This window comes from Blennius ocellaris (genome assembly GCF_963422515.1).
Source record: "Blennius ocellaris genome assembly, chromosome: 15".
NCBI classification, from domain to species: Eukaryota; Metazoa; Chordata; class Actinopteri; order Blenniiformes; family Blenniidae; genus Blennius; species Blennius ocellaris.
Genome location: NC_137664.1, coordinates 15335430 through 15479608, shown reverse-complemented (window position 1 = coordinate 15479608; position 144179 = coordinate 15335430). Strand labels below are relative to the sequence as shown.

The window sequence follows — 144179 nt, the reverse complement described above, 5'->3', positions numbered from 1 at the left end:
CATCAGTGAGAGTGCAACACAGAACTTTATGCATCTTATAAAACTTTATGGCCAAGAGCACCTTCAGCTTGTTTGAGTTTGAGGTGTGTCAAGGTCTGTTACTTATGAGGCTGTGGTGCGGTCTATTGCCGCGTGTGAAAACCAGCCCGCAAACAGTGTATAACAGGCCACAACTTAGTAATGCCACCAAAGTCATTTGGAATAATGACCTGGTGTACACAGATGTCTGAACTGAGGATGGTGTCAATTACACCTTGAATAAGTTTGGCCTATTAAAAATAAGTGGATATTTAAAATCTTTGGATGGTTCAGGGAAATAATCTTTCATTTGTTTAGTATGAGGGAGCTTGTGTCATCGATACCCTGTGTGGATTTAATTTACTGAACACAGGTGGTAGAACAAACATGGTGTATTTATTAAGTTATCATGTTTAGTGGCGTAAACTGGTTAAGTTTTAACACAAGATCAGAGAAGGATCTTGGCATGCAGGGTCCTGGTCAAGAGTGAATGTAAATATTTCTGGTAAAACCCGTGGTTTGGTGTGGTCTTCTTCAATACATTTGAAACTAGCTCCTAAAATGCCACCAGAGGAGTTCCCAGAAAGAAAATGCCGCACAGTCCACGAGAATTCGAACCAGATGTTATGAGAATCTATCCAAATGTTGCAGATGTCCATTGATCTTTCTCAGGGAGAACATGCAAGCTCCACACAACTGGATTTAAACCAGTGATGCTCCTGCTGTCATGTGAAGAATGCAATCCACCACACTACTGCAAGGCTTTCGGTTTTGTTATTTAATCTGCAAAATTTGACACTTTAAAAAACTTGGGAAATTTATCGTAAAATGTCAAACTGCAGAGGTGGGCCTATCTGATGGATCCTCTGGTTTATTTGAGATGATTAATAGGAAAAGAAATACATCTTTGGACTTTTCTTGTTGTAGTTGCACTAATACAATAAACAACATTAACATTTGACCCGAAGAGGTGGAAAAGACTTGTTGTCCAAGTTGAAAACATTATCCGAATGTGTCAAAATTCAGACGTTATCTCTGGTAAATTGGTAAAATTATAATTTTTTATCCAAGCCAACACATCCTGCAGTGATTATGTTTATATTGGCACTGAATGCTCCCAAATAATAAATCAGACCTTTCTAAATCACATTATTTAAAGCTTAAATCCTTTAACGTCGCTGGTGCTACAGTCCTGTCGTCTCTGCTCAGAATTCCTGAATCACAACGAGGTCACAGAACGCGACATTACCAGGCGCTTCCTTAAAAGCGTTTCTTGCTGTAGCTTTTTTTTCTGAGTATAATCAGATTGAATCTTAATACTATAGCAGAACTGTTTGTACCAGTCAAGGGAATAATCAATAAGCTTGTCAGTGCTATAAAACAACAATAAGGCACATTTTATTGTACCATGTCACCACAATGTGCCACCATGTTGAAACATTTTTTGGTTGTTTTTTTTAAGCTTTGACTGACCTGACGACGATATATTTTGTAAAATGTTCAAGCATTATTTCATCAGTTTATACAGGTAATGAGGATAGTTGTCATGTGAATACTCTCAATTGGAAAATGGGATTTTCCTATCCCATGAGCTTCTAAACTCCCAGCTCAGCAAACCTTAGTTACAACTAGAACAAACACAGTGTTGTAATTAAAATCTGTCTGTGTGGTGATAGCGTGACATTAGGAGGGATGGAGGGTGGTACCATCCAGTAAAGTCACCACAGAAATGTTGCTAAAAGTGACATTGGTTCCCTTTATTTTACGAGTACTGGTGTTTTAATACAGGGTGCTCATTTCTCATTTACTGACACACCAATAGAATTTCTTCGTCTCATGTGAGGCTGATGGAATAAGCACTTTTAAAAGTCCAATGCATACAAATTGTGTTTTAAACCTGAACACATCATGAATCACAAAAAAACAGTATCTAATTAACTCACTGTTTTTCAGTAACTGTTTTCCACTCAGTTCCAGTCGCTGACATTTATTCATCCATTCACTGCAATCACAATAGTTTACCAGGCCATAGCAGATGTTCTGGATGCAATGTTAATGCATACAGAGCCTGATGGGGTTTTTGCTGTGCGCTGTAGATTCCCCCCCCTGACTCACCGCCTGCAAACATGTCGTCAGCCAAGTTTGACTCAGATCCTCACAAAAGAAGCGTGTTGGCTCCTGTAAAACAAAACAAAAAAAAAGGACTAAATGGAAGTGTACGCATTCACACAGACAAATAAAAAAAATCTTGCACACCCACATTGCACCCATAAGTGCAAACCCACAAGCACTGAAACACCAAAGCCTTCACACATAACGGGACACATCCGACTCCCACTGACACCCACTCTCCAACAGAACTCAGATCCTGAGCTAAAAGACAATCTAGTAAAAAAAAAAAAAAAAAAAAAAAGTAGAAGAAGTAGAAAGTCAGCATATTCATTTAAAAAACTGAAATGACCATCTTCCATGGTTTGCCACGAATTTGGTCAACACTACAGGACAATCAATGACAACCTATGTACATTGTCCTGGTGTCTCATTCCTGATTAGCACAGTTGTGTTTTCGTTTCCAAAGCCCCTGCTGCCTGGTGTACTGTTGGATCTTAACATGAGGTGTGCTCATTTTGTCTTTATGCAGGAAAGTAAAAGTCCTGGGTGCAAATATATTTGAGTGTGTTTGAGGCCAATTTTGCTCTTTTATTGTCCAGACTGTGAGCAATGTCCAGTCCATGCAATGAGGAGGAAGGCCTTAATTATTTAGTTATTTGATGGCAAGTGTTGAGCACAATATCAAATAAAAAGAGGTTACCATCTTGCAGCACTTTAGAGGTTTCAGGTGCTCACTAATTTAATTTAATTTTGGATTGATTGTGTGAATTAAAACAATGTTAATTAAAATATGGACCATTCTTACATTGAACATGCAAATATGTGAGTTTTGAGGATGACCCTTGTCTAAAGAGAAGAAAGGTGTCATTAGTTTGTAAATATTTTTAAATGAAAGACATGTTTCCATGCCAATGTTTAAAAATAAAAGGTGTCAGTTTACATGGAAACAGCAGAAACACTGAGCATGAAGTAGTTACCATACCAGTTTTTCTGTTTTCACTTGGAAACATTATGTAAACGAGACACAGGACTCTTGAAATAAGAAGAACTTTGCTGTTAATTTACACAAATAAGTGCCACCGCATTTCCTGTGCAATCAGTGTGAGACCATCTCCCCTCACAATTTAACAAATAGATGCAACAGGGTCAGTATATGTCTCTAAAGAGACATGTACTGTGTCTTTTTGGTCGCGATAACGTCAGTTTTCATTAACTTTTGACGTGAGGACAGGATGTTCACTGTCAAGTGGAAGCAGCTTATTTGTTATCAGCTGCTGTCAGCTGTGAGAGAATTTTTATGAAACAATAACAAGGAATTTCCTATTTTGTTGCATTCAAACTTGCTAGAATTAAGTTTAACCAAATTGAAGACACAAAAGTTACCATGCGGATTTATTTGATGCAGTTAGCATGCTCTTGACCGGCTCTTGATCAGTTCAGGGAAATTAACCCTCTAATCTCAAACAGAAATAATGATGCAACATTTTATGTCAAGATACAAAACTACCTGAAAAACACTGTACAATAAATATGAGATATTGATTTTCTTAAAACATCTTTAATTAGTGAACAATATCTGTAACTGTATTGAAAATAATATTTACTTTAACCTATAATATATGGTTTTGATGGATATCTTCTGTAATCAGTTTGTTAAACTCCACTGATTATCATTCCATGCATCCATTCCATCAACCCATTAGTCTAACCTTTTTTTGTTTTTTTTTATTATAAATTTAATTATGTCAATGTACTTAATTAAAGAAACTGATATAACCATCTTCAATAGTTTGCCATGAATTTGGTCAAAGCTACAGGAAAGACAACAAAGTCAAATTAAACCTAATTTGGTATTAATCTTTAAAAAAAACTAAACAAAACAAAAAAAAACAAACAAGCTACAATAGCTTCATGTTTTGTGTTAAAGCCTGAATGTCACTGTGGCGCCTGACCGCTCTGTTATCGCTCCTTCAGGCTTTTAAAAGCTCAAGGTGTATAAATGGAGCTTTAAATAAACTTTGACTTGGCTCCTCAAGTTAAGACTAATCACACATGCAGGCGCTCCACTTTAATCTTTCTCTCCTCTTTCATCGCAGCCACTGGATTTCCTTATTTAGTGAATATGTATAAAATTGGTTGGATGTAACCATCAGTAGCTGTTACTCGTTGAGATTTGAGATCGGGTTTTGAGGGGAACCGTGGATGTGGTTCCAGCTTGACTATTTAATTTAATTAATTTAATTTAGGTTTAAAGAACAGCATGTTCAAAGGAAAATTAAAAAACTTCATCGCATTTTGAGTGTCTTTTTACATGACAATGGTAATCGAACTTGCCACTGAAAATGCAACTTTTTGAAACAGATCTGTCTTCGTGAAAGCAAAGGGAAGAAAATTAAACTTATTTAAAACGCTGCGTCTCTGTCGCTGTGGAAAACACCGCTTTGTGTACTTGCCATTGTTAATATTTATTGCATATTGCTCTCTCTCTCTCTCTGTCTCTCTCTCTCTCTCTCTCTCTCTCTCTCTCTCTCGCTCTCTCTCTGTCTATCTATCTATCTATCTATCTATCTATCTATCTATCTATCTATCTATCTATCTATCTATCGATCTATCTATCTCAATCTCAAGCATTTCTGCCGTTTCCTTGTTCAAAACGTTGCCGTGGAAACGCAAAACATTTCCGAAACCCAAAGGCAGCGCATTTTCACTTGAAACATCCATGTAAACGGAGCTGAAGTGTCTCTTCTGATGAAACACTTCGTGAAACACGAGCTGACATTCTGTGGCAATAATTTTCATTGCTGATGTGCACATTTACACAACGACGACGGTTCCACGAGGTGTTAGCACACATATTATCTTCAAGGAACAGCGGGACAAGAATCTTGTGCAATAGAGCCTGTGGATATTTAACAAGATACGTTCTGCGAACCGCGCTCCAGACTAACACCATCTGCAGATGGCTAAAAGTGTGCCTGTAATATATCAAAGAGAGAGACAACGAAACAGTGCTGATATTTCTGGAAGAATGAAGTGACATCTGATGTTTTGGACATGATTCCGATGCACCCACAGCTAACAGGACTCCCCTGTGTGTTACAATTTGCAGAGTGACAGTGACTCACTGCTATACCAACACCCTTTTACCCACACACACTCACACACCATGGCTCTTCACAAGCATGATGTCAGCGGTGGGGAGTGGGTGGGTGTGGTCTTCACCCTCTTGTTGAACATACCAGAGCTTAAAAGCTGAACAGTTGAAGCTGTTCCCTCCCTCACATACACAGTGTGTCTCAGTGTACCTCACATCAGCACTCCCTGGATCCGCTTCTCCATTTAGAGCCATAGAACGGTAAATATACATGCTTCATTTCCTTTTACTTAAATTTGTATCTGTGAATATATATCCTGTTGTTGTTTTTGATTAACATTTTTGGACATGGAAACTTCTGCTTATCTTCCATTTGGAAAGCAGCTTTTGAGAAGTTCGACAGTGGTTAAGGAAAGGAAGATGTCTTTCCCGGTGTCATTTCTGATATGTCTGTCAGTTGTCCATCTGGGTATGGGAGATCAGCCTGTGGAGGAAGCCGTCACGGCCAGTAAGTACTCACATACTGGGAAAAAAGAAGTTATAGACAGCAGTTTATGAAAAGATACAACCCATTGATTTGTCCAAAATTGATTGATTTCTCTCAGTAATATATTATAAGGGTTTATGTGTTTAGACTCTAAACCTGGTTCCACAACTATTTACTGAGGAACTACATTTTCTCTCAATTTGATAAAAACTATTTGATAAAAACCTGCAAACATCAGATATAGCATTAAAATAGATTGAAAAAAATCCATCTTTAAATATCTTTGTATAACTGTGTTGCTCTGCTGTTTTACTATTTAATCTTGCTGTACATAAAGCAGTGCCAGAATACACAAAGAAAAATCAGCAGGAGTTTCTAGGTTGCTGGCCATGGCTGTGACACATATGTAAATGTTGCAGCTATTGTTGCATGGCTGTGCTTTGTCTGTTCTCTGCATAGTCCGTCTTTCCATTTGTGAAGCCATGTTTTGTTCCTACTTTCCATTGCTGCTGCAGCACAGCGAGTCACTGCACGTTGAGCCACACAACGGACAACATCATGGACTCTATTAGCAGTTCAGATCATCGTAATTTACTTTGATGACTCTGAAAATTAAAAATCACAATGTCTAGCTTTGGTAAATTATTTCCTGGTGTAAAGTTCAACAACATACACATTCTTAAAAAATGTAGCGCCATTAAAAAGTAAACAGGGTTTTATAATATATATTGCCAAGAAGCATTTTTAGATCCAAGGAATAACGCTTCATTACTTTTTGTGGTATGTTTATAACACAGTTGGAGGCTAATAGAGTCAGTAGGGCATTTCTTCTATGGAGTATTCTCTTAGTTCAATAGTTCTCTTAGTAAATGTGTGAGTTCTTTATTTGTAATTTCAGACTCTGGACGGTGCCTGTCTACTGCAGGTTGGTTGGGTAGAGTGAGTCAGACCTCTTGGCCAGAAGTCAGTCACAGTCATCCTTCTCCAAGTCCTATTTCATCTGGCAGAGCAAACCTTTCAGGAATACAAAATAATACATTTTGGATCATTAAGTATGTCGCATGTGAACGGAAAGGGAAAATCTTTTTTCCTCATCTCAGATGTGGCAAAACCTGTTACAGTCTTCCCAAACTTGCTTAACTACAAGGAAAAATGTCTGTCTGTGGTCTGTCTGAGTACAAACTGGATTTTCAGCATGCATAGTTTCCTCAAACATAAGTTATTCGCCCGAAAGTGCTTGTGACAATACATGACACAAAGGTATCAGTGTTTCTTATATTATATGAAAAAAAGTCTACAAAAAAAATCCTCATCAGGAAGCTGAATGAGTGTATTGGTTATTCTTTAGTTATTGAGAAATTTTCAACAAACCGACAGTCTCAATCAGCTCCTCATTTAAACTCTTGTCCGCCTCAAACTGAGACTGAACTGAGACAGCAGTTCTTTTTCTCGCAAAATGTTTTGACCAAACAAAGCCAGAAAGTCCTCAAAATGGCAGATCTACATCATTGGTGTTGGTGTGTCTGGGTGATTTTCTCTGCTTTTTGTTGGACTTGACCGGTGAGCTTTCTTACCATAGAATTCTCTGCATACTATTCCACCATCACATTCCCCAGTTAGCATGTAAATATGCTTGTATAAACACTGAGTGGCCCTGACAAGAAAGGTACTTTTAACTTCCTTCCACAACATCTTTTCAGGTCCCACATATTAAATTTAAACAAATTAAGGCATTTTTATGCATAGCCATGTACATATGTAGTCAATTTCTCCAGCACTCGTCAACAATACTTTTTTGTTTGTTTTTGCATGTGTTTAAAGTTGTAGCTATATACCAAATACCCGTCTATGCATGCACACAAAGTAAAATGGCATCATTCTGTTTGTTGGCCACTGAGGTAGAAAAGCTGGAACTGGATGCTTAAATATTTCTTCTGTTAACTTGGGCAACCATGGGCTGATGATCAGTGCTTGGTTTGGCAGAGAGCAGGCTGCTCCGGGTTGTGGTCTTCCAGCCTGACTGTTTGGCTAATGCCCTGAAGTGAAGCATGAAAGTCAACGGGGGTGGAGTCTGTGCACTGTAGGCCTGAACTATTTCGCTCTCCTATGCATATCAGGGTTATTATATTATGATTTACAGAACTGACAGTGCTGGTCAATTAATTGCCAGTTTTCCTCACAGAAAAAGTGCAACACCCGGGGAACTGGATAGAGACGGATCCCTACGCAAAGGATGTTCAAGAGGCAGTTCAGTTTGCAGTGAAGACGTACAACACACTCTCCCAGAGCAAAAGGATGTTCAAGCTGGTGTCCGTCGAAAACACAAAGACGCAGGTGAGAGTCACCCCTCACAATGAAAACAAGCACATGCAGCTTCCCTGTCAGTACGGTGCCACTTCTAACTGTCGGATCTGGTCTTCTCTTTAGGTGACCAACAAGATCAACTTTAAGTTTGATGCAGTCTTGGTTAAAACCAAGTGTCTGAAATCTGAAAACCACGACTTGAATAGCTGCAGTCTCAAGAAAAGGGTAAATCTCTTCCTCATTTTCAACTCGTAGAATTTTATTGACATTCACGTTGATATTTTCGTACTTCAATAGTTTCAATACTACTGAAAAATGTAATCTGCATTATGTTTACTGGGTTGGACTATCACCTTGTTTCTGACTTCAGTTTATTTTCCCACCTTTATTAATTTCTTTTTCCCTAAATTCCACCCTCCAGGTAGATATTCAGAGAAACACTATTCATTTATTCAACGTTCTTTTTACGCAGAAATACAAGGCTGAAGTATTGCAGCCAACAGGGACATTTCCCCTGCTATTCTCTTCATCTCTATCAAGTTCTCTGTCAATGTTCTAACTCTATTCAAGGATTTTGTCTGAAAACACTTTTACTTTGTTTTCAGAACCAGATAATACTGAATCACTAAGACAGTGGTTTAAAAATGGCAATATGAGGGTAAAAGTAGACAAGTAGCCCAAACTCTGGCTTCTCTTGCCATAAGCAAGTCTAATATTTGTCAAAGTAATCATTGACAAAATCCCTATATTTGACAGCAAATTACACCCCGCAGTTAAAATGAGTGTAATTTCCTTCTACATGGGAAATGCCTGCACTGACAGCAACAGTTAGAGCTTCAAAGGTTTGGAGAGCTTTTATATTCTGGTGCAATGACACCACACCCTTCAAAAGAAAGCGTGAATGCCAAAGATTTCAATGTAAGAAGTTCCACCTTCAACCCAAACAGGTTCTACTCATTTGCACCGCATCTGGATCATCTTATACAAGTTATATGGATTTAATGTGATAACTCTGATGATGTGCTTAGCATTTATTATAACCTAAATTGTGATCAAAAATATGATCATATGAGCTTAACAAACCATGTGTACGGATAAAGAAAACAGAAGAATAAGCAATTAGGATCTATAGTTTAATTAATCTGAACTGAAATTACGTTTTCGCTTCTTTGACATTTAACTGTTGATGTTTTCTCCCTCTTTTCGCAGCACATGAAATGCCACTTCAGAGTGACTTTCGACCCCCGCACCAACAAACACGAGGTGGAGAAACACAAGTGCAAGAAACAGATTGAGAAGGCTTAAATTTAAAAAAAAAAAAGTTTGATGTTTTTATAGCTTTATAGCTTTGATTACCCTCTTCACATTTTTTTTAACATACTTTTTTAATGTTTCACAAATGATTTAATATGGTGTACATGATGGATATATGCTATGGATTGGAGCAAACAAAATACTTGCAATAAAATCAGAAGAAAAAGGAAGAAGAGATATTTGGTAACATCATGTTTTTGGGGTTATTATGGTTTTGAAGCCTTGATGTTACAATCAATAATTGTGAATACAGGTTTAAAAAAAAAAAAATCCTCAATTAGTGTGACATAACTATTGATCAGACCAGCTGATTGCTTGTAGGTTATATCCCGTTTCTTGAAAGGTACAAAAGCATCACTGTAGTGTGTTACGGACGTCAGCTGGTCACTCCATTGATGCACTGTAATATCCTGTATTATATACTGAAACTGCAGAACAAGTACAAACAACATTTAATTAATCATTCCAAAATGTATTTCTACTGCACAATTCATTCAGTCACGATATATTTGTCACATTGCGTCGATTGTTTCAGGTTCATGTAGATTCCTCTGTTGCATCAGGTTAAGTTTTGATGTTCAGTGTGTCGTACCCGGGTTTGAACCCCGGTCGCAGCAGGAAAGGAATTTGTTCTGAAAACCTACACATGGATGAAGTTGCAACAACTTGCCAAGACAGCCGCTGTAAAAATGCAATAGCCAAATTGGTGTTATATCAGGTGATTAAGATTATTTCATGTATGAAATGAATAGGTATCTTTAATTCTTTACATACTCACTCTGTTTATATATCAAAACATCTTGTTTGAAGGGTACCTTAAATAGATTCAATAATTTTGATAATTTTTTTTAGGTAATTTTCAATGTATTATAAACAGAATACTGGGGTCAAAACATCTTTACTTTCGATAAACATTCAACTCCATTGCCCTGTAAACTATCAAATGTACGTCTGAAGTCAGCATAAGCTACAAACAGATGATTTAAAAACAACTACATTTCATTCAACAGCTCTTCAATCAAACATGAAACCTTTTATTTATTCTAAAGCTCAGTTGACGGGAAGAAATTGCCTGTGGGAGTGTTTGTCTGTACGCTGGCACAGATCTTGACTCTCCTCTTGAAGTTCAGAATCATCCACCCACCATCTGCGGATCTCTTTCATAATACAGGAGCAATGCGGTGCCACTGAGGTCCAGACTTTTTCCCCCCTCCGCAGAGGACTGTCATTTTTGGATGCTTGCTGGGCGTCGCATGGAAACTCCGTCCTTCACAATAAACCAGCCTGATACCGTTTATTCACAATTAGTCACTCGTCTCGTCAGAGGGGAAAATTAGACTCATTGCCTGGTAATATGAGGCCATCTGGTGGCCTGGCAAGCCACTATGAAATCTGTGCCACTTAACAGCTCTACTCAGTCCACACTGCATCATTATTTAACTGGATTGCAGCATTTTCCACTTGTAAGCATTTTCCTTTCTCTCTCTCTCTCTCTCTCTCTCTCTCTCTCTCTCTCTCTCTCTCTCTCTCTCTCTCTCTCTCTCTCTCTCTCTCTCTCTCTCTCTCTCTCACACACACACATACACCCATCCAACCCCTAACTTTGCAGTTTTCTAATTTTATTTCCCAGTGAACAAACATGGGGAGAATAAATATTATTCTCTTAACGTTTGGTTATTATATATCTCCAAATCTACACAGAAGGATTTAGACTGTATTCACGCCATGGCTACATTTTGGAGACATTCATTATGTAAATGAAAAAAACAAATTTCTCAGACTCATATAAATGCTGTAAGTTAAAAGCATCAAAGATTTAAACTAACAGTTGAAAACAATTGTGATGACAGTCATAATGTCTGCCACATCTCTTCATTGTGCTTACACTTATGCCAGTGACATGAAACAAGGCTCGTTCACAGACAGTTGACACATGTTTAATTTTTCTTTGTGGAGTGGATTGAAGATAAAGGGATATGACAAGTCCTGTTGTCTCAATTGTTAACCATTGTGCTCTCACCTGACCTTTTGGCTGTGCTTTTGAGTGGCGACTTAATGCAATTCCTAAAATAATGTTTTAGTTGCCACATACTTTATTGAAATAAGTAGCTTCCCGAAGAGTTTGTTAACTCTACAAACATTACATTTAAGGGTTCTGAGTAGATATAAGGCATGCAGGGCGGCTTCTCTCCAGAACCAGGATTGGACAGCTTTGGTGCAAACAGAACTCATAATCTACTCGTGTTAGTCTACAACAACTAGAACAATGAACAGTTCAAAGGTTTGGATCTGCCTGGTGACTGGTTACCACTGTGGATGAATGAGTGAGGCCTGGTTAAAGCAAATTATTGAAGGTGGGCTAAAGGCAAAGAAATTATTTCCCAAGGCAATCAATCAAATATAACTTAATTCACCTGAACATGTTGCTTTATAAGCTAAATTAAGGCACATGAGTACATGAGTAATAATTACGTTGGTATTCATATCGCCAAGAATTGACCCAAGGGATCAAAGCAGCATGGATTTTGTTCACTGTGCTCATCAGTTGCAATCGGTTGCAATGACGCAGACATTCTGACAACTTCTTCGGTCTCCGCTGTGTTCAGACGGATGCTTTCCAATTCATCGCTCTGGTGTGATCCAGGGTTAAGGACAGCAGCATTTAGTCAATAACAGTAGGTAGGACTGTGTGGTTAAGATTGAGCTAAGCTTTGTTTTAATCAGACCATTCCCACAAGTATGAACAAAATCCAAGCCTCAGTGACATGTTAGCTTCCTGTTTAATGTCCCAAACAGAGAGTCTTTTGTTCAAATCTTGGCTGGAAGTGTTTTCTCACTAATTTAGATTTGCAATGTTTTTCTTGTTCTTTGTCTTTTACTTGCTTTTTTTTCTCCCTTCTTCTTTTTAATCTCACACTGGAAAGAGTAAAGAAACTTCTTTTGAGAGTGGACCCATCATTTATTCAGAAAAACACAAAGTGATAGCATTGTTTCACGATTGTACAAAAATAGAACTAAAATTTCATACAGAGAGGAAAAAAAGTTGGTAAGACTATTTCAAGAAGTAGAAGTACTGTTCTTGTTGGATTCCATGTGGCAATGATGTCCAGGCTCACATGTACCAATCTCAGCCGGATTGATGAGTTGTATAAGGCAGGTAGAGGAGTTATGCTTAGAAAGAACAATTGAGGAATAATCAAACTCTACAGAGTTCTTGAGTGATGATTAAAGCTTAGAAGTGCTGAATCTTGTCCCGGTGAACTTTCTTCAGACACTGGTCTCAATGTGAGGGGAGATCTTACAGTTCAGCATCTTGGACAGGACTTTGTGCTGCTGCTGGTACCTGAACACACAGGAAATCATTTTAAGAGGTCACGACGACTCAGCAGCAAATCTACTAAACGTTTTTGAAATCTTTGGCATCATCTTGTGGCCGAATAGTGTTACTGCATTATTTTGTTTCGACGTTCAATGTGACCGAATCACTTACAGAATGAGATATACTTGTGTGAAAAAGAGTATATAAAAGTATTTCAATAGATAAATGCAGACTTTAAAGCACTGAATTAAAGTGACTTACCTCTCATGACAATGTAAGTAGTAAAATGTGTGGGAATTGATGTATTATAGTTGATAAACGTTATACAGGAAGTGGTCCTGGCAGAATAATTTGATTGAGAGACATCAGACTAACAAATATTTACTCTCATTCAGTAACAAATCACTAAAGATATTGGTGCAATGCACATGGAAAAAAAGGTTTAGAAGGAAATGTGATCTAAACAAAATCCCATTCAGGGTCTCACAGTGTGTTCTCTTTACATGAACATTAGCATTTCCTCATCAGACTCCAGTGACTGCTTCTCTTTGAAATAAATGCAATTACATGACTGGTATCTAGAAAGAAGAAGATAGTGCACTTACTTGCTAATGACCCTTTGTATCTCTGAGTTCTCCTCCTCTGTCAGTTTCAGGAGAACCTGTTCCAGGATGGGAAGCTCCAGGTTCAGATACTGAGCTACCTGATAGAGGGAGTGAGGAAAAAGAAGCATATATATATATTTGATGAGCAAGAAGAAACAAATTAAAAAAGGGTAAACATATTAGGTGTAAAGTTCTGTAAATCTTCCTGTTATGACATATTGAAAAACAATCTGAATCCAAATATTTACTAGGTTTACTAGGTTTTCAGTTATTTTTATATGTTGTACCATATGTATGCTGCACCACTGTTTATGAGGAAATGAAACTAGGAATCTGAATCATTATGCAAAATGTATTATCTTGATGGTTATTCTAATTTCAGATGAAATGCAAGTAATGAGCCAAAAGTTTGGACACTTCTTGTTCAAAGTTTTTTGAACAATTGTAGATTCTCACTAATACCATCAAAACTACGAATGAACACATATGAGATGTATGAAGAAATGTACTGAAGAAAGAAATGTGAAATTATGGATATGTGTCGTGTCTTCAGTGCTTCGGTCTCCAAGTCTCGAGCAGTTCACAATATTGCAGCCATGCAAAGTGCACAACTTCCACTAAAAACTATTTGGGAGTTCTGTGTCTTCTGCAGAGAGTGAGATGGGGGCTTGAACCGCCACGCTTCGGATTAGAAAACAATCCACTCTCCCATTCGAGCCACAATCAAGATCAAGAAACGTGTTCAAACACTCACATCGTTGCTGACCTCCTCCTCATCCAAGTCCATCAAGAAGATCTTCATGATGTCATCCGACGGTCCCTGGAGGATGCGTTCCCACAGCGGTTGGTCCCTGTCACTCAGCTTCCTCTTTTCTGCACAAAAACACGTCTCAGTAACAAAAAAAAAGCTTTTTTCATTTTGTTACTCTCATTTCTGTTCAACAGGCCGACCCCTACCTCCACTCTGGTGAACACAGTACAGAGCAAACTCCTGAGGATCGTTCTCTATCTGTGGGATGCAAATATCTCCTGTTATACATTTTTTAGTAGAGGGCGCTGAAATGATGGCGTTTCATCTCTCCACCTCACCTTGAACTTGTTTAGCAGCTGTTCGATGACTTGGTTTGTGGTCATTCTGCTGGAAGTACGAACTTTGGTCGGAGTACCGAAGGACGGTGTGAAAATAGAAGTCTGCAGAAGAGAATAAGAGGTCAATGACCCAGAGTTGGATGACTGAGTGAAGTGTATTGGTAAAAGATTGCGCTGAAACTTGCTTTATAGTTATAGAAGTGCCCGTTGATGGAGAAGCGATGCTGCCTCTCTTTCTCCCTCTGAGCCGCCGACTTCCCTCTGCCTCTCCTTCTCTTGACCAGAGAGGCGTCGCTCATACAGCGAAAGAGGTTGGACTCCAGCTCGAGATCGAGGTTTTTACTCCTCATTGGTCGCAGGGTGGCCGTCTCATACACAGGCGAGACTTTGGATTGCGGAAGGACACCGGACAAATGTCTCATACAGTAATTCAGCTTTCAGTTTGTGCAACATAAGAACCCCCCCACATTCAATGAATCTGTGTTGCCTTTTATGCGAGGGATACTGAATAAAGATTATACTATTGGGAAATATAAAATATAAAATCAACCTGGTGAAGTCTTCTTGGCTGCAATTTCTGGTGCTGTCTCAGCCATCTCATCTATCTGGTGCAGGTCAACGTATTCTCCCCATCGTGACATCCCCCTGTTTGCACACAGCCACAGCAATGTCAGCATATCGAGCATTTTTATGACTAATATCTCTGCCACCATCCAGCAAAACAAATAAAAAAATAAATCCCTCGTCATTGTGGAGTTCAGCCATTTATCTACTATATCTGCTTTTTATTAGTTATACACAGTCTGAGTTCAGTATATACTGGCTGACGGGCAGTTTACATGTATACATGGGCTTTTTTTTGAAGTTCTTATGAATTTTGTGGAGAATCACATGCTATGCAAATAAAGAAAGAAATAAAGAAATACATACATACAATTAAAACAGTATGATGACATATGGGACATTTCAACCATTCATATAAAGAAATTCCTGTGACAAACAACAATGTAATAATGTCCAAAAACACAATAACTTTCCAATAGTGTAATAATTTTAATTATGCAAACATCATTTAAGCACCAGTTAGTTCAGAATGTGATAACTGAAGCCAATCATGCAATGACACATGAACAGGGTTGTGTTGTTTGGGGGGAGAACATCACAGTTATTGTGCAGGTTGCTTATCATCGGATAATCATCATATTGTTTATTGGATGGATGATACATACTGTGCAACTATCTTTCTATCACGGCTATTTTCAAAAAGTACTATTTTATTACCGTATTATAAAGTTATCATGCTATTGGTCATTATTCCGTGATTTGTTGTAACAAACGTCTCAAGATGTGATTCACAAAAATGAGTTTGGAATAAGTGTCGGAACTTTAATGGTACCCCCTACCACCAAATATGATCTGACCAGCAGATCTTTATCCACTGGTCTCGAGCTAGGCCATTTAAAAGTTTAGGAGACACAATCAAGACAAAAGGCGGGATGAACAAACTACTGTAAAAAGTCCCTCCGACCTCACTGCTGAGAAGCGTCAATTGTTCAGACATAATAAAAACCAACCTTTTGTTTCCCATTAGACCGACTGGGCTGATGGGGTCGGGTGAATTCGGAGGAACAAAGGGAAGGATCTGTTTGTCGTCCTGTATTTTCAGCCTGATGGGCCTCCGCACTCCCCAGGAGATGTTGAGGATACCCTCCACCACCACCTCTCCATCTGCCCCCTGTTACACAGACACACCCCCACACACACCTGCACGGTGTATAATTGCAGTCACGATACTGTAAAAGAAACTAAAATAATTTTTAGCCACAAAAAAAAGCTAATGAGTAGGAGATTAATCACCATTAATACTCAAATTCAACAATTATTAACAAATTAATCAGGTCATGAAAACTTTTTGAAAATCTGTGGTGCCATATAGCATACACTGGAAAGACAGGTGTATTGGATGTTTGTTGTCATGGTAACAACATATCCAGTTCAAATATATTTAGTATACAAATGTAAATTTGAGTTGAAATAAGAATCGTATTGTCTGATTTTATCAATGAAATCATTGTCAACATTGGTGCCTCAAAGTTTTGGTTACACGTCAAATATAAAATGATATAAAGGTGTTGCTTGATAAATTAATCCATGCTTGGATCAAAGACAGCCTCTTTGGTTGGAGCTTAAAACAAATGTTAAATTAATACCTTTTCCATCTTTCTCTCTATATTGTCTCTGTCATAATTACTGCAACCACAATAAAAAAAAAAGGATTTTAACTCTGGTCTCCAGGGTAAATGTCCAGCTCTTTGTTCCATAACATGTGCCCCTTCTGTCTGTTTACTTTCACCTTTGATTTTTCTACATTGCTCTTGTCATACTTCCTCCACCCACGAGAGGGCGCCAATGTATAATTACAAAAAAAACAATTATTTTCTATTCTATTCCAAATCTGCCTTAGTCTGTCACCTTGACTATGAGATGAGAGTCCTTTGGAAATTTGACATATATTTGACAGATAGATATAATGAACATGAATTTGTGAAAGACTCGAAGAGCCACTATGGCTGGGCCATATGTGGCTCCAGAAACAAAGCTTGTACACACCAGCATTAGTGCATAAGGTGCATAAAAGACAAAATCCCACTACAGTCATTCATTAGGAGTAAGAGCATTCAAACTACCCATGTAAAAGTATTTTTCATGAAACCATACCGGTGTATAACTGAGATGTAGCTGAGTCTGGTCCTTTAGAAAGCAATTGTAGGTACTGAACAGTGAGAGAAACTCAGCTCTGAAATCAAACAAAAAGAGAGAAAAAAAATCAAACATTTTTGAAGAGAAATTTAACACACTGTTTGTAATACATATGGCAGCAACGTTGAGCTTCCAGTCCTCATAGAGAAACTCACCTGGACAGAGTCCTCCCATCCCCAGCCTGGACCACAGGAAGCAGAGCGGATTCATTCATCTCCTGACAGCTACTACAAAGACAACAACAAAAAACAAACTTCTTGAGTCAGTGGGTATGGAGTATGAATGGTGTAAAGTCATGCTCGGTTAACATGAAAGGTCGCTGACTTGTTGAATTATAGTTCAGTCGACCCGCCACCGTCGCTGTGGCGAGAAACCCTAGATCCCAAGGTGTGACACGGAAAATGCAAATGTGCAAATCACATGGTGCCAGGCCTTCCAAAAATAACCAAATAATTAGTCCTACCTCCTTTAACATTGCAAATCCAAGCTCTCCTCTTTGTTTCTGTCTCTTTCTTCTTTCTGTGCTTTAAATATCTCTTTCCAGTCTCCCTCTCCCTCTCTCTCTCTCTCTCTCGCGCTCTCTGAAGGTTTTGTGTTATATTTATCTCTCCCTCGCTCCCTCTCTTTGTCCTTCTGGTCATGCTGGCACTCTTTCACTTTCCAAATTTTGTCTCTAAGAGATTTAATAACAGTGCTCCACCCAGAAACCAGTGATGACAGTGTAGACCCGAGAGTTTGTTTAGTCACTGAGAGACACTGAGGCAGTGGGACTGCATCTACAGGCTCAGCTCGACTGTCCACGCCGGCTCTTTCTCTTGTTTTTATTTTCTCTTTTGGTGTTTCAGTGGTTGAGAGTCAGTCTAATGTGTTTCACTGAGCTTGTTGAAGCTTGCAGTGAATAAGTGAAACATGGAAAGTATTTAGCATTGTGGGAGGAACAGGTCACTTTTGTACATCAGGCAGCAATAAAACATGATTGATTTATTTTACGTAAACAAAAAAAACCCCCCAAAAACTTCTTGTAATTCTGAAAAGCATCTTTTGTTAATTAATCTTAGTGTCAGCTCATTTTAGTCAAACTAAATGATTGGCTACTCCTGAATACATCACAATTTGAAAACGTCTACTTTATTGTTAAATTTGTTTTAAAGAAAAAAAAAAGTATTTTCTTAAATATAGTCTACTTTATTTTATCTGAAAATCTGCTGTGAATACAGATACCATATAGTGGAAAATACATGATTATAAATACAATACAACTTTTTATTGTAAAAAAAAAAACAGTCAATATGGAGTGTTTGTAGCTGCAGCTTTAGTTGTAATTGAGTATAATTTACTGTAAGCTATGTGATAGTGACGTGCTCAGGTGTACATTTGTAGTCGTACTGTTTGGAGTTCTGTATAGAACTCATATAATGTCAGTGAGTGAACAAAAAGTTTGTTTTGGGACATATAGTGATGCAATATCAGAACAACCCATCAGACAGGTGAATTCTGTCTTTTTGCTTTAATGCTTTAAATACAACACACATCAGTGTTTTAGAAGTTTTTTCTTCTTCATAATAAATCAGTCTACCTGATGCAGATTTAGTTCATGGACCCATTCAAGATGTGTATGTGTCTGTGGTTTGCAGTATTACTTGACACAACCTGATACTGAAGAGCTCTAAATGAAACACAATATAAAACAGGACGGACAAAAAAAATGCTATGAGTTGTTTTTTCATTTAAACTATTTCATGTCTTAACTTTTCTCATCTTTTTACTGTTGTCGTGCCAGAACACCGAACGTGTCTTTCAAGTCTTGACTTGAAGAATTTAAGATATGCCCCGGAGCCAATCTGTGTGTGTGTGTGTGTGTGTGTGTGTGTGTGTGTGTGTGTGTGTGTGTGTGTGTGTGTGTGTGTGTGTGGGGTTAACCCTTTACACTAACTCTCTTGTTCGACACATAAGGGAAAAAAATATCTTTAATCTTTTACATATTATGTAAATTATTATGTTTTTATCACATGCAAAAAACACATTTCTAATTTCTTCCTTTTGGCTGGAGAGTGTCAACCAGGATCTGCATGTTCAGATGTTTAATCTGAGTAATTGATTTCAGACATTGCAGATGTTGAAACAATTGCAGCTTCAATAAATAGAAATCAGTTGTAATTTAGAGATCATGCAACTTATAAATAATGATGCTGCAGGACTTTATCTTTCCATCTGGACCTCATTTCCATCATAATTGAATATCCTGTTGTACACCTATGTTTAAAATGTGAGATATACCTTCCAAGAATCTCTCACAGAGCTCGTATACACAGAAGAAGCATGTCAATGATGGTATTTCTAGCCACTATAATAGACGGCCTTATTTTCTTTTTTTCTCTTTAAGAATATTTGAACAAATCTTATATAACACTGAATCACAGGGACTTGCCGTTTAACCACTGAAACATTTCCACCTCATCCCATGTCAGGTGTTTGTAATTCTGTCTGGAGCGTGAACTGAAGCTGCTCCGATGTTGTATATCAAAATCCATGCTTCTCCTTTCCTTCATTGCCAGCTGTCATCATGAAACAAGTTGGCCAGAGGGAAAAAAGCCAAGGTACACACTGACACACCCTGCTCCACCCCTTTCTGCTGGCTGTCTGCAAACCACCCCCACTGATTCTCCACTCCTTTCTGACTGTCATTCTGCTGTCTGTATGTGGCACTTTCTCTTTCACAAGCTCCAGATTGTGTCGGTTTGTATCCCCAGTGGACATGGCTTCCTGGGATCTTCCACTGTGAATCAAAGCAATTACTGCTGGGTTTACAAATTTTGATCTGCTATAAGTTACGAAATTGTATCTGAGCCGACACATCGTCTTCAGTGTGCAACTTTGATTTGAAATTTTGTGTCAACAAATGTGGTAAACAAATGAACAACTTGCTAAACGTATTCAATCATGAAGACTACTCTTAGATCCATGAGTGTAACAATGAGGAGCGATGGGGATTTCACACCTTTCCTTTCCATTCTGTCAAACATTCCAAGCTTCCAAGAGTACAATTCACTGAAATATAAAATGTACAGCAGATAGAGTGAAGATGACTAACATTACATGAGTTCCTACCTGAAGTGTAAATCCTCTATTAACTGCAGTGCTCCATGCGTGAGGTCTTGTGTGTGCGTCTGCGTGTGCGTCTGCGTGTGTTGTTGGTGTTCAGAGGTCCAGAGTACAGTGTGTATGGTGGGAGGGGAACCTGAGGAGTAACACACACACACACACACACACACACACACACACACACACACACACACACACACACACACACACACACACACACACACACACACACACACACACACACACACACACACACACACACACATACACACACACACACACACACACACACACACACACACACACACACACACACACACACACCGCAGCAGCAGCAGCTGGTTAGTTATTACAGAACACGTTGAGGCAGAGTTGGGAGGGAGTGGCTGACTGACACTCGATATGACTTCTCTTTTGTGTGTGTGTGTGTGTGTGTGTGTGTGTGTGTGTGTGTGTGTGTGTGTGTGTGTGTGTGTGTGTGTGTGTGTGTGTGTGTGTGTGTGCACAGGGACAGAAGAGGCCACGCATAACATAGTAAAAAAACAAACTGTTGTTTCACATTATATGGATCCTAATAAACACTGAAAGAGTCTCTCACAAACAGAGGGTTCAAAGGCCGACATACTGTATAGATGATGGCTTCGGTTGGACCAAACTGGAACAATCAAAGCAGTTGAATGTTCAGAGTAACAACAAAACAATTAAGTCAATACGGAAATACATGGCAAGGCTTGTCTCTGATTTGCCACCATCAGTCTCAATCACACACAGCAAATTACAACCACTGGTTGTAATTTATTTGCATTTTTTGTGAAAAGACACACATTTTGTCACCTATACCATATACAATCTTTACAGGTTATTATGCAACAAATATTTTACTTGTCTGGCTTACTTGAGATGAAATTGGGCTTTGGCCCCCAAACTAAAAAGAGTGTGACACCTTTGATTTAGGAGCTGCAACTGAAAAAGCTTGATCCTGATTTTAGGCTCCACCAGGAGCAGCTGATCATCTGACCTGAGGGTGAAAAAGGATTTGTACATGGCGAGAATCACAAAGGAGGGGGCAAAGGGTCGATCCATAGCCGTAGCCTATAACAGGCTTACTTGTGATGGATTGGTGGTTCCTCCACCTCCCACCAACTCGTCTAGAATTTTTTTCCCCCCAAAACTTCAGACTCAAAAGGCCACATTCACCTTTCTGGTGCTGCTGTGTTGAAGCTGTTGTGTGGATCCTGTCAGCAGATGGAGTCAGAGTGTCAGCCCTCAGCTTGTCCTGACTCACTCAGTGCCGCTGAGTCACAGCTTCCTGGCAGAGGAGTGGCGGACTGATTTCATGCTCTCATTGTTCCACAGGTCTGATACGATTTCATTTAATGTGGCTGAGCAAATTTTGGCTGTGTTTCATGTGTATTTGCTTGTTAAAAATGGTGGGGGGGCTGACTCATTGTCTGGCCGACAGCATCATCTAGTGGTGTGAAGCTAATAGTGTAAAGTCATGTGCTGCTGCTTGGATGAGACATGTTGAGGGCCACAGGAATGAGTCCTGGAACCTGGAACTGACATCATATTTGAGCACAATCTGTTCACTTATAAGCCTTTTTGGTTAGATACATAAGTCTTGGGTTGAGAAAGGCTCAAAGATTCTTGTATTAAAGGACACCAAAATGTGGATAAATTATCTCCAAATTCTCCAATTGGCAGTGGGAAAATACTTGGTACGTCACTCAAGACAAGATGACAGATAGCATTAAAAACGGCAGTATTTCCACATGCATAGAATTAATGTTTATCAATAATAATGACTTTCCTTCTGTGCGCTGGTTTGTTTACATGGGTAATAACAATGTATTTGTTTATTATCTTCAGGTTTACACTGTTTTGTCATGTGAACATTCCCAACAGACAAATAGGACTTTCCCAACTGGTAATCTCCCAAATTCTGAGATGCACCAACGCAACAAACCTTCTATATCTATTCAGTTTTTAAGAGTTTTAGGGAAACACTCAGGCTCTGTTTACAGAAAAAAAATCAAGTGAAAACACTTTTTATGTGTTTTTGTTTACAAATGGCATAAATGCTGAAAATCATTTAGTTTTCATGTGGAGTCACACGTTTGTTCTTGTAATGAAACCACTTACGTGAGCATAAAGAACAATACACTATTAAAATTAACAATGGCGTACATGTACGTTTGTGTGCACAGACTATTATATGTGACCAGAAGAATATGGACTGGGAGTCAGGCCACTCAAAAGGCAGTGGGCAATTTATCATGATGAGAATGCACAGTCACAGCGTTTCATAAAAGTTGTGTTTTCCCCCCTGTTTCATTTTTGAAAAGTTGTTACCAGAACATATTTAAGGCAGATGTAGCCCTCTAATGAGCAAATTCTAAGCAAAACTGTCTTGTTGTCTAAGCAAGAGCAACCACATGTGACGGCATTGTTGAAATATAATTCAACAAGATTAGGTAGCGCAAAGATTGTTTTATGCTTGTATAGTCAAACTGAACCTTTAATCGTCTAGATCCAGGCGACAGTCTCAAAGCTTCACTTTTGATGGAGCACAATGGTGGAGACCATCCACAGCAGAATGGGCAAGCAGCAAACCGGCAGAAATGCCATTCCTTTCCTAAAATAAAACTGGACATACAGGCCGGCAGGCAACAGGTGGAAACAAAGGCAGGCCCCTACACTGAATGTATTTTGGGGTGTGTGTTTGTTAAAATGTTAAGTAGTGAGATGAAATATGCTCGTTTGTAAAAATGTGCAAAGGCGTGCTATGTGTTAGATCCTTTAAGTGCACTGTTTATCTACACTGGGAATACACATTATCTTCAAATGAGCATCATGTGCTGCTGGATATTAGATGTAGAGCTTTTGGTTGGTCACATATCCTTTCTGGTTTTTTGTTTTTTTCTGGATATGTGTTCAGAAGTTTTATCTTAACTTTAATGAAAATGTCCATCTCCTATTGTGTGTCATAGTTTGGATCAAAGAAAAGAAGAAGTTTGGGCTATTTCAGCTTATCTATCTTTAGTAAAATAGCATAAAAACGAATGTGGAAGGGGTGTATATTGAATGCAGCCCTTGATTATCTGTGTTGTCTCTGGTTTTGGTCGAACCCTGGAGCCGCCAGAGCTTTAGAGCAGAGCTAGAAAATCCGAGAGACTGTACATGAGGACAGCAAGCAGCTGCCACTGTCTGTCACAGAGGGAAAACACACACACACACACACACACACACACACACACACACACACACACACACACACACACACACACACACACACACACACACACACACACACACACACACACACACACACACTGAGAGCTCATGGCTGTCGTTGACTGTGACACACGCCGACTCACACAGTGAAGAAACAAGTCAACCGACAACATCGCCTCAACCTGCCATGGGAATCTAACCATCAACTTGCTCTGCAACCAGTACAAGAGATTTGTTCAGATTCAGGATGAAGATCATGGGACATATTTTGGGCTTTCTGCTGGTTTTGGCCACCTCAAGTTATGGCATTCAGAGAGGTGAGTATTGACTCTCTTACACAAGAGATCGTGTCAGAGCTTCTTCTGCAGCACACAGGAGTCATACTTGGAAAAACAGTATCAGCTTTTTTTTTTAACAGTATTTTCCCACTATTGAATTTAACAAGCTCTCTAATTTTGAATGTAATAAACAAGAGAGGAATCATCCTTATCTTATAATATGATACATTGGTGACTAGTAGGGCAAAGATCAGAGAAATATCAGAAGAACATCCTTCTATTTTAGTGTGTATTTAACATTGTATGTATCTAAAGAGCACACGGCTTAACTATTTCCCACATACCACAATCACCTGTTTTCAATAGCGCATCCTGCTGGGAAAAAGAGAAGGTGTTTATAGGTCAATGCAGTGTAAATCTGACTAAATCTATATCCTTCCGAGACTGACAGTATATCCTTTCGGCAGCAAAGGTGCGAAAGGTGGTTGGGAAGCATCTTATTCCCTCAGCTGTATTCCTCTAATATGCCACGTCTCATGATAATTTGGACCTCTCCGCGGCAGAGCTACTGGGCAGCAAACATGATCGGGATGTGCTTTTGAACCCGACGGGTTCATCTGTGGCTTCGGTATCAGGACACGTGAGATGGGGATCATATCAGATTCTGGCACCACTTTTACAGACAGATGCATGGGCCTGCATAGCGAACTACAGACATATATATTAAATAAGCACACACATGCAGCTATGCATGCGGCAGATGGGCCTGCAGAAGCAGGTGGTCCAGATGCTGGAGCTTGTTGTGGTGTGTGGGTGTTGTAGCAAGGTTAGTTGCAGGATGTTGGACAAACAGGGCTGGACACACCAGGAAGCCTTTTCCTTTGCATGATGTGCAAGTAATCAGAAGGCAGGTACAATAATTTTTTGTTTTTATGCATTGTTTTGAAATATGAAAAAAATAATATGTTCAGGATCAGAAATATATGGAATGTCTTCTAGAGCTTGGTCAATGGAAAGGTGGTTTGATGAGAACCCGTGTACATTTCTATATCCACAGTAAAACATGTACAAACGATTATTTTGATTGTGCCAAATCATATGTTTGTTTTCATTGTCTTCTTCGGGACAAGATGTAGACAACTGAGAGCATAAGTGACATTCATACCTTTGTTGGTAAAATTACAGTATTAGGAGACAAGTGAAGAAGCCACACGAGGAAACATTTCTCAAAAGGGTGTTTGTAGATGTTACCAAAGAGTATCTTATTTACTGTAATTTGTCATAAGAAATCATAACTAAAATGAACCAGTGGAATTAAAAAATATATATATTAATTTGATTAAAAAGCCTATTTTGAGCCCTGAACAATGCACATTTAATAAAAAACATATTGTAATGAGGCTGTAGGGTAGTGTGATGGTTCGTGCGCTTCTCAAGAAGACAGAGGGTTAAAGTCCAGGCTGGGCTTTTCTGTGTGGAGTATTAATGTTACAACATGTATACTTCATGCATGCCTGTACATGCATGTTTTTCTTTTTTTCCAAAGATCCATGGCGGGATCGTGAATCCCACTTGATTTTAAGGGGTATAACATACAACAGAGTAACACAAAACCATGTGTGTGGGGCGGCATTAGCTAAAATTTCAACCAACACAAATTAACGAAACACTGAAACAAACAAAAACTCTTAATTAACTCAAAGCAAACAGCTGGTACCTTCACCAAACTGCTTGATACTGAGTCAAGTTGAAGTTTAACCAAAATCGAAACACTCAAAAATCAGAGTGGAGCCGAGTTCAAAAGATCATGCAAACCAGTTCATAGCAAACCATTATCCAGCCATAATGAGACGTCTGCTGGAGCTGTAAAATAGCATCAGCTGGTGGGCGGAGCTGAGGCAATCAGCCATCATCCTCCAATCCATGGGTACATTCCCAATTGTCCCTCCTATACCCTTTCCTTTCTATTTTTCTTTAACCCCAGAGTGCATAAGAGGCGGCCATGATAAGGAACGTTTGAATTCTCAATAAGCAAAGGATGGAGGCCTAGGCAAATCACACCATGATCATTATAACACACAAACTTTGTCATTTGAACAGTTTTAAATCAAAATCAAATTCGCATTATTTTAATTATACAGAAGGGACTGGGCTTTCTGCTCTCAGTTGATTCATATACTCTCCTTTCGCCAGTTTGGATAAACAATGGATGAATGGATAATTCTGAATATCACTCTCATAGCAATGTCTGTTCAATCAAAAATTGGCTCTGCAAAAAGCAATTAAACTTCATACATGGTCACTGTAGCTTTTTCACTGTTAAGAAACAACATGATACAGTAATTCTGAACAGTGTCGATCAGGCCAGATTGCTGACTTGATATATCACATTATAATTAATTATAGTTTATTTACATTGTGTTTTTGTATTTTCCCCATGCAGTGTGTACAGTATGATTATGCTTGAGTAGGTTGAATGTGGGTTTTATTGATTTTAGTTTTTCTTTGATTTTGTTAAAAAAAAAAACGTGAATGAACATAATTATAAAAAAAGATATTTCACAACAACTTAATAGAGCAGCCAGTAAAACAGTTTTAAAGTAACCTATTTCTCATGTGCTGCCAGTTAATGGAAAACTTTACTGTAAGAGTGAAGTTTAAGTAGCTGTAACCTTTACTATGACATTTAATGGAGGAAAAAAAAAACAATTCACAACATAGATTGGTGGTCACTGGTTTTGTGAGTGAATTTAACAGCCTCCAGCGACTCCACTGGCAAGAAGTGACTTTCCTCCTGAAGTTTAATCCTCTTTGAGTGGAGTGACTCAACCACAGTTTAATAAGCTCCGATTGTCATTGAAAATTGAGCAACTCTGGGCTAAGTGTTGCAAAAGCGTGTAGTTATATATATGCATATCGTATATTTTTTTTTATTGTTCCAGCTCTTTGTGGTGGTTTCGAGGCGTGGGTCAAGTTTGCAAAGCTGAGACAGATGCCACTAATAGTTTCCAAGAGTTTCATGCCTTCTTCCCGGGAGCACAAACTTTAATAAGCTAGGTCGTGTTTGAGTCGAACCGGATGCATACAAACAAATAAAATGTATATTGACCATTAATGTCAAAATAGATGAGATAGCCCAATGCAACTTATCAATTAGTTAAACATGAGATGAAGGATCAATTATGTATTTGAAGACAGCATGATGAGTGAAAAGGTTGTTTATTAAACGTTGGCATGTCTTTGTGAAGTGATCCATGATCAACAACAGAGCAGCCTCTTGCAGACAGCTGCTTACTCTGACATCAGAACAATACCATTTCTGTATCTGTTCTCATTCTGACCATAATGAAAGTCTAAAGCCAAGAAACCTTGTGTCTGCTCTGCGTGATAGCATCGCGGCAGGCTTGAGTCTGTTTGTCAGGCGGAGAGAGAATGCTGTTTGCAGTTTGATTCTCTGTACGGAACAAAAGCTGGGGGATAAACATTGAATCAAAGGTTATAGGTTCCAGGGTGGGAATGCGAATGAAAACGTCCACAGGGACCCGAAACAGAAATATTAAAGAGAATCATGCAGATGAACCTTTTGAAATACAAAGATGAAAGCTGATAATGCAGGTTGAGTGATGTAACAATGCTAAATATGAAAGAAAAAATCTTGCGTTTGAAGGATTATGAAGTGGTTGTTGGATGAAAAGGTTTAAGCCCTTTTCAAGTCGGTTAAATCATATAAGTCTTTTTGTAAACCCAATAACCCACCTGGGGTAAAGGTGGCCACCTTGTTCCTGTTCATTATGCTTAACTGGATTCTAACTTGTATTAACTAGGTGCTTACCCTCAATGAACTCCTCCAAGCTGGCATTGGTCAAAACAACTATGGTAACTATCAATATGAAATATGTTTGTGATGTTTTGGAGGGCCTGATTCACTCAGCGCAGCAGTCAAACTCATTTTAGGTCAGAGACCACATTCTTCTGCCGGATTGGAGCCTCTTGTGGCCAGTTTAGGCCCACAGGCCTTATGTTTGTACCCACCTGACTTACAGTTTTTCCATAAAGAAAATGTGTCCAAACATATTTCACTCAAACATGTGGAAGCTGAAATACCACACACTATGTATTCAATACATTTGCTTATATGAATATTGGAAGTTGAGCATTTCTCCCAGACCGCATAAGGTACTGAGAGGATAAACACATCGCAACATATCAATTTACGTCACAAAATGGGATTTCAGTGAAAAGAAGGGTGCAAATAAGCTCGGCTTGGAGCAGATAATGTCTGTTATTGTGCTGGGAGGCATTTCCTCAGCTGGAACCCCACCAGCTTTATTAGCCGAAATGTTATTATACTCTTTTTTGTTGTAGTTTTTAGGTTCTTGCCATATTTTCTTGATTTAATCTGTTATTCCTGTTGGTTATTTGCGGTAACCCATCATGAAATAACATTTGGAGCTTGCAGGACACCAGCTCTTCTTTCAGTCTTTCCATATTGGAAGCAGTAACATCAAAATCATTCATCTCCATACTCCTCTCCAGGGTCATTTCAGGTTTGTGCTTTGGAACATTTCTGTAAATGGGCCTGGAATTTAGGTGGCATCACTATTATTCTACTACAACTGTTCTATTTGTTACCTAAATGCTATAGGATAGACACTTCTAATATTTAAAATCAGCATTTTAGTCTTTAAATAATCCTGCATTTTGTTATCGTTAACACTGCAACTGGCCTCCAGAAACTGAGTCAGGCATTTTTGGTTTACATTAGAAAAGTCCCATTATTCATCATTACATGAAGAAAAAGGAAAAAGACGCTCTTTAGCGCACTGATTCAGGGACTCTGTTATTATTTAATTATGATGATAACTTAGTCTTATTTTAAATTTTCATTATAGATGCTAATAAACACTAAATATGGTCTCAAATGAGAAAAATCTGGCAGAGCTAACAGCTAAGTACACTGTGATGTGATATGTAAAAGAAATATCCTTCACTTGGCCACAAGTGTTCATTTACTGGTGATATTATCTGAGGACTTTCTCGAAACAGACATTTATAGACCTGCTGTTGATGTGCTTCATCCAATATTTATATTCACACACACACACACACACACTGCAGCACCAGCTGGTTAGTAATTACAGAACACGTTGAGGCAGAGTTGGGAGAGATAATGAAACTGTGTTTGATTTGGATGAAGTATGTTTGTGGGATGCTGTAAAAGAAGCATGATGTGACCTCCTTCACAGTGTTAAATCATATCTGTGTTCAAACTAAATCTTTTTTTCCCCCCTAGAAACAAAAACTTTGCTTTAAACGATGAGTCATGCAGTGTCTTCAGTCTTCACATGTAACCCATCTGTTCAGGCATATATTCGCAGTAGAAAATGACTGAAGAAAGAAAACACACTGTCCAAACAGGTTAGCTTATTGGGTAAAACACCGTAACAACATAAAAAGAAATTAAGACGATACGTATACAATTCTTCATTTCATTTTGAGTGTGCTGACTGTCCTCTGCATACTCAGTAAGTTCAAATAGCAATAGCTCTATCGTGTTTCTGATGAGTGTTATAATAACAGTAATAGTTACAGTAAAAAGTATTTATAAACCAGTAATAGTTCAGCAGCATCACTGCACAGTGGAGCTGTGGTGAGTGCTCTTGCCTCATACTGAGAAGATTGTGGGTTGAAATGCAGCCTGGTGCCTTTCTGTATGGAGTTTCTCTCTCTCTCTCTCTCTCTCTCTCTCTCTCTCTCTCTCTCTCTCTCTCTCTCTCTCTCTCTCTCTCTCTCTCTCTCTCTCTCTCTGTGTGTGTGTGTGTGTGTGTGTACCCCCCACTAACACACTCAAACACACATCGTATGTGTATTGAGCCATCAAGCTGCACACGTTTCGACTCACACCAAGCAATTATATTTTATTGAATGTTCTAAGTGTTTTTCACATTATAAACTATTGTTGGTAACAAGCAATACAAAATCTCACTCACAAAGCTCTCCTTGTACTAGTTAGATGTTAGTAATTTAAAAGATTTTGGTCAGGTTTTATGTGCAGCTGTTGCACAGATGGTTTAGGGTTAAAGGCTATTTCATCATTTCAATGCATCACAATCACACTGATACTTGACTCAGTGGGAAAAATAAGTGTTTGGATACAATACATAATTATTTGTCCCCTCATTTGTTCATTTTGATGATGTTTGGCCACTGATCAATGGTGCATGGACATAACAACACAGGAAACCTTACAATAGTGGGACTAAAATAAGACAGCACACAGCACAGTTTCCGAGGAGATATTTTCAGTTCGCATTGTCCTAACTGTGACCTTGGTTAAAGTTATATTTCCAGGTTTAAAGCCTAGGTTAAAAATGCACTTGGGTTTCCATTAGTAATGTGCAGCTCAGCCATTCAAAAGTCAAACAGCAGCAGTCACCAAAGCTCACAAGGCTGTTTCTTTAAGCCATTAATTTTTGTTGTGACATCTTTTTTCACAAGAGACAAAACACGGACAGTCTTTATCCTTCCCCTCTCTTCCCTCTCTGTTCCTCTGTTGTCTCACTTTACTCCCTACTTTGTTTTCTGTTTTTCCTTCTCGTCTACTAAGTTCACACAAAGTTTAAAGAAACCCTTACCTCTTTGATGTGAATCCATATGTAAACAGTTGCAGCCTCACTCCCATGCTACCCCTATCTTCATCCATCAATGGTCCATTTCAACCCTGTTTTTACCTTCTTCCATATTGTACTCCTCAGCATACTTTAATACTGAGCATCTTGATAATCCCTCCTCTTAGTTATTCCAACAGCTCCAATAATTAACTGTAAAGGTGAAGTCAATATTGGTCAAATCTTTACTCCGGTTTGTTTTATGCTTTCAAAGGACGTGGTGCTTCTAATCATTTCCACCCTCAGTGTGCACAGAGCTGGTAATTTATCCACTTGGTTTCTAACAGAGGCCATCTGTTTATAGGAGACAATGGAGAACAATGTGTGCAGTATGGAAAAGAAAGGCTGTCCGTGAACTTTAAATTGAGACGGACTTCTTGTTTCAACTTCAGTTTGAATAAATGACAAAGGTGAAACTAGATGTTCCCGAAACCCTGCCTGCAGTTTAGCTTTTACCTCTTTTTCCTTATATCATCCTCCTTTCCTCTTTCAAAACTTTACAAGCAAAACAGCATCATGCTCAGAATGTGTTAAGTATTTTAACTGACAACTCAAAAAGATGTGAGATTGAACACCAACATGTCCTCACATTTGAACATTTGGTTTTGCGTTGAGCCATTGATAAGTTTGAAATTATATGTATACGCATACTGAGAGAGATCCACTATTTTCTATTCAAATGTTTTTGTGCCACAACTTTTATATCAAGTCCACGTGGCAGTGTGATGCTGAGCATTGTCTTTGTGAAGTTTTCATGCTCTTAAATATTTTGGGATTCCCTCTACATGTACAGTATATTGTAAGCCGCAACTCTAAATTTCCCATAGGTGCGGATTGGAACATGAGTGTCTTAAGGCTGCAAAGTCTTCCACATTTTACAAGATAGATTTGTTTTTACATGTTTTAAGATGAACAAACTACCATCAAATTGTTGAACCCGAAGGTTGAATGCTTGTACCATCTCAATCTGATCGAATCAACTTATTTTATGCCTATATGGTCATAATTCTCACAATGTGTCTTATCACCTCGATGTTCCTCATATTCAAACTCTGAATCCATCTTCTCATCTGGTCCTGTTCGTCGGGAGTCCAGAGCAGAGCCAGCCTTGCAGAAACAGATGACTCAGTCTCAAACAATAATACCAAGAGTGTCAAATAATTGTACAAAAACGCAGCTGTTTACAATTCTCTCAGTGGTATTGTGTCATGTTATAAAGAAGCATGTTTCGTTTTGCTTGCTTGTAAAACTTAGCTCATGCTTTGTTCCGTAAGCACATCTGGACAACAGTGACTCAGTCCAAAGTCTAATCAAGTGCCGAAGCCTGAAGAAAAAGTAAGGATTCCAAAACCAAAATGTCATTAAATGTTCTTCTCTCTCTTGTCTTTTGTTGCCCAGCACCTCGTATCATCACCCTGTTAGAGACAGTGGACGTCCTACTGGATCACAACACCACCTTCATCTGCGAGGTGGAGTCACGACCTCCTGCTGATATCACCTGGACCAAGAATAACCACCAAATTATGTAAGTTTGTATTACAAATCTTGTTAACTCATACCAAAAGACGGCTTAGCAGACCCTTTCTTTTATTAGAAACAAAATCCATGTCTCATTGTCTCATTTGGCTGAATTGTTGATGAATGCCACGAACAGATGATGGGCAGTTGTGTAAGCATTGGTATTTGAGAAGACTAAAGAATTTGGCTACCTAAAGGCTACAAATGATAAAATATAGATACTTTACATGAAATTTAAACTAAAATAATTCACAGATCTGAAGAGTCAGATCAACAAATTAATTAATGATCCTCACAATATTGCTAACATATTCATAATGCATTCTTCAGCCTACGTGGGCCAAAAGTTGAAAGTTAAGTGAATATATTGAATTCTTTGATCAGTGCTATCAGTTGTGACGATGACGACTTCCCTAGTCTGTTGACACAACAATGGTGCTCGGACCCACTGAAAACATTTTGAAAACGGTTTCCAAGATAGAATTTATTGAAAACACTCTCTATTAACGAGGGAAAACAGAACTTTTCTGAAATGCTGCTACTGTACAGGCACATCACACCCATGGTAACTAGTTCTTCTGCACATGTATGAGTAGATGGACAATAACGATAACAGCAGCACAGCAGCCACCGCATGATTAAAAGCATTCAAACTCAGTTAGTAGAATACAATCTTGCATAATCACAAAGCAGAAAATAAGTTAAACCATTTTCTCTTAACAATAAAGGCATGTAATTTAATATTTCTTACACTTGTATTTAACATTTTTCCACAATCATCTGGCGCCCTTACTTTGATTGGGAAAGGTAAACATTAAAAAGTATTAATTCATTAGCCCAGAAGTATAAACTTACATGAAAACATTAAGTAGCTGGTCTTGCAGGACAAGTGTTATATAATTGTACAGCAACTGTATGACCTCTATACAGATGAAATAACAAGCTATCAATAGCCTGCTATTTCACTCACAAAAGTGTTGTAAGGTTAAAATAATCAAGTTATCTTTTTTGCATTGCAAGTTAAGGCCATCAACATATTTATTTACAAACAGATTATTGTGGGCCATTAATACTCATCATATGGCATATTTTTTGCCTTGTATCTTCATATTCCCACCAGGTACTATGACTCCCGGTATCTTACAAGAGAACATGGTCAGATGCTCATCATCCCTCATGTTCGAGAGTCTGATAATGGAGAATACTGCTGCGTTGCCAATAACGGCATCGGAGAGCCTGCGAAGAGCTGCGGAGCTCTTCAGCTCAAGATGAGTATGTGTGCATTCTTATATAAATGGGTGGCTGGAGTCGAAATTAGCTCGGATCTTTAATCTAAATGAATGAAAACTATCTCAGCAATACTTTCCCATAAGACACCCGGTCATGACTCAATCATCGTCTTTCTGTCCATCAGAGCCACAGATCAAACGGCATCCGACCAACGTGACCCTTCTGATCGAATCCAAAGCAGTGTTGCCATGTGTTACTCTGGGAAACCCCAAACCTGAAGTCACATGGCTCAAAGATGACGAGCTCATTAAGGTACGCTTTTCTTACAAACAATAACAAAACTAGGACAAAGAGGACATTTTCACCACAAGAGAGGAATTCCATCTCTAAAAAGAAGTTGCATCTCTTTCAGATCACTGACCGTGTTACCATTCTGGACTATGGCGCATTAAAAATCCACAACATCCAAAAGGAGGACGCAGGACACTATCGCTGTGTGGCCAGGAATAGCTTTGGTTTGGCCTTTTCAAAACCTGTCACCATAGAGGTACAGGGTATGTCATTTCATGCACTTTCCTTTTTCAAAAGTTATTTGAAAGTGAGAGATGTTGGTTTTACGGTAAGCACATGTGGTCAGTACTCTGTGCCCATTGTGTGTGTGTGTATGTGTGCGTCTGTTTTGTATGCGAGCACAGCTCCAGCACGAATCCTGCGGGTTCCAAAAGAGAAGAGAGTAGCGTATGGCAGCCAGGTTTCCCTGGAGTGTAACGCCACAGGAAATCCAATCCCGACCATCACTTGGCTGGAAAACGGGAATACTGTGAGTGCTCTCTTCAAGTGTGTATATGCACGTTTTGCCAATGATGAGAGTTTCTCATTAAATTGATTGTATCTCACATATATAGTGAATTATTGCATGTACCTGGTCCCAGTTCCCTCCTCCTAATACTTGTGATCTCATTGTGTATATTCTTATCTCAAGAATTCTTTGGCGCTAATGTGACTCACCACTGCCAGCACAAAATACATTTAAGCACGTAGCTCAAATTGTGACACATTGTCAGCTGCAGAGAGAACTAGTCTGAAAGCAGGGACTATGATAGAGAAAGTTTGGAAAGCCAACATGGAATCCTGCGTGGCAGAATTAATGACTGAGGGGGGAAATGTATCCTTTAGAAACTATTGGCTTCATTGAAATAATTAATTTGGTCCAAAACATCAGATCCTCCATGAACTGCACAAAAGTAAAAATGTGAAATTACACATGACTTTACTATAGTTATATATTTACAACATTTGGTTTATTCTGTTAATTTCCTTGCGTAGGTAAATAGCAGTTTAGAAAAATAGGCTGTTTTCATATCGTTGTGCTCTATGGGCCTGATTTACTAAGATCCTTTGTAAAGCACTCTACATTGCATGCTCGCGCAAATAGAATGCACTTTCAGATTGCGTGTGTTGTGCAGATGTTTAACTGAGAAGTGACAATGTTATCAGACATATCAGAGTGTGTTTGCCTGAATTTGGCAGAAAAAAAAAAAGAAATGCCACATGAAAGGTAATATGAGAGAACTGGTTCAGTCAAATTTTAACAAAACAGAAAGCATCTCAGAATATAGTGAACAGAGGTCGTAACGAATCAGCTGTTCAAATTCCTCTCAGTACAATGACACATACAATCGTAAACAATGCAAGCATTTTCAGACACGTAAATCACATTATATATACAATTAGCATAAACTACTCCCAGTACATCTGGAGCTTATATCCGATAGTGTGGGTTATTTTGCATAGCTATTGCACTATTAGACCCATTTGTATATGTGCAACCTTTTTATAGATCAGACTTTAGGTGTGTAGCGTCATCAGGAAAGTTTGCTAGTAGGGGTTTAAAAAAAAAAAAGTTAAAGTAGTTTGACAAGAAATAGAAAACTCCCAGAACCCCAAAGTTTTATCAGGATATTATGTCTTTCCACAATCAGAAAGAGACTTGTATGCTATGTCAGAAAATGTAATTGACTAACTATTCTTCAATTATATATCAGATGACATAAGTTCACAGTAAACACACAATCTGTCCTTGAGTCCAGTTTACTGACAAACACATGCTTTAATAGGCTTAATATTAGCTCAATGTGTTTGCAAGTGGAGCGCCCTTGATAACAGATCCATTACTTTGCAGGACTTGTTGGTACACCCTCAGCACACTCCTTGTTTGGTGTCAATCACACACATTGCCAATGCTGCTACACACCGCTGATGCTGCAACATGCATTCTTATTAGGTGAATTTGACATGGTGACGTTGCCCTCTTGTCAAAGTACGTGGCCATGCTCTCCATGTGGCATCACGCTGCCAACAATGTGAACCCAAATGAGCATCAGCAAAAGTCAAAAATAGAGATGTGGACACTGATTAGGAACATAATTCCAGTACAACGTGTTGCATTTATGAGAAATGACCTGCTTATCCCTGTCTATGTCTGTCAGACACACACACAAACAAAAGATTGTCAGTGGGATCAGTGGTATAAACAGTAAAGGAATTCTCATTATGGTGACAGAGGATTGAAGAGATTACACTGCAGTTAACTGATTGTTGTCATTGTTATCAGCTTAAGCTGTCCTGGTGAGAGTGTTAGAGAGATGTTTGGGTCCAAAAACACCTTGTAAAGCTCACATTATTAAGTTTTAAGGGTTCTCGATAGTTAATACCTTGAATACTAGGTACTTAAGGAAAGGCAACATGTTTAATGACAATTTTACTTCTCCGAGAAGGCCCACTCTTACACATGCTTCAGCGGTCGACATACTACACCACATGGCGTCTGAGTATTTAATCGTCTTGGGTGCGAGCTACAATGTGATTACAGGCCCACGATGCTTGTAAAAGTTATTAAAATGACTGTGCAAGCCGATTTTCTGGCAGCTTGTTGAGGTCATTAGTTATGGTGGAGCTGTATGTCCTAAAACAGGCAGCGTCACACATCCTTCAAATATAGATGAAGTCACATATCAGCACCTTGACGGGCTCACAGTCACCCCTGCAAAGCCACACATATATCATTTATATATACGCAAGTGTGAATGGAGACTAAAAACAACACTGAAATGTTATCAGGCCACATTTACATTGTGTTAATAGCACACAAGTTTTGAATATCCTGAATGATTAATGCTTCAATCCATGCCAGAGACTTTATTTGTATAGCTATGTAGCCAATTTCATCAATCGTACATGATGGCTTTATTATTGTCAGTGACTATAAGCTCATGATGGAGATCAGTCGGGGAACCAACTGACAGTCACATCTGCAAATATATTCTGTGTACAAATTTGAGATAATCTACTCTTCCTCAGTTGAAACATTATAGACACATTTAGAAAGCAATATTTGGGAACTACATGGTTCTAAATGAGGCACACTTTGGATCCCTGAGACCAAACGTAGCATGTCAAACGCAAGGCCCATGGGCCAAAGTCGGCCTGAAAGAGGCTCCGATCTGACTGTTGAGATTATAGTAATTTTTGGGTTTGGGTTAGGTTGTTAGTTGTTTGGTTTTGCGAAAATGTCAACATTTTCATCATGTACACTCAACAAAGATAATCAATCAAGATAAATAAGAACTAAATTTAAAAAAAGGAAAACTTTAAAGTTTAAATGTATGTGGCCACAGAACTATAATGTGTAGTTGATTTAGACTACACCCCTGATTTAGACTTAAGTGATCAATAAAAGTCAGTAATTATCATGACTGTATCTCAATACATTGTCAAGATTTGGTTCTGTGGACAATACATTTTGCCAAGCTGTGGTTTGGAGTTTAGTTGAAACTGTCAAATGTTTTTGTTCAGACCAATGCAATGCAATTCAATAAACCAGTGCTTTTGAAAATCTATTTGTGAAAATCAATTTACATACAATATTCACAGTCATATATCTATGTGTAAGTGTCCAGATACATTTTCTGATTGGTTTTTAAATCTCAATCTATCCTCAAAGATGGATTATCACTGTGTAGAACGGTTTATGAAATTATTTTGAGGAAAAAAAGATTTGTGGCATTTGCTGCAGGTATCTGCTGAAATATACAAAAATCTAGAAGCAGAGTAAGGATCTCCTGTACCACTTTGCTAATCTAGTCTGCATCGTTAACTAGCAATTTTAATTTTGATTTATAGCAGACTTTGATAATATAATAATAATGCTTAACGTCAAAAGCACCCATGTGAGATTGGTTAGCTTTTATTATTAGTTTTAGTATAAATACTTATTCTGAATTGAAAACTGAAAGATTAAATAAATAAAGCTCCTGAATATAAAGAAACATGCCTTAATCATGATCTTGTATTACATGTTACAGCTTTTTTGCTTGTTTTCCTTCTGTACTCCTTCCCTCAGATTTCAGGAGCGTCAGTGGAGGAAACCCTGGTGGGCGAGGTGGTTTTGTCCATCCTTAAAGTGACGGTGACCAAGCCAGCACTGTATACCTGCTTGGCCTCCAACAGACACAACGCCGGAGCCAACACGGTCAAAGCCACTGCGAAAGTCACCATCGCAGGTCTTGGCGGGATTTGATTCTAATTACATGCCAGGATTAATGCAGAACATTGTCAACGAGCAAACAGTTGGAATCAAAAGCGGCTTTCGTCTGTGTTTCGGTGGCTGCTTCCAGTGTGTCGTGTTATGCTAGCTGTCAGTTATACGACTTGCTCCAGTGTGGTTTCAGCTGTGAGATGTCAGCCCCCATTTGGCGGCGCCTCCCACCCTCACCACAGTCACCTCAGACACACTGCTCCTCGACCACACATCATGCCTTCCTTCCACCTCACAGTTAGCTATGAACTGCAGAGAGAAGCAATATGATAGTTTTCCCTTTCATACTTAAACTTCCTTTCATATTTTTACTCGCTTTTAATTATCTGTTGCCCTTCTTGTCTCCTCTTGTTCTTCTTGTATTCTCTCGACCGGCCTCTTCTGGACACTGTCACTTCCCTATAGAATGGAGGTAAGAAAAAAAAAAAATTCTTCATTCAGCATTTTAATGCATATTATATTTTAATGACTGTACTGGAAGTATGACACCTTGTTTTAACCTGTTTCACACTCTTTAAATCACTATAATATCACAGAACATTGTCCACCACTAATATATTTACTTGGGCACCATAACCACCGTGCAGCAGCTGCTCAGTGCAACACACAGTCTGGCTTTGCCAATAAATGTCACTGTGACAAGAGGAGAGCCGCTCTCTCAATCACACATATGGTGCGAGTTGAATTTGAACCTTTCTGAACCACAACACCCTGCTCTCTCTACATCTGGACTATGTAACTGCAAAGTGAGCAAAGGACGGTGTCGGTGATGTTAGCTGTATAAGGAAGGGAAAGAGAAAAAGGAGATGAAAGATGAAGAGCATTTAGGGAAAAACTGGCGTTGCTTCATGCGATGAAACAGAAACAAATAGGAAGTTTCAGGTCAAGTACAAAGGTACAATATCTAACTTTTCTTTTTTGTTCAAACATACAAAAGTGACGAAAGACAGCAGTTTAGATGTCAATCATCAGAGACAACACACATTATGGGACATGTGATTTATTGTCCCTAGGAGGGACAGTTCTATCTGTATACTGGGAAGGAGTCTATGTTTTGAACATCATGGTGAGACGATTCATCCGTTTATCTTCTACACTGCTTCATCCAGCTCGGGGTCGGAGGGAGAGCTGGAGCCGATGGCAGGTTAGATACTGAACAGGTCAGCTGTGCATCACAAGGCCAACACAGACAATCACGCACACATTTCCTTAGAGCCATTGGTGTACCTCAAATGCATGTTTTTGGACTGTGGGTGGAAAGAAAAAAAAAAAAGCCCACACATGCACAGAGAAAACAGACAGGACCCCAATCATGGTCTTGCACAAGAGGCATGTTCACTGTCCGACAAAAGCCTGGACACCCGACATACCCCTCGATTTTTTTAACTTAAGGACTCCCCATCAACCCTTATTGACAAACCATAACCCAAACCAAGACAAATATTGAACTTTTCAAAGTGAATAGATGAAATAAAGTGAACCTGAAAGTTGATCATGATTTATTCATAAACAACAAAATGATTGACAATGGGGATGTAAAGACGACAATATTCTCCTTGTGCTTCATTAGCCGCATTTAAATTGAAATCTAATCCCTTCATTTTTGAGCAGAATAAACTGTGTTTTCAGGCACCAATAAGGAAAACAATTGCTCAACTGCGGAGTGGCTCAAACATTCCACTTCACTGTTGATACCTTTATCCTGCATCCACATTATTACCCTCCTCTCACATGAATGTAATGAAATGATCACCACCTACTGTTAAGGAGTGTGAATAGACAACACTAGATTGCGTTTTATACTTCTTGTATATTAGAGGGCAAATAAACGTCATGTTTTAAACAGGGCTGTAGGATCATCAATATAAATAAAAGCACCCAAAAAGAGAAATCGAACACCTTTCCCTTGAGTCCCAGGAAGCAACTTTAGGCCTGAACAAACGTGTGTAAGATCTGGATGGAACAGTTGAATAGCAACAGGCATGTAATGCCACTCGTTTACCACAAAGTGGTGCTGTTATTAGCTCAAGCATGTTTCTTGAAGCAAACAAGAAAAAAAGTAGCAAATTCTGACTGATAAACTAAAGAGAAAATACAATTGATTTCCAGGCATTGGCTAAATGAAATATAATAATATTATAATTGTTTCATTGCTACAATGACTCAACACTGCCCTCTGATGTAGACATCTAGTATTACCTAGTTTGTCCAATTGGTACTGTAGATTTCAGCACAACTCGTCAACTCGTGACCACATCTGGACTATCACACTGAGAAGTAGACGAGAAAATGAAGACAAGGTGGGAATGGTGGATTTACAGGTTTGCCTTTAAGTTTGACTATTTGACTCGAACCTCCCCAAGAGGCGACATCTGGACTTTGTAAGTGTTACGATGTGAAGAGGCAGCCAGATGAAACCTGAAATATCGTCAGTTAGGAAAACCACGATGGGAGATCATCAGAGAGAGAGGCTTGGTTTTTTCTGTCGTTTTTTTTTTTTTTCTTAACCCGAGCATGGATAATGCAGATAAGAGCCGGACGTCAGGCAGGAGAACAGAGAGAGTCTGGAGCAGAGATGGGCAGCTTTAGTACGTATGACTGAGCTGTTCAATCAGCTCCAGAGCCAGCAGGGAAGTCAAACGGAGAGGATGTCATTCCACATAAGCTTTCCACAACCTGTTCCACCGTCAACATCTGGACGGTGTTAGAGGAGATATTTCAAGTGAAAGATCACTTCACAAATCCCACATATTCACCAACCATCAGCCGAAACTGAGAAAATGCTTGAGGCCAGGAAGTACTCTTAGCGGTTTTTATTGCTTTGTATTATAGATGAAAAACAGGTAATATTACACAGAAGAAATGAACAAAACTAAACAAAAGGGAGTAAAAATTAGAATCTGGCAAATGCACTATGTATTACAGGATAGGTGTTGTGAGTCACTCTGCGGCAGTTGTGTCCAACACGAGACGTTATAAAGAGAACATGAAATTGAAGCTGCAAGCAGCCTTGATCGGGACCTCATACTCTAGACTCTGGCCCATCAGGGTCAGCCCAATCATGACCTCTGGCCCCTCTGAGGAGGGACGAAGCTGCGCCCACCTTCCCTCCCCAGTGACAGCACTCTTGGTTGCATGGCGCTTCTTCTTGGCCCCCAGAGCGGCAGGAGGGACAGCTTGGTCTCCTGGCGTCACGCTGATGGGGGCAGGTTTCTTAGCCCCTGCACCCTTCAGCTCCAGAGGCTTGGCGGAAACACGGCTGGCCGGCTGACGCTGACGTTTTGGGATGTGGACGGCTGGTCAAGCCACGACTTGTACAAAAGTCAGTCTGGGTGCAGTGGGGGGAGGGGGTGGCATCTTTCTGGGTCGACACGGCTGTAGGTCCCCCCCCCCTTTTTTTCTTCTCCTCACAATGCTCTTGCACGGTCGCCATCGCAGGTCCAAGCAGGCCTTTTGGGTCCATATGTACATCAAGGACGTTGGCCTCCTCTTTTCCAGGAACACTAATCTGAACTTGGAGGTTTTTACAATTGAAGGAGTTGACATGTAGTAAAAATGCTCTTTGGCAAAGTCGAAGATGGTGCGAAAAGTTTCAGCTTCATCCTGCTGATGCTTGAGACTTTTTCTCAAGGCCTTGAAGTCCTCCTGCTGCTCCCTTAGGAGTCGGTCCTTCTCCTGGACCGCCGTCTCCTTTTGCTGCTGTTCACGCTCCAAAGCAGCGACTCGGGGACGCCAGACCTCCTTCTCCTCCTTCGTGCTGCTGAAGTGATGGTGAAACTGGCGGTACCAGTTGCATTGCAACAATAGTATTGATAAGCTTTTGCTCATCTTAAGCTAAATTGAAAATATTAATATCATCAAATAAAAATTAATTCAAATAAAATGAATCTGACACCCATGCTGTATTTCTAGAGCAAAAATCTGGGGGGGGAAAAAATAATCTGCCTCAGGTGTCACGCAGTTTTGTTTTTGACAAACACATTTCAGCCTGGAAACTGGCTCACTTGATATGTTCACCACTTGCATGTATTTCTTTATGAATAAAACCCAAAAATGACCTTTTCCAGCTGTGATTTAAGTCCAGTGGTGTACAGTTGGATTTCAAATTTTATTTCAATGACGTTTTTATTCATGTACAATTTATTATTATGTGGACAGATTTCCAACTTGATTATTTCTAAGATATAAACTCAATTTTTCTTGGCTTTCTGGTTAATGACCTGCACTTGCTGACTTACATGACCGTAAATATACATTACATTTTGTACTTGACAATTTCAAAGTTTCTGGTGATTGCTCAATGCGTCTCTTTCAGTCATTTCTTGCAAAGGCAACATTACCTTCTATCTTGAGCGAACAAATTGATTGAATACAATCCGAATCAATAAATCAAAGTGTTTTATGTATTCATCATTGTGTGAAACTGCTTCTTTCACCAGACTCTACAAGGGCGTGGCGGGTTACTGCAGTGCGTATCGTGGAGATGTTTGCCGCACGGTTCTGCGTGACGACTCGCTGGTGTTCTTCAACTCTTCCCACTCGGACCCCGAGGACATGCAGGAGTACCTTGTCCAGAGCTGGTGGGCGGAGCTGGATGGACTCAGCGGGCTGTGTAGCCCCGCGGTGCGCTCTCTGCTGTGCCACTCATCCTTCCCAGACTGTAACCCCTCAGGGTTGGGACCTGCGCCGAAACCCGTCTGCAGGTCATGAAGTTCCTCTCCCACTTTGTTGACTTTGAGTTATTGAAGCGTAGACTAACATTATCCCCCTTTTTCATTTTTTCATTTTGAAACAGGGAGCACTGCTTAGCAGTGAAGGAGCTGTACTGTCACAAGGAGTGGCTGCTTCTGGAGGGCAGCACCTCCATCCAGCCTGGTTTCTTCAGCTATGGATCCCACACCTCCAAGTCCCTGCTGCCCAACTGTCAGACCTTACCAAGCCTCCACACAGATCCGGAAGCTTGTACTTATGTTCCTTTTGTAGGTAAGATCAGAGCTGAGGAAGACACAAAGTCTTGTGTACTTCACAAAGTCGCAGTAATGAGAATCACAGTTTATAAGGTTGCCTCATCATGCTGAGAACCACAAATCATGATCCCAGGACATTGAAATAGACCAGTTAACCTCATGTGTTTTGAATGTGGTATGAAACCTGAGTACCCAGAGAAAAACCCATGCATGCACAGGGAGAACATGCAAGATCTCATTTATAAAATATTCAGTGAAAAATAATGACGTAACGGTGAAAGAACATATTGCTGCCATTCAAACTCGATGCAGGACATGAACAAAACATTTGAATGGTCTCAGTTAAGATGGTTAAAAACGGAGTTCATTGATAACGAAATGAATTTAAATTATTATTGCACTGAGGTAAACTTCCTGATTTTCGAAGATGAACTCGCATTCATTACAGCACTAAAAACGTACTTCAATGTAAACATTCTCATAGTGGCGTCATGTTTTGAGCTGAACTTATTTATTGTCGGGTTTTTCTTTTTAAATTCAACTTTATTACTTTCCACCTCAGTGTGCGACAAACTTAAATAAAACCTTTGGGTACAATTCTACAACTTGCCATACAAGTGAATTGGTGCAAAACATATCTTGATTTTCTGGAAGAGAAACTAACACATCAAGGTATTTCGGACTCTTGTGTAGATTTCTGTTTTATAACTTAAGGGGCAGCTCGACGAGCTGCAATGTTGAAAGAAAAAAAAGCAGTTCTGAGGCAGTAAATGGAGCGTACTGTATGTAAACCAAAAGCAGGATTTGGCTCGGTGCAGAAACTCGTGTGTGTGCTGTCGGCCAAATAAAGCCTGGCCCGCTATTCTGCAGGTCACTGATACTGATGAGGTCATTGAGCTAAACTAAGCCAAAATATACAACCGTGTGTGCATGTGTGTGTGTGTGTGTGTGTGTGTGTGTGTGTGTGTGTGTGTGTGTGTGTGTGTTTGGCACAACAGTCTGTAATAAAATCCTAAGTGTACTGAACTGACCTCAGTACTGTTGATTTTTGTTTTGTCCAAATAACTTAACAGCTCCTATTATTTCCTCCCATTGACTCTGTTAACCTTTTTTTTCCCTATTTCAGACATCAAAACAGATCAAATCACAAGTAAGAGTCATCACACTGTGTCACACAGCAGTAAATAACTACTTGTTAGAAATAAGATGGTAATCCAGTGGTGACTCTGTTCTGTGTGTTGTCAACAGCAACATGTTACAATGGCAGAGGTCGATTCTACCAAGGAACGGTGAATGTGACCAGGTCTGAGATACAGTGTCAGCCATGGGACCAGCAGGTAATTCAGCACAAACAAAAACAGCTTTTAGACAAGTAGAAAACCCAGAACTGTGCAATTTGAAGTCTGACTCAAGGTGTTGGCATGTTCTCCCTGTGCAATAGTCAGGCAAGGAGGCTCTACAAGCTGGAACTGAGTGGCATTTAAAAAAAACTGAAGACTTACACACCGAGTTTTGTCTCATGTATTCAAATAGTTTATAGACAAAAACTGAACCATTTTTTGTGTTTGCACCTTGAATGAAAGCCATGTGTGTGTGTCTGTCTGATTGTGTGTGTTTAAATGCAGCATCACATAGTTCAAGTACATTCACCTCAATTTCATCTTTGAAGAACACCTCAGTTTGTAACTTCAATAACTTAATAAATATCACTCCAATGTCCATAAAATGTTGAGAAAGTTTGGTGATTATACAAAAAATATACAGAGCACAACTGTTTTTTTTTATTATTATTTTAGTTTCTGAATTCTAAAGTACAAATACTTCTGACTGCATGATTTCACCATAATTTATTTCTCACTTGCACTGTAGTTATTGGAGATTTCTTCACTGAGAGATTAAAGTGCACGTACGCGCGCACGTACGCACACACACACACACACACACACACACACACACACACACACACACACACACACACACACACACACACGCGCGCACACACACACTCCTTGTGGCCCAAAAGATCCTTTGTTTTTACGGCTTTACTCTGTGAGAGGTTCTGTTTGGGTGAGCTATTACTACTCTCCTGTGCAGTGTGTGTGTGTGTGTGAGTGTGTGTGCCAGGTCAGCAGAGAGGGAGGGGCTGATAATGTCACATCCTGCCTCTGGAAGCAATTAGCTTTCACACGCATATGGTCCACAGGCTGCAATACCCCCCCAACGCCACACACACACACACACACACACACACACACACACACACACACACACACACACACACACACACACACACACACACACACACACACACACACACACACACACACACACACACTGTAAGATCATTTGCTCACGCCACACATACATCCTCATAATTGCATTCGACCTAATGCTATTCACAAATGTTAGCTCGTTCTCGCTCCTTTTCTCTCTGCACGATGTTGGCTAACAGTCGCAGCTCACAAATGAATTGTTTGGTGTTTTTTTTGTCCCCTAGTAATTTTTCACACACACCCAAAACCATGTGTGTATTAGATCACAAATTGCATAAAAGCATAAAACTCGAATTTCAACAGGCTCTCACAATGCAGGAGTTCTCACACAGTGGGCCACTTATTGTCATCTTCATTGTGTTCCTTCTTAAAAACATGTTCACTGTTCCTTTTAAGTGGGTTGCACACCTGTTAGTGGGTCTGTGTTGGCAATACATCTTGCAGCACGCGATACAACTCATGTTTAATCTGCTCTTCTCCAGATTTTTGTTTAATTAATTTGCAGTGTCTTTGAGGTTGGCGACACACAAGGTTAAATGTGTTTCCTGATATTGTGCCAGATTTGTTATTAAAATGTTTTATTAAAAAGAACACTTGAAAATACAGACAAACTAAACACAAAACCACATTTAGGCACAGGTGACACACATTGGAGTGGGAAACAGCAATCAAGCACAACTGCTGTGGGAGCCGCCGCCCCGGTTGGGAATCAATGATGTAATGCAAAGACGTCAAACAAAAGACCCATGGACCAAAACCCACCTCACTCGTGATGCAATCTGTAGCAAGAGAAAACCTGTAAAGAAAATAATAATTCCAGAGGAAAAAAAAAATGTTTTCCAACAATGCAACAATGAATCCAGGAAATGCAGCATTGCAAGCATGAGCAACAGCATAAAAGCCACACCAGGTTAGTTGTTATGGCTTTTATGTTGATATGTGCTCGCTGAACACTATTGGAATAATGCCGCTATTAAAAGTGAGAAGCTTTTGTGCACGCCGGTCCAGGGAGAAGCACTGTGGCACATAAGATTTTATATTGATGTTGATTTCCATTAATGAAAGTGATAATGTTTATGAAATATTTAGCAAAAAAAAAAAGTTCAAGAGATTTAACAGGCTTGTGTGTGGCCCCCCTGAGCTAAAATGAATTTGACACAGTTGGTGTAGAGTACAGACCGCGAAACAAGCTGAGGTTTGTGTATCCGAAGAGCAGAGGCAAAAACAATTGTGTGTGTGGCTGCGAAGGAAGACAATTTTCATTTTCACTGAGATCTGTGTCTAATGAACAACATCGTGTTGCATGTGAGCCACTTGAAGGAGGAGATGTATTTTCCTGGAATAGTAGTAATATGCAACATTTGTGCAATGGTGAGTTTTTGAAGGTTTAATGAGTTCCAGGGGAGGAATTTTAACTCCTTTTAGGATGTGCAGTATCTCGGGGGATTATTAAGACCCTCCAGTGTTTCCGTTTTAAAAAATCTGTCACAATGAAAAGTTGAAAATCAAGTTAAAAAAAAGCTTTTAATCAACCTAATGGGTTCAATTAACTACAGTTTATTGAACCAAAATGTGCCACCCATACTTCATCCATCCCCAACTCATTCGAACAGCCAGATGTTACTTTCGAACATACAGTATGAGGAGAAGCTGCTTATACTTCCTCTGCTTTGTCTGTATTTATAAAACCTACAACTCAAAATAACTCAGAATTGAGTCGTACTTCATTTTCTGCACTTCAGGCCCAAGATGTTTTTGATTTAATGTCCTCATAATAGATGTAAAATATTCAGCAGCCATGCAGGAAATGAGTACAGGCTTCCACACTCCACATGTAAAGATCACATTTCTACACGAGTGGAGTGAGGTCTGTCACATTTCAATGCTGAGTCATAGAAGTCCGACTTTGATTCAGCCTCATTGCCGAAATGTTTAAAACATTACTAATACGCCAAAGCTACTCTAAAGGGCTTTGTCATCCTCCTGGCATGCTCAGTGATTCAGGCAGACAACTGCTGCATTCAAGAAGTCTGTGAAATCTGCCACAGAACGACTGTCACATTAAATTACTCATTTGACATGAATTCAGATAAACTGTGATGACTAAAACTCGATTCATTTGACCGTCGACCGAGCAAGGATTTCCTAAATCCGCCTAATGAGGGAAGATACTGTTACCTTCAAAGGTCATTTATCTCCTCCAATATAATAGAAAAGCAACAGCATTAGTCGTTTACTCATACCCAACAAATAATGTTGATGGCTCATGAATGGATAGATTTGTGTCCAAAAGTATTGGATTACTTCAGGAGACAGTGTAAAGTCACCAAATGAATCATTCTGGTATGGGGACTTGTTGTTTTTTTTTTACATTCCTCGCACTATTTGCAAATCATCCCTGCGAGCAGCTGCCTTGACCCATTCAGCAACAGCAACATGTGTTGAAGGTGGACTTTTCAAGTCGTATCCCCAATGTCTCTCAGGATACATTTGACCATTGGTCTTTTTGATGATTACAGCTTAAGGCAGTAAAATACAGCAGATGTTCAATATTTAAGTTGGCAATCTAGTCCGCAGAAGCGAAAGCAAAAATCCTTAATGTCCCACAGAAGAAGGTTTTTTGGCCTCTGAATAATAATCTGTAACCCCACGGTGGGTCCAACATGAAGCCTTAAAAAAAAACGTTTTAAGTGATTTGAAAAGTTTTTCTTAGTTTCAATATTTATTTGAGTCAGAAGGTCCTGCAGCCTTTTTGAATGAGTCTCTTAATTTAACTGGACATTGAGGGTTTATGTTTATCCTTGAGGTAGAAAGGTTATAGGGATTTTCCCAACCTCAACTGCAATAACCAATATCAAGCTAACAAAGAAGACAAAACGAAGTGAACATTGTGGTATTGTTGGTAATGACCAGGCAACATTCTGAACAGGGTGAATCTATGAGTTTGAAACTGAGCAGTAATGCTTGGTACTTCTTTTTTGCTACCGAGCACCACCATTCATTTTCATTCACCATTATTTCACAATATATTTTATCAGCTGTTTCATCACGACAAATGTGGCAGTCTGGAGAACCGACACAATACACACTATAGTGGCCCAGTATATGGTGCTGTCACCCGGTGAATGCAATCACACACACCCACAGGACAAGGAGAAGGGAAGTTAAGGAGCCTGAAACACGAGACAATATGAGACTTCAAAATAACACAGGAAACAGACGAGATAGAAAACATGCACTTTGACAGGGAGTATGTTTCCCTGCAGCAGAATATATAATTGTCCCTTCAATGATGTGGCTGCTTTTCCAGATATTAAGCATGAGGCCATTGTTTAACATTATTTGATATTAGTTGCGAGCATTGAAAACACACACGAAATGTTTTGCAAAACAAAGCAGTAACTGACGACTTAAAATCGTAGTGTGTTATCATGTTTTTAACTTTTCAAAAAGTTGTTGTTGAGTTGGGTGAATATGATTATCTTTTTGGTCGTCATATATGCAACATGAATGGTGTACATAACTGGATTAACTTTTCTTTATTTATTTTGTGCCTGATTACCTTATCCTTGTAATCCTTATAAATCTGATTTATTACATATAATAACATAAATAATACATTTGATATATTTTCAATTAAATCCTTGAAGTATTGTGATTCTGATTGTTATGCTGACTCTAGTTTTAGCATGGTTGATAAACACACATCATTGAAGACCTGTGATTAATTTGTATTTGTGGTTTAAAACACACAAAATACACAGAGAAAGTAATTGTTTTCTGATTCTACAAGTCCAGTCTGAATCTTCTCCAGACTGGAGCTCAATTTTATAAATTTTTTTTCCAAAATGAAAACATCTTTCCCCATCTTATGATAGCTGGTTTTCTATTGTGTTTTTGAAACATTTTCAGTTACTTGGGTGAGGGAAACTTCAAGAAAACTCACTTCTTTCAAATGACCCTTTCTATTTCAGATCCCTCACCAGCATCGCCTCTCTGTCGACGTCATTCCGGAGTTGAGGAATTCTGAAAACTACTGCAGGAACCCGGGAGGAATCAGTGACAAGCCGTGGTGTTTCACCACAAATCCAAACATTCGCTGGGAGTACTGTGCAGTGCCATTGTGTGGGGAAACATTCACAGCATCAGGTATTGGCTTCTGGAACAACAAACTCATCAACGCCAGCATTGTGTAAACTTCACCAGCCCACTGTGTGATGTCGCCGCATCTGTTTCTGTCAGTCGTAAAGCCGGAGTCAGCGGGCCCTCGCCAGACTCCCCGTCTCCCTCCCACAACCACCGTGTCGTCTCCAGCTTACTCCATGTCCGTCATCGTGATTGTCCTGACCGCGCTCGCAACCTCCGTCTTCCTGACCATCATCATCCTCGCCTGCCGCAGGCAGAGGAAACAGTGGAGGAATCGGAAGAGGTGGCGGATGGCGCAGTGCAATGATTCCCGTCTGCTTTCGACTTCATTTCACCACCTGCTCTGATTTCCCCCTCCAAAGAGCGATGGAGACCCCAACGCTGAGCGCTCTTCCGTCTGAGCTCCTGCTGGATCGACTTCATCCCAACCCCATGTATCAGCGCGTCCCACTGCTGCTGAACTCCAAGCTGCTGGTCCTGGAGTATCCCCGCAACAACATCCAATATGTCAGAGATATTGGAGAGGGAGCCTTTGGAAGGGTTTTCCAAGCCAGGTGAGTGCAGGAGGAGAGAGGAAATGTAGGATGTATATAAGGGACTTTCCTGACTCCCCCCCCCCCCCCCCCCCCCCCCCCCCCCCCACACACACACACACACACACACACACACATCTGAATCCGCATTGTGCCTCTCTAACCCCCAACTCTCACGCCACACATGCTTCGTCCCACGCCATGGAGTTATTTTGAGTTCAATGCTGGACTTTCTGTTTTTCACATATAGCATGAGCCAGGGCTCTGCAAGTGGTGGCTCTGAAGCCGCACGTGACTCCTCTATAGTAATTCCCAGAAGCTTCTATAGAATCCAGTGCTCTGGCTATAAACGGCTCAGAAAATAAAGATAAAATAGCTAAATATGGATACAATATCTGAAAAAAGCTTTAAAAAGTGAAACTCTTGATGCAAAAATTCTTAAAGCAACTAGGAAAGAAAAGACAAAAAATTAAAGTTCAAGAAAATAATTGTCAAGATGATCTACAAGAATCAAAACTGTTGAGGGTCTAAAGTGTTTATCACAGAAATTGCAAAGACAAACAGCTACACTTGGATGAACTGCTAAAACAACAACTGGTAGAAAGTAGGAAAAAAACTGAAATAGGTGAAAAAGAAGAAGCTTAAAAGTGTCAGAACCAAAACTTAATCAATTGAACCTGAAATGCAGTTCTTGTATGAATAGCAAAATCATTCCTATAATCTGTTTAGTTATTTACATTTTTTGAATGGTTAAGCATGTTTTGTGGCGCCACACAAGTTCTATTTGGCGGCAAGTGTCAAAACAACGTCTCTTTCGGTCAGAAAGGTTGCAGACTTTCGTTATCATTGGTCATCAGTTCTAACAATGTGTGGGGTCGTATCCCCGCTGCACCACTGAACCTCTCGATTTCCCCCTCAGAGGGAGGCCTGCCACCATACTTGAAAACAAAAATGAGGAAAATGAGAAGACAAGAGGTTAACAGGCCTTGCTTGATTTGATATTTAACAATGAATCATCATCATTGATGTGGTGGCCTGACATGACGGCTGAGGAAAAGGTTGAAGGAATGAGACGCGACGGAGACAGAAAGGAGGACAGCATTCCTCGACCGGGTCATTCTGAGAACTGCTGCGTCATTCACAAAGTCACAAGCAGAGGTGTCACAGGTGTCACTTTCCTTGCGCAAGTGTCCCAAACTAATCCCTTCGATCGAACTTAACACCGGGGTCAACGTTTTGTTTCTGAAATATCACAAATCAGTCAATCAGCAGCTTTGTCCTTGCAGCCACTTAAACACGCCACAGCCACCGCAGCCAAATATCTGTGGACACTCACAGCAGCAAAACTGACTGGCTGTAGATATATTATAACCTTGTCAAGCTGTATCTTTTGGGATTTTACTCCCCCACACGAGTCCCTCTCACTCTCATAATGTCCCTGATCGCTTGTCTGTATTTGACCCACACAACGTAAAAGGGGAGTTTTGCTTTTTAAGAAAAGGTTCAGGACTTTTATTGAGAAGTTTAACACGATGACATCCATTTATGTCAACAGGAATGTGTCCATTTCTCATGTGTCTTCAGCAGCAATCCATTGCCTTTGCAGTATACATCATCTTTCGTTCTGTCCGGCATGTAACACAAACACCACGCAGGTCTGACATCAATAAGTAGAGCACAACAGATAGATGATAGCTTGCTCACATAGTGCTATAACAGTTTGTGGCCTTTAAACAGTAGCACCGAAGTTGTGTGGCTAATCAAATCTGAGAGATCAGATTTGATGTCCTTGAGGCTTGCTGGTAATCCCTCGGCGAAAATTAGAATGGTGCAGTATATGGACACCCCTGGGAATTCAACACATACACGCACATTTTTTTGTATTATTAAACATGTCGGGACATTAGGTTCAATGTCTTCCTTGAGGTGCTTCTTGACAACAGTAATTTAAGTGCATGGACAAGTAAGATATTCCCGGTTCCAATGTTTTTCCAGTCATCTTGGGCCAAATTCTAAAATACTAGAATAATGTCGAAAGACTTTGTGCTCCTAAATGCCTTGTTCATTTAAGCTGTTGAAGGCAGGCTCGACCTATTCATTGCTGAATACAGTTTCATTAATGGCTATTCTGTTTGATTATATACATACAGTACATCTAGTTTTTGTTGAACTGATGATATGTGTTTATCTAGACTCAATCTAATAGTCTAAAAGAGAGACTGGTAGATAGAAACAAGGCATGTTGAGCAAGCAAATAATGTATATAACTTACTTGTCCTTTGTCCTGAGTGGATATATTAGATAGATCAGCTGGCACACAGTTAAGCAAGCACATGTAATATATATCTTAAGAATAGGCATGTAAAGGCAGCGCACATTATTGTCATATGAAATATAATCATTTTTAGAAAATATGATGGCGAAAAACATGATAAAATGAAAAAAAAAAAAAAAACTTCAATTATGTTTGAAAGTGACAAATGTCACATTGCAGTCTTCTCTAAACATAGTTCTGGATGCCTTCCAAACTACGGCCCAACATTCCTCTCTAAAATCTCACTGTGTGAAAAGGTTTACTAAAACTCTGTAACCTAAAACATCAATTACTTAACACTTAACCCTCAAACTAAATGTCTTGGCAATTTAAAGCCTCTTTTTTGGAAATGAGAGACTGACCGAAATGTCGTCACGTTCAAACCACATCCTTTCTCTGAAACTCGAACACTTTTATTGGTCTTCATTACCAAGAGTGTAGGAGAGCACTGACACACAAACCTCAAGCTGTTTGTGAACACAAGCCACTTCCTGAAACAATAACCTGTCAGATAAAGAATCATACAAAGCTCTGGTAGCACGTACGCACACATGTTGACACGCAGTTAGATATAAATGTACATAACCTCTTATCTGACCGATGAGCTTCAAGTCTTTAGTTTTCTGGCTTGTGTGTGAGTGTATTTGTCTCTAAGCGACTGAGTGTTTCCATATGTCTTGAGTGTGTATGTCATGTTGTTTTTGTGTCCAAATTATATATGAATCTTCATTGAGAAACGGCCCGTTGACTTAAGTTTGCCCCTCATTCGAGGCAAAACAGGAAGTGTGCAGTTTTATGTGTGTTGCATGCACGTTTCCTCCCAATAACTGACATTTACGGTCCACTTTTACAGTTTTTGCTGGGTTCTTTGTTTGGGACTCGGGGGACATTTTAAAAGCTTGGAAAAATCTGTTTTTTGCTTTGCAGGTTGTGCAATATTTTAATAGTGTAATGCACATATTGTTTTGTATTGTACTGAGTAATTGTGTGTTTGTGTGTCTGCCACAGAGCACCAGCCTTGCTGCCCCTGGAGTCGTTCACCATGGTGGCAGTGAAGATGCTGAAGGAAGAAGCCTCAACGGACATGCAGAACGACTTCCAGCGAGAGGCGGCTCTCATGGCCGAATTTGACCATCCCAACATCGTCCGACTCCTAGGTTAGTTCGTGTCCATAAGGAGAAGTGATAAGAAGAAGAGTGCAGACTGAAAGATTTCCAAAAGGGGCTGTGTAATCACAGCTGGATTTCACATCAGATAAGTGCTGGAACTCAGCATTCGCTCAGGGGAGAAGGAGAGCGCAAAAACAGATATTGGAATACAAAGAAAAAGAGACAAGGAGGCGTTGAAGAGACACAGAAAGGGCAGGTAGTACATGAGCAATGGACATGAGCAGTGATAGATCCATCAGAACATTATTTATTCATCCCAAATCTTCTCTTAAAATCTGTTGGGCTTTGAAAAGTGATGCTCAGTCCAAATCACAAGGTGCACACAGTGGTTAACTATCCTTTTTGGCTTCAGGAATATTTTCCATCCACTGCTTTTCACTTGAGTAGATTCCCACGATCCTTGTTCAGAACAGCAAGCAGTCTGTGGGAATATTGAAACGACAATAAGGGGAGTATACAGCTTTTAATCTATATGATCTTGAATTGAATAAAATTTGCTGGATTAAATACCTTTATGAAGGCCCAAACAGAAACAACAAACTGGAGAAGTTTAGCTGTGCGGCTGCTTAATTCTGCATCATAGTTCATGGCAGGTTAGTTTACAAAAAAAAAAAAATCAAATAAACTAAATCCCTAGTTTTTGTTTAGTGTTTCAAGGACTAAAACCACCTGTCTGGGACCTGTGAATATCTTGCAAACATATTGATTTTCAAAAACTTTGTAAGACTGTCGTCACTCTTCAGTGTGTGCTTTAGCAGAGTTTGACTTTAGAACCTGTGGATGTCTAATATGAGCATGTAAGATTTTAATAGTTTTTATGTTGGAGAAATGCATTGTAAAAGCCAGTAGGTCTTTATCATAGGTGATATAAGTGAAGCCATTTTACTCACTTATATTTGTTTCAAATAAGTGACTTCCCATAGAAACAAAAAATAAGATGTTTAATATACACATAGACATGTTCAGCCTTATTTTTGTCAGTGTGTAGCTATTTATGAGGACTTATTATGGCGGGCTCATGCAGCTGAAAAATTGTAGAGCTACCAGTTAGGAAAGTCCCATAACCCAGTGAGGAGTGTTTCACATTTCAAAAAGAAACAGCCAACAAGTTTGAGTCCTGAAAATCTCCAGATGAATAAAAACTAATGTCATCACCCACATAAATCAACAAATGGATGACATAATGCTTTAAAAGCAAAGATTATTGATAGATGTTGCTTCTACATGTATGAAAATACTACTGAACTGTGATAAAATGAGTTTATTGTGAGTACATCATGAAAAAATGCTGTTTTCCCATGAGGCCATATTAGCATCTGGGTGTATTTCTTGAACGTCCCACTTCTCAGTTACTCATAACAAAAAAATCATTCTTTGTTTACATCACATTTTCACAAATAAATAAGTAAAAAAAAAAAGAAGAAGAAATTTAAGTGGGTAAAAATGAGCAACTAAAATGTTAGAAAGACTGACAATCAAACTCAAACCCATTTTACCTTCCACACTTTTTTGTATTTTGAACATTTAGTTGCTAAACTTGTGTTGTAATACTTCTGGTTAATACTGGAGTACTTTAGATCGGTCTTGGTCTCGAGAGCACATTTATCTTGACTTGGCCTCACTGAACCAAAGAGGTGGTCTTGCCTCCAGAACCAATTTTTTCACAGTTTTTTTCTTTTTTTTAAGATCTATTTTCTCGTAAGCACTATAAACCCACAACACATCCAGAGTCAACTATATGTCTGAAACAAGTGCTGCTTGACGACTAATGTGCCTTTATCAGCCTTCGTAAAACAAATATCCGCTATTAAAGTTTATCTCCACTTGTGCAGCATGTCTAATCTAGACCAAACAGCTCACAGCCAAATATACTTCCTGGAAGACCTTAAGAGACACAAACAGGCTCTTTTTTGATGTTGCCAGAGAGTAAACAAAGCCATCAGTCACCGGTTGTGATGAAAGAAATAGACGTTTGCAGCTCCGAGGTTGAGAAATATTTACTTGAGAAAAAAGTGTTATTACCTCAGAGATGTTTGATGTGGGTCGTCCAAAGAGAGACACACTCACAGCAAACTGTGAAGCGCATGAAACCAGAGTTGGCGAGATTACTTCCTTAACCTCTAATTACCCTCAAGACTAATAATACACTGCAAATCATGGTGGAAAATATATGCATATATCCTCATTACATTATGTGTCAAATTTAGAGATGCCATATGTCTTTACTTTGGTGTGTGTGTGTGTGTGTGTGTGTGTGTGTGTGTGTGTGTGTGTGTGTGTGTGTGTGTGTGTGTGTGTGTGTGTGTGTGTGTGTGTGTGCGTGTGTGTGTGTGTGTGTGTGTGTGTGTGCAGGATGAGGCCTCTGTCTTTTGTATATTTAGCGATGGAGAGAAACATTTTAATCCAGCTTCTGACCTTCAGCCAAGGCTGCTACATGACTTGTTTCTGGCAATACGCACACGCATGCGCGCACACGCGCGCACACACACACACACACACACACACACACACACACACACACACACACACACACACACACACACACACACACACACACACACACACACACACACACACACGCACACGCACAGGAACGGTAGCGGTAGCAGTAATCAGAGCCAGTTCTCTGGGGAGCTGTCCCACTCGGTGACCCACAGGACATGAACTAAGTGAGCGTGACCTCCACGCCTGCTCTTCAATTTAACTTTCACCAGTTGTCTTCTGTGTAAAGCAGCTTGCAACTACACTTTTCTAGCCTTTGGTGAGATATAAAAGTATTTTTGCTGCTTGCACCTCAATTCTTAAATCCACAAAAACAACTGTATAATCTCTTTTTAGACTTTTCGCTTGGTCTTGATATGGATCCATAAACTGATGGATTGCATCTAACAAAGAGGGTCAATCAGTGCTAACTCGTGTCTCATGTCTCATGTCTGAGGTGTGTACTAGTTACCTAATAAAGAAAGATGATTAGATGTTAGAAAGGAGACATCGGTTGAAGAATTAGACCAGTATTTCCTGCCATGCCTTCTTCTACCTAATATAAGGTTTGAAAAATGGGTTATAAATGGAGGGTAGTTCTGTATGTTATTTCAAATAAGATATTGTAATGGATTTTTATGCATATTGAATCATGACAGTTCGATAAGCCTCCACTCAACATTGACTATCGTGCTTTGGTATTACCAATAATGTCTGAAACCATTTAATTCATGTGAATCAGGAATTTCAGCATTGAGCTTAAAAATGTCTGATTTGCATGAGATTACAATTCTGAGTGATTCTATTAAGTGAAAGCTGGAAAATGTCAATAATTATTATATTACCTACCGAGATAGCTTGAAACAGAAACTAAGTGATTTAAGCCACCAGAATCGTATTAATCATACTTGCCATGACCTACCGGAGCTACATTTGCATGTTCTCATGATGGAGAACCCAATTGCACCAGGTGATTTATGCCTAATATTGTTGTTCACATGCCTCGCAACAATAGGACTCATATTTATGCCGGAAAATTCATGCTACACAATCCCGTGTCGGACAATGGAAGCAAAGAGCAGACTCTTGGTTTTCCTTCTGACCTGCTGCAGTTTTAAAGCGGGAACTTTTCCCAGTGAGTGGAGACTATACTGAGTCATATCAGTAGAGATGCATCTCATACATTTTATATGTCTGCCAGATGCAGAATCCTTATTGAATAAATGCAAAAACAGTGCTATTACAAGTATCAACACAATCTTGACAACACAATGTTATAAGGCCCACCACAGTGCATTCTATATGGACTTAAGATTATTATAGTTTCTTACACATCACCTCCGAGCAATCTCTGATTTGCAGTGCAAGTCCCTAGAGGGCAGTGTGAGGTTTGGTTCAAGAGGTAACTGTGTGATGACTTTCTTCCCTTTAAAGCAGGTTCGTCACTGATATTCCTCAGTAAGGTACGAGTGTTACTGTCTTTTAAAACCTAGCGATTTGGTAAAGTTGTATCCCAAAAAAGTGCAAGAAATCCTCATGTGTGGATGCCACGTGATATGAATGGGCCGTCCACAAGTTATGCTGGGTGACCGAGACTCTGCAACAGCTTCCACAGTGTATGCTCTAATTCGCATGTCCAAAAAGGCATTTAAAGGAATGCATGTATAAACAAGCACACAGCCATGCTTTTCGAAAGGCAAATAAGTAGGGAATGAACTAAAATAAATTTGGTGAACTTTGCCAACCTGCTGGTTCACCCAAACATTTAATTTTGGTTCCTCAACATTTTATGGCATGTTTATTCCTCCCGGTCTGCGAGAACAAATATTGTATTTCCAACATTAATATTCAAGTCAAAAGTATATTATGGGCTTTGCAAAGTTGTGTTCATCAGACAAAGTCTACGGGAAGTGCTGCCTCAGCTGTGTGACTCACGTCTTTGTGTTTGTATCACACAGCAGCACCGACAGGCTCAGAAAACACAAGAAATACACTGTTTACATCCCGCTGCTAACGTAAGACTGCACTCTGGGGATTTATTTGTGAATGTGTGCACATAACCAGTAGTTTCATCTGTGTTTATCGCCGAGCCTGATATTTATTTACCTTTTACAGTGAATGAGCTCATTATGTGTCACTGTAGAAGAAAAATACTGTTTATGTAGCACATATTAATGATGTCACCAATATGTTTATGTGAGTTGTGTTCAGCCCCTCAAACCCACTGGGAAAATGCAGGTCCAAGTCTTTGTTTTGGTATCCGTGACACATCTTTTAAAAAATTGGAAGAGGAGCATGTGGGCAACAGTTCTCCAAACTGCTCTCGAACCTTATAGCAACTGAGATCGCTAATTGTTGTTGTTTTAACTGTTAGAAATGAGTCAGATCTCTGATATAAGAACCTCAAGAATAAAAGGTCCTCATGCTCTATGTGACAAATATTTTTTGTAAATCTAGGGCTCTGTTTATAAGGCAATGTTTCAACTGAAAAGTTTCTCGTTGACACAGCAACACGTTAAACCCTAATGTCATGTAGGGCCACAAGAAGATGGTGTTGTTTGTTTTTGTTATGAAACCACACAAATGAGTGCAGAGTACAATATGCTATAAACATTAACAATGACGAGCACACAAACATTCATATGGACAGACGACAAAGATGAATTACTATCACGGGTGACTCTCTACAAGAAAACTAACAAGTCCCAGGAGAATATGGACTGGGAGTCATGTCACTCTGGAAGCTGCCATTGTCGTTATTGTCCACCTACTCTTGCATGTGGAGCGAAAGAATCAGAAATAAGGATTGGAGCATTCTTTGGAAAGCTCCTCCTCGGGAGCCGTTTTCAAAAAGTTGTGTTTTCAGTGGTTCCGAGCTCCCTTCCCGTGTAAACACACTCCCAAAACACAATGGAAGTTTTGCATTCTCATTTAAAAATGTTGTGTAAATGGGGCATTAGTAGTGTAGTGGAAGGTCAAAAGTACAATCAACCGTCACTTAGTATGCCTCAGCAAGGCTGGATGATAGGTTAAAATGTGTAAACTGAGCTTGTTAGAACACTTTGTTCCCAATCGCTGGCTCAAGCAAGCGGCATTTAATCAGACAGGCTGTGAATTGTTGTAGTGTCAACTAAGACAAGCCCTTCAGAAAAAAATGATCACAGTTTTACGTTTTTTTCTTGTGAATGTTTTCATGTAAATGGTGTCTGGATCTGGGTCAAAATCTGTTTTATCTGTTTTAACCTTGATGTTTTTAAGTATCAATAAGTTGCAGGTCTATATACAACCTATGATCTGACTTTTACCGTTAAAATGAAAGCCTTTAAGTAGCATGCCTTTAAATAAATAAAGTCTTCTCTGGGCCAATAAATGAAATACAAACCTCTATATATTTCCTCTCATTGCAGGCGTGTGTGCAGTGGGTAAACCCATGTGCTTGATGTTTGAGTACATGGCCCATGGCGACCTCAACGAGTTCCTGCGTCGCAGATCCCCGAGCCAGTCGGTGCGCACCCTCAGCAGAGCCAGCCTCTCTGGTCGCAGCTTCTCCTCCGAGATGGAGGCGGGCGCCCTCTCCTGTGACGAGCAGTTGTCCATCTCCAAGCAGATCGCCGCGGGGATGGCTTACCTGTCAGAGCGCAAGTTCGTCCACCGCGACCTCGCCACGCGCAATTGCCTCGTCGGAGAGGAGATGGTGGTGAAGATCGCCGACTTCGGCCTCTCAAGAAACATCTACTCAGCTGATTACTACAAAGCCAATGAAAACGATGCCATCCCCATCCGCTGGATGCCGCCGGAGTCCATTTTCTACAACCGCTACACGACTGAATCAGATGTGTGGGCCTACGGCGTGGTGTTGTGGGAGATCTTCTCCCATGGGATGCAGCCCTATTATGGCATGGGTCACGAAGAGGTTATTTACTATGTGAGGGACGGTCACATTCTTTCCAGCCCCGAGAACTGTCCTCTGGAGCTGTACAACCTGATGAGGCTTTGCTGGAGCACGCCCCCATCAGACAGGCCGAGCTTCAGCAGCATACATCGGATACTGGAGCGTATGCACGAAAACAGACTGAGCATAAGCGCTGAACCAGAGGCTGAGGGCTAGCTGACCTGAAAATGTTTTCCCCTGTGATAAAAAAACCCCCCAAAAAAACAACAACAAAAAACGCACATGAAAACCAAAAGATACTGGAGTTATCTTTTGATCTGCCTGAAGACAGACTTTAAATTAGTACTGACATTTGTCCTAGATTGTTTTCAGTAGAGATAACCTGGTGTATTTCCCACCCTGGACTTTCTTTCAGTTTAGATTATACTAAATGTACGGATAAAACTCAATGACTGACCCCAGACCATTAAAACGTTACGCTAGAAGTTTTGCATTTCAATTGTTTGGAAGGGCCTTCATCATTTTAACAAGCAGACATTTGCTAAACCTTCAAATGTGTGTGTATGTTTTTTACTTTGTTTTATTAGCTTTAGAGAGTAAGTATAGCAGAATAGTAGTATTGGGTATGTTTTTCCATTGAACGGGTCAGAGGAACTGTCTGATGATAGCAAGTGCAGCAATGTACATATACAATTTGTTTTAGGACCTCTAGTAAATTCCACTGTGGCACACAATCACTTTATGCCAAGACTGATGATTATTTTATGGATAAGTTGCTATTCCATTTTGGGGCATTCTCGTTTTATCTCCTTTTCTTTACATTCTTTGTTGTAGTGGTAGTTGATCCAATGCTTTAACACATGTTCATAAAACATTTCTGACCCGTTGTCTGAAAATCTCATAATGGTGACTATGCAGAACCTTTCAACAGATATCCATTCATGTGTGTTTCTTATAGCGGTATTATTTGTGAAAAAGGTTTGGGTACTTGTAAAATTGAATTTGTAGTTATGTACTATGAGTTGTTTACCTGTAGAATTGTTTTGTGTACCTGTAAAATTATTTTCTCTCCACAAACTCAACACCACACTTACAAAGTCACAACTTTTTAATTACAGGTGCACAAATCCTGTTTTACATGTCACAGATTAAAAGACTGTCATGTTGATATTTTTCCTCCAATTGTTGCAATAAATCTGGTGAAAAACATATTTGTGCACCTGGAACGATGTGAAGTTCTTCCACACAAGTCACAGATTGTTTTCTTCATCTACAAATCACACATAGCGTCTCCCCTACCCAGAGATATCTGGTGAAAAAGACCCTTGTGTTCAGTCAATGAAAAAAAGGCGCTGCTTATCTAAAATTGACGGATTTCACAGCCAATCAGGAGAGAGGATATTTTGTTTGTTCAAGGGAAACAGAATTTAATGGTATTTAGATTATTCTTCAGAAGTTTAAGTGGTGTTCAAATATAGAAATTTCAATATGAGCCATGTTTGTTGGTGAGAACATAAATTATTTTCACAACAGCAATTTTCAAGAAAGACTGATGCTTGACTAAAAGGTGGCGATGTGATCATATTAGGAACTGATGTATTCATGTATGTGGGCACGAGGAAGATTTAGAGAAGAGAACATGCAAGTTAGGGGTAATAAAAACTTGTTAGACTCCACGAGAGGTCTCCCGTTTGTTACATTCTGTGAAAAGAGGGACAAGATTCCTTCCAAGCACCTTGCTACTGTAGATGTTCACAGCGGTATTTAGGGAGAATGAGTCCCTCCTTGGTGGTGGTACAGCCCGTCTCTGTGTAGAGGGGCACACCCGGTTGGTCCTGAATACATTTCACGTGCCTCTTCTGGACCCTCCAGATGTTCTGCATCGTCTCCTGGTCCAAGAGAGGCACACCAAGAAGGTCTCTGTCCTTCACGCCCATCAGCTCATTCAGCAGCCCCTCGATCATGATGACAGTCTGTGGCTCCCTGCTTGTCCGCCTCCTGCAGTGCAGAGCCAGGTCCTCTTTGGAGATGTGCTGGTCCACTAACTTGCTAGTGATACCAGGGACCCCTTCTTGCTTCAGCTGCTCCCCCCTGGCCCTGTGCAGCAAGGGAATATCATTCCTGTCCCATTCAAAGATGCAGCATGGGAGTTTGGACATGAAGGTGGGGTACGTACCTCATTACTCACTGATATGAGATCTATGCCGACACACAAAAGCCAAAATTCAGTGTTGTGGTTTCAGATGAGACTAAGTGCATTAGTATCACATTTCATTTTCATTTAAAAAACAACAACATTGCATTCAGAGTTCTCTCTTTTTAATTTAGTGTTTTATTGAACATTATCTTGATGGGTAAATCATCTTTGTTGCTTAAGAAAAGAAACAAATATTTATTTATTTGTCTCATCTCATTCTCGTTTCAGTGCCTCTTTCTGTTTATTTAATTAAATTATTATTATTATTAATTATGTGCAAGTCTTCCACCATATGGATGCTGCAGTGTCATTTCTCACCACAGGAGGGACCGGAGGGGATTAGATGGCGTAGAAAACTCTGCTGTACATTAATGAAAAAAGATATGTCTGCTTTTATTTAGGTTGGTCCATATAACTTTGTCCCACAGCCTCCGTTTGAATCCTTGAGCACAAGAATGTGTGTTTGTGTGCAAGAGTTACCGAGGACTGTGTGGGATTGTGTATGTGTGTTTTGGGGGATGCCTGTTATAAACAGTTTAGAGTGAGGAGTATGGAGTTTGGCCTCGTACTCGTCGTCCGTCTTCTCTCTCTAAACTGTGGCTGTGACTCTCTCACTCCTATTTCCTCCCTCTCTCCTCACTTTCATTGCCAACTCGTACAGAATCGAGACCAAAATCAGTTGTGCCTGTTGTGCTTTCTGTTCTTTTGTTCTTTGCCCCCCACACATGTCCACTGCATTCTTGCACAGGATGTGTGACATACTTCAGCTATACAATAATCCATATTATTTTTATTTATCTGATCCACATTTGCTTTAAATTTAAGGTAGACAAAAAGTGCTAGGGTAACCCTTAACCCTAACCCTTGTGAAAGAAAATCTTGGCTTTTTTTCAGGCTGCTGTCAATACAAAATATTTTGCAAGCTCTTCTATCATTCTCCATCAAGATGTTTTCAGTGACCGGTCCTGAGTAAATTCTTTCTCACTTTGAAATTATATTAAACATCCCATTTTACAATATGTATATTTCTCCCATGTTTAAAGTGCATACACAATAATTATGACTTGTTATATGATCATTCTAAAGCCTGAGGGGATTAAAATGAAAATAATGATTGTCTATTTTTCAATTAATAGCTTAAAAATGACTCTTTGTCTGTATTTTATTGGCAGTTTTGACACTCATAAGAAGGCATTTAAGTTGTCTTATAGTACCGAAAGCCAGTGGGATATTTTTACTTTGTTTTAGACCGGTAAATCTCCAGGAGGACAAATGTGAATGAATGTTGGTGCTAATAGGTGCACTGTGATTGCTGAAGTTATGATTACAGAATAAAACAAATTAAATGAGTAATATGATAGAAATCATTGCATAAGTTTGCTTTTGTGACAAATTAGATACAACTTGTGTCGTCAGTCATGTAACAATCATCAAATCTTGTTCTGTGTATAAATAGTTTCATTGTGGTCAACATCAGTTCATCTTTGAGGACCAAACAGTGTGTTGATGAACTTTGCTAAAAATAAGATGTGTGTATTTCTCACTGGAATGAAACATTTTGGAATGTTATAGTAAATTTACAGCTACAAGAGATTCTTTGGAAAAAACATGTTCCTATTTGCCAATTTTTACCAATTTATTACTTTCATTGTTGTCTTGATTCATTCCATTGATTTGTGTCTAGACACTTCATCTCCAGGAACTTATTGTTCCACGTCCATCTGTCCTCTTTCCATCGCCACAGTTTCCTTTTCTTATCTGTAGTAGCTGCAGTCAGTTCCTTCAACCGTCTCCAAAATGTTTCAGCTCAAAGCCAGCTGCAAATGCTGAGAAGTAGAACTCATTCACAGTGAATTCGCCAGCCGTCCGTTCTCCAAACAAGAGGTTTATCTGAATGGACTCCCTAACCTTCCTGCCAACATGCAACAGCAGCTCCGAATGTTTGGCAGCCGCGTCTCTTTGCCTCTTGTTTTGACACAATGATGTGGGTCAGTACATTTGTGCACGGAAATTTGTAACGGTGTCAGTGTGTTGACTTTTGCGTCTCTCATGAATGTCGCTGGCAACAAGACGTTGGGCTCCGTCCAATGCAAGCTTTAATCCATCAGCCTCATAAGCGGTGGGACATTTGACCGAGGGGACGTATTTGTCAGTCAGCGAACAACGATGGAAAGCACGGAAAGCGTCTGTATTGACATTGTGACGGCGATGTGACATCCCCCTCACTCAGCGACTGCGTAGGAGAACTTCCTGTGTGGCTGCACTGACGCTGATTGGCCTGTTTGGGGAGCAACAGGAAGCGAGGAGACATATATCAGTCAACTGGACGCGAGCACTCCAAAGCTGTGGAACAATAAACACAGCGGTGTGTGCACACACACACACACACACACACACACACACACACACACACACACACACACACACACACACACACACACACACACACACACACACACACACACACACACACACACACACACACACACAGTGGAAGGGAGAACATTCCTTTCAATGAAAACATTTGCACTCTGTTTCAAGAGCTAATTCATATCACATATGACATGTAAAGTGACCGACATCACTCTTACAGTAGCAATTAAACATACTAACCACACATGTACATGGCATCTGCACCATGTCAGAGTTTACATGGAAAAAAATGCTAAAGAAAATGCTCATTTTAATCTACAAACCCATCAACAGTGTCTTTACACTGGGATCTTCTTTGTGTGGTATTTTCAAATGAATGCAGCAACATTTCGTTGGGTTTCATCCGTTTAATGTTACAACTATGGTGTTGGGAGTCAATTAAAATGGGGGGGGGAAATTCACCTTTTCTGAAATCCGGGTCTGCACATGCTCACTGCAGTCACATGATCTGTCTGCACATGTGAGTAGATTGAAACAATAACAATGAAAGATTCCAGTGTTTGTGCTGCTCACACTTCAAATTAACAGCACAGTACTCTAACCATCATCTGGATCACATGTAGGGAAACATTTTTTCACATGCTGATCACAATGCCAATATGTGCATGCAAACGACAGCACATACTTTTATTTGTCACAAGTACAAATGTACATATGTGTATAATATGCGGTGAAACATGTTTAGCACCTGTTCAGGGTGTAAGCTACTATGATCATAATAAGAATGAAGATAAAACCCGCAATCTATTAAGTCTGTTGTTACAGGTTCAGCAGGCAGAAAGCCTGGGGGGGGGGGGGGAACCCTACTCATTCTCTCTTTGTTTGCCTTCAGGCAGTAGTAACGCCGCCCTGACGGCAGCATGAAGAAACAGTGTGGTTGCTGGGACGGGTGGGATCACTCACAATCTTCCTGGCCTTTAATCTGCATCGCTTGTTGTTAATGTCCGGCAGGTTGGGGTGTGCGGTGAGTGCTGAGCAGACCACCCTCCTCAGGGCCAAGACGTCCTGCTGGGTGGTGTGACTTATCCAGGTAATGATACTCCCAGTCAAAACACTCTCAGCGGTGTGGCTGTAAACTTTTCTGAGCATCTTGAGAGGAAGCTTAAAGTCTTTCAGGTGTCTGAGATGGTGGAGACGTTTTTGAATGTTCAGCGTTACTGGTGTTTCAGTGTGTATGCGGATCATCTTCAAAACATCTCATCTGAAATGTTTCTGGAAACCAAAACGGGAAAATGTAAGGGAAGATGTAGGTTCCAGTTGATTGTTGTCTTGTGGACCACAGCACCCCAGGATTGACACTTTATCAGTTGGCACCATGAGAACAGAAAGCATCCTGTTGTAATAAAAACCGATACTATCGCTGCTGCACAATATACAGGGATATTTAACTACATGCCATTCCCTCACTTTCTTTTTTTTGGGTTGCATCTCGGCTTTTTGGGAATAATCATCAATCAAATGTCGACATTTGTACGTGAAAGGACTCAATTTCATCAATGTCCAATCAGTTGGTAGGGTGGGTTGTCAAATAGACATATTTCTTCTCAAAGAACCACTCATTCAAGTTTAAATGGCAAAACAGATAAGATAAGTCCCTCGAGGTATGCAAATATGACACAGCCCATCCCTTATTATGAAAGGACATTTTCAGTGACAATAACTATTGTATTACATTTCTCATCTCTGAACCTGCACAGCTGTACATAAACAGGACATTGGATTGTTTTTTCTCACTCACCCTCAGCTGAAGACCAAGGACCCAGATTGTGTGAACAGCCTCCAGCCCAAGGACTATTGGGTCTGAAGAACATCAAAACAAAAACCAATGCATCTGCCTGGTGACCCTGTCCTGATGTTTTTGAGATCACAGAAGGAGAAACACTGGTAGAAAACCGACAAACATCCACAACAGGACTAAACAGTCAGTTTACTGGATCAGCAATGCCCACGCAGAAGAAACACGCTAATACACAAATTCAGAGGTTGGGATTTTTTTTAATTTTTTTAATTTTTATTGTTGCTGGAATATCAACACTTCAACTCTGGCTGAAAATTCTTGACAATGACAATCGCCTACACAGCATCTACAGTGTGGAAATCACATTTATGTCTGCATTAATGACTGTCTGGAAGCCAGTAGTACACACTTTGTTAAATCTGAACCTTGGCAAACTTTCAGTGACATTTGAAATGTTTTAATTTGGACGATAAATGTTTGAGACCCATAGGTCAGAAGATCTGTTGCTAATCCAGCATGATATATTTCCATCTGTGACTTTTGGATGCACGGAGGCAAAGGTTAATACCATGGTTGCGCAATAAAACAGGGATTTAAAAACTGCATCAAGCAACATGAGCTGGAGGCCGGAGTAAACAATGGATACAGCTTTCAGACATCGTAAGAAGCAGTTAGGTTTTGCTCTTCCAGGGGGAAGAGAACACAGAATGTGGGACAGTGACCTTTCACAGAAAACCATAGTTTGCTGTGGGAGTGACGTCTCACCACAACGAATGCATTTAATCAAATGTAAGACAACCGTGTTAAAAAACATTTCATATGAAAAAGTAACTTAATATCAGCTGAAAACGTCATTTTATTTCTCGTTGGGAATTCAATTGTCACGTTCAATGGCAGGAAATGGTAAAACATGACTTTTCAGACAGATATTAAGCGACTTTTCCATCAAGAATTGAAGCTGAAAGGCACTGCACTCACAGATATTTCATGTTGGGTTTGCACACAAGTTAATAACAGCTATATTGTCTACAGAAAAATTATTAAAAAAAATACACAATCCTACAGTACATCTGGACAGAGTGTAACAGTTAAATTTACAGACACAAACATTTTCCCTTTGGTTGATTAACTTTGAGTAATATATTTTATATATACATACTGTACACATGTACTTACAATGGTATACAAAGAGTGATAGACGAACGTTACAGTGGATGTGAATCATGAAACTGGAACCAGAGCAGACAAAGCAAATCTTTTTGAAGCAGTATCCTTTCCAAATTTTGATTCTCTGCTTTTTTTCTTTTTTCAGTGTAGAAGCACAGCAAGAGATAAAGAGTTCTTAAACAGTTTGTTTGTACTGTTCTGGATGAACAAAGACAATAAGAAGTGATCTCCCTGCTTCGACAGTGGTCAATAAGCTGCCCTGGACCGCAGTGTTTCATCTCACATGTGCAGCAGGAAAACAACAAACTGATGGTGAGAAAAGAGAAGCTGAACTTTACAAGCTTTATCGGGACCAAACGGCATGTGTTGCCTGATAAAAAAAAGCCAACTCTTTTGGGTGACTTCAAAAGGGAGAAAATACCAGATTCACAACAAACATCTCGTTTCCTGAAAAGTGTTTTTTTTTTGGCAGTTTTTGGCAACGATTCTCACGTCAGCTGCCCTGTCAATGTGTTTTGGCCAAAAAGTGTTTGGATTTAGATCATGACAGAACATTCAGCTGGTAAGTTTTAACTGCCGATGTCACGGTATTACCACTCTGGCACAAACTCGCACAAGTAATTAGCAGAAATGACAGGGTGCACTTGTGGGAATATGTTTCTCTTTTTAATACTGCATTGGGTTCATCCTCCATTCGATAAGTCAGCTCATTTTGAAAAAAACAAAACAAAACAAAAAAATGCCCCATCATAAACTGTAATATATATGTGTTGTCAATATTATCTTTAGTAGGAACTAACCTCCAATCCTCAACTATCTCATGGGGTCATGAAAAAAAGAAACTCTACATTTGGAATGGACACTGTTGCAATCAAATTTTCAACAGAAAAAAAGCAAACAAACCTGGAGTGCTTTATAAAGCGAAATATGTTCAGCCTTAAAAAAATCCTCTCCCCAATGATCAATTTAAAACTGGTAAAATCAATGTGTAGAATGCATAGGATACATTTCCAATTGAAAGGTTTGTGAAAGGCTGAAGCTTTTGTGTTTAACCGTATAGTATCCGAAAGTAACCACTGCTATGTTTCCAGACGATCCAACCAAGCATTCAGTTTTAAAACAGATATTAGCATGTGTACGTGAAACCATTAGCATGTGAATCATGCTGTAAAGGACACAAGAGGCCATCTAGTGGTCATAGTAATTATGACAACAACAATAGGGAAAAACCATGAGAATAAATGAGAGTAATAAAGGATTTGTGGAGGGCAACTGGATGGATCAAATTGGGAAACTCGTAGTGCACCATTCTGTCAAATCAAACTGATTAAATTATTGTTTTGTTGTTATGTTTTATAAAAACTGACCATGTATATTTGGCGACCTAAGCTTTTTTGTCATTATTTTATTGATTCATTATTCAATTCAACATTTTAGGCGCTTTTTACAGAGATAAATCCAACAGATTGTCCCCATTAAAGCAAATGGAATGATTTCCTTGCCTGTAAAATCTTGGCCGTGTTGTTTGTATGCATTATTACAAAAAGTTCAAGTAATCTTAGTTATTTCTTTGACTTTTAGACTCTTTCTACAAGGTTTATATTTACCTTGTGTCATGCATGTCATTCCAAAATGTTATGTTTTAGCAAATAATAGATTGAATAGGTGGTCAACTGCGTTTTTTTTAAAGAAACTAAAGGGCTCCGAAGAAAAATTAAAGCAAAGCATCAACATTCAAGAGACGACCACACAATAATCCTTTCAGCTTTATAGTGGAATTCTTTTTTTGGAAATACCGTTTTACCCTTGAAAACCTCCACAAAACACTGATCAACATCTATTTATATTGTCAATAGAGTTAATGAAAACATATATTTAGAATCACAACACATATCATTTTAATTTCAAGTCACTACACCTCAAACTAGTTAACACTGTTTATACTCTTCTCCATATCACCTCCTTTTCCAGGGTAAACCTTGTGAACAAAGCGACACAGCAGCTACCTTGATGTACACCATGCATCAGTTGGATTCTGTGAGCACTCACTGGACCTCACCTTCATCTTGCACCTTGTTTTTACATAACACTGCAGGACGGAGCCTCCTCCTACTCCTCTTTTAGTCAAGATCCCTCACACGACCTATCTTTATTTCCCGGGCGCGTAATGACTTTCCTGGGATTACTTGCAAATCTAGGATCCTGTGCTCTTGGATGAAAGTGGGAAACTCCTGCGATGGAATAACAAAAGTGATTTAACAAAAGAGGAGGGTCTGTTACTAAAGTATTTAGGCTGTAAGGTCACTTGTCATCATAATATGAACGATGCCCCGATTGCAGTGAAGGATAATGACTGGCTGTCTAAACACACAGCAAGTCTCTGAAGTTGTTTTTCTGGCGTGCTACTGTGTAAACAGTGAAAGATATACAGTATATATTTAGAAGTATTTTCAGGATAACCGCCTACTTTTCACACTGGATGACACCTTGCCTTGTCAAGAAACTTGCCTGAACCCTGTGTAAGGTACTTGGGATTAAAGCAAGGGTCCTTGTATATGAACAGATTTACAGTCGTTACGATGAAACGTGTCTGGGAAAGAAAAGAAATATTGTTCCAAAGATAGGATCAGACCCAAATTCCTCTTATCTACCATAAATGAGTTATTAAAAGCACGTAAATCAAATTGCAGTGGTAGGGTCATGTTGCTCGTATGTAGCAGTAATGCGTAGGAATAGCGTTAATAATCATGCTTTTAGGGGACTCGACGTGTAATATTCATGTTAGAGAAGACGGAAAAAGGACGATGGGTTATACTGGCATTATCTTCATTTCACAGATTACTTTTAAATAGTTCATATCATCTTTGCCTGTAACAACACTGAAAACACATCAAACAATAAACAGCTAAACAAGAATTCTAACAGCCTATCCTCAGAGTTCATGAAGATCACACCCCTCATCCTTTCTCTCTTTCACCATCATCTTCCTCTTCATCACAATCACCATGCAGCTCCCCATCAACTCCAACTGGTCCTCACTGTCAAATTTAGTCCGTACTATGTTTGGAGTCCTTCATGACATTAAAAAACTTCGCTTTGCCTTCTTTCAGTTTGAGAGAAAATCCCCTTCAAGCAGATGGATCAACCTCCGAGACCTTTCTATCTTTGCTTTATACCACCGAGTGTTCATTGTTGTGGTGGTGATGGTGCATGCCGCTGCCGCTCAGCACCGTGTGATTGATGGAAGACGCGGACCGGTCCGACCCCTCCGCCGCCGTCCCGTTCACGTTCTCCTGCCGCTGGCAGCACAGGATCTGCCTGAAGGTGGCGCTCATCTCCTTGTCGCGGTAGGAGTAGATGATGGGGTTCATGGCCGAGTTGAACTCAGCGAGGAGCAGGAAGAACTTTTCGTAGGTGAGGACGTTGCAGCTGGCGCAGAAAACATCGAGGAGGAGGATGACCAGGCCGGGGGTCCAGCAGATGATGAATGCACCTGGAGTGGAACAAAGCAGGAAATAAAAATATTACTTGAGAAATAGGAGGGTTTTTTTTCCTCAAGGTCTCCAGTCCATCAAAATGGAAGAGAGGCAGACACTCAGTCACACCTATAGGCAGTTTTGGTCTCGGTTACATAACATTTCAAGTTTCAACATTTTTGCGTTTTCGTTTCACAAAAGTTTCACGTCAAGACAGCAACCTTTTGAATATGATGTAAACGAAATGACAGAAATGCTGAAAGCTATGCAGTTCTCATGTCGGGACACTAGTAGGTGCTATTTTTGTAAAAAAACAACCTTCAAACTGTCTTTCTTTGTCTTTTTAGCTGATGCAGTATTGGTAGTTTATAAGAAATTAATTGTGTCCCCACATGCGATCCAGATGATGGTGTAGTAAATGTACACTCCCGCTGTGTTTGATTTTTTTGTTTTAACATCCAACATCAAATAAGATTTGTAATCTCCTTCTATTTTCTTTAAAAACAAAAACCTAAATATTGTCCAATCCACAGACGAATGTCCCTTTTAATTGTTTGCCCATATTTTGAACATGATACAAATAAAGCCAGCATTTGAAGCAAATTAGAACATTTGTGAGACACATGAATGAAAACTGCACACGTTTCTGGCAAGCAACTTGAAAATTCATAGCAAGACTGCTTTCATTTAATAATTTTTTTTGGACCTTTCCACAGAAATGAGTTACTGAAACTCTGACTCCTACTTTTTGCTTCCTTTTAATGAGGGTGAAACTTCGGGCTGAGCGTGTGGCTACCACAACGGGAATGTGATAGGAGGCTGACTTTCTTGAATTTCTCCCAGTTGACATGCTGTATTTTGCTAAATTCGCCATGTGTTTTTCTACTTTGTGTTTTTTGACAGTTTTGCGGCGCGTCGCAGTATAACGTCGTGGCTTTTTCTTCATTCGTGTCACTTCGATTGGTGTGAATCACAATTTGATTTCGGAAACTCATTACTCAGTTTGGTCTTTTGCTGAATTACACATGAGTAACTATCAGTCACTTGGTTTCAAAGCGACACTACTGATGACCTACAACTGGCTCTGTTCAGTGCAGTCTCAAAAACTAAATGCTTGATCCATGCGCTTGTACTTAGAATGCACCCTGCCTCTTCCTTGACTTTCGCTGGCAGTCACTTGGAGATCCTGGGACTTTGCTTTTCTTGTCTTTCAACTAAACCACAGACATCACACACATACTCGGAATTTCTGATAATAAAATGTAGTTGAAACAAACAAGCATCAATCTCCGAGCACAGCACCATCACTTTACAACCACATGATGATCTCTGGACAAAACAAAACATTAAGCCCACTTTATAACCACATTTCAGTGATGTATTGTGAGTTAAAAGACCTTCAGCTGTGGAGTGCTTTTATTACATTGCTTTGTTTTGAATTGTGGGTGCATTATGGGGGCAGCTCTGAAGCAACAGATTGCTTCCGCCAACCGGAGAAGGGGCACTTTTTATTAGTGTCTGGTTAATGTAAACTATAAGAATAAACATCAAATCACAGTGATGCTGACAATGTGACAATGTATCTGTGGAGTTCAGTCAAATATAATATCAAAATGTAAGAATGTACAAGCCAGATGTTGGTGTTGTGGTTGGCACATGTGCCTCACAGCAATGTTATCATGGAGCAGGCATTTGTTTCCACTGGGTACAAGCAATTCCAATCCACAGTCCCCAGTGTTTCAGAATAGTATAATTTTCTCCCTTTTCCTGAACGTTTTCAAAAAGTTTCACCTCGGGGATCCGTTTTCAGAAAGTTGCATTTTCAGTGGCTCCATCATGGAAATGGACCCCAAAAATGTGATGAAAGTTTTCGGTTTTCACATGAAAACGTTGCCAAAATTGACTTTAAACAAGCAGTTGTTATCTCACAGTTTGCCAATGGTCAGCTGGGATAATGAGGAGTTGATGAGTAGATGGATGGATGGATGGATGAGGAAATACCTCAACGTTTTCTTGAGATATTCACAAAATGTCACCACCCATTGGATGCCACAATCTTTGACCACCACTCAAAACTGAGTCCCAGCAGGTCGTTGTTTTTTTTTTTTTAAATCAGTCAAAAATCCAATATTGAATCAATTCTGTTACAGTTGCGCACACGCTGGTGGTTGTGTGGGATCTCTATAATATTCAGTCTGTCCTCAGTGTGATTATAGAGGTTCCCTGTTTTTGGAAGTGATAGCTTAATCATTCATCCATCAATGTGTTTACTGTTGCAGCGACCAGCTGTTTCTTCCCTTCCAGTTAAGATGCCACAGAAACACTCCATACAACACGGAGACAAAGAGATGATTCCAGTACTGTTCTTCATTATATGGAATTAGTTGAGAAAGAAGTGTGTACCCTTAACTTAATAATCATAAATCACACCATTCATTTTATTATGCAACTTCCTGCTGGCTCATTTATGAGAAATTTGTCACCTCTGAGTCTTTTTAATAGGGGGGGGAAACAAAGCATTCCAAAAAGTGTTGCAACAATTGCCAGTAAATCAAGATGGGATCAAGATAGAGAGAGAAATCAAACTAGGCAACAGACTTAATTTCTCAACCATAATGTTGGTAATCCATCAACCTATCCGCAGCCTTCTAAGGGCATCTAGGAGGCCACGATGCATCATTTCTTCATCTTTAAACAAAGTATGTTAACAAAGTGGAAGGGGTCACAGATGGATTACTCTTGACTGTCAGGTTCAAGTGTTACAAATTCTGTCAACAGATGCCATTTGTCCTAACTGAAAGACAACTGGAGGACATTACACTCTTGAGACAGTAAAACAAAAGGTCTGGATGAGGCATTAGGCGAACAGAGATGAGAGAGGGAAGGGGCGGTATTGACAGGCAGGTCTGTTATCTGTTAGCATTCTGCAGGCGGCAGCTGCTGCAAGAGGCTTGACCTCACTTCCTAGCTATGCAAGCTGACCCTCCGGAGCTGGATAAATTTCTTACATGGTTCACAGCCCGGCAGAGAAACTATCTGAACTATTTGTCTCTCTGTGAAGCAGAACAGAACAAGACTCAGCACAAAAAAAAAAAAAAAAAAAAAAAAACACCCAAAGGAAACAGTCAGAACTTCAAGTCAGAGAAAAAATTAAGTTTCCCTGCTGTCAGCAACACCACATCATTTTCTGTTAGGCGTCATGGGAACATATAATAGTTGTGAAATTGATGTTAAAAGTGCATTTTGTAAGAATTAAACATTGAGTCACTATAACATCCAATCATTGTGTCTCTCTCAGTTTGGGCAGCTTGTTGCTATTATGCAGTTGCCAGGATCTTCAACCTTTGTTGGATGACAGATTCATCTATCAGCACCTGATGCCACTTCCTCTTTTTGTTGGAGAAACTAGACCGGGGGTGTGAAACATAAGGCCCGTGGGCCTAAACTGGCCAGCAAGAGGCTCAAATCCACCAAGCAAATTGTAATAATTTCAAAGAAAACATTGTATTTTTTTTCTTTTAACACATTTCTTAAAAGTAGCGGACACAACATAAACCTGAGAGCCGAGCTGAGATATCGGTGATGCTTCCTTATTGCAAACTCGCCTCAAAGCTGTGCTGTTAGGGTGAGTTTGCAAAAACATGCAAGAGTAGTTTTTGTGGACACACCACTGTATTTTGTGCTCAAAGGTATCAATAAAATTGGCTTCGTGTTGAGTTTGTGGTAATTTTTGGAAATAATACTTTTTTTTACAAAAATATAAACATTTTCTTCACATATACTCTGCTTAAATTTAAATATAAAGGTTATTATGCCACTATTTGTCCAGTCCGGCCAGCTCAAGGTGAAATTGGGCTGAATGTGGTCACTGAACAAAAATGTGTGTGACACCTCTGAACTAGACACTATGGTGACTCACTACACTCAATAACACCATGTCTTTTTATGTAAAGTGATATTACGAGACTGGTCAGGTTTGGGCTGGGCGGTTTAGATCCTAACTTCAATAGCTATTCCTGGACTAATAATAGACAGCTTTGAGATGAGTCTGTTCCTCATTTCATGTTAATTCTGAAGGTTCGAATTAGAAATATTACATTATCGACCCAACCATATTTTCTAGACTATAAGTCGCAATTGCACTCGATGCAATCAATCAAACTTCTGTATATAAGTCATATGATGAGCCAACCGAACAAGAAATAGTGACTTTTAGTCAGGACAGTATAGTATATTGGTATGAATATCAAACATGTTATGTCATTTGCAAATATCTATATTTTTTGGTTAATTTCATGAAATATGGGGATGTGCTAAAATAACAATTTTAGTTAAAGCTGAATGTAAAATGTGTATTTTCACAATATATCTATATACAAATAGGATGGTTTTCTTGGCTGTCCCTCAGAATGAGGAAGGAAATCGTCTGTGTGAAAATATGACTGAGAGCTTTCACCTTCAGATTCTTTCATTTCCTCCACCAGTCCAGAGGCATATTGTCTCACACACATGCACTAAAAACTAAAAAAAAAAATTGGCCACCCCCGCCAATGAGATGTTCCTCTTTTACTATTGTCACATCATGCTGCATCACTACCACACCAAGTTTCCTGCAAGGGTAACCTAGAGTTTATGGAAGCGAGAAATTCCTCTTTGGCAGCTAATTCTTAGTGTTGCCTGTGCCACGACTTGAAAATGCCACATGGAGGGAAATGAGACTGGAGCAATGGAAAGTCACTGCAGAAAGGTAAATAAACACAACTATGAAACAGGCCTGGAAAGTTTGGAAACGCATGAAAAAGCACTTTGGCACTTTCCATGTCTTGAATGAATTAGGAATCACACACAGGAGAGAGACATGTGAGTGGATGTTGTCATATCTCATTTATCTACATCATCACATAACATGTTTTTTCCCTGTTATGTGGTCATTATAAATTTAGTTTGTTAAATGTGGCTGGTATTTGTCTGTCAGAGATTCTGCCCACACAAATATAACATTTGCTGAAAGGATGTAGTATGGACCTACAACAGGCCCTCAAACTCTCAATTGACTTTGAGATACGCAACTTCTTGTGAGATAGAATAATAGATTCGTATCTATCTACAATCACTCACTTTCCGCCCTGCTTATTTTCTACCATGGTCAAGATGTAGACACCATTGGTTGCTTTTCATATCAATTCCAATGACGATATGCAGTGGAGGCATCAGGCTGGACCAGTAAAGTAGTACCATAATAACCTTTAAATTTAAACTTTGAGGTTTTTCTTTGTTGTGTCACAGACTACACGCCATGAAAAACTCAACATTTTCACAAAAGCAAACAATTACTATGGAAAACTACGACAATATCAATATAAAACTAATTTTAATTAGACCTTTTGGTGCAGAATACAGTGAAATATCCAAAAACCTTCTGTTAAAGCTGTTGCATTATGCATGTTTTTATGAACTCACCCTGACAACATGGGTTTAAGGCTCACATTAGGTTTCAAGCTTTCATAGCACCATCAATGAAACCTCAACTCACCTGCTACTCTTAAGGCATTCCGCCCATTTTTCTTTTTTTTAAAATCTATTTTGCCTTTGGAATCCTCTAAACCTTCTTGGTGGTTTGACGGGCCGGATTGGAGCCTCCCGTGGATCCCTGGTCGACAGGATTTTAAAGTCAATCATACATGTAACATCCAGTCTGAAATAAGTCACTCAAAAGGAGATGTGTTGTTCATTCCGTCATAAAATGTGATCAAATAAATTCACTTCAAACTTATAATTCTTATGTACCTCAATGCTAACTATTTTTTTTCAATCACTGCTCTAACGTCACTTACTTTTTACTTACTGGAACTGGGCTTCCTTGGAAAAGGGACCAGAGGCCGATGGGAACAAAAGTAATGGAATAATGGGGACCAGATTATGGCAGTGAACCCTGCACCTCCACAAACACACACACACACACACAACATCCACGTGAAAAAAGCGAGGATAGACCCAGATGTGCAGACACAAACACACGCAAACACTCCCTTGCATAATTACACATGGCCCAAAGACAATTGGATGATGTTGACAAAGTCCTCACAGCAACTCCCCATTCCCACCCTACATCCTTTGCCTTCTAATCAATGTGGTACTCATCATTACCAGAGGAGTTTTTTTTGGGGGGGTCACTTTTTGTCCCTGTACACAAACTCCCCATCCACGTGAGGAAATGCTGATCTCTTCGCCAATCCGACATTGTATCTGTCCACATGAGGCTTTGCTCTAATGCATCTCGTGCCGTATTTCTTCCATTTGTCATCATCAAGATGTTTCTCCATCACTGATATGTGGCCTCTCCTCTTCACTGACAGGAGCTTGTTGGGTTACTCTGAGTCACATGCTGCACATGGCCACAGATTTGCGTAAATGTTAAATCGAATGGCTTAAAGGATTATGTTGGTGGTTATGCATGTTTAGCCCTTTAATTAGAAATGACATGTTTTGTTGATTGCCCAGAGTTGGGCTGCTGTTGGTTTCCAGTGACTTGGCGACACTTTAAAACAACTTGCATTAGTAAATTTCCTGCAGCATGCTCCAAACAGCAAGCAGAGCTCATGATGTCATTTATTTTTGCTTTGTAAAAGTTACTCACATACTTTCTTAATACTCTTCTTTCCTCATGGGAGATACAGTATGTGCTCTTCGAGAGCTTTCAATTTCTGCGGTCACAGTGGCATGGCTATATTCTGTTTCTGTATTAAGCAGGTTTTTAATGGATGTGGATTGTTAGTCCATCACCCAAAGCCCAACATAGAGAGTCGGGGATAACGCTTCATCTAATCCTTAGCTTTCCAGCTCAAACTCCCAAGAGGTCAAATTACCAGGAGGATAATACTCTAGTCAATGTGGCTCTTGGAGTTTCATAGTCAATGCTGTGATCCCATCAGGATACATTACACAGGGTTACATTAGCAGTGCTACGACTTGCAGGATTTTTTTTTTTTTGTTTGCATGAAAAAATGTTGACTCCTGATACTTGAGAGTGAATCTTACTGAATATTTACTAAAGTGTATTTTGTCTGATAATGAGATTCACTTCTTGTTAAGAATGACGTCCTGATATTGCCATGTGAATGTCAAATAAATGAAGTGTGTCCTGAAATCTCAGCCTATAAAAGCCATTTTACAGTCATGTGACCTTGAGCTGTGAGGCCAGGACATTTGATAGATAGGATTTTGTAAACTTCAGCACATGTGCGTTGGTAATTTTGTACATTTAGTCCCACCATGGCTGCATCTGTGAGACATTACACCTACACATCTTTCACATTTCCTCCATCAACTGAATGGTAATTATAGATGAGTCTACAGCGGGGGTCGGCAACTCTCAACACTCAAAGAGCCATTTCCCACAGAAAACAACTCGCTGGGCGCCACAAAGCCCCACTGACATAAAAATGAAGATAACATTGCATATATTGATTTTTACATTAAAAGAACTATATTGAGCATCCACTGGGGGATAGCGGATCAAAAATTAAATAATAAACAAAACTGCATCTTTGATATGAACATATTTAGAAAAATTCTATTTAATTAGCCAAGAATCAAACCCAAGCCTCCCACATGTCAGGTGAGTATTCTACAACCGGGCAACAGTGACTTCATATGAAATACAGATTCTTACCAGTTTTGACCGCATCGCTCAGTTTGGTCTCTTTGAAAAAACTTTCAGCCCAAATTAAACTTTGTCTTTACTCAAGGAATACAACATTCCAACTCTCTCCTCCCCTTTTTTTGTTCATGCAAATGTAGATTAGATGGATTTTGTTATTTCTTTAGTTTTTGTTTTATTTTTTTTTCATGTTTGTATGTTAAAATAAAGATTCAAACTAAAAATAAATTAAAAAATAAACATTGCAAGGTTAAAACGAAACATGTAATGTGTAGCAAGGTCGATTTTCTGTGATGCTTGAAGTTATCACAGAGGTGGACAAATTATTTAAAATAACTTCATGAAGAATTATTACAGCTGTGAGGCATCTGAAAATTGAACCCAATTTTGCTAAAAAGTTACTGTACGTATCTATTAAACGCAGTATGTCACATGTTTTTGATGTTTTTTTTTTTTTTACTAACTCTGCATTATTCATGTTGTCTGACAATGACTCATTTGAAAGCAATAAGCTCATTGAAAAAAAATAAAACAACTCAACAAACATTTCTTGACCTTATAACTTCAGTAAACAAGTGGCTTTATCTCCATGTCTTGTAAGTCAAGCTTCTACGACAGTATCTTTGAGTATTAGCAGGCAATTTTGTGAGCTAATGATTGTTTGTTCTGCAAAACTAGAAACGATAAAGCACCCATAATCAAAATACATGCAATGCAGACATATTGCACGCCTGATGAGCATCACTGGAGTTTATCCAATTTAGCAATGAGAGATGACAGGATACACCATGGTCTTAATTTAGGGTCACCATTTAACTTTGGAGGCAAGTTTTTGGACTGTGGGCGGATACATACTGTAAGTACCTCACGAAAACCCAGAAATACACAGGGACCTGACTTCCAAGTGACTGGCTATGTGACGAGCATGCAAACGCAACACCACAGGTGTCCTAACTGGTGGTCTGATACCGGTGAAGAAAAACACAGAAGATCAGCAGTAATGTTTATGTTTCCCTGTATGAAGAAAAAAACTAACAAACATAAATTCCAATAAAACCTTTCGATGTTTGATCCCTATGAGCCTTAATTCACACTTCTGAGGGTCTCAAAATACTCTGCTAAATTATTCCACATGTTGTAACACTACTCATCAGAGAGCTTTACATTTTACTGTCTCAGAGCCTCATGCTTTGCCATTTTATTTCTCATACGTCATCATAGCGGCTTAGATTTCCACTAATGTGAATTCTCCCCGGCCCTTAAAATGAAGAAACACACCAGATTAAATTACTACTGTCATTTGCACCCCCCTTTCTTATCATTAATCTTTATTTGAAGCACTCTGCCTCTTTTTTTTTTTGCTCATTTCCTGTCCACTCAATCTTTTTTCATGTATTCCTTTAGCTCTCCCCGGCTTACTGTCTTTTCCCTATTGTTTGATTTAATTCATGTTCTCAACCCTCTTCTTGTCCTCTCACCATTTTCGACTGCAACATGTCCTTCTTTCAACCCTCCACCCCTCTATAACTTACAGTCTTTTTATTTCTATCGTACATCTAAACCAACCATCCTCTGTGGCCATGGCCGTGGTTTTTGATTTTACTGAAATGGCCTGCTGGCTTCCCGCCTCTAAAAAGATTTCTTTTTCTCCTTTCCCACATCAGAACCTCCACATACACACTGGAGATTAGATAAAAGTTCAAATTCAGTAGCTGAGTGTTTACAGTTATTGATAAAGAGGCTTGTGGTGCGCACAGTGAGGGAGTTCACTGGTGGTGCCACAATGATCTAATGGTTACAAAAACAAGCTTTTGACTGGAAATACAGTGGCTTCTTTTCAGAGACCGTAATGGACTTCTTCTTCCCTGCCCTCTCAGCACAAAACCCCCGAATGAATCTGCAGAGTGACTCACTTGTTAGATTGCTGAGACGAAAATATTTCCAACCTGACTTTTGTTTCTTTTCTTCATTGTTTTGAAACAAAAAGACTCACATCATCAGTAAATGTAATGACATGGCGTAAACATAGGTTTATTTAGATTGGTAACAGCCCATCTAGTTTTCTCTAAATTCACAGTCTAGTTGTCTGAAGATGATCCTGCTTTTTGTTGATTCATCATGAAATTATGACCATGTTGTTTAGTGTTTTCATAAATAATAGTTATGTTACACAGAAAATATACTAAAGAGCAAACATTTTGAGTTACAAGCTGGGAAATTCCAATCAGGACACGTTTATAAGACAACAATTTGAGTGAAAAGGCATCATTTTTGCATTTTTGTGTCCGAAAAGCTTTGCGCTTCAATGGAAAAGTTTTGAAATTTATGGTCATTTACATGGAAATGGCAGAAACGCTGAAAACAATGTTTTCATGCCAGGCCACGAGTTGGCAGAATACACTATAAACATTACCAATGGCGAGTACACAAACCACTATTAAGGAGACTCTCGACTATAAAACTACCAAGTGCCACTCTTCTTACGTCTTGCCACCATTGTTGTCATTGTTGATCTACTCACGCAAGTGTAGAAGAACTATATACCATGGCTGTGGTGCGCACAGTGGTTGCATTTTAGAGAAGTTGCGTTTCTCCGTTTCCACGGAAAAGGAGTCGGGGCTTTTTCGGAAATTTTCAGGGCCTCCAGAGTTTCTCAGGGATTCTTTTACTTTATTCATCCCGCCCAAGGATATTTCCCCTTTTGGAACCATTACATTAAATGTGCCTGATTCACTTTGTGCTCATCATGCCCCTTTTAACCGGAGATGTCAACAAAAAAAAGTCAACTGTTATGATGTGCATTCTGCCACAATAAGGCTGTGTGCTGAACAAAATGCGACGCAACCCACTTTGTGTTGCTCATGCGGGATTTCCACCAGCTGAGAAGTCAACCAACAGTCTAGAAAATGTGAAATTCAGTCACAACAGTGGCATAAATTCTTCCACTGTGCACAACGACATAAAGAAAGATCAGCTGCAAGGATTCATCACCTCTCAAACCACTCCCAGCCTGTGTTTGGTCTTGTTTGTCCTTGCTTTTATACTTCAATCAAACCACACCAAAGTCGCTTTGCAGGACTCGACTTTACAGTGTTTTTGGTTCACTTCAGTGAGACGGCAATTTTTAATGAAGTCATATGTATTCAAGCACAAAATTGTTGATTGTTTTTTTTGTTTTTTTTAAATGACCGTGCATTTTCTTTTGTCTATTCTTGGAGTACATTTATCTTTTAGATGTTCATATAATTAATGCCGCTTTACAAACCCAGACACATAAAAAAAAAAAAAAACCAGAACAATAAGTGTAATTTGCAAAAGGTTGTTGAATATGTCTTAGGAGTTTGGTAGAGAGCAAAAAGATGTGCTGGATTTACAAGAAGAGCTGCTGCAACAGTGAGTGATTAGAAAAGCTGCACTGTGGATCCTAATTTGTTGCATTTGGAACTTCACAGACACACACCCACACATACACAGAAAACAGGTGACATATGAAGTTGCATGCTGGGGATGTTTTCATGCCGACATCGAATTGGAGCTTGTGGCAAAATGACAAAAATCTGTGTCTGCATGTGTGTGTGTATATCAGTGACTATTTGTTCCTCTGGGTGGCCGTACAATGCGAGCTTGAAGTGTAAGTCAGTGACACAGCATCTGTTTGCATGTGCTTTGGGGATGGTATGGCTTGGCGCCCCTCACTGTCTAACAATGTGACCTCATGCAACACCGAGAGGTTGAAGATAATCAAATCATTCACAGACGACCCCTCCATGAGCCAACGCTTGACACACACTGACACCCACACATTCAGCAGAGATCATGGTTAATCTGACCATCCGGTTGGCTCATTGAAGAGTATTGATGCAAAAAACAAAAAACAAAAAAAAAATCTTTGTTCAGATCATTAAAAAAAAAAAAAAAATGGTCCTTCACTGAAAAGCCAAAGTGGTCAAAATGTATAAACAATATATTTATTGAATTCATTATTTCTTTGCTTTGTGGTTGGTCAGTGATGCATATAGATCATTTCTCACCATTGGGAACAGACATGATCCACAGATCATTTGGAAAGTTTCATCATATACACTCTACTATACTACTATTGTGTTTTTAAGAAATAATGTCTTTAATTTATTTGCAGAGCGACAATAAAATGATCCAAACAAAGCAAATGCTTGAATGAGGCCCATTTAAAAACATAAAACAGGAAGTAACCAGATTTTTTTCTCCCCTGCTGGTCCAAAACATCCAATCTTTACTGCTTTCATTTGTATATTTCATTATCATTTTTATGTAGTTTATTTTCAGGGATTTTTTTTCTTTCCTTTTGTGAGATTAACTTTCTTCTTACTGTCTAAATTTAGTTTTATACAGTTTCCTTCCTTATTTGTCTTGCTAAATACATTTTCATTCACTTGGCTTTCTCTCAGTTGTAATAATCACTATGAGTTCACCTTTTAAAAATGTCTTTTTAATCCACCCTTGTCTGTTTTTTGTTATTGTGTCCATAAATCATACCATAAAGTTTCATAAGTTGTACCAACCTGTATGACAACTTGTACATACAGTTTGATTGATTGATTGATCGATACTAATGCTGCCTTCAGACCTGCACAACACTGCTATATATTACCTTTCCTTTGTACACAGACCAAACAGGGATCTTTGTGTAAAACAAGAACTTTCCAAAGCATGTCCATGCATACACATGCACACGCACAGCCAGGTTTAGAGAGAAAAACAAGAGGGTATTTTGGTATAGTTTGGGGTATTTAAGTCCAAAGAGACATACAAATCAGAGCTGGAAAAAGCAGATCTGGATCCAACAGGTAAAGCACTTAGACTTATACTTGGAGAGACAATGACGAACAGCTGGGAGCAATTAGGGGTGGGGAAAATCCAGAAATGAGACACACACAGTGACAGCTACTAGCTGCCAAAAACCCTCCCGAGTATCTGTAAGGACATATTTAAATATTTACTTGTTTGCAGGTTTTACTTTCTCCAGATGTGTGTACACACTTATCTGTATCATTGTGAGGGGAAAGCAAGAAGTGAGATTCTGGTTTAGTTTTCCCATCGTATATTAGATTTTATGTGAATGGAGCCAGCGTGGATCCTAATGTTGTCCATTAAGCCCAAAGGCTTGTGTGACTGTGGGAGACTGTGTGTGTGTGTGTACATCCGCCTGTGTTTACACGTGAGCACATGTGCGACCGACATTGCCTGCTTTCCCCATCTCGCTACAGGAAAGGCTGCCGTTTCTGATTCACAGTATTCTGAAGGGGGCAAGTGGAGGGGGATGGCAGGCTGCATGGGAGCAGTAATTTTCATCTGCCGAAAAAAAATGGAGGGAAAAAAAAAAAAAGGTGGACTGGGAATTGTTGTGAGATTCACATTCTGGTCAAGCTGAACTCATTTCAGCCCTTCCCAAAGACGCACATAATCAAAATTTAAAAACGGAGTGGTCACACCATCAGAGAGCGGAGAACTTCTGACGTTGTTTGTTTGATTTGTGCTTGAGTGTTCGAAAACAAGCAAAGGGGGTTTTGAGGGGGGTCGAGAACTCAGAAGTGTCTAAGATATGTGAATGAGTGCTTGTATATTGAGGTGAAAGAGGCAAGTGATTGAAGGGAGTGACCCTGAGAGGGGCGTAGTATTTAATATCCTCCGCAGCGCTTGAAAATGACCTCACTCAGAAACTGCAGTGGATTCCAGACCGAACCAAAACACATAACACCCCGGCTCGCAGGACTCACTTTCCCACTGACGTTTTGACTTCAGCAAATCTCAACAAATGCAATTTTTTCAGAAGTTTGAAACAATAGTGGCTCCAAATTTAGTATGTTACAAAGTGCTTTCATCACAGCAATGTGAGAACATTTGTTACAGTGATTCCTGAGTGTACAGAAAATGTGTCCATTCATTGGAATGTATGGACTCTAAATCAGCTTATTATGTGGGAATGGAGACAAAACGCAGCAGTACATTTGTTTCTCAGCATTTTCATTTCTCTATTTCTCTCTATAGATTAGTTTTTGTTTCACATTTAATTAAAAACTCAATTGCATATTTTCTGAGAATTACCCAGAAAATACCATTGTTGTGCTCGAATCGATACCAACTGACTTCAGGCAAAGGTGGGGTGAGTCTGCAACTTTCTTGACGAACAGAACAGTTTTTGCAATTGAATAAAATCAATCAGGTACAACGAAACATGTTTGACCTTAGAAATGAAGATCATACATTTAATATATTCAGTTTTTGTGTACCTGCAAAAACATCTCAAGCTACATTTATGAAGTTTCATAACTCATTTCATTTGAGCTATTGTGCCTGTATTTTTTTTAACCTTATCTAAAGGTTTAAGCCATTTTATGAAATGGATTCAGCCAATTGAAATATTTTAGCTGTTTTAGTTGCCTTTCCCCCCCTGCAATTGGAGGTGTTATGAGTGATTTGCTCAATTTTATTCATTGTAGTCCTTTTCATTTTTTTAGTGCAATTAACTTTCTAACATATTTCTCTTTTCTTCTTGGAGTTTTAGCCATTTTAGTGATTTGAACACACTTTTTCTTCAATCTTCTGGGCGCTAAAGAGCAACCTGTGGCTCCAAAGCCAGGAATTGCGCAACTACCGCCTCCACATTTATACGACAGGTAATTAAGAGTCAACACTTAATCTGAAACGTATGTCCTTGGACTACAGGATTAAAGTACCTGGAGAAAATCCACATATGCACAGGGCGAACATGTAAACACCACAAAGAAAGACCCCCTAAGCTTCAGGCCCCATTTACGCAACAATGTTTTCAAGTGAAAGTGGAACTCTTCCTTGGTGTTTTGGGTGTCACGGCGCCAGTGCTCAGAACCACTGCAAGTTTTTGAATACTGCTCCCACAGTGGAGCTTTTTGCAAACATTCAGATGAACAATAGCAACAATGGCGGCCTCCAGAGTGACAAGACTCTCAGTCAATGTTCTCCTGGGACTATTACTCAGTTGTTTTAGAGTCATGATCACAGAAACACCAGAATAAAAACATTTCTTTTCCCCAGCTTCCCCTTGAACTTGGACTTCAGTTGGCATAACAGTGACTACTCTACTCACATAGCTGTTAATTCACTGTATTGTATATTGGCTACACCCTACAGCTATAAGCCTGCAGATAAACCTCAGAGCCGCTTTCCTCAGGTTAAATAAGCAGAAATAAACAAAGCACCTCCGAGGAGCATAAAATGTACGTGGGCCATTTCTTAAGCGTACTACCGGCTGTGGAGCACATTCTGCTGTCTACTGCTTGAATTAAGTGTGGAGTAAAGACAACAACTGCAACAGGATGAGATAACACAGCACATAGGAGACAAATCACACGGAATCCTTCGGTATGTTTTGTCTAGGACCGGCACATCCTGCTTCCAGGCACCGAGAAACCTTTTTCCCACAATTCACGCTACAACGTATTTTGAGCTGGTGCTACCGTCCTGTAAAAAAATGAATAAAAAAAAAAAACAAGACCTGTGTTTATTTCACGCTAAAGAGGCCTGCATACTCGCTCAGACATAAAACTGTCCGGCTGCACACTCTGCACAACTTATATGTTAAACAGACCGTTTCATTTAGTCGCTGCAGTTGAGTTACAAGTACAAAAACAACTGAAGCTCACAGTGATTTGGTTTTAAAGTAAAAGGACTATTCTATAATTATATTTCAGAAAGCTGGAGTGGAGTCTGGTTTATCTGATGAGAGAGTTGTCTTCCATTATGTCACGGTACAAAACCATAACTCACACATCTGTGAGTACAACTGATAATCTGGAGTTTCATAAAAAAATAACTGGATTATTGAGAGTATTTCGTAACACTTAAATATTTCAGCACATGTTCTGTCTGATGACATAACATTAGGACAATATTATGAAGGTTGAGCCATTGGTCAAAGATGAGCTCAAAGATTTTAAAAACACTTCTTGAGCACATTTAGTGTGATTAATATATGATGTAGTGTGACGCCAAACAGTTCGAAACGTTTCCATTGCACGCATCAATCGCTTTCCTTCAGGCCCTGGAACAGCATGTGTGCATCGTCCGTGTGCCTCAGATTTCACACAACCTGCTCAGAAACGAGCGTGTTAAGCATTGTTCCTCAGAGCCTCATCTTGGATTTCGACGTTGAGTTTATTTTCTCTTTTCTTGAAACACACGTGAGGCACACAAGTCTCTGCAAAATGCCGTGTGGGAAAAACTGCTGACAGGCTGTTGGATGGTTAACATCATGCAGGCACGATTACGTAACTGATACAGCCGCCATAGTTTCTGTGTTTTTCTGAACAATAAAGCCAAAGCTGTGGTGGTTAGCAGAATCGCTTCACAGGGAGAATATCCAGGTTCAATTCAAGGGCTCTCTGTATGGAGTTTGCATGCTTTTTTTCTGTGTGGCTTTTCTCTGGATACTCTTGTTTCCAGCAACAGTCCAAACACATGCATGTTAGGTAAAGTTAGAAATTGATTATAGGCATGAGAGTATGTATATGGTTGTTGTCTCTCTGTGTTTATTCTCTGACATATTGGCGACGTGTCCAGGTGGTTTCCTGTGTTTTTAAAAAAAAGTTGGAATCAGTCCCCCCCATAACACTTAGTTGGATATATTTGTGTGTAAGTCGTTTTGTTTATTTTCCTTCAGTAGCATCTAATTTATTCTCATTTTTATGATAAATTAGTATAGAGAAGCTGTGAATTAAGAGGCAAGGCAAGCAGTATCAGCCCCAGCACAGCTCCCCTTTAGTATAATCTACGTCTAATGCTTATTTTGTGGTTTGCCGACTCGATAAGTGATGTGGCTGCAGCCATGGCACACTAGTCTCATATGTGCTGATTCAGCACTGCAAACTTAAAATTAACTTGACAAACACTGACTGCCACGTTCACAGTTGTCATACAGTTTATACGAACGCATGTGCTCATGCACAAACGCTGCATAATGACATAATTTTTCTATGTGCTGTATATAAGCATGCGCTGTGCTGTTGACCCTGGATCAACAGGTTCATTGTTCTGCTGATGACTTCAGAAGCTTCTCGTTGCTACACTGGCAGATAAAAACACTCATCAGCCCCAGTTGCTATGTAAACACTGGTAATGGAAAATTTATGACAGGACACAGAGGCAGGGAAGAACTAAAACTGGTTACTTTCACAAAGAATACCTGACTAAAAGTCAATTGTGGGCTATACAGTGATGTGGTGGTGTGATCGCTGGCGTCTCCAGTGAGAGAGAATATCCCGAGGTTGGTATCAAATCCAATATAAAATCAGTCAAGAGAAGAAAGACTGATACAGAGATTAAATGTTGTTTTTTTAGTGAATGTAATAACTCTTGATGACATGGAATCGAAATCTTTTCCGAAAACAAAGTTTTTTTTTTCCTTGCCTAAATCTGGTGAAACTGAATGTATTAGAAATGATTATTCGTTAAACCAGGATGGCAAGCATTGTATGAATCTGTGTTTGTTGTTCACATGGCATGTTGAAGCCCACCAAAAGGACACTTGCATGTTTTAAGAGTTGAATGTTGTGTAATGCTGAAGATCTTCTTAACTTTAGGGAGGAATAATTCTTACCGAGCACGATCACCACGGTCTTCAGCAGAGACATCATCGTATCTCGATTGCGACGTGGTCCTGAGCTGTGCCGGGACATCCTCATGGTCCTCTGGCGCACATAGACAAAGATGTGGGCGTACAGTGTCACCATCACGACAAACGTCACCAGGTTAAACACCGCCCAGAACACCAGGTAGGAGTTGCTGTAAAGTGGTGCCATGTTGGAGCAAGAACTGATACTACAGATACAGTTCCAGCCTACGCTTGGAATGGCCCCCATCACTATGGACATGGTCCAGATTATGACGATCACCACCACCACACGCCGGTTGCTCATGCGTGTGTGCAGCTGCATGCGAAACACGGTGATGTGGCGCTCGATGGCGATGGCGAGCAGGTTGGCCACGGACGCCGTCAGGCTGGTGTCGATCAGGCCCTGACGCAGCAGCCACGTGGAGACGGTCAGGCGCCTCGTGTTCGGCCCCGTGTTGAACATCAAATAGAAATAAGCCAGTCCAGCGAAAAAATCAGCAGCTGCCAGGTTAGCCATCAGGTAGTAGATGGGGAAGTGGAACCTCCTGTTGACGTAGATGGCGATCATCACCAGGAGGTTGGCGAGCATGATGAAGATGCACACGGTGATCCCCAGGCCCATCACTAGCCTGCTGACAGTGTTCCAGTCAGTAGCAAGGTACTTGCCACTGCGGTTGTAGAAGAAGGCAATGGTCTCATTGTAGTAACACTGTTCGCTTGTCCAATCTTCGTCCATGGCGGTAGTGTTGCTTACTGCAAAGAGAAAAGAGAAAACACTATCAGTGGTTTGTTTGTATAAACATGGAGATGCTCTGACCCCATGACAATGTTTGTTGAATGTCAACCATTTGTTTTACTGACTAGAGTGAGAAAACATGGGTGCTACAAAATGTGTGAGTCTGAGTGAAAGCTATTTGTGTGATTTAGTAGTTTTGTTGTCAACATTTCATTGACTCTTTAAGCACCTTCTTCATATGCCTGGAGCACCAAAGTGCTTTGACAAAAAGGCTGTAAGAAAAGAAAAACATACCACCAATACAATAAAAAGTATCTTTGTTTTTGTGGGGTTTTTTTTTGTTTTTTTAAATAGAAAATATATTTCCTTGTCAATTATCGGGTAACATTATTTTTGGATAGGGCTAGAGTCAAGATGAAAGGTACAAGGCATATGGTATGTACTTTCACAGTGATGTTCTATATGAGAAGGGGAGAATTCACTGATAGCAATCATCCAATAAATCCCAAAGGTTCATAGTTCAAGTAAACTGGATCAAAATGTTCTCTGTTTGACTGCGGTAAGCCTGAGAGCTCTCCTCTTAACACACATCGCAGAAGTCATTAAAACTGTTGGTGACAACTAAAGCTCCATCCATCCAAAATTGTCAAACCCCAGTTTGACATTTTTCGCCATGTATACAGACATCTTTTCAAAAAGTTGGCATGTACACACAAAGTTTTCTGAAAAAACCCACACAAAAATGGTACCTATTTCACTTGAAATGTCATGTAAACAGGGTGCCTTACTATCCCCATCCCAGAATGTACAATGTCTCATGTAAATAATAAAGAAGCAAGGCAGAGGTGTAACAGAGCCACTGGTTTCCAATGTTAACTGTTGAGTTAATTGTAGTTTCTGATTGTTACAGCAGTTGTGTAAAATACAAAATAAGTTAATGAGAAGTAGTTCTCTTACAACCTATTATATTTGCAGCTCATGACATCATCGAGAGTTTGGGGAAGCTGTTTGGTGAAATATGGAGTCATGGCCAAAAGAAACCAAAACAATAATGCCAGAAGTCAACTCAACACAATGGACAAATATGCATAAATTCTCAGAATGAAAGAGATTTTAAAGTAGGTAGATTATTTTCACCGAGGCAGAAATAGCTCACAAGCTGAAAAAAGCATGGACAACCCTGTTTTTCATGTCCCAGTTTACATTTAGGAAAACAATAAAGAACTGTTATGAAAGAGACCTCAAAACATACAGACATAAAATGCACTATATTTCATCCTCAGATTATAGCTGTTGGGACTTTATTGTACTCTTCAACTAAGCAACTCTACAATAATGTGTAAACACTGTAAGCTTATAACAATATGAAAGTTACTATAAGTCTCTCATGGAAGAACTCTGTAACACTGTACTTGTATTTTTTTAAGTATCTGATGGACACAAATATTTTGCAAAGCTCTGTAAATAAACTCCAAACACAATGGAGTTGCTGTTTTCTTTATGAAATGTATATATAAACTATGAATCTCCAATATCATGAAAAAAATCTTCTAAAGATATTGTAAAGATATTGTAAAGATATTGTTCAGATGAAAGGATCTGGGCTGACTCATTTATTATTAAACAAAATGATATGTAATTGTAGAACTGCTTCGAATTAGTAATCTTTGTCAAAGTGGTCTTTATTGTGTTTCCTACTATCCGTTTACATGGAATTACCCAAACAAAATCAGCCTGTACTAAACAGAATGGCCTCTGTGTTCAGTTTTCTGAGCTCTGTTTTAGCCTTTCAGTCAAGAATGAGTTAATCTCTGCTTCAGGAAAATGCTTATATTCCTCTTTCATAACATTCAACACAAAGAAGAGCTTTAGGGAAATGCATCGATTGGAGCCAGCTCCTGAAACATGGAAAGACCTTAAACCCACCCCCCACCCCCATCCACCCCCACCCCACCCCACCCCAATTGGAATGAGTCTCAACCTAACCGGTAGTGATTTACGTATGTGCGCCAGCAGAGTTTCATATACGTGGAAAAGAAAACCATTGTTACGTCAGCACCAGGAGCTTTGGAAAAGAAGAAGAAAGTTAAATTGGATTGTTAGAAACATGACTTGCTCTGTCTATTCGACCAAAACTGCACAAGGGTGCTGTGTGTTTCTGTGTATGCAGGTTAGCTTGTGCAGTTGTGTACCTGTGTGAATACACTTTCGTGTGATATGACACTTAAAAAAAAAACTATATTTGTTTCCATCTGGCTAACGTTTGCAGGGTGTTTATGCACTTAGATTTTTTTCTTTGAGAAAATGAAACAGAAACAGCAGCCGCATTATGCTCAGGAAAAGCTCACACTCTCTCTCACACACACACACACACACACACACACACACACACACACACACACACACACACACACACACACACACACACACAAACATACAACAACAATGCTCACAGAAACATGTGTGCTTGTGCAATAAGCTCCAGTCCCACACAGATGCTGGTTAGTCTCTCTCATGCACCCCGGACCGGAAACAGGACCTCAGGGCTCGAGTAGTGTGTGTGTGTGTGTGTGTGTGTGTGTGTGTGTGTGTGTGTGTGTGTGTGTGTGTGTGTGTGTGTGTGTGACTGGGAGAAAGAAGAAGGAACAAGAGAAGGAGCATGAGTATTAGAGGTTCCGGGTCAAAGGTCAGAGTTCTTGTGCAAATCCTCTTCTGTTAATTTTCTTTCTCCAGTGATCATCTAAATCCCCAAAACCTTCTTTTCTCTTTGCGCTGATGCCGCAAAAAAAGGGGAAAAAAAATCCACCCCATGATGAAAGCTTTTTTTTTTCCCTCCTCGTCTCCATTGGACAAGTTTGAAATGTTAGAAAACCTACCCCTGCCTTCACCTCTCCAACATTCACAGGAGAAGCATGGGATACTCCGGGGTAATGAGGCAGTGTTGAAAGCAATGAAAACTTAAGCTTTCCAGAATACATTTAAACCACTGCACCTCAGCTACACGTCTCATTGGTCATAAACTGGCTTGAGGCTGTGATATCGAAAATGCGTTACATAATGCTGGGGAATCACTGTGCAGGTGGCAAAATAAAAGAAGATCCTGTGAATGCATTTGTGCTTCGGGGTACTATAAGATCTACAGATGAAGCATTTTTTATTACTCATAACCCAAGCATCAAGAACACGCTGCCCCACTTAAAAATATTGGCGGCTTCTTGATCCAGACCAGGCACATATTACGCGTGGCAGAACACCCATGGCAGTATAGAGGAAGTCCTAATCAATTAAATATACGGTCTTCTGGATTTAGTTTATATCTCTAATTTCCTGAGGGGACTGATGAGGACCTCCATCTGTGGCAATACTGTATTTGCTTGGAGTGGTGGTAAAATATTATTTCATTCTATGAAAAAGCACCATACACTCAATTAGCTGTATTAAATTATTGCAACAGACCAACAGGCTGGATGTATCTGCTTAATTTCTGCACTTTTTGGTTAACAATGACATATTGAAAAACAAACATCAGGGCTAGTAATAACAGAGCTAAAAAAATGTTCACTGCACGATTCACTCTGTTTGCATTTGATTAATGACCAGTCCATCCATTCATCAATCCACCCATCAATCCACCCATCCATCCATCCATCCATCAATCCACCCATCCATCCATCCATCCATTGGCAAACAAAGAGAGACAGACAACCACACACACACTCACACAATTTAAGGTCACCATTTATGGCGAGAGCGTGAACCACTGGGTCACCATGCAGCCTCTTGGATATCTATTGGAATGAAGTTGATCTCCACCTGCTGGAGCCTCTCAGCCAACACTGGACCAAAGCCCAGAGGCTGGACAGGTCATCAATCCATGACAGGGTTCACAAAAAAAAAAATACATTCCAGATTTTCCATCCATTCAGGATGAGCATTTTCCCAGCATGCCATGGACTCGTTTTTTGGCAAGAAAAGGGAATGACTATAGTTTATACATTTTAATCAGAACCGGATGTCAAGTTGATATGATGAATTCATTGTGAAGATAGTGGTACTCTAACATTCAGACAAAAAAAATCACAACTCAACATGAGATAAATATCACATATTATATGTGTGAGAGGTGGCAGCCATGCTTTAATGCGGTTTTCAGATAATTATTGTATGGTCTGTTGGTGGAGTAGCTCTATGTCCACTAGACAGGATTTTATCTCCCCAGTCTTTGCTGCATGTAACACCATCCACTCACACAACTTTCAGTATCGTCAACACACGAGAACAAATCAACCGGGTTGAATAATATCATGCCAATTGCTCTTTCATAGTGAGCTGGCATGGTGTTGAATGGAGTGGAGCGTGAAGCCACAAACAGGCCTGGAATCACTGATGTATAACAAGAAAACAGAAGTGAAATATTGCTCTTCACAATTATTTGGGTTTTTATTTTAGTTCGAGTGCTCTCACTCCCTCCTGGATCAACATTGTAACATTTATCATCTTAACTATGTGGGAAGCTCGTATCTGCTGCAGTTGTAGTGGATCATTCAGTAGGCAATTTGAGCAGATATGAGCAAAACATATAAAAGATTTATGTCATTTGAGGAAGTTATGTAATTTTGCATCCTGTGATATTAATCGGTCAAGCAAAAAGTCTCATTGCAAAAACTGCAACATGTACATTTACATTTTTCACCGTTCCTATCAAAAATGAGCATTTAAATAAGATGATGGACAGACAAACCTCGTCTCGTAAATGACCAGTTGTGCCACCACCCATGGTGTCTGAGTGAATTACTTTAAACTTGTAGCTTTCATAATTTCCTCTTATAAGCTTTTGTTACCAATAAAGCAACAACTCGTCCATTAGGAGCATCACACCAAACAGCTGAAAGACAGCGGCAGCACTAATACAGGATAAACCCGCAGTGACAGAGCTCCGATGACAAGCACCACAGCAAATGAAAGCTCCATCTATTCGGATGGTCATCTGCGGTTTCTGGCCATTAAACGTCTGCTGGGAGCAGTCAGCGGGACAGTAGATGCCTGAGGCCAGTCGTCAGCACTAGAAAGCGCAGGAAGTGTCAGTGGCCTCTCTGAGCACATTCCCAACACTTTCATCGGCCCCCTCAGAGACGGAGATCCTGTCATTGTGTGTGTGTGTGTGTGTGTATGTGTGCGTGCGTGCGTGTGTGCATGCGTGTGTGTGTGGCTGGGTCTTTTAGAAGTTAAACACTGAGCAACGGTCGCCAAAAGAGGGGATTTTAACTTCCCCTATGCTTGCCCTGCACCTGGATATGTATATTGCATCTGCAAATGACAAATTTGAAATCTTTATTTAAAACAACTTGTGTGCAGGAGTGGGAGAGGAATGTGGGGGAGTGTGTGTGTTTATATGAAGTATACAACCGAGTGAGGCTCAAGTGTGTGTCGACACACTCTCTTCTGGGTCGTTAGCAAATAATAAGAAAGGCATATTGTGTTTAAAGGCCAAGACTGACCGTGTGTGTGTGTGTGTGTGTGTGTGTGTGTGTGTGTGTGTGTGTGTGTGTGTGTGTGTGTGTGTGTGTGTGTGTGTGTGGGTTCGGGTAGGTGTAAGTTTCTGACAGGCTATGGAAAGGACCACCCTGGAATCTATACATGTGAAATGTGAAGTTGTAACTCAAGCGTCAGCAGCAAGACGGCATCCAAGCATTCATGTGTCTGATTCACTCTTAGTCACACTACCACTGTTCACTCTCACACTGCTGCAAATTTTGACTTTTACACTGACTTTACTGAGCAAACACGTCAAGGTATCAATGAATATGAAACGACTGGAACAGACCTGCTTAGACTTCAGCAATGGTTGAAACCTTGCTCTGCGTGTTTTACTGGAGATTGGTCAATGAACATTACTTATACAGAATATTTCAGCACTTGATCAGCCTCAACAGTGTTGCATTCACTCATTCATGCACTAAATCATACTTACTCAAACACATTAATAATGATGGCTGCCATGCAATGTGTTTGCATACCATTGGGAGCAAGTTGGGTTTTGGTCTATCCCGAGGATACTTTAAGGCCTCGTTCACACAACAACATTTCGGATGATACTGATGATTACAGAGGATAACACAACCACTTCACCAACTTTGAGCCGTAGCACAGATAAAGGTTTCACATCACTGCAGTCCAGTCCATCAACACGTTCCATGAAATTAATGGTCGCTGTTTGATGGAAGGACGTGGAGGATTGGCTGCATAAATGAACTGTCCCCCAAAGAAAAGGCAAGAGCCTTCAATGATACGTTTTGTGGTGGCAGTATCCTGACGGAGGAAAATGAGGAAATGACCATTTTCCCAGCAGGTCAGGGTGAATTGAGGGGCTTTCAAAACATCTCATAAGATGAGAACAATGGCCTTGTTTCAATTGTTACCAGAGGCCAATGCTTTTTAAGAAGGGTTACACAAATATATGTTACTACTGTGACCCTGACACTGAATGATTATTGCTCCCAGTGAATTTATATATTCTGATCTGATGCTTTTTCCATGATCTGTATTCAATAAGAGGGACATAATGTCGCTGAGGTTACACAGGACAGGTGAGCAATCATCAAAGGCAAACAAACCATGAAATGAATTCATCCAGTCACATTCAAATGTACATATAATATAGAGTCACTACTTCACCTTAAAGTTTTGTTTTGGACTGAGAGAAAAAAAAAACACATTCACAAATAATGCAAACATGCAAACCCTTCACAGGAAGCCTTGACATGAATGCAGTATATTGTTATGGTCTTCAATAATATTGACCACTGCTCCAGCCTCACAGCACTTTCATATTAGCCACAGTCATATTTTTGGCCAAATGTAATTCTGCTTTTATGACACTGTAATCCAATTGAAAAGTAGATTTTTGAACAATTTTAAAACTACAATACAATTTTACTCTAGATTGGTATAATATAATAGCATGACCGGACAAAAACAGAGATTTATCCACTCTGAGCAGAGCCAGTGTCGACTCTGGCTAAACTCCATATAGTGAGTAACCTTAAGTCTCTTCCTCGACTCCCAAAAATGTATCACCCTATAGAGCTCAATGGGTGCCATTTTCAAAACAGTCCTAGAAGGAGTGAAGCTTTAATAGAATCACTGCACAAAATGGCATATTATTTTTCCACAGAGTTAAATACAGTCTGCATTAATCAATAGCTATCTATGTGTCAGACAAAAGTCTGGCCGACAAGCTGGGATTCTATACTGATCTGTAAAGCTGGAGGTGGACAGCTCACCCCAGCCTGCACAATCATCCAGTCATAATTCCATCAGTTTCAACCTGATCTACAGCTCATTTGTTCCTAATAGTCTGTATAGATGTATGAATTATGTCTGCAAAGCTATTATCTTGTAAGTGAGGTCAAGACCGATGCACAGTTTTACAGGGAGTTACAATGAAGTTTCTCCTTTAAGGACTTAATAGTTCATTTGCAGCTCACTCAAAAATGCTGATGTTTTATTGCTCAAATAATGGTCACCACAATTCATCAGCATGGTAACTCCCTGTAAACTTTCAGTTTGAGGTTTCTCACATTGAAAGAATCATTAATTTTCTTTTTGTTAATAAAGCAGGTGAGAGTAATTTCAGCAATGCATAAATTACTCGGGGGAGAAAATGATTCTCTTAATATGCAGCAGAGTTAACATCTGCTTTCTAAAAATGTGAAACTATTCCTGGTTTTTCAAATGAACTACAGCATTAAAACTGGGGCAGTTTTCAAGCCGGGCTTTGATGTGCAGGAGTTATGAGAGACAGAGGGAACATGTGGAAGTGATAGAAAGTTGCTTCTCTAAATGCTTGCAAATTGTGCTGCAGCTGGAGTTTTTAAATTTTTTTTTAATTTAACAGTAAAACTCCGGCCTGTGTTTATATTAGAGTTACTCCCTAATGAACTGATGGGCAATTGAGAGTTTCTCATACCTGAGGTTAACAGTATCTGCTATCAAGATATGGTATATGGCCTGACTTTTTTCAATGCTTCAGCAGTTTAAAATCGCATCTCTTGTCTTTCTTTTACCCATTCAAGCACACAGTTACACACCAGCAGCGGCCATACAAGGTGTTCAACTTCCACTGTAAGCAATAAAACTTGGGCAACAATTTCAGCAATACAACCATCCAACTTTTTTCAGACCAGTTAGAATCCTTTTTTTTTTTTCTTTCAGATGAAACTTGTAAAAATAATCAACAAATTGTGGCCAAAAAACAAAAACCAATGCCAACGAAAATGGTTGCATATTTGGTTGCAAATTAGCACCCTAATGGTTAGTAGGTTCCTGGTTCAATTCCAAGCTTTGGGCCTTTCTGTTCACAGTTTTAAAAAAATCCTTATGCGTGCACATGTTCTCTTCTGTTACACATGTTTCTTCCTTAAAACATGTGTCTGAGGCTAATTGGCGACTTTCAAAACTGCCTTCATATGTGAATTTAAGTCTATGCGATTCATCCTAAATGATCCCTGCCTTTACCTGTCAACAGCTGGGATTTGCTCCAGTGACCAAAGTTAAACATTTAGGTAGATACAGTAGATTGGTGAGAAGTATGGATAGCATTGCAGGAATATTTATTGAAGTGAAGCTAAACCAACTTAATCAGGGCTTTTAGTCCTGTAACACCACTTTGCGCCAACAGATGGTGTCGTGAGTTGTACGTTAGCAAAGTCCCTGACAGATGCAACAGTACAGAAAACAATGGCTGAGGCTTTGAATCAATAAACCACACCACAAACTAAAAGAAGAGAGCTTGAGGGAAACATTCAACTAAAACCTTGCAGACTGTCCCCACAGGGAAGAGTCTCACAGTTGTTTTTTGTTTATTTTGAGAATAAAAATAAATAAATATTATTGCACAACAACTATCAAGTGCTTGAAATTGCCAGGTTTTTTCAGTGTCCTGCATCACGGCCACTGATTTGCTTGGGGGTGTCACATTGTCTTATATACAAACATGTAACCTCCAGACTGAGTAGTGGAGAACAGGTAAAGTAGGAAATGTAATTTTTGGACAACTTATCATTGTGGATATCAAAAATATGACAAATGTTCTTTGCTTCTTTACAAAAAAACATACAAAATTACAGCCAGTCAGAATACACAGGTACACTAAAAACTTGATATGCGACCTAGACTGGCAAGCAATCTTTAATTGAAACTAGCATGTACTGTTTTTTTGTGTTTGCTGACCCACCATTTAGTTTATTTTGTACCTACACTGAATAAATGATCATAAACAAACCATATTGCATAGATTTCTATGCTTTATTCACTTAATCCTCTACAACTCAATTCCTGTCCACATCTTCTTCCCAGCACCATTTAAACTCCTCACTCATCTTCAGTCATCCCTCTTCCCCTCAGCTCTCCTCTGCTGCCTCCTCCTCCTCCTCCTGCTGCTGCTTCTTGTCCACCGCTGCTACCTCCCACCCCCCTGACTTTGCCAACTCTCTGCACAATGTGCCCATTGTTCCCAGACTCCCACCCTAGAAAGCAGAGAAACAGGACTTCTGCGATTCCAGAGTGCACGCAAACACTCGCACACATAGACTCTCATTCTCTTCACTTTCTCTCCAACATCACAGGCGAGTGCACACAAACCCCCTCCCACCACCATCACCACCACCACCATCACCACCACCGCCACCGCCAAACACACACACACCCTCACACTCGCACATACTCTCAAACAGTTGCTGCGTACCGACCGAGTGCTTGGGACAAGGCCTGGATTGAGAGTTGGCGCTGACTCATGTGTGACTGCAGCCGTGTCGGGCTGATTCACAACTTGTCAGTGGGTGATACCCTTGAAACCACTTCAGGACTTCCATCGCAGCACACAAAAACCTCAAATATCATCAAATATCATCAAATCCATCGGTCAGCATGAATATAGAGGGCACAACCTTCACAAAAAAAGGACAATATTTGAACAGTGGAATACAATTAGGTATTTAGGGAATGTTGTAGATTCTTTCAGAATATCTGAGTACACTGAAGTGATGATGAACTAAAAAGATGTTGAGTGCAGAAATATTCTGAAAGTACAGTGCAGAGCATTTAAGCAAAAGCAAATCATCACATGATCGACAGAAGCACCTCGAGAGCAACTGCTCCTGGATGACTAAATAATGCATTACCCCCCCGGGGAGAAGGAGTTCACTCACTGCTGCCAAATTACACAGGACACTGTTTCAGCTGCTTCTGTTTTGTTGAAGTCACAGAAATAAATGTTATTACTCAGTAATAGACAGCTTGATAAACAGTGCAGTGGTGGCCTTGAGGTTAGAAAAAGCATGAATCCCTGCGCATGACCCTTGACCCCCATCAGCTCCCCAGGCACCGCACTGTGGCCATCCAGAATGAGAAAGGTGTTAAATACTGTGAAGATATTACTGAAGATTAGATCACCATATTAAACAAAAACAAACATGTTAAAGCCATTTCATAAATTTACTCTTTAGATTTGAAAGCTGAATGACAACTGAAAACCAGCTTGTTGTCCAATGCGGCACATAATGCACCCTTTCACTTGATGAACGTAGTACTAATACGCTTTAAGTTCTTTCTGCTGTGATCTGTTCCACATGTTTCGGTAAAGTAGGGTAAAGCCGAGCAAAAGAAAGGTTAACCCTGAAATGAATCCACAAGAAGGCCTCAGAAAAGCTAATGGTGGCATTTGTGCTGTTTGTGACAGCTATCAGAGGCACAAAGCAGTGGTTTCACGACGGCCTTCTTGCTTTTATTTGCATCATGAGATTTACTACCACTTGGGGGCCACATGGACACACATACAGTGAGCCTGAGAAAAGCTCACAATGGAGTCACGTACGTGTTTTCAAAAGGTGACCTTCAATCCAGTCCAAAACTGTCTTTTCGCATTTCAAAAACTTAAGTGCAAAAGGTTTTTTTTAATCCTACCCTTTATTTGGAGGTCTGAGCCATCTCTTTGCTCCCACGCATCTGATTCATATGAAAGGGTCACGGAGCCCTGCAGAGGCCTGCTAATAGCCTATTCATTTGAATCAGGTGCATGGGAGTGAACAGGCAGCTCAGAAAGAACCTGATTACAATGGATTAAAAAACAACAACAAAAAAAAAACAGAAGCACTTAGTTTAGAGAAAAGAAATATTATTCTAGAACATAACACACAAATAGAATATGTGATGAAGGCAGAGGTGTTATCATATGGGCAGATTCTTATAACAGAACCAATAGTTTCAAAAGTTTGTCACTGATCATTCACACTAGTTGTGTAGAAAGCAGCTGCATGCTTGTGAATCGAAAATCCATGTGGACATTGTACTGTGTGTGTCTGTGCGTGTGTGTGTGTGTGTGTACTCATTAAAGCCTTTCATAGTTGCAGAGAGATAACAACTCTAACAGGTGGGCGTGTCTGGCAGCATGCAGTACTTGGAGCTGATGTGTCTTGGTTTGTACATGCTGCAAACAATCTATAACGAAAGAATACCTGAAACCAAAACAACTGAGAAAAAGCACTTGGTCAAGTTTTTGCATTTTAAAATCTTGCCCAACAACCGCAAAACATATACAGTTGGGGGAATTCACAAAATCTAAAAGTTTATTAAAGGGGTCATATTATACAGCTTTTCAACAATTTATCATGGGTTTCATTGGTCCAAAAACATTGTATCCAAAGTTTATTGCACCAAATCCAGCTTTTACTTGATATTCATCCATTTAAATACTGGATCATAGGAGCTGCATTCATAATCTGCTGTGTCTGGGTGAGCTGGACTGTGCTCTGCCCACACACACCTATCTTGGAAAGAGGACGAAGCACTTCCTGTCGTGGTGCCATGTGACATTGCAGAGCTGCATAATTGTGGGAGGGCCAAAGAGAGGGCCTACCTTGATTGGGATTGGCTAAACGTAGTGATGGCACTATATAGGGTGTGATTTCTGATTGGCTCGTTAGAGTAACACACTTTTTAAAAATGAGATGAAAGATTTTCCTCACTTCTGGAGCCTCATTCCCACGTGCATATTACTGTTGAAAACCATTAGAAAGTGAATTTTGCATAACATGACCCCTTTAAGAGTTTTTCTTTTGGGAATAAGAATGAAGATCCAAAAGTATTTTACTGAAGTGTTTCCCTCCAATACTTTAGAGCAACTCCACCTGTTTACCAGATTGAAAGATCACAATGATAATCAACTTCAGGAGCTTTCAGCCTCACTACATTGTATGTTCTTTACCTTGAGCGTGTGATTTTCTCGAACAACCATATTTGAATCATATCCAGTCCATAATTGGTCGACCATGCATATAAATCCGTACCTGCAACATGTCTATTCGCTCATGAAAAACACCCCATGGAAATGTTAACACGATTAAAAGCGGAATTTTCAGGACTCAAACGTGAGTAATAACGATTAAAAGAAGTGGCTTGATGAGGTTAACCAAACTTCTCCCACTAATTAACAACGACTGGCTCCAGACGAACAGTTTCCACCATGTGTGTCGGGTTTGTCAGCAGCCCATTTTTTGGGTGTGTTTGGCCGTCCTCTCATGAAATCACTCTTATTAGAGACAGATTCCACAGATTGCATCACCAGAGAGCCCCGTTGCAATATGAGCATTGCGTCAGCGTGGCCCACAGAGGTTTCAGATCTCCACTCAAAAGCGTTCTTCAAATACATCATTTTAATGTTCGGGCCTGTCATAATTACTAAGACTGCGAAATGAAGAGAAACAAGTGGTTGCATGTGAACTTAAGCTGCACCGAATACACACGCAACCAAGAACAGTGTTACACTTTAGCATTCCTAGATCCTTATTTAAGACGTTTTCTGTTTTCACCAGTTATTTTGCAGTTTTGAAGTCAATGTTGTGTAACTAGTATATCACGACTTGGTTTTCCCATTTCTGTACACAGAGCCCCCTCATCTCAATATTAGAACAATCCAGAGGGACAGTATTTTTTTTTTTTTTTTTGGGCTGAGACGAGACAACCGGGTAGCTTTTACGACCAAGCAGAGGAATGTAGTTGAGGAGTTTGACCTCAGTCCAACTGAGCTTGTTTCACTTTTCACTGCTTTAGTGCAGAAAGCAGGACCATTTTTATTTATTTTGCATTCAAACAGCAGATACCAAGTGCTTTAGAAGAGAAAAAAGAGATAGGAGCACGAGAAGACAGTTTCTGACTAGTGAAAGTATTCCAGGTTGTGTTGTTTTACTTCTTTTCCATCCAAGTAAAAAGCATCTTAAGTTTCAATAAGGTATTAACGATAAAAACTTACATCAGGATTACACAAGGATTCTGTTTTTTTTTCTCTGTACTTTTCAGAACCCCCATGCTCAATATTTGCTGTCTCAAGCTTTAGAAGAGTCTTTAAGCTTCGAAAGATCCTTTTAAAATTCATTCGAACACAGTTCACTGAGAGCAGCCTCCTGAGGTTTCCCCACAAAGGCTCCTCAGTGGTTCAAGTACCAGCCCAGGCTGGGCCAAAACACCAAGCATTCAGGCTTTGTCGTGACTCTATGCATCAGGTATGTGTCATATTGAAAGGTGGAACATCTCTGCTGTGCACAATCAGAGCCTTTTGAGAAGCATTTGCCCAGAATGTGTGCAACCACAATGTCCAACTCTGACGGCTGCTTACTTTTGTAGAGACATGTTGACTCGTTGGTTTTATTTATTTATTTTTATAATAATCAGGTCAGCAAATTAGTAACTGAATCAATGATTAATAGAATTTCGATTGCACTTGTGTGGCATTTGGCCGTATTTGTAAGATTCCTGCATGTCATCAACTTAAACCTCGAATCTCATTGGTATCACTTCACCTCAATTGAAAAAGGCAATGAAAGCATATTAACAGTATACAGTACTCAGCAATGAATCATACTTTCAAAATGATTTGCATATTCTTGCAAATTTTAGTTCCTCTTTCTATTTTGGGATGGAGGAAGTCAGTCCAGATCATTTAAAACTAGATCTCTGTTATATGAATTAAAAAAAAAAAAAAAAAATTTTAACCCAGTGGTCCAGTGCCAGCCAGCACGAGACTGATTCTGCTCCATTGTGGCCAGACTGTGGCCGGGCAGTCGCCTTGATGCCTGACTCGTGGCCTGTGTGACCAGCACCTGATTAAAGCTTGTGGTCACTGTGACCCAACACTTTTCTGCTCTCTTGATGTTTCTTCATCAGCCTCTCAAGTATGACTCAAAATTCTAACCCATATAGCCGCGATGCGATTTGATCTCAGTAGATAAAGTTTTCTGCGCAGAAATCTGGTGCAATCTCGACATTGTGCAGTAAATAGGACAATGCAGATGCATGCATTTTAATCCCAGATCCAATAATGTCTTCAATCCTTAAAGTAACTCAAATGTATTGCGGCAGTTTGTTGAACACAGTAACTTTTGTAATGATTCCACCTGCGGTCCTGAGTTGACGCTAATGAAATGCTTAAAATGTAAACAAACTGGGGAAAAAAGCCTAAAGCAAGCCTTAAAAAGCAGTGAGCTAATATCAGACAACTGCAGTGATGTGGAATATGAATATTATAATCTGTCATTGTTCACAATTAAGTCAGAAGAGAGACAGTTACTGATCAGTGGGGAGGCACATTACAATCTAAGCCTAATGTGTATTTCAGTTCTTCTTAACCTGAATATACCTCTCTTTGGAAAGCAGTATGTTAATTCACTTTGATAAGCCATTGTCCTATTTCTGCTTCAGTAAAGTTCTTGTATCTCTGCTAGCAATGATTCAAATTTCAATTGATTAATAAAGTCATGATGGGTAAATCTATACCATCAAGCAACTTTGGAAAAACTTTAGTTGTATTGCATGCAGCATGAAAAACGTTTCATTTCAGTCAAAATTCCTCACTGACTCCTTGAGGGCCAGTCAGAGCCACAGGTCTGATCTACACACTGGTAACTGTAAGTGATTGGTCACAGTCTGCAGAATAAAGGTATACCAAGCACTCAAATGCCAAACTCATGTACATCTGGATCTGTCTGCATATCTGAGGCTCTTTCCGGTCTTCCCGTCTCTCTGATGTGCTTCTTTCTCATTATCATCTCTATTTTCTTAGAGTCTGTCTGCACTTCTCTGTGCCATCTGGATGCGTTACATACGCCACAACGATGTGACACGTGGTCCCTGCAGGGCATTTCAAAGACAACAGAGCTTTTCACTTATTTTCAGCCCTTTTCTTCACAAACTGGCAAGCAGGATGGTCTGTGAAAGAGATGGACATTTTTTTTTAACTTGAGTGGCATCACCTGGGCTCTCTCTAACAAGTTCTATGAGGTTTCCCCCCCAAAAAAAATTTCTGGTTGAAGGAAAAGAAAACGTAAAAAGTAAATCAAACTTGGGCAATGTCAAAATCATTTAAAAGGATTTCCACTCATCCTCGAAACAACATCTTGAAGTTTGTATCTTCAGGAAAGTTCATTACATCTAATTCGACAGTGAAGAGTAACAGTGACAGCTATATTCTAAGCGGAAAAATAAACATGTTCATGATATTACATGATTGGTTGAGTTTGCGCACCTCTGCCTAATTTATCCATCCATCCATACTTCTTTCTGATGGACATATATTTTCTCTTTTTAGCTAACATTCAGCTAACAGACTTTTTTTGAGGTCTTAAAATGGCTTAGAAAGCTGAATACAAATTTTATAAACCAGAACAAGCACTCGATAGAGCACACATACCTTCGCCACATTTGTCACCATGGAAACCAATGGTAACTACAAGGTTATTTGATTCACCACTCCCTCCATCATTTGTCATAGTTGTTTGAATTTCTTCTTGTTGTTGCAATGTTAAGGTTAACGTGATGTTCTGTTGGTTTATATCCTTTTGAGTGATTTGGCATGTGATTGGCTGAGAGTAGAGAACGGGGGTGGAGAGCAGAGTAAGCAGTGTGATAACAGACAGCTAACGGCAACATCAGCCTTGATAGATGATGCACCGCGGAACTCCAGCGTGTCAACAGTGGAGTAAATATCTTAACTCCCCAGGAGCTTTCACACATTAGCCTGAAAGCCATGCTGTCAAGATGAGTTTGTAAAAACACGTGAAATTCAACAATTACAACAGGAGTTTTTGGACATTTTACTTCATTTTGCACCAGAAGGTTTCATTAAAATTGGCTTTATGTTGAGATTGTAGTCATTTTCAGTAGTAATTATTTGGTTTTGCAGAAATATAAACATTGTCATCTTGTAGAAACTATGGCGCAACAAAGGAAAGCTTCAAATTAAAAATGTAAAGGCATTATTTTACTGCTCAAGATGAAATTGTGCTGTATGTGGCCGCTGAACTAAATTGTGTTTGACTCCCCTGGATTACAATATAATGTGCCTTGCTCTTGTCAGTTCTCCAACAGGGACTTCTACAAATCATCTCAACTAATGTTTTGCATCTGTTTTTTCAAAGGAATACTTTTTTAGTGAATACTTTGCTGAGTCAATAAAATCAGAACAATACATTGGTATTTGAATGTGTTTTTATTGCATTATGTTGAACTCCATCACCCACCTTTCTACACAAACTATAGCATTACACCCTGAGTTGGACGCACCTTTACCATCATGCAACACTGCAGACTGTTCACATACTTCTTTACTCACAGGAGATTGAACTCGGCTTTTCTAACGGCTGTATTTTTGGAAGAATTAAATGACTTCTATGTGTGACTGAACAAGATGTCTCACAACAAAAGACAGAAATGTGACCTTCTTTAGTCAACTGACGTTAACGATGACTAGTTGAAAAAGAGGAAGTGGTTTTACCAAGTGGTTTTTTTTTACCATGAACGCACAGTAAACTGAAGCACGAAATGCAACAAAAAGTATATTTAGAATTAAAAAAACAAAACAAAACAGAAAACAAGCTAGAGAATAATGATGTCTGTCCTGAGAGGTTCCACTAATAAGCATATAAACAAATGTAAAGTGAATTAATGAAATAATGCACAAGTCTGCAACAATGTGTTGCAATGTATATATTCTATAGCTTTCAGAAGTTTATTTATGGGGGCATTATTTTTTTCAAAACTATTTTAGAGTTGTCTGTCTGTATTCTGTGCCGTCTGCCCAAAGTGAGAGTTGTCACCGTGTACAATAATTTGTCAATGTGAACCTGAATCTACAAAAGTTGTCTCATAATTTAGTAGTTGAAAAGTCTGCTTCCTGCTTGAAATGCTGAAAATATGGCCAAGTCACAAGTCATGAGTCAAGCAGGTTCACAATTGGTGTGGGTTTTTTTTAAACACATTTGCCACACTTCTGCTGTGACAGGCAGTCGAGGACTGTTTTACGCCCCGGGCGAACAACTGCACCTCCATATCTTACTGAAAACACAAATATCTTTGTTCACGTTGACAAATCTTATTACATGTACAAATTCTAATACAGACGAGCAAAATTCTTACACAATTAAAAGCCTACTAACAGACAGACAAGTTATCAGACAGACAGAGTGAAATCCAGAGAGACAATTCTCCATATGCATTGACAAATGGTTTAGCTACAACAATGCCCCCATAGTCATTGAATACATTTTTTACCTGCCTGAATGTGGAAGCAATCTTGAAACTTTGGCATAAGAATGGGTGGAATGTGGGTTCTTAGACGAGGGGGAGGAGAGATCATGCTTTCAGTAATCACAACACAGATGTTTCAAGGACCCTTTCTCTTGACGGATGTCCGAGCTCATGTGGGGAAACATAAAACAGCCATCTTCGGGGGAGACACTGAGTCTTTGCGGTGGGAGTTCTGTTTAGTTTGATCAAGAAGGTCAGAAGTCAGAAGTGTCAACTTCGCCCCTCAAACCGTGTTGCGGCTCTTCAGCATCCCTCAAGTTGTGGAATAACTTTCATCCGAGAGTGTTTTTGTAGCCTGTCAGTGGGAACTTTGAAAAAACTAATAGCCTGCACTGCCTCCATGGTTGCTGGAGAAACCACGAGCCCCTGTGAGCTCCTGTCTTCGGACTGTTGAGGCCTCATATCCATGGTGACATAATACGATTTTATGACCGAGAAACCACAGAGAAAACTCAGACAGATTCTGAAAGCCAGAGACTTACAAATCAGTTGTGACATTGTTTGGACGAGTCCTTTCAGTACTTGAAGTCAAACACTGCTCAAGAGGGAGCTTAATATTTATCAGCTTATCTCTTGCTTTGCATGCAAGGCATTTGAAAAGACTCTCAAGTCATCTACCATCTCATCCAGACAGAATAGCATGTCTGTTCTTGTCCTATCCAACCATTCTGCTTTCCTTGATGCAAAACACCCAAGAGTAAGTGTCAAAAACAAATACTTGTATATGGATCCATTCCCAGCTGGATATTTTTCACCATTAAGACAATATGTCCTTCTTGCTTTTGGTCCCATATTGGTGATTTAACTTGTTTCAGGAAGCAACAGGTTGAGATAACACTGTGTTTTGCATTTGAATTACAGATTTCAGATCATCCACATGCATTAAAACTGAAAACAGGTACATTGGACATACTGAGTTTGAACTGTCCATTGTGACACATCATAACTCTCAATATAAAATATATTTGCCCGAACCAAACAAAATAATATCATTTAAGAATTCCAGAAACAAATGTATTATAACTCAACAAGGGTATATGCTTTTTTTTATATATCTGTGATGACATATATGGAAATTAGAATCTTCAATGTTTTATTACCAGGATTTGAAAATGTTTTATATTTGCTGGTCACTTATTTTCATCTCATATCAAGCAATACACATGTGACTTTGCAGTACGTCAAACAGCCTGGGGAAAACAATGTGAGCTGCAGACTACAGTCGACAAATGTGACTCATTAAAAGATCTTAAAATTTGGTTGGGAAGAAATCAAAAACAGAAATCCTTATTTTGAGTCTGTAAACTGCTTAATTAAACAAAAAAGCAAAACAAAACAACAACACACTGCTTAAAGGCACTATTGACCTATTCTATCAGCACGGGTGTAAAATGCCCCCGTACTCCCCCATAGCATCAAAGAGCCCCCGAGGTCTGTGGCAGTAGGTGGTAGGTAAACATCATTCTCCCTCTGCCTTGGGAATACACACACACGCACACACGCACGCACACACGCACACACACACACACACACACACACACACACACACACACACACACACACACACACACACACACACACACACACACACACACACGCAAACCATTTGAGACCCAGATGAGTGTTAATTAAGCCAACATCAAAAGAGCAATGACAGCATGTAGCAAGCATATGGTTGCTTTTACAGCGGACCCTTGGAATCAGTTAAAAAACACTTTGGCGGAGCACAACCCCTGTGTCATCATGTAGCTGGGGGCTTAGGTAAATAGAAAAGCTATAACATTAGACAATACAATAGGGTGGATCTTCTGTAATCTTTAATGAAAGAGTTAAGGAAACTGCCTTCTGTACAAAATGATTCAGTATTAAGCTTAATTTTGTGTGCACCCAAATTAATCAGCAGAACACACTGTTGCAGCAACTGTTTCCCACCTCTGAAAGCCTATGGCTATCCCTAAAGTAACATAAATCCATCTCTTGGTCTCTAAAGAGAAATATGTCAACCTGAATTGTTGTCTCTCCTCTTGAGATGTGAGATGGTTTATGTTCAAATGGATATTTAGTCTGAGAGTTAAGTGAAATGTTAGAGGTCTCAAGGGAGGTTAGAAATTGTCCCCTGAGATAGTTTGACAGCAGCAAAGTAACTGTCAAATATGTCAACTGCCCACAAAAAGGAAAAGAGAACTTTTGTGAAATGCTCCTCAAATAAACCATTGGAACTACTTGAGATAATAAACAGCTGGTTCCTTAAAAACAAACAGATCCAACAATATGCTGAGTTAAAGCAACTTGTTTGTCATTCAGATTCAGACAAAAATAGACAAAAACATGTGTTCTCGATTAATCCGGAACTTCAAATGACCCTCAGGTGTGAATATATGCGTGTGTATTTACCCCGTGATGAACTGATGACCTGTTCAGTGTGTATCCTCCTCATCCTCAGCCCGCACATCTCTAATCTGGATGAAGACCCATCCATATTTAGGTGCAAATAGCCATACATTACACAGTATTTTAAGATGAACCATCTTGTCCAATTTCACAATTTCAAGCCATTATTCTTCCTCTAAGTTTCAGGTGAGGTGAAGTCATCCATCAGCCACTCTACACATCGTCAACTCCATCATCAGTTTTTTCCAGTGTCGACTATCTCACAGACTTTGGTAAGAAGTTATTTGAAGGACCGAGTCCGGGGCTACGGATTAAGTACTGCCAGCACTACACATCACCAAGGCTTATACTCTGAGTAGATTCCAACACCACAAGTAATGCTTGAGGACCATCTAACAGTGTTGCTGGTCAGGTTTGAGCATTTGCTAGAGCTGACAACTCAAGTGTGATAACTGATGGCTGACATGTTGTTAAAGAGCATTTGGAGAGGGTAAACATTTGGGAGACAGATAGAATTAGATTCAGGGAGGAACGCTCCAACGTACATTCTCCAAGTGAAAACCAGCGTGGAGAATCAAGACAGATGTCAAATTTGTTGGTTTTTTTTTATTTATTCTTTTTACTCCAAGACCCAACGCCCATTCTATTTTTCCAGTCTACTCCCTCCTAAAAGTCCCTGAGTTTGATAAGGAGCCCAGCTCTGGCGCAACAAGTCCCCTCATCCCTGTTCTCACCCTGTGAATACGCACAACTGCGCGCCTCACGCTGAAACAACGGTGCGCACAGTCTTTTAAGCATCTGCTTCTGCCATCAAAGCCTTTATCTGGACCGAAACCTCTGTACACGCCACGTCTACGTGGCAGGTACACTTTGGATGATGTAAAAAAAAAAAGAAAAAAAGATGCCCAGATGATCCGTGCGTAAACCGGACTTAGTAGTTGGAAATATATGAATAATTCATCTCCCTCTTTTCCAGTGGATCAAATTGCAGTTTGAGAGAAATTAATCGGTTGAAACAGGGTGGAAAAAAAGAGCAGAATCTTACATACTCACGTTGTATGACTTTCCAGAGAGAGCGGTGTGTAGGTGGTTTAGCTTACTCCCTGACTGGTGCCTGGACGTCCCGCTCGGAGTTTGATTCTGGTGTGCGTGAATTTCCCCCGACAGACAACTCATAGAGACTCTGCGCAACTCTCGTGTCAAAGTCGCAGCGGTGACTCCAAATCCAAAGTACAGTCAGGTAACCCTTTCATTTTATGTCCGTGCAGAAAAGCAAAAATCCCACCACGAGCAATGTCTTTCTCTTATTCTCGTTCTATGTTTGGTGAAATGTTTTTAATTTCTTGCCCAGATGTTCAAGCCCTGATGCTGCTCCGCTCCGTCTCCGTGCCTCTCTGTGCTGGCGCGACTCTCTCTCTCTCTCTCTCTCTCTCTCTCTCTCTCTCTCTCTCTCTCGCTCTCTCTCTCTCTCTCTCTCTCTCTCTCTCTCTCTCTCTCTCTCTCTCTCTCTCTCTCTCTCTCTCTCTCTCTCTCTCTCTCTCTCTCTCTCTCCTCACATACGCTGCACTGGACAGGACCTTTGTCTAATCACGATGTCACGTGATTAGACGCCAGAATTGACTCATTTTAATCATAATGCGTTATATTAGTAGTAAAAGTGTGTTTGCACGAGGTGTGACAAAAGGATTTGTTTTTATTTTATTTTATTCTATTTTTCTATCTGTAACAAGTGCATAAATTGTCAAAAAAAATTCCCAATTATCTTCTTGAAGTTGAAAGATAAGATGAAGGAGAATCAAAATGGATTTATTGTGAAATTTCTGGTAGTGCTTGGCATTGAGAGTTGTTCTTTCTTCCTCGCAGCCTAATTGGAAACACATTTTTTTCTGCAACTTGTTAAGAGACAGAGAGAGAGAGAGAGAGAGAGAGAGAGAGAGAGAGAGAGACGGGAAGGGAGAAGGGTGGAGTGAAGCAGGGAGGGGAAAAAAGAGAGTGGGACTGACACTGAAGGACTCAAAGATATATTGTATTCCTTTCCAATTAACCTTCCACATAAAATATTATAAATATTTCCTCCTGTCTGCTGGCATTGGAGTCAAAGTGGAGCTGGATGCTCCGCCTGTGAAGCTCCTCAGGTTGTGAGAAAGTGTTTGGATGGGAATCTCCAGGTCTGCCAGCTTCACACCATCTGCAAACACTTAGTGAGGTGTTTGCAGTAAAACCATCCAGCAGTAGTGGATTGAAATGGAGCGTTGAAGCCACTACAAGACCAACTATATAGGGATTTGTCACTTTTGCAATTGAAGTAAATGGTATATTTTTTTAATTTAATGTTCACTATTGAACAAGTCACAAAAAAAATAGTGGGAGTAATGATTTCGAACTGCTTACTTCCCTTGTTCTTCCAACAAAAAATGATGAGTTGCTTGAAAAAGTAACTTGTGCATCACTTTACTTCTGTGCATGGAGTTGGCTGAAAGATCGCCGATCAGCACCATGTACTTTAGGTGAGTCAGTTCAAAAAAGGTACATCAATTAGTGGGAGGGACACTGGATGATTCCTGTTATTTTAGTATTTTTGAATTCAAGCTGAAAATGCTTCATTGAACATGTTTCAATCAAGGGGATACAATCTTCATCAGTCATGCCGAAACCAGCTGTTCTCAAAAGAATAGCATGAATGAACAACAGGAACTGCAACAAACGGGTGGAGTAACCTGAAGACAGGTCTAACAAGTTGAAGCTAATATTTATTGAAAGGCACCAAGACCTAGTTTACATGACAATGTTTTCCAGATTTCCACAGAGACAGAGTCAGCACGTGTTTGAAAAGTTGGGAGCCATTTTCACTTGAACATGTTCTTGCGTTAACGGGGCTGAATACATTAATACATCTTCTAGACCAGAAGTGTGCAACATACACCACAATGAGACTGGAGTAATAGATCGTTGATGCTGCAGTGACAGTAAGCTACTGGTACCTTATTAATGAAGTAACATCAGTGACATGTGGTAATGGTGAATCTGTAAAAACAATAGGTTTCGCTGTATTTTGCACAAGGTCGCATCAGAAAGAAATGGGAACATTTGTATGTTGTCCAGCAATACATATTTATTATTTATTGCCAGTATTATTATAACTTAGAGAAGTTATGGGAAGATGCACACACAAATGAAAAAGAAAATAGTGAAGTACAAAAGACCTCAGCATAAGTGACATACACATTAGAGTATGGGACACTCATATTTGCAGTTCTTACCATCTCATGGAGCACATCAAATATTTTTGTTTTTTTTATTTTTCTTTTAATTAAAAACTATGAAGACAGTTCTTGTCATCCCTGCTTCTGGAAGTCAAGTATCAAGCCAACATATTAAATCCAAGGTCAATGAGGAAAAATATATTTTTTTCCTTTTGTCTCCCAGTGAGGAAAAGCCTTGTCTCAGGTGACAAACCGCTCTGGTTTATTTGAACAGACCTTTGTTGTGTTTGACCTGGCAGTTAACCTAAGCGACCTCAGCCAGATGAGAATCTGCAGACTGCAGTGCCATTGATTTAATGTGTGGTGTAACGTGCCTCTTAGCTAAGTCAAGTGTGGATTGAATCATGTTTATGAATCCATTTATCACAGGAACCATCTCAGCCTTACAATAATCACATCACATAACATTCCCAGCATGTATCATGAATTCTGCTAGTTCTTGTGAGTCCTACCTATTTTTGTCCTTTTTGATTTTCTACGTCAGAGTCAAGGCAGCTAATCCTGCTCAACTTCACCAGTGGATGTGTTCAATACTCAGCTTATACCAAATTAGATTTCAGGGGTTGAAGAATATTCAAGCTGACATCAGGAGACACACAGGGTACACCTTCAATAGGTCGCCGGCCCATCAGAGTATTGACGGGAACACCAAGAGACAGACAATTACACACACAGCCACATATAAAGGTCAACACAGAGCCGCTCCTTACTGACGCCTGTATGTCTTTGGATTGTGTGGGAAGTAAGAGTATCTAGACAAAATATATTTACTCACAGCGAGGACATGTGAACTCTATCCCAAATCCCAACCCTGACCCCATTGCTGTGAGGTGGCAGAACCAACCACGATTCTTTAAAAAAGATAATAATGTTTAACTCGTCAGGAATGCAATTTGTTAATTTCCTGGACTACTGGATATTAATGAGATCTGTTTTGTGTTTTGTGTAGCTGAAAATGTGCAGACGTTCCTCTCTTTGGTTGCTGATGAAACACCATTACTTATATTATTTCTTGTATTGTTTCTGTATGTAATGCATGTGGGATTATGGGAAATGTGACTTGGTAACATTAAAAATGAAAGAAATGGACAGTCGTGGCTGAGATAGAGGTTACAGGAATCCTGCGACTGCAAGGTTTGGGTTCTAATTGCACTGGCGAGAAGTGGACAATGGAGAGCTGCATCAGGAAGGGTTTTCAGGGTAATACTTGTGCAAAATCAAACAATCAAAGATGTGAATCTATATATTCTGGGGTGATCAAAATTAACAAATTAAAACTCAAAATATAAAGGAAATGATGATATTTGAGTCAATAACACAAGCCCAAGGAAGAAATTGAAGAGATAGATGATAGCCATAAAAACAAAAAACAAGAAGAAAAAAAACATCTGTGCCCGATGAAAGACATGTAAAAAATGAAGAAAGATTGAATTTTAAATTAATTTGCCACTCTTTATAGAGTGAATTAATAAAGATACATGGAGTCACTTGTGTCTGGCACCCTTGTGGGTAGTTGAGGCATGAGAACAACCCAGTCTCCTCGAAGACCCCCCCTTGATGGTGGGGATCTGTTTGCTTATTGACTTGTCAAAATACTTGCATTGCCACTAAGCTACGTTTGTGCTGGTGTTGTTACAGAAGCTCCTCTATTCCAGACAAATCTAAGGGACCAAATTTAAATCCTGGTGTCCCACAATGGAAAGCAAACATCTGCTGGGCAGCCAGGGGAGAATCCCACCTACTGTATGAGGGGGAGGATCAGACTTCCATGGCTGCAGGCTGAGGTTGGTGCATGTTTATTTGCATGTTTATATGAAAAACATGATGAGAGGAAGGACTCTTTTTTCTCCAGCTACATCCAAAGCTTCCTCTGAAGCAATATTAAACCATTTCTGAAAGGGTTTTTAGCATCAAAAACAGAAGACAGAATTGCGATGTTGACAAGAACCACATTGTTCAAGTGCAGTAAGAGCTACAGATGTCTAAAAAAAAAAACTCTCAACAAGACAACTTGTACCACCAAACACACACGCTAAACCCCTAAATGAGGTTCAGATTGTTATTGTATTTCATGCTCATAAGGTGCCTTTCACATTCGGATTGTCCAGGACTCGGTTCCCTTGGTTCCCTTGCTTCTTCTGATTGGCATAGTGAGCCTGGATCAGAGTTCGGGGGAGGGTTCACAGAAGCCCAAATGAAGCAGACTTTCCCAGAAAGTCCCTGAAATGAACTCTGAAATGGCTCTGTCAATGCGTCCAAAGATTACGTTGATCGATCAATCCTACAGTAAATCAGTGCATCTATATAGCACAGGGTAACTATAAATTTGACTGGTTATTGTTTAAAATATCAGAACTAACATACTGAAGGTGAAATACAGTGCAATTAAAAGTGACTATGTAAGGCATAACAAATACTGGTTAGCATATGGCTATTAACTCGAGTGTTTAACTCGTTGTTAGCATTAAGCTCAGCACCTTTAAAGTTACTATGACATAAAATATAACAACTGTTGTTAAGGTGTCTTCTCAGAAAGAGAGATTCCCAAAAGCAGCTCAGATTTAGGGGCCTGTTTAGTAATAACGCTAAGTCATTTAATACTTTTTCGATGAGCAAGTTTTTGGCATTTTGCCTGGAGAAAACTCTGTGGGAACGCTTTTGTGTATTGTTTCGATTGCCTTTGAAAGGCAATCATGTCCCTCTCCACATGACATTTAGTTATGGAGATAAGGCAAGCTTGACATTTTCAGTTTGTGTATATAAGACAAAATCCTCTCCATCGCCCCAACTTTCCTCTGGCTTCAAGTGGAAAGGTTTTTCCAGGCTTTCAAGCAATCTGAGGTGGTTATGACTCAATTGAAGGTTTTACAGAGAGTTAGACAATAAGGTATAACAATTAGATTGTACCAAAGAATTTAGACAGACAGTGACAAGAGTAAAACAGACAGAGGCTTGGAGAGGGGGGGTTCACAGCAGGGTTGTTTTTCAGTTCTGGAGAGTGACAGTGAGGTTAGATTGGGTAAGATCAAGGATACAGAAGGGGAAAGTGGGATACATTCATGTACCCAACACCCTCCTGGGACAGGAAGATGAACAACATCACAAAATTGCAGGTTATAGTTTTAACCTATCCTCTGCTCATGATGCACACAATGGCCATGTTTGCATGCCTCCGTCTCATTATTGTTAGTGTAGAAAAGAGCTATGAGATGGAGAAGACAGATTAGCCCGGGCCACTTCCTTTGTTCCAGGTGGTGATACGTCGGTAATAGCTTCTCTCTGGCTGATAAGTGTGTCAGTGATGAAGTGGTCCCTTTGTAATGGACTCTTGTTTACTGGTTTACAGCCTTTTCCCGCAATCAACTGAGTCCTAAACCACACGTGGTCATCACTGCCAGGCTCTGGCTGTAAAAACAGAGTAATGTCCAGTTGACATAGATGACAGATTCAGCAACAAATGCAATGCAAGTTATATCTGAATTTTCTCAGGCTGAAGAGATTTAACAGATGTATCTAATGTGAAATGGTTGTGACTTTATATTGTGTTTGATCCACTTGCAATAGCCTTTTGTTGATGTAAACAAGTCTCATTATTCTAATAACTTTTATCAATCATGAACATACCACTTTAAAGCAAGTACAGTCACATATCTGCTGCATAAAAAACATCATACTATGGGCCAGATTTATGAAGATCCTGCAAAAAGACTATTCAATTGAATTGAGCATTGATCTTTCAGTTTTTATGTGTTCTGCAGGCGATTGACCGAGGCCCACATTTTCATCCACATTTGCATGAACAATTAGATGAACAATAACAACAATGGTAGCTTCCACAGTGTCATGACTGCCGGTCCATATTCTCCTGGGACTTGATAGTTTTGTAGTTGAAAGTCACCATAATAGCAATTCAACTTGACTCGATCCATAAGAATGTCGCTGTACTTGCCATTGTTTATAGCATATCATATTCTGTGTATGTGTGTGAGGTTTCATTAACCAACAGGACAAAATTGTTTGTTGTAAATATATTGTTTTCAGGGTTTCAGATTTTTCAAAACATTGCTGTCTGAATTAAAAACTTTCTTGCAATGAAATCACAAATAATGTATTTCACATGTTTTTAGTGTTTTGTTTGCTTGAGAGCAGTTACCCGATCAGTGTGATGTGGAATATCTTAGTGCTCTGTTGGAAGGTCAAAAGGACACCCAACTCTGATTTGTTATAACTCAGCAAGACTGGATGATTGGTTAAAATGAAGAAAGGAAGGTTGATAGTCAAGTCGAGTTCTTTATACATCACACACAACAATTATATAGATGATATGATAGAGCAGTTTTTTCCTGATCCGAAGCTCAATCATTGGTCTGTTGTCAATTGTTAGTGTCAAGCCATTTTCAATGAAAAAAATAGAATATTATAAGCCATTTTATATAATCCATAACAATTTTCATTCTTTCGTATAACATCATAGAGCTAATTTGTCATTTGAGACTCATTTGAAATTGCCGATTGCCTAAAAATGTAAAATCTGCAAGGAATGATGGGCCGGAATTTCAAGTTACATTTCAAATCCATAGTGCTGGGTCATCATTTCCTGCTCAATGTTGTGTCAAAGTTACTCAACATAAAACCCAGGGGCCCAAACCCTCAGCAATTGTTTCTTCAGAATAACCCAGCATTTACTATAAGTGTGCACGTTCAATAAATGTCATGCAATCAAGTAAGAAGTCACACACAGAGCAAGAGGTAATCAAGCAGGTAAGTGTGTGTAAAAAAAAACACGCACACACACACACACACACACACACACACACACACACACACACACACACACACACACACACACACACACACACACACATACACACACACACACACACAGGTCTCCGGTGTGACAGCTGTTTGTTATTGAGTCAGTGAGGTCATCGAGGACTGCTGGTTGTAGAAGTCCAAACTCTCACTGTGGCATTATGGGGTCAAAGCACTGCTGTGTGTATCTGTGTGTGTGTGTGTGCATGTCCACTTATTAAAACTCTTTGAAGACTTGACAATGTAATCTCCAGCATTCTTCACAATTTGCCATTTATATCTCTTTTATATCTCAATAATTATAAAGCCACAACTTTGAGACATTAGGTTAAATGTAAAGAAATAATCAAGTCATTGTATTGATTTGACAAAAAATGTCCTGCATACTTATTCTAAACTCATGCCAGCTGCGTAATCTTAGCCTAACCATAACTTCAATCGGTCATTCGCGAGACTTTCTTTATATTTAGCATTTAGACTAATCGGGACCATAACTAGTGGTTGCTATCTCACCGTCTAAAGGATGGATGTGTTTTATATCCATCCTTTCATCGTCCATATACCTGAAGTTGGAGCTTGTAGGAATATACATAGTAGAATTGAACTCATTATGAGGGGACAGTAATAATTTGTATTACAGAAACTTTCCATTTTATTCCCAAATAGAAAGGCAAGTTAATGATTATGTAAACAGTTGAGGTCCCCACAATATTTAATCAGTACATGCAGTATGTACTCATACAGTACATAAAGATGACAATATGTTTTGGCCTACAGGATATGGGAAGTCACAGTAAATGTTTTGCTTTATAGAGACTTGTCCTTTTTACTATCCAGGTAAATGAAATCACATAAATTGGTATACATTTAATCTGAAAAACAATCAACTTGAATGCAAGGCCAAAATTTCACACATACATGTGAAACATACTATACAAAATCATGTAGATTCCCCCATTTTAACCAGAAGTCATCACCATTGTGTTTTAGCGATATTTGGATATTGCTGCCTTTATGAAGAGGAGAGTAAAATGTACACATTCTCAGCAGTGAGCCACACGATATAGTACACTGCTGGCCAGCTTGCAGTCTGAACTTTTATATTGGGACTTACTGAGCTTCTCTGAGATAAGATTGCGTCGTTGCAGCAACTCTCTTCTAGAGGCCGCCCATGACCTTTGATCATAATCGTGCAATCACAGTTGGTGCATTTGTATTATTGCATACCTCCTAATTTAAAGCAGGTCACGAGCCATGCTGGGATGCAAAGGCAGCCCCCACCGGAGCGGTGCACCATGGAAAAGCCATTACAGCTGACAGAAAGGACTTTTATTTGGAGGACTAAGCACAGGTTCACATCAGGAACCAATTAAGTTTAACTTCTTTCCTCTCAAAAAAAAAAAAAACCTGCAGACCCCCCTCTGCCCCCCTACCTCGCCCATGACCACCACCTCTACCTTAGTCCGTGTCCAACCCCCACTTTTACGCACCTCCTTCTTTTGCCCTCTATGCTCTTGCCTACTGTACCACCATGGGTGAACACCTCCCTTCCTGTCCTCTCTCCTATCCCTCTCTCTTGCTCTTTCTCCAATACTGGCACCTCGCTCTTTGGCCAACCCTCCTTTTCCTTCCTGTCTGACTCTCTATCTGCTTTCACTCTTTTCTCCCCCACCCTTTCCTGCCAGCTAACCTTACATTTTATATTTTCCCTTCAATTTTCCTTTTTTTTCTTGTTCCCCAAATTTCTCTTTACTCCCTTCCTCTTCTCATAACCTTCTCCTGCCCCCTGCTTAGGTCTTTCTGCACCTCACTTATATTCCATCCCCTTGTCATCGTCACCTCTTTTAAAAATGCTTACCTCCCTTTACCTCCTCGACAAGTTTCCTCAGTCCTCTATTCTGTCTTTTCCATATATATTTACACTTAAAGATATTCTCTATTAAGCAAAAATCGAGAATCGGGAATTCCAGAGCAGATATTTACTGTAAGGGAGTGTCCAAAATACACTCATAACTGCAGAAATCAGTCATTGAAATGTTGAGGAAACAACAGAAACAATTAATTTGGGATTTATGATGACTTTTTTCTGTTCTAGTTAGAAGATCCTAATGAGGATCCTTTATGAGAAAATTCAAATCCTTTCAAGTTCAGAGTTTCAGCTTTTTTGTTTTTCAAAGCAAGACCTTTGATTTGCCACCTGACCCAACTGAGGCCCCGTTTACACAACATTTTAAGTGAAAACGCATCGTTTTTGGGTTCTCCTTTCAGAGAGGCTTTGTGTTTACACAGCAACATTTAGTTAACGATGCATAAACAGCATGAAATGCTGAAAATGATGTTAACATGCCAAGCCATGAGTTTGCGCAGTTTGTTGTTTTAGTAATGAAACGGCACAGACATTCATGCAGAGAACAATACCCTAAAACAGGGGCATCAAACTCAGATCCTCGAGGACGGAAGCTCTGCACGTTTTCCACGTCTCCCTCCACTGAATGTCCTGATGGTTCATCACCAGGTTCAGCACAAAGCCAGATAACAAGCTGCTCATTGCAATCCACTGTGTTGAAGCAGGGAGACATGCAAAACGTGCAGGGCTGTGGCCTTCGAGGACCGGAGTTCGACACATGTGCTCTAAAAACAATAACAATGGTGAGTACGCGTGGTGCGGATGCACAGTCGCAGTGTTCCAGAAGAGTTGGGTTTCCCACCATTTCCATAGACGTAGTGTTGGACCATTTTCCAAATGTTTCATTTTCAGTGGCTCTGATTGCTGTTGCTGAGTACACAAACACTCAAACTGTGACAAAAGTTTAAAATGTTTAATTGGCATGTCATTGTGCAAATGAGCGTTGGGTTCAGATCAATGGCGAATGGCCTAATATTCTCTTACAGTGAAGGTGTCTGTGTGTGTGTGTGTGTGTGTGTGTGTGTGTGTGTGTGTGTGTGTGTGTGTGTGTGTGTGTGTGTGTGTGTGTGTGTGTCGGACAGTATGTTTTATAGTTATGGATTTTTCACGAAGCAACAGAATGCATACTCAGCTCTGCCTTATACACATTTCCACAGGTCATCTGGCAGAACTAATTTCCTTGATGAGTGGCAGCACTTTTCAAGACAACTTTTTTTTTTATTATTACAACTGATTAGCTCATAAAATTAGTTGATCGTCCAGTTTTTAATGACATAACAAGACCTTGATCCTTCTATGGACTCACATTATCGTAATTTGATACTGTAGTCTGAATGGTTAATTAGTCACAAGTGACAGGGCTGGTTAAAAAAGATTATATACCCCTTCCCCCTTCATGTTTTGTTTTGAGTCCATCAGTCAGATACACCAAGCTGTGGGCAACTGTAAGCCAATAATGTCCTGGTTTATCCTCGAAACAAAGCCATTGAATACATTCATAACTTCTTTGGGTCATCACTTTCTACAGAGTAGATCTCCATATGCTGTGAGGCGAGAACTATGCTACTGAAAATGTTCCATGGAGGTGATGATTTTATTGGACGAGGCTGGTAACAGTCAGACGTGGGTGTGTCTGCACAAGCTACAACCAGTTATATTTCTGTCTAGCTAGATTGTGGTTAAAGTACCTCAGAGGGAGATTAGCTTTGAAAATGATTTATGTACTCACCAGCAACACTTGAATATGTGATACACACAAGTTGTAAATGAAGTTACTCTAATACTTAGATTCACAGAACAATCAACGTTTTAATTTTAAGCCACACAAACATAAGTCAGAACGTAATATATATGTGATGGCTTATCTTATTCTATATGAAATGCCTTTTGATACAATGTTTTTTGATGCAGTGCGGTGCCGATCAGGTCACAATAAAAGTTTTATCAGACTGATATTATTTGTCACATATACAGTAAGTTAGGTGACTTCATGCAAAATGAGTGAAATTCAAGAAATACATTTACATACAAAGTATCATCATTGTTGGTGTGGTAGTTCTGGTTTAGTTCTTGCTCCTCTTGCTAAACCAAAGCTTTCTGTGAGTGTCTGACTGTGAACACGACATAACCTCAATTGCTTCTTATCTAAATTGTGAGTTCTGGATGGTGGTAAAAAAACAAAAAAAAACTGTTCACTGTTTGTGAAGCTTTGCTGAGGCCCATTGTATTACACAACTAACATGCATAAACACATCATTTCACATTAGATGGTTTATTTATTCCATACAAACCGCTTTTACCCAACATATGTTTATGAGGCACAGTCGCCAATCTGTGTTCACTATGTGTAAAGAAGAGGACAGGCCACCAATCTAGAACAGGGCAAACAAAGGGAGAAAGACAATCACACTCTCACATTTACACTGAGGAGACATTTAGACCCAGGTTACATGGCAATGTTTGGAAAATTATGTAAGTATACACGGGAACGGCAGAAATGCTTACAATTATGTAGTTTTCATGTAGGGCCACTAGTGGGTGCTGTTGTTTGTTTTGTAATGAAACCGCAGACCTGCGTGCAGATAACTATACGTGATAATCACAAACAATGGTGAGCACACGGACATTCCGATGAGCAGATGAATTGCTTTTACAGATGACTCAAGTATAAAACTACCAAGTCTCAGGAAAATATGGACTGGGAGTCATGATACTGGAGGGTGCCATTGTACATCTTTTTGTGAATGTGCAGAAAAACTATTTACTAAGGCCATATGTGCGTATGTGCAGTAGCAGCATTTGAGAAAGGTCCACGTAGCATTTCCAGTGTCTCTGAGCACCATTGTCATGTATTCGGACGCTGAAAAGCAATGAAAGTTTTCTATTTTCTCTTGAAAATGTTGTTGTGTAACCAGGGCCTTAGAATCATCCATGAACCTCAAATGTATGTTTTGGGGTTGAATTGGGGAGAAAATGCAATCTCCATACAGCAATCACACCCAAGCACAACTGAGACTCGAAGTGGACTCAATATGAATCAAATTGCTAATGACTAAACCACTTTGCAGTCCAAAACTTGTTGCATTCCTTTTTAAGAGGCTTCTCTGTGGGCAGCTGCTGAACTAACATCAAGTAACCCACGAGAGGCTTTCAGGAAGGAGAATAGACAGAGAAATACCCAGGTGAATGCCCGTCCTGTCAATTCCAAATGAACATTGACCACACAACACTTCACTCACCAACATGCCATCTGCAACCTATTGAACACTTTAGAATGGATGTTTAGAAGGAAAAAGGCAAATAGCATTCAAATTGTTCTCAGCATGCTTGACATACTCATGAAATGTTATAGCGTGAGTATTGTATATACAGCAAACTTTGAACATCTTGATTTTGAAAAGCAAGTGCATAACCTTAAGGAAAAACTTTTTGACTTGCGTGGCTTTCAGGAGATCCCCAGCTGGTGGTTCCTCAGAGGGACTCTCCAGAATTGCTTTTCTCTAAAATCACTTCTTGGTGTTTTCCTTTATGAGTGATGGTAGTTTGCTGCTCTCATCTTTAGTATGATATAGCGCAGGCGTTGTTGAAGTAACATGGATTTCAAGTCATAGTAAAAAAAAAAAAAAAAAAAAAAGCCAAGAACCAGAAGCTGTGGAAAAGACTACACATTCATAATCTGACGGGTAGTTTCTCATACAGCCATATAAAAAGAGACTTTGGCTCAAATTACACCTGTTTGCGAAACTAAATTAGCCAATGATTTGATTAAAACTAAGTTTGTATCTAAAATCACAGGTTTAGTATTGGAACATATTGAATCCGTCCCCACAGGCATGCATGTGGTCTGCTTTCACTCACACAGAATAGACTGAGCACACACATACGCTGAGATGTGCCATGTCTGTGGTTAAAAGCCTCGTGGTGTGGTACCATGTAAACACACCACTCAGTAGCATGGCTGTGGTAACCCTCACACATCGTGCACCCTCTCAGTCCCTCTTTTTCTTTCTGTCTTTTTCCACTTGTTGGCTCTTTGTTTTTCTCATTCACTAAATCTCAAGCTGTCATCTTTTCGCTCATTTTATCGCTGTAGTACTTCTTACGCCTGATTTTATCTGCTCATGTTTGCAGGTATTAAATTTACTGCCTCTCGCTCTTGTGAACACTTTATTTAGCAGAGTTTATGGTATGTGATGTACAATTAGAAACTTCAAAAACAGACGCTACTTTAATATCAACATAGCCTCACAGACTAGCTCTTAAAAGTAAATTTTCCTTTGCAAAACCCAATAATAAAACCCATATTTTACATATGTATTGACTTTATAATAGGATCATTGCCATTCAGGGTCAGTCAAGAAGAGAGCCTAAGATTAACTCAAATAAATGGCTTTGCAAAATGTCTCTTTGGGTGGCTTAACCATGTTTGACTTCTACAGTATATTACATCTTTTATGCTGGTATGATGCTCTTGAATATGAAGCTCTGCTGTAAACCAGGAATCTTCAATGGTCCTTTGAGTGGGAACTTCCTACTGTATGTGTTGTAGATCAAATTATGTTAAAAATATTAAACTGGACTTAGTACATGTGCGTGTACTTCATTATTGCGTATTCAATAGTAAGCTGTCCAAATAATACAGTTTTATATATTCTTGTTTTATTTTATTTTTTTAAACTGATGTAACTGATCAGTGTAACTGATGCTAAATCAACACTGTCTGTTAACTACATGATGATCAAGCATGCAAGCCGTATGTATCGTATCTCATGTAAGTGAATGTGAGTATATTGAGCTGAAATATAACCTTTTCTTCATCCACTTATCTATATAGTATAATATGTTGGAATTGCTAAAAAAGACATGTTGTTGTTTTTCAGCCATACTTCTACCGATGTTTGCAGTGATTTACTCCAGCTCCTGCAACCCAAACATTGCTAATGTGGGTCTGGAAGATGAAAAGCTGACTTATTAACTTTGATATATTTCCTAATTACATCCTATATGTGCACTGACTCGTTACATGAGAACCTGGTTACCTCTCAGACACACACAGTCGCTCCTGTAGGTTAATACACAGAGACATTCTTGGATAAAGAGCTATTTGTTTTAATGGTTGAAGGGAGGATGTGGAGCTACCACCCATTGTGGGACTATGCTGACTGCTGTGGTTCTCAGGCATTGTGCGAGAAAATATCGCCCCTTAAAACTCAACATTAGAGACAGTCGGCCCTTAAAACTCCATGTTCACGCCATGCTAACAGCTGGAGATCAGTCAGGCTGCGCATATGTTTTGCCAAAGAAAATCATAGTTTGACTTGCTCGGGGTGATTTAAATAATCAGCAAAATAGAGAACCTATAGGAGGATGCTGTCGGTAATGAAGGCGAGTGGCCCAAATATTACAAATAAACACTGAAGTATTATTTTAAATCCACACTTTGCTTGTCCAAATGAAATGCCAAAGCCACTGCTCAGATATTAACATATAAAATAGTTTCAGTCCAGGAGCAGGGCAAAGTTGCACTTGATATCCATATGCTTTACATTAATTGGCATGTCTGTTGCATTCAAGTGCAGCGACTGAAACGATTATCCACCACTAATCATTGGTGTTCTTAGTGCAGCAGCTAAAACACCACAAATCCCCCCCCCCCCTCACATCCTTACTCTACTCTCTGTTCCTGCCACTGCAGACACAGTGATCCTGTCTTTAGTTACTGTACACAAGAGAAATAATTCAATTCAACTATACAGTAAAGCAGGAGAGAGAATCTAGTTACAAAAATAAATTCACTCAGGGCTTGGCTGGCAACACCCTGTTTATTCTATGGCAAATTCAATGAAAGACTGGCCTTTTTCTGCCGTTACTTGACTCCTTCGACTCAAACTTTGCCAGAAGTTTGAATTTTTTTTTTCATTTCGATTCAATTGACCTTGTCTTCAATTGTCACATGCAGTTTATCTTCTTCTTTTTTGCCCCCCCCCCCCCCCCCCCCCCACCCAAACATGTCAATATTTTGCTATTCTCTCTTTTCTCTGACATTCCTTGCAGTTATTTTAATTCGACATTCACAGTCACCTCCATCTCTTCCTCTGTTGTGGCTGTGTGTACATATGAGTGTGTTTCCCCTGCAGTATGGTTAGTGTGATTTATAGGGAAGCTGCAGACTGTGGAGAGACTCTGGTTTCAGCTTTGAAGTTGCAGCGACCACAGGACCACTGGCTGACACACACACACACACACACACACACGCACGCACGCACGCACGCACACACGCACACACACACACACACACACACACACACACACGCTCTCTCAGTTCATCTGCCAGAATCCTAAAAGAGCGAGTCAGCATGGGAGAGGAGTGACACCAGGAAAGAGGGCAAGTAAGAGAAGGATGGCACAGAAAAAGTAAGGGAAGAGAGAAAGTGAGCAGAGGAATATAAAGACCCTAAGAAAATAGAGGGAGGAGAAGGGGGGCGAGAGGGAGGAAAGGAAAGAGGGGGGAAAGGAAATGGTCCCTGCCCATAGAGGTAAAAGAACCCCTTGTCTGTTCCAACAAAGTCACATTTCAACTCTCTTTAGTTCGGCCTCTTTAGTTCAGCCCAGCTTGTCACCTCCCAAATTCCCAGACGTTCCATATCTGTAACAGCTTCAGTGGGAGCGATCTCTTCTTGTACACACCCAGGGCTAATATTCTTTCAATTCCTTTGGGACTGACTTAATTCTTGCCTTTATATATATATCTGAACATTCTCAAATGACAAATTGAATTGAGGAATACTATGAAAAAATGAGAGTAGACAGGTGATTTAAAGCTCTTCAATGTGTTGTTGTATCAGGTGAATTTTCCCTGTGGGCACCAGAATGAGAGGAAATGAAACCATACAGTTCTAGTCACAGTTATTCAAGTCAGAAATGTTTGGTAGTTTCCTTGCTGTCACTCATTTATTTAAATACCACTGAGGCTTTACTCTTGTTTGCTGATCCAGAGGTTGCGATGACCCCTTCAGGAAAAATTTCTGCCCCAAACTCTGATCAATATAGAAACAGAATATTTGGGATCATTGATCTTTTAAGCAACAAGTCAATTAAATGCATCGACCTTGACTGATGTTGTTTCGGCATTTATTTTCTTACAAAAAGTTAAATTTTTGTTTCAGAAGAGTTTTGCATGTTGACGGCAATGTTTTCAAAGCGATGTCCGTTTACATGGAAATGGTAGAAATGCTGAAAAACTTGGGGGCAAACATTGTTGTCATTGTCCATCTACTCGCTCATGTTCAGGAAATCTATTTACTACAGCTGCTGTGATCAGGCCCAGTGACAGCATGTCAGAGCAGTTTTAAACCTGTTTCCATGAAAACAGCATGAAAGCCGTTTCAAACAGTTGCATTTTCCCCCCGTTTACATGGAGAACGTTTTTTTTTTTTAAAGTTCCACCTCGTGAACTGTTTTCAAAAACATATTTAGTGAGACGCACCAAGCACCGATGTTGTGTACATTATGTAGTGAAGAGTGCTTAGTAATACGATACAAGGTATTAAGTGTCACAGTGATTGTAAACAAAATCAGTGCAAGGAAGGAAATGAAGAAAGGAAGGAGAACAGACATCCAGCTCATAGAAATGTAATCTGCTTCATAGCTGTTCCCAGAAAAAGAAAACATAAAAACAACAAAATGAGGGGAGAATGATTACAATATGATTCCCTGTTACAATAAATTCATGTTGAAACAATAGGTTGTTTCTGGGATTGTGCAATGCAGTAATCTAGGTTATTCTGAACTTGATAGGTTGAACCAAATTGATTCAGATAACCACAGGATGTTGTTTAATCGACGGCTTCCTGAAACGTCTCATCTTCAATGTTTGCTTCTAAACCAGTTTGGTATGAAAGGAGTCAGTCATGTCATGCAACTTTATTATTTTATTGATATGTTGAAATTAGAGCATGCAGAGACTGACAGATGTGTGTGTGTGTGTGTGTGTGTGTGTGTGTGTGTGTGTGTGTGTGTGTGTGTGTGTGTGTGTGTGTGTGTGTGTGTGTGAGTGAGTGTGTGTGTGTGTGTGTGTGTGTGTGTGTGTGTGTGTGTGTGTGTGGGGGGGTGCTTTGGTTTGGAGGTTTGCTTTAGCATATGGTTGCTAAAGGAGGGGGGGGGGGACTTGTATGTGACAATCATTGTGGCATGTTAGGAATGTGTCAGAACACACTCACACACAGGGCCTGTTGTGCTTTGACATCAAAGTGGTGACTTTTCGCACCCCGCCTCAATAAGGGGTCAACCCCAGCGGATCACCCACCGTCAAAGAGCAGATGAGGGTGTCATTCATGCGACTGTGAGTCAGCGAGAGAGGCAAAGGGAGAGAGAGCGGGAGCTATCGAGAATGAAAGAGCGTAATAAAGAGAGCATATGTCTCAGTGTTTGTGTGTCACCAGGTCACACGAGGCTGTCAGCGCAACGGTGAAGCAACTCAACAGCTCTTACCCGCTGACTTTTCCCCTTTCACATGTACATACTGATAAGAAGTGACGGCATTCTGGTGTTATTACTATGTCAGTTAGGTTAAGAGAATTTAGAGTTCTTCACTTTTAGTAGTTTTTTTTTTTGTATTTATATCAACAAGTTTGCAGTAGTGGGGAAGTTTTAGCATCTGGGATGCCATTAGAAGTGGGGTCACGTCACCTAAAATATAGAAAATGACTATTTGATGCCTTATGGAGAAGTCTCTCACCTGTGTATGTTTCTGTGAGTGGATGAGTGTGTGGCTTCACTACTATAGTCATGCCACACTGGTTGGTATTGTTCATTTGCTCATGCACGTGCAGAAGAACTATTTACTACAGCCCTGGCATGTATACGCAATAACAACGTTTCAAAAACGATGTAGTTTTCTGCATTGACCTGGAGTCAGAGCTTTATCGACAAAGTTTCATATTGGGAGCATTCTCGAAAAGTGTAAACAGATACCTAGAATGCTCCAAAAGGTTTCAGTTTTTTTACTTGAAAATGTTGTAGTGTAAATCGGGTCTTAGTAAAACTTAAATGGGGCTTTAATCATCTGTAAAACTCACTCATCTGACCTGACACAGGCTCGTTTTATCTGCAAAGATTTATTCTGATATTCATTTTGCATGGGTATTTATGTTAAATTTCACTCAATACATATTGGAAAATTACTCAGGAAATCAAGGGAAGTTGTTGATTTGACACCTTATGTGAAAACACATTGTTGGTTGAACATTAAATCAAGAACATTAAATCAAGAATTTATGTTGTGTTATTTCTGCTTCCTCTTTACGTGTGTCTAACAGGGAGAATCTTTCAATGTATATTGTGTTCATGTTGATTTTAGCAGTCTCAAATGAGCAGATCAAGAAATGTGATCCCCACAGGGTTCACTGTGAGGCGATGCAACTCAACTCTTCTCCAAGAATATACTGCAATTGTATCTTTTCATGCATTGACTGGCAACCTGCAATTAGCTGTCACCACCATATATGGTGCAGAATGTGCTGTTGTCAGTTTGAACATCTGGACGTTGGTCTTGAATGCCATAAAAGTGGACGATTTATGTTGAAAGCTTATGACAAATCAAATGTTATTGTGTATCCCTGCAAATTTTAAGTAGAATAATGGTTACACAGTGCAACGTAAGCTTGGAAAAATTCAATTGTTCTACTGAGATATATGATACATACAAATTCAATGTGAGAATTGTTCTTTAAAAAAGTGAGGCCCAACTATGAACAACTTCTGCACATGAAATCCTCAGTCTTAATTATCACAAAGGTTTGTTTAATCATGACTAAAGTGTTTCTCCTGAATGTCTGTTTAACATCCCTGTATGGATAATAATGGAGTTATGCTTTGGAAATGTAATTATTTAGAAAGGAAAATCCTTGTTTACTGTCCGAGTTCTGCATGTGCATTTGTTGGGATTGTCAGTATTTGTGTCGAGCTGTCATTCCATATGGATGGATGGATGTATTACACTGTGTAATGAATTGTTTTTGTCTTATTTGAATGGACAAAGCTATCCACGCTTATCCGAGAGACACAGACTTTAGTGTGTGACTCCTGAAAATAAACAATTGTGTCTGATGCTTGGCATACACAAGGGTCCATGTGAAAATATACAGTATGGTCATACTGTATATGTAAAACTTGATGAGACAGTTTCGCTTGACGTCACTGATGATGTGTTGTTGCGAACAACCACACTGCTATATCAGTGGTGTGGTAGTTCGCGAACACCAGTGATTCGATTATAGGTCAAAGTGTGGAGTTTGTGTGTGGAGTTTGTGTGTTGTGCTTGTGCTGCTTTCTCTACAAACTCCTTGGACTGAAGTTATAGACTCATACAAATCTGGAATCTGTACAGACAGGGATTTTTTTCTCTTTTGGTGTTCAATGACAGATGAGTGGTGCACTGAGTACTCATCATGTGGATCTGGTTCAGTTGATATACGATATGCAGTAAGTGTTTAGATCTAAATGCATTATGTGGTGGGTTGTTTTGAATAAGTACATTGCCTATGCCTACAAGAAACCTCCCTGTAAATACACACCCAATTCAAAGAAATGCTCATTATCGGATCTATTCATTTCGATCAACTGTTTTGGAAGAGTCAGATATCTAAAATACCAGGGCAAGGGTTCCCCAGGGAAACCCCCCCATTAAGCTGGGGTGAAAAAAATGGGGGTGAAAAAAAAAACAATGAAGTCAACATGACAAAGATTAACTGAAGAAAATAGTGATGGATGTGTGTTCGCCGTATCCATTCACCAACTTATACACACAGGAAGAAAGCTGAGTCAAGCAAAGAGATCCTAGAAAAACAGGCATCCTCGCCAAGGCAAACAGAGAAAAAAATATATTACGTTTGGGGAGGAAGAGACCCTAAGATGTGGTGACTTTCCTCTTTTCAAAAACAGCGACTCACCGAAGCCGCTGACCTGACCGTGATCCTCGCTGCACAGATCGAGCTTTTCCATCTGCGCCGCACGCTCTTGTCATGTCATGTTATTTGTACAAAAGACTTTCATGTACAAACGGCAATTTGAAGATATTTTATTTGCTTGAGACTCCTCAAAAACAATTTATGTGAAAAACAGGAAAGGGTGTATCACTGTCAGGGAATAACTGAAGACAGGCGCCAAAAGACAGAAAGCATTACAGATGTGTGGGACACAAAAACAAGCTCCGACTGCAACGGAGATATAAAATGGAAACATGAGAGTGAGTGATATGAATGTCTCCAGGCTGCTTTACTCATCTGAATATTAGATTATGAAATTATATTTATTTTAAAATGCAGAAAGGAAATTCGTTCATTGTAGGGCGTATTCTAATTGTGCACAAGGATGGAGCCAGCTCACAGATGTATTTAAAAAAAAACCATTTCATAAAACTGTGAAGATAAGGGGCTACTGCACATGTAAAAAAAAACAAAAAAAAAACTTATTGCATTGTAAGAAGTTCATTGGTATTTGAAGAATCCTCTAAACAACTCCCTGATATTTGCTCTCTTAGCTATTTACAAGTCGTTTTCAGTGTATGGACATTTTTCTTTCCATTCTTGTTTGTTTTAACCCCCGTAATCATTTTTATATAGTAATACTAATACTAACATGAACGCTAATGTTGATGCTAATGATAACACTAATAATAATAATAATACCACTTCCAAAACTTTTGGGAATGTCATGGATTTTATACGCGCATTTTGCTTGCTTCCTATATGTTTGGTAATTGTCCCAGGAGAACATGGACTGGAAGTCATGCCACTGTTGTTATTGTCCATCTATATGAGCAGAAGAACTATTTACTATAGACGTGAGGGGCATGTGCAGTAGTAGTATTTTGAGAAAGTTGTGTTTTCCTCTATCTATACAGAGAGAGAGTCAGAGTGTTTTCAAAAAAATCCCACCTTGGTTGCAATTTTCAGAAAGTTGCATTTACAGTGGCTCTGAGCACCATTGTCATGTAAACAGACGCCAAAAACGCGAGAAATGTTTTCTGTATTCACTTGAAAATGTTGTGTAAATGGGGCCTATTTCTAAGCTCACACCATTTGCCTTGCAATAAAAAGTACATTTTGTTGGAAATCCCATTTTCCAATACAGTCTGATCCATTGGCAATCAATGGCATTTGCAGATGGCTTTTACTTTGAATTCAAATGATACCGGAGTACATTGACTTTAGTTGTGCATTTTGCTTTGCCTGTATTACATAATCACATTTGTTGCATGGATTTGAACTAAATCGCAATGTAAACCAAAGCGGTGACCATGTGAAGTCTTGAATGCTTGTTGTTTTGGTGTTATGATGTGCTTCAATCTTACAGACGGTGCATACAGAGAAGTCATTTTAGGAGTGAGAGGGAATCCATATATGTTTACAGTAACGTTTAATTTCAGGTGAGCGTCAGACCGATCATCCATAGAGCTGCACCTCACATCAAACCCTTCAGTATATTTACTCATGTACATGTGCAGAGAGCGAGTGAAGGCTGACTCCCTGACACGAGTGCACAGTTGGGTCCCCTTTGATTCTGCTGCCAACCAGACCAAAGGAAAGATAAGGTCAGCTGAGAGGCGACAGCGCAGGCTTGAATACAAAACCAAGGCTGAATATACGACTCCTCAAAGTGGGAAGCACAGCTGCCGCTCGCTGTTCGTTACCACATCTAATCTGCTAATGGTTGTTGTTCAGACGCAGCTCGCCACATCTCACAAACTAATGGCCGCTTTTTGTTGCTGTGTTTTTGAAGTGCTGCAACATTTTAACCACTTAAGTGTTGCCTGTAAATTTTTACAAACAATACAACAATGTGGCTCGAGACTATAAATGCTGAGATTTTCTTCAAAATGTAACATTTAAACAAAACAAAAAAAAAACAACACTTTTTTTTACCCACATTTGTTTTGCTTTTCTGTGGAAAAATACGTTCTATTGAGCCACTGAACACTGAAAAAGTCCGGCTTGTGTGACACAAGAGCCTCAGTTTATGTTGACAAAGCTATGTTAGGTTTAGGTCAGTGGAAAAGATGAGTACGCTGTAGATCCTACATCACCGTTTACAGTAGGAAAGAGAGCAGAAATGGTTTGGAGTCTGAACTGAAACTCACACACAGCTTTACATAATCCCACATTCTTCTCCAGGCTAAAATCCTGCACCACTCAAGTTGTGAAAATTAGACTAATAAAGATTCAAAACAATATATTAAATAGTGATTCATCGAACTTGCAAGTCAGTGATGTCAGAAGTTATTTTTAAGTTGTGTTTTGGCACTGGGGTCTTTATCACTTTGATCAGTGGTTCAGTTTGAGGTCAGGGTGAAAACACACTGTGTTCCCTTCTGTCAAACTCATCTCTCACTGTTTGTCTCTCCCTCCAGTCAGTCTCTGGGCTTTTCTCTATCTGTTAAAAACATCTCTGTCATTAAAACCTCCGAACCTTAGCACACATAGCTAAATAAGACAACAAGAGTGGGCACAAATTGTTGGAGAAAAGAGTATTTGTTGTACAGATTTAAAAGATGCCCAAATAAACTAATCTGTCCTAAAAAGTGTGCTTTGCCAAAACAAATCATTCTTCATCCTGATTACTGACAAAGGGCAGATTGCGTTATGACTCCATGATTCTGTAAATCCGAGCCAGGCGGCATCAATCTAATGTCTGATGTGTGAAGCAGACTGCGGACTGAACTGTGCCAGGCTGTTGTGTTTTCAGAGAGGATACACCTGTGGCTCTTGGCTCAAGCCTCTTCTGTCCTTGCTGCGTTTTCAGGACGGAAGATCCTCGATGGCAGCCTCCCTCGATTGGTTTCCGTGTCTGGAGCACGGGGGCCAAAAGGTGCAAGGACAGGAAGAGGTATAATTAGCTGTTGTGGTTTGTTTTTTTTCCCCTCTGTTTCATTTTCTGCCACCTGTCCTTCAAATTTACTGCTCTTCTTGTGTCCGAATCAGCGATCAGGTCATTTCCAGTTAAATGTTGCTGTGACTGTAGGCCAAGATAAGCTGATCCAGTTCACAGACATCAAAGAAATCTGATCTTTCCTCTGCAAGATTGGATTTGAAAGGTGGTTTGTCGTCTGAGTGTCCTTGCAATGTATGTTATCAGTGGGGACTCCTTCCAGATTCAGTCATTATCAGTACCTCGTGCTGCTGTTGGTGCAGAAAACACAGAGCTGTAACTATTTATGCCCATAACATACAGATGTTTTAAAAACATTTTTGTAGATTTTTTTAGATGCAGAATCAGAAAACATCCCCCAGTGCATGAATGTGAGTCAATCGACATTTGGCTGTTTTACAGAAATTAAATAAGGGGACAACTTAACATAAGAAATATATCTATATTCTAGATAATATTCATTAATAATAATTTCACACAGCTAAAAGATTAATGAACAATTAACAACAACTAAGTGACCATTTTAAATCATGTGTCTGCATGGGTGGTTTCAATGTAGCAAATTTAGAAGATGCTGCTCACGTCTGTTTTGTGTGTGTTTTTTTTTTTTACTTTATTCACAATCATCATCAAATCTGAATGTACAAAATATGTTCCTCTATTTTCCTTTATCTTTTTACCTCAACAAGTTTCTATTGACTCCTGATGGATTGAATTAGATTAATTATTAGCTAAGCAGCATCTACCGGTAAATAGTTTATGATTGGTTTCAGTAAGACAAAGTAAACGTTACATGCAACTATGGAAATTGGACTCTGGTTCTATCAAACCATAATCCTTCACATTAAATACTATAATATACAACTTCACTTAAATCTACAACCCTGGAAGGCTCAATTAAACTGCTGCCATTTTGAAGGATCATGTGTGAGACGCAGCAGCCGACCAGGAGAAGTGAGTTGTGAATGAGGTCGACTGCAGAGTGGAAAAGCAGGGTTTTGGATACACACTTTCCTGTGGAAACACTGATGTCATGTTAGTCTGTCTTTCACGGGCTCTGTCACACACACACACACACACACACACACACACACACACACACACACACACACACACACACACACACACACACACACACACACACACACACACATAGATCTATGAGATGTAGTTTTTGGCGAAAAACACAAAATGGATGGGAAACTAGTCAGCAGGAAGCACACACATTTTATCTGACATTATTTTAGTTATCACTGTTTAATATTTATCAGGATTTGTTGGTCTTTTCTATTTTCTGTTAAAAGCACCAAGGAATGACCGTGTTGTATTTAGTGCTGTATAAATAAATAAATAAATATATATAAATATATTTGAATTGAATTGAATTTAATTCTTTTAGTAGTTACTGTTTTATAATGATCAAGATTTGTTTTTTTTGTGTATTCTTCAGTACGGAGAGACTAAAACGCTGCTGCACACAAAAATAAAAATAACATGTTTTTACGTGTAAACGAGTTCCGAGAGTAAATCTACGTGTGAAGTACACACATGATATTTGATGGCGCAAACCACAACACCGGTGACAGACTTAAAAAAAAAAACACATGTTTAAAGATAAAAATAAATACAAATGCCAGAGACACCTTTCGTTTGAGTTGAATGTGTGTGAAGGCATCTACCGTAAAATCCGGTATGAAGAGGATGGCGTGCGTTCAAGTGACAGCGACAACAAAGAGGCTGAAGTGAGCGACAAGATCCTGAGACTGTTTAATTCGGACACTGAATTAGAGGACTTTGGTGGTTTCAGTGAGCAGGAGGAAGCAGAAGACGATCATTGACTTTTCCTGGTAGGCTGCAGTATACGGTATATATTTTTACCAGTCGTTATGGAGATAGGCCTAGTAGAATGTTGTTCATGCACTGTTAAGTAAAAAGGCATAAGCAACGTAATTTGTGTGTTACCGATACCTACGCATATTTAAAGGAGCCGTGTTACAGGCACTGTTCGAAAAAATCTGCAATATGTACGGTATTTGTTTATGTTACCATGCTGATTAAAGTAAAAGTTAAAAAATCCTCGGGTGTAGTGTCTTTCTGTGTAAATATCTCATATTATAAACGTGTTTTTGGTTCTCTGTTGAGACATAAAAGTGAAAGTGACAGCCAGCACCTGGATGTGTGGCAGGTGCCGGCTGTCACCCGCTCTACTCTTTTCACTTTTATGTCTTAATAGAGAGAACAAAAACACATTTACACTTACAATAGTAAGAAGACATGACGAACGTTTTTGAGCTAATATCTCATATTACAAAGTGGGACACATGTGGCTTTAAATCCGGTGCGGCTTGTACAAGAACAAAATGTATTTTCTTTCTAAAATTAGAGCATGCGGCTTTTAATCAGGTGCGCTCTGTAGTCCGGAATTTTCTGTATAAATAGAACTTTCACACACTTCCACTGATCCGCAGGCTGGAATACGGACCGAACCATTGAGAGGGGGGATCAGAATCAAGGATATTGTTTCTTTTATTCTTTTTTTATTTATCAACATTTAAGGTTTGTGTCACCGACACGTGTCGTTATTAGACAGAAGTCCTCATTAATTGAATAATTTATTTTTTAGCTCTTGTCTTTAATTTTGATTACGAACAAAACAAATGTTCCTCATACAATGAAAAAAAACAGATTTAACAGTATCTGTTTACAGCATGTTGATTGTGGTCAATGATACGATTTGGGAAAATCATGATAGGAAAAAAAGATTATTTTTAAATGATTTATTTAATTTAAAATGAAGAACATTAAAACAATAAAAATCATCTTTAACTCGGTGGATGACGGCGAGGAGAGAGGAGGGACTATTGGGACGAGTCCTCTGTCTGCAGCTCTTCACTCCTTCTCGCTCTCTTCTCTTTCCAGGCGGTCTTCTGTGCTTTCGCCTCTGCCTTCTTCATCTTGGCCTTCTCCCGGTCAGTCTTGGACACCAGCTCCGTCAGCTTGACGATCTGGTCGATGAGAACCTGGATGTCCAGTTTGGTCCTCCTCTGGTCCTCAATCCATTCGTCCTCCTTGGCTGTCCAGGTGTCCTCTGCCTGTCTGGACCCTTCCAGCAGCTCCTCCTTCAGCCTCGTCTCGCTCTGCAGTCGTTGCTCCAGAGCTTCAAGCTTCCTTGTCCAGTCGGCCTCCGTGACGATCATCTTGGTCTCCGCCTTATGGACCTCTGCCAGACATTCCAGGGTCTTCTCCATGAGCGCCACCTTGTGGTACTGGGAGCTACTGGCTGCTTCGTCTCTCTCCTTTGCGAGGAGCGTCAGTGTTTCCCGGTGCTCCTCCTGCAGAGCTGAGACTTGTGAAGCCACCTGCTCCTCTCGACGGGCCCGGCGGTCCTCCCACTCCTGGAGGGAGTCCTTCACATGGAGCCTGGCGGTGGTGAGTTCCCTGGTGAGACCATCCACTGTCTTCTCCTGGCGTTTCTGGAGAGCGTCTCCAGCTGCTTCCCTCTCCTGCAGAGTGGCCACTGCTTCCTCCTTCTCAGCCCTGGTGGTCTCCAGGAGGGAGGTCAACTTGTTCACCTCCTCACTCTTCTGGCTCAGCTCTGTGTGGAGGACGAGGAACTGGTCCTGGAGGTTGTTGAAGATGATGCGAGACACTTCAGCCTCTTCCTGGTGAGACTGGAGACTGTCTCTCAGGTCCTGGAGCTCCTCCTGCGTCTCTCTCAGGTCGGCTGTGGTGGTCTCCATCAGGGTGTTGACCTTTGTGACCTCCTCGCTCTTCTGGCTCAGTTCAACTCTGAGGTTTTCCCAATCCAGGTTTTTCAGGTACAGATCATCTGCCAGGTGGAGAAACTGCTCGTGGAGCTGGTTGAATTTGACGCGAGTCGTTTCAACTTCCTCCTGGTGAGAGTGGAGTTTGTCTCTCTGGTCCTGGAGCTCCTCCTGGGTCTCTCTGAGGAGTCGGTCCCTCTCCTGGACCTCCTCCTGGGTCTCCCTGAGCTCCTCCTGGGTCTCTCTGAAGAGTCGGTCCCTCTCCCTGAGCTTCTCCTGGGTGTCTCTGAAGAGTCGGTCCCTCTCCTGGAGCTTCTTCTGGCTCTCTCTGAAGAGTCGGTCCTTCTCCTTGACCTCCCCCTGCCTCTTTCTGAGGAGTTGGTCCTTCCACTGGCACTCCTTCTTAATATTTCTCAGGAATTCGTCCCTCTCCTGGAGCGCCTCCAGCGTCTCTGCGAGGAGTCGGTCCCTCTTCTGGAGCTCCTCCTGTGTCTCTCTGAGGAGTTGGTCCTTCTGCTGGAGCTCCTCCAGCGTCTCAGGGAGGGGACGCTCCTTCCACCCGAGCTCCACTTCCGTCTCTCTCAGGAGTCGGTCCTTGCCCTGGAACTCCTCCTGCATCTCTCTGAGGAGTTCGTCCTTCTCCTGGAGCTCCTCCGTCATCCCTCTGAGGCTGCGGTCCTTGTTCCGGCGCTCCTCCTGCAGCTCTGTGAGGAGTCGGTCCCTCACCTGGGACTTGCTCCTCCAGACCTCCGTCTCCTGCTGCAGCTTCTCCTTCTCCTCCTGCAAGCTGCTGAAGCGACGCTGCAACTTACTGAAGTCTGCAAGCGTCTCCATGCTACACTTGCGGTAGTGATTCATGGCCTCACGCAGCTCCCGGACTTCCTGCGGTGTGCTTCCCATTTCTGATATGCCTGCTTGTGGCTTCGAGCCTGAAGACATTTTCCTTCTTGTGTTTGTTGAAACAAAGTAGGTATATCTGTAAAATAAAACCAAAACGGTTCAGATTCGTTGAACTGCAGGAGCCGAAGCCCCTCACAAAATGCTAAATTGTCATGAAAATCACCCAGCATTAAGAAATACTCACCCTGTGGCTTCTATGTCAGCAGACTCGATGTCTTTGTTGGCGCCAAATGCAATTGTGATAGTATATATATATTAATAGATATATAGATAGTATAACAATCGTTGAGATATTTGCTAGTAAAACTGTTCCAAACACAAAAAAGCTGCTCTCACGGTCAAAGTCTCCAGTGGATGTGATGCTCTGAGTCAAGTTGATCAGTAAAGTGGCAAATGCTCCTTTGATCATCAAAGGCAACGGTTGGCTGTGAAAATTGTGATCTCATGTCCTTTGATCTGGTCACATATGCAAATTAGGCCACGCCCCCAGTCAAAATGGAGAAAGAAGCTCCGCCTCCTTTTCCAGTCTGTTTAAAAACACGTACAGAATTGTGTGAATGCTGGTAGAAATCACAACTATTAGTTTCTCATCCTCTGTGTGTTTCTTTGGCCGACTTTTACTCCAGTTTGGATACAATTTTGACTATTTTATTATCAAAACGTACCACGATTGACTTTGCTCTGTGGGTAAAGTTTCAAGAACCTGCTGATCAGGAAGCTTTTGTGTCAAAATGGTCAAAACAGCAGAAATCTGAAAGAAAACGGTCTGAAACTTCTGAAAAATAGACTGAAAAAAATGGTCGAGGCGATCCAGTATCGGGTTCTGATATGAACGTACACACACACACACACACACACACACACACACACACACACACACACACACACACACACACACACACACACACACACACACACACACACACACACACGTGTCTGTATAAACCAAGTTACTGTTAATGTCATTAACATACCTGTCTCACATTACAGCGGAACACAGAATTGTTTTATGGTGGGGATTCAGACTCCTACCATACTGGCTGAGACAGAAAACCCATGTTTTCACAAATTTAGTTCAATCTGACCTATGAAAATGAGCAATTTCAGCTTGTTTGACACACCTATTTGCAAATTTTGCCTGAGGTGTGTTAAATTCTCGAAAAGTGTCTGAGAGTAGCAAGCGATAAGTGCAGACCATCCGTTTTCCTAAAATTTTAAGAAAAGTTGCGATATGTGAAAAGATGTGGAAAATGTCAACAAAATGTCATTATAAACCATCACACAAAAAATGGGACAGGGACCAAAAGTATGTCTGTCTGACATAACGGGAACTATTTCCCTGTTTGTTTCAGTAGAAATTTTACACACCGACTGACAAAGGTTGTTTCCTTGCACAACGTAGGTCATATTTAATTTTTGCTTCTTCAAAAGCTGCACCAAATTCAAGTTCTGAATGGGTGGCCCATCTGAATGACATTTTTTTATGTTCTTCTTGTCTGCACGTGTTTTTTTCTCTACTTTATCCAGGTTCTCTACTTTTCTGTACTTCAGTTTCCTCCCATGGACCAAAAACGTGCATTTGAGGTTCACTGGTAACTCTAAATTGCCCATATAGGTGAGACTATCTTTCTGTGTTTTCCCTGTGATGAACTGACCAATAGACAACACTCCATTTTTACAATGCACTTTTATGAATTTACACTGTTACATTGATACACTTACCACAAATTGCTGGACCTCCAATGGGAATATTTTGGGGGGTTTGTCGTGCTTACGGACACTTCCACATGTGGGCATGAGATGAGGGATTGAACCTGTAAATAACTTGAGGTTGTAAGAAAATCAGTTCTGGGTCATAGACTTTGTCATAGTCAGCTGAAATTGCCTCCAATCACCTGATTATAAATGATTGATTAATTTGAACATTGAACCGGCATAATGTGCTTTCAACCTATCGTTTTCATACTTAATGTAAAATGAACACAAAGATTTTGTTTTACAATTAATAAAAAACAAGTACAATGCATTTAGAAAGGGGAAAAAAGTAGAGAAAGCAATGAAAATATTGAAGTATAGACAGTTTTTCCTTTTTTTTTTTAACCACAACCCACTGTAGTTGACAATGACAGCAAACAGACAACATGAAGAATTTTGTCCGACAACCTTCATTATCACAGGTTTTTTTGTTACTGCTGCGGTTGGACAAACTTATTGCAGATGTTTCTGAGCCATGCAGATGCTGCCATATACTAATGGAGTCGATGTCAAACCAAAGGTCTGAATAATCCAGTGACAATGCACAAATAACACTGAGTGCTGTTAAAAGAGAAACTGGACTGGAGCCACAGTCTGAATGCTTTGGGCATGTTCTACGCCAGCAAGGACAGAGTCCATCAGGTATCCTGCCTCCCAGAGAGGGTTAGAAAAATGGTGACACTTCCCCCATAAAAGCCCTCAGCTGCTCTTGTACTGAAAACCACAAAACCCGTGCACATTTTAGTCCATGGTGTCAGAACTGGCTCTTTGTGAGGGTGAGTCTGGTTTGCCATGAGCATGTGACAAAATAGGATTGTTTCATCAAAAGGTGTTACAGTAAACTAATTAGTCACGACACCTGGAGAGCAATCAACCTTTGTATTTTGATATGGTTGAAAAGAAAACAGAGGGTCAACTTCAGAAAGACAGTAATAAAACAAGTACACACACACACACACTCTACTCTTCCTTAAGGTATTCTCAATCCCCTCAATCCCCCACTGGCCATGATCATTGAGAAGTTAACCCGAAACTGATCCCTCACTTTCTAAGAAACATTTTATCCCTCAAATAAACATAAACCAAAGTGGGCCTCCAAGTGGTTTATGGGATGCCAAAAGCATAGCATGTACACAGTTTTGATTCTGACAATGACAGAAATACAAGACTACTCACATATGGAGTTATTTGAGGATCTTATTTTAACAGCTAAAAAACCTTTTTTTAAGCAAACCATCTACACGGCAGTATATTGTTCGGCTTTTCTTAGTACGCCTTCCTGTTTCTCCAAACCGAACACACTCTGTCTAACTGCAGTCAAAGCGTTCACCATAACCTCATATTACTTTACACAACTATACTTAAACTGCACTTAAAATAATCCAACGTATCCTTGTTTTACTGCTGCTATGATGCTTTGTTATTGCCAGTATGGACATTGCAATATGCTTACAAAGGCAATGCCAATGTGGTGATGTTGAGCAACTACTGTCCCACGTTCACCATTCGCCGATTGCATGAAGTAGAGTTGACCTCGGTGGAAATGTCATTAGTTTGTTTGATTGCTTGGTTAAAATCTGAGGAACTGGGCAATTAATTGCTTGACCAAATGGCGCTAGACGTAACTTCAGGATCAGGGGAGCTATGATTCGTCAAACAGCTGTGGAAATACTTGAAAAACCCTACATGGTAGTGTTTGAGGAGAAGTCAAGAGACCACCGGAATCATTAGGCACAATGACTATCTGACCAAATTATAGTAGAAATCCACCCGTATAGGGTTTTCCATCTTCATGAATGTGGCCTTTGGATGAACATCGCAGGCATTAGTGAGGTTAAAAATCTTTCACTGCTTCTCTGAGGTTCCTACTGTGATATTCTACCTCCAAACACACACAGTTGCTACCACTGGAAGTGTTCACACGTTCTTCGGATGGATTGATTTTTCTTGGAAAAGACGCTTACTCCTGAGAACAGCTTATGTAGCTCATTTTATGACCTTGTTAGAGCCTTCGGGCACACAGCTGATCCCTCGGCTACAAGGTTAAAGAAAATGTTTGGCTACAAGGAGCCCCTGGGTAGCTGTTTGTGGCCAAGCTTTATTGATATCCTGTTTCAGCCTCCTATCTGATCGACTTCGTATTTAAAAAAGATTTATGTGCTCGGGTTGAACTTGAACTTTATTGCCATAATAGACACATATCCTCTAGTTGTGATATGTAGCCACTGTTGGCAAACTTTGAAGACAGTGAGGTCTCGCTTCAAGTGTGTGTTTCTTTAATCTTGAGTTCTAAGGCATCTCCTTAAGTTTGATTCATATTCAATGATATTTGAAACAGAAAAGGATGAAAGAAGTTGAGTTTCATTCTCTTTTTTTTTTATACTTGGTGATGGGGTGATGGGAGTTTCATTCCTATTTGAGTTTCAGTGTGCTGTTAATTTGTCCCTCCCCCCCTGTTGTACTCAAACAGGCTCTAGTTTTCCATTCTGCCTCACTGGCACAATTTCAGCTTGCAGTGCACGACCTTTCTGTCTGTTTTTCGTTTCTCCTGCTCACTCTCATTGTCCCCTGCTCTCCTCATTTCAAAATATGGCTCTCTGCACACACTTTTCTCACATTTCTCATCCAATTCATCACTTTCCTTTGATTTCATTTAGTCTGCCTTTTTCTTTCGGCCATTCCCCTCCACAACACATTTCTTTTTACACGTCTATTTTTCTTTGTCACTCTCGTATTTCCCCTCGAATGCTTTCTTATTTTGCTTTCTTATTTTTGCTCTTATTACCGCCTGTCCCTCCTTGTGCTCTGACCTCAGCCATCCATCTCGCCTTTTATTTTCTTGATGTCTCACTGTTCCCAAAACACACATGGGAAAGTGAAGAATGTGAACTCTGAAGCGTTGTTGACTGACTTCATTACAGTTGTACGGAGAAAAAAACTCAGAATGTCCCCAGCTAAGACCTGATCTGCCACGTTTCAGCTGAACACACCCAGGCGTCGTAGTGTAAAAATGTTCATAGAAATGAAATGCAATCATGTGAACATTATTTTTTTTTAAATCAATGTAGACGGATTTGCATTTTCTTGTGTTTACTAAATTCAAGCCCAGTTCGAATTGATAAGAGCGAAAAAGTTAGGATGGTGGTCCCCTACGACTGCTCATATTACATTTAAAAAAAAAAAAAAAAAAGATTAATTATTCAACAATTCATAGCCTTTTCCTCTCTGTTTCTATTTCCTAATGTCTCAAATGTTTTCCATTGGTTAACGGGGTCACAGCCTTGCTTTTGTAATATGTGCAGAATGTGGTTTAGCATCGTCTGGTTTCACTAAATAAGACTTTGAATAAGAAAATGTGGACTGCGACATGTGTTGCTCAAAAACTGGTATGTGTTAAGTGTTCAGCTTGAATGTTACTTTCTCAGACGTGTGACTCATCCATGTCATGTGCTGGTATAGACCACTTACCATCAACAATGATGACTTTGGTGAGCTTAATGCGCTAGACGCCTCTTCCCTTCTTTAGCATTGGAGGGTGATGTGACATTTTGATTAATGAAGCATATACTGTCTCATCTTAATCCATCTTGTGGGTATTGAACCCCTATTTCACCAAGGCATGACAAATTGCTAATTGAAGACAGGAACATGTGAGAAAATGCACAAATCAGCAATATATTTCTCATGGAATTACATTTTGCACATTTCACATGAATGATCCATAAAACGTTTGTTTTGCCTGGAGATGGCATGCCTACTCAGAAGGCATTTGCAAAACATTTGCCAGATAAGATTCAACACTTTTGGTGTTCATGAATGTCTTGGAAATGTCATGCACGGATGTCATGCAACAGTTATTTGAAGCTATCAAGAATTCCTTTATATGTGTACAAAGGATCTTTCCCAGCAATCAGATATGAAGCAAAAAGGAGATGATAAATGAAATGCAGACACTGCTGGATGAGGACCAAAGGCTCCTTTCTTGTATTTCCTCACATGCCAAAGTGTTTGAGATAGTATGATAGGTCCACATTGACTTTGGTTCATATTTTTCAAAACAAAAATATGAACCAAATTTTTAGAGGACATGTTCAAACTCAAGTTCGTGGGCATCTGGTGCAAGAAAACGTCAAACTCGTGCAGATGTTGTGAGAAACTCCTGTGTAAAATCCATTCACACAGCTCACTGCATGAGAAGCTTTATTTATGGATGCATGGTTATGTTTTAGTTTGTGTTTCTGTTCACACACAATAGTTTTTTTGTATCCAGTATTGCACTTAATGCCTTGTCTGTTTTCCATTAGGTCTTGTCTGAGAGCTTGTAATTTGCAAGACCTACCTTGGTTTCGGGCTCTTTCCTTACGTAGTTATTTCTTGTAGTTATTGCATTTTTTTATTTGTTAACGTTGTCGAATGATTCATCAATTTCTTTCAGCGTTGAGCTAAAATATTGTATTCTTGATACCCAATTTACACCACTCATTTTTCATAATCAATTAACAAATCCAGTCATGAATTATTCCAATTGTGAGACACAAATCTATAAGTTTTATGAATGAAAGATGTGCAAGAGTAGCACAGCTTCACTCTCACGTCTATCCATCCATCTTCTGTACTACTTTATCTAGTTTGGGGTCACAGTTTTCTGGAGCCGATCCCAACTAACTGAAGGTGAAAGACAGGTTGCCAATCCATCACAGGGTGAAGATAGAGAGACACCAATTGGTATTTTGTCACTTAACCTTACTGTGTGTTGAGTGTACCAAGAGAAACCCGGGGGGACATTCAAAGGGGATGCGAACCAACAACTTTCTTGCCCAGACGTGAGAGCACTAACCACTTCTCCACCGTGAGATCTCTCACTTCCACCTCATCTGAAAACAAAAACACAGTGAAGTCTTTGTGAACGTGTGTTTTCTTGCATGTTTATGGCATGCTGGCCTCAAATGCGACTGTGACTAAGTGTGTTGGCTCACTGTGTTGTGTGTGTGTGTGTGTGTGCGTGTGTGTGTGTGTGTGTGTGTGTGTGTGTGTGTGTGTGTGTGTGTGTGTGTGTGTGTGTGTGTGTGTGTGTGTGTGTGTGTGTGTGTGTGTGTTCGGAGGGCACAGACTACGATTGTTCTCTCTGGGTGTTAGCTTTCGGAGCAGGAAGTGCACGTTCAGGTCAGAGGGGGGGATCGAAGCGCGTTTAGTCTTACCACATCTGTTCAAATACCAGAGACCCTCATAGTCACACAGGAAGTCTGTTCGTGTGTGTGTGCGTGTGCTCCAGAAGCCCTTCTTTGTGAG

The 144179-nt window shown here is 39.8% G+C and overlaps 4 protein-coding genes across 6 annotated transcripts; 2 read left to right on the top strand and 2 right to left on the bottom strand.

The window, feature by feature from the left end:
- The first annotated feature begins 5358 nt into the window (after positions 1-5358).
- Positions 5359-9627, top strand: LOC308140573 (cystatin). Of its 2 annotated transcripts, XM_080510408.1 has the most exons (6): positions 5359-5485; positions 5609-5732; positions 6610-6636; positions 7894-8045; positions 8139-8240; positions 9225-9627. In XM_080510408.1, the coding sequence occupies exons 2-6, from the start codon at positions 5645-5647 to the stop codon at positions 9318-9320; spliced, it is 465 nt and encodes a 154-aa protein (XP_080366534.1). In that variant the 5' UTR covers positions 5359-5485; positions 5609-5644; the 3' UTR covers positions 9321-9627. The 2 variants fall into 2 exon arrangements, with proteins under 2 accessions (XP_080366534.1, XP_080366535.1); XM_080510409.1 differs by lacking the exon at positions 6610-6636 and having other exon boundaries at positions 9225-9590.
- Positions 9628-12283: 2656 nt separating this feature from the next.
- On the bottom strand, positions 12284-20329 carry rassf6 (Ras association domain family member 6). Its single transcript, XM_080509754.1, has 11 exons — positions 20211-20329; positions 17258-17329; positions 17061-17139; positions 15917-16077; positions 14893-14987; positions 14528-14727; positions 14343-14444; positions 14211-14262; positions 14008-14126; positions 13254-13351; positions 12284-12672 (listed from the first exon to the last, which is right to left on the bottom strand). Exons 2-11 carry the CDS (start codon positions 17314-17316, stop codon positions 12597-12599), a joined length of 1041 nt encoding a protein of 346 aa, XP_080365880.1. The 5' UTR covers positions 17317-17329; positions 20211-20329; the 3' UTR covers positions 12284-12596.
- Positions 20330-23627: 3298 nt separating this feature from the next.
- On the top strand, positions 23628-60675 carry musk (muscle, skeletal, receptor tyrosine kinase). Its single transcript, XM_080510538.1, has 17 exons — positions 23628-23755; positions 31783-31909; positions 33023-33174; positions 33317-33444; positions 33545-33686; positions 33828-33952; positions 37535-37694; positions 38135-38141; positions 42169-42432; positions 42525-42712; positions 43823-43846; positions 43945-44033; positions 48944-49118; positions 49212-49398; positions 49478-49669; positions 52971-53119; positions 59020-60675. The coding sequence occupies exons 1-17, from the start codon at positions 23686-23688 to the stop codon at positions 59718-59720; spliced, it is 2880 nt and encodes a 959-aa protein (XP_080366664.1). The 5' UTR covers positions 23628-23685; the 3' UTR covers positions 59721-60675.
- Positions 60676-66109: 5434 nt separating this feature from the next.
- On the bottom strand, positions 66110-109923 carry lpar1 (lysophosphatidic acid receptor 1). Of its 2 annotated transcripts, none has more exons than XM_080510221.1 (3): positions 109614-109923; positions 87789-88556; positions 66110-70532 (listed from the first exon to the last, which is right to left on the bottom strand). In XM_080510221.1, exons 1-3 carry the CDS (start codon positions 109738-109740, stop codon positions 70210-70212), a joined length of 1218 nt encoding a protein of 405 aa, XP_080366347.1. In that variant the 5' UTR covers positions 109741-109923; the 3' UTR covers positions 66110-70209. The 2 variants fall into 2 exon arrangements, with proteins under 2 accessions (XP_080366347.1, XP_080366348.1); XM_080510222.1 differs by having other exon boundaries at positions 109618-109751.
- Positions 109924-144179: the final 34256 nt, after the last annotated feature.

Excerpts from the sequence above, each read along its gene's own strand:
- LOC308140573 (XM_080510408.1), top strand. The coding sequence starts at position 5,645 with ATGTCTTTCCCGGTGTCATTTCTGATATGTCTGTCAGTTGTCCATCTG. Across the intron at positions 6,637-7,893 it reads ACGGTGCCTGTCTACTGCAG|AAAAAGTGCAACACCCGGGG; the intron begins GTTGGTTGGGTA and ends TTTTCCTCACAG. Across the intron at positions 8,046-8,138 it reads TCGAAAACACAAAGACGCAG|GTGACCAACAAGATCAACTT; the intron begins GTGAGAGTCACC and ends TCTTCTCTTTAG.
- rassf6 (XM_080509754.1), bottom strand. The coding sequence starts at position 17,316 with ATGAATGAATCCGCTCTGCTTCCTGTGGTCCAGGCTGGGGATGGGAGG. Across the intron at positions 14,445-14,527 it reads GGCACTTCTATAACTATAAA|ACTTCTATTTTCACACCGTC; the intron begins GCAAGTTTCAGC and ends TCTCTTCTGCAG. Across the intron at positions 14,263-14,342 it reads AGCTGCTAAACAAGTTCAAG|ATAGAGAACGATCCTCAGGA; the intron begins GTGAGGTGGAGA and ends TGCATCCCACAG.
- musk (XM_080510538.1), top strand. The coding sequence starts at position 23,686 with ATGAAGATCATGGGACATATTTTGGGCTTTCTGCTGGTTTTGGCCACC. Across the intron at positions 31,910-33,022 it reads AAGAATAACCACCAAATTAT|GTACTATGACTCCCGGTATC; the intron begins GTAAGTTTGTAT and ends TATTCCCACCAG. Across the intron at positions 44,034-48,943 it reads GTCAGCCATGGGACCAGCAG|ATCCCTCACCAGCATCGCCT; the intron begins GTAATTCAGCAC and ends TTTCTATTTCAG.
- lpar1 (XM_080510221.1), bottom strand. The coding sequence starts at position 109,740 with ATGAGTTGTCTGTCGGGGGAAATTCACGCACACCAGAATCAAACTCCG. Across the intron at positions 88,557-109,613 it reads TGGAAAGTCATACAACGTGA|TAAGCAACACTACCGCCATG; the intron begins GTATGTAAGATT and ends TTCTCTTTGCAG. Across the intron at positions 70,533-87,788 it reads GACCGTGGTGATCGTGCTCG|GTGCATTCATCATCTGCTGG; the intron begins GTAAGAATTATT and ends GTTCCACTCCAG.